Genomic DNA, 104,458 nt, shown 5'->3' with positions numbered 1-104,458 from the left:
AAAAACGTAGTACGTCTGTTTATACTGTCAGCTTGGAGAACATGCGCAGTAGATTGCTACGCAGAGGTAGTATTTTTATGCATTTATGTATCCTTCATTTAGCCCGAAGGGTCCTATAGAGATAACAGATCTCTTCCCTCAGGGAGTTCTAGTCGGCAGCTTAAACAGTTTCTTAAAAAAAATGATTTCAAATCTTAGAACACAGAGTACAAAGAGGCAACACAAGGGAAATAGTGTAAGAAGAGAGGCATAAAGGCCATACCAGCAACCTGAGTCGAGGATTATGTAGAACAGCATAATATTTCCTTTAGGGCCGTTTGTAAAAGCCCAATTCAAAGAAGTGAGTGCGTCTAAAGTAAGAATGTGTTGCAGAGTCCATGCACAACATCAGAAAGCAGTTTTACCCAGCTCTGAGCGCACCCTGGGGACCTTTAAAAGAATCTGAATTGTAGATTAACTGTAATTGTATAGTTGCTGATATGAAAGGATAACATGTTTGATGTATAAGTATGCCGTTAGTCTAACAATGATTCTGGCAATAAACATCAACATGCATTTTTCTCCTCTGAGAACCATCTAAATTGGTGGAACACTAACCAAACATTTTTTTTAAAAAGAAGACAAAAAAAACAATATTCTTGTCTCAGCGGTATGATCGTGTGTGTGACACGAAATGTAAAGAGTTTTTGTAAAAAAAAAAAAATATTTAAAATCCCGACTGTTGCAGTCTCTGAGCAGCAGATGGCAGCAGAGACTGCTCCTCTGTCGTTAAACCGCCTGCTCACTGTTCCAATGACTCGTCGCTGCCAAGTCATCATACCCTGTCATTACCATAAACATGGATCCCCGCCACTGTGGCTGCAGTAATGAGGGCAGAATATGCATAAGGGTGGGGGGGGGGGGGGTACAGCTGTTGTGATGTTGATGTGATGTTTCTAGAGGAGATCAGCACTGACGGTATAAGCATGCTCATTAATTACGCCCCGTCTCTGGTATGTTTACAGCAGATTAGGCCAATACAGCAGGCTCTCACTCGCGTGCTCCCTTGTGAGATCAGGACCTGGACCGTCTGTCGGCTGTTCCACACAATGACAGGCCTGTTTTTCTATCCTGTGAACACGAGAAGCGTTTTGACTGTCTCAAGTGTGTGTGTGTGTTGCGTTCACATTGTCTAGGTCACCGGAGAAGCCTGATCTTTCCATCCACACAGAGATCCCATCACACCCGCGTGCCCTGCTGAATGTTTCATTACAGTGTATGTAAACCTACGCGCTTGGCGCATGCATAATGTGCGCTCATTCATCTTGATGCGTATCGGATGGTGCGAGGCGTACGCTGCCGTTATCTGTGTGTGTGTGTGTGTCCCCACAAGCTCGATCATTCATTCTGTGTGCAGTATTTAGCAGAGACGTGAGTGTCTTCCTCTGGGTGTGTTCAGCACCAGCAGATGGGTCAACAGTAAGCCACTTGACTCGCTGTGTCAACAGTGGAAGGCTGGTAATGGGTATGTGAGCAGGTGAGCTCCGTAGTGCAGCCATTGAGCAGCAGGAGCTCAGGTAACGAAGCCTGACACGGGATGGGGTTCCACTGTATGTGCAGTATGATGCCAAGAAATATGTTTTAGGTAATATAATGACTGCACACAAAACAGGATTTCACTATAGTGTCACCACAATGATGATAATAGCACATTATGTGACATCTCTTTTCAAACACCTATGTCCAAGTTGAACTGCAAGCATACAAGCAGTTTATTTAACCTATAATCCCCCCTTAATGTTTAGTCTGCCCTTATTTAACTCTCCTATATGCAAAACATTCATATTGTGAATGAGGCAGTGGAAGTTTTATGAGCAGCAAAGCTGGTTGCTCCAAATTCTTTTGATTACATTTTGTTGTCTTTGTTTGTGTCTCCAGGGCAACTTTGCTTTTCTGATTTTCTTGTGGCAATTTGTGCCATGAAAGAAAAATAAAGCTTAAGTCAAGCGACATGGTCTGCAGCTTGATTTAAAGCTTGGGGAAGCGAACAAGACTCAAGAATGAAATGTTTCTTCATGCAAAAGAGGAGCTGTGTTTGTCATTTAACAGCTCCCAGCCAATGCCTTCATTTCACCAACAGACAGACAACAGAGTATAGCTCTGATTATCACATTTAAATGTACTGTAAGGACTATGCTGTGGTCAGCAGAAACAGATCGTACAGTAACACCACAATGCAGTTTGCTATACACATTTGACCCAAAATGACCACAAAAAAGACACAAAGCAACTACAAAGAGGCTCACAATGACTACAAAGAGACTCAATATGACTACAAAGAGACTTGTGATGACTACATAGAAACTCATGACTACAAAGAGACATGATGACTACAAAGAGACTCAAGATGACTACAAAGAGACACATGATGACTACAAAGACACACATGACTACAAAGAGACTCAATATGACTACAAAGACACACATGATGACTACAAAGAAACTCAAAATGACTACAAAGAGAGTCAAGATGACTACAAAGACACACATGATGACTACAAAGAGACTCAAGATGACTACAAAGAGACTTAAGATGACTACAAAGAGACACATGATGACTACAAAGACACACATGACTACAAAGAAACTCAAAATGACTACAAAGAGACTCAAAATGACTACAAAGACACACATGACTACAAAGAGACTCAAGATGACTACAAAGAGACACTAGATGACTACAAAGATACACAAAATCACTGCTAAGACACTCAAAATCACTACAAAGCAGCTACAAAGAGAAACAAAATGACTACGAAAGGGGCATAAAAAACACGAAATATAAATATAAATAATTACACAAAACAACAACAACAGACACAAAATAACAAAGAGTTATATAACAACAAAAAAGATCATACTCCTGTGTAGGAGAGGTGGAGGTGGGGGGGGGCTTTTGTATGTTCGTGCCCAGGGGCCCATTGTCTCATAATCCGCCCATGAGTCTGGCAATAACTCTCATATGTGGGCTAAATGGAAGTATAGAATATCAGATTAAATAGCAATTTTGTCCATTTAAAAAAACAGGGTCCTTCTCACATATGACAAAGACAATTAAACTGCTTAAATAACAACAACAACACAGTCAAACTGCATCCAGGTCTGAGCCACACTGTGCTGTAAATCAGTAAAGAAGTGACAAGTAAACCCATACACTTTACTGCCTCCATTTTCCTCCCATAGCTCAGATTGACACATTTTATTTCTCCCTTAAAAGAAAGAACGTGACGCAACCGAGCCCCGCACTCTTGCATTCCTCCGGCTCCATCCTGAACTCTACGCGACTGAGACATCTCCCACCAACGCAGCTGTGGCTGTGTTTTTCCCTCTCAGGTTCATAAAAGGCTTCTATTCATTTTCGCATCCTATCTTTACGATCTGAGGAGGCGTGTTTGACACTCTCCACGCAGGCCTCGATGGAAGCAGTCATTCATCCTCCATCCTCCCTTCCTCGTCTCTGCCTCGTCTGCTTCTCTCTTAATGCTCTCTCTCACCCTCTTCCTCTCTCTCTCTCTCTCTCTCACCCTCTTCCTCCCTCTCTCTTTCTCTCTCTCTCTCTCTCTCTCTCTCTCTCTCTCTCTCTCTCTCTCTCTCTCTCTCTCTCTTACATACCTGTTTGTTTTCCCTGAGAACAAGTGAGTCTCATAATACCCACTGCCAGCAATTATTGGAGATTAAAGTGTGTGTGTGTGTGTGTGTGTGTGTGTGTGTGTGTGTGTGTGTGTGTGTGTGTGTGTGTGTGTGTGTGTGTGCAGTCTCACAGTCACTTGTGTAGGTGTTTCAATGTGTTTGTGTGCTCTTCTGCTTAGGTGTGTCAGTTTGTGTGTGTGTGTCTGTGTGTGTGTGTGTGTGTGTGTAAAAAAGAAAGCGATAGTGAGGTCAGTGTTGGAGGAGTTGAGGCGGTGTTTAGTTGGAGATATTTTGACAACAAATCCCTCAAGGGAGAGAGGTTGACTGAGGTAACCCAGCCACAGGGGGGATGGGGATTTTTCAGACAAAGCACTGAAGTTGCATACTAAAGATGCACAACGTGGCCAAAAGTACGTGGACAGTTGAACAAAACACCGTATGTGATTTGTAGCCAGGCTAGCGGCGTGACCCTTGGGATGACAGTGGCTTGGCATCTGCCAGATGGATTGGCACAAAACTGTCTTATGTCTTATTTGTTTGATCCTCTGACTTTTCCTCTATGGCGCCACCATGACATTCACATTTGTGTTTCGTTTAGCGCCTTCATCGGGTCAGAATTTCAATTTGTCAAATACTTTTGTTTTAGAACAAATACTTTGAAACAAATAAGCCACACATTTAGTGATGATTAGCAAACGTTAGCCTACTAACATGCTAAGTTAAGATGGTGAACATTGTATATGTTTAATGCTAAATATCAGCATGCACTGTCATACAAAGCAGCTACAGCTGTTGACTCTTACATTGCTTTCCAAACTGCACACTTTTTCTTTTCACTTTTAGTTCATGCTGCAGCTGCCCTTACAAAATATGTACTGTTGCACGCAGTATGCATGTAATTGTGACTTTGTCATAAGATTGCACCTTCAACTTTGACCCTCTGGCTCATATATCCGCTCCGCAGAGGACTGTGGGTCAGAAAAGCTAGAAAAGCATTCTTGCTTGCATTCTGCAAAATGAGACGGGATGCAGTAGGACATCCTGGTATTTTTTAGCATACTGCATTTGTAATGCTATGTATTGGGACATACTAAATCATGTTCCTTGCAGTGATTTGCGCCTATGCAGCCACAGGAGCCTTGGTGAAGTTGGTTACTGATGCTGGACATTAAGGTCTCAGTCGATTATTCCAGTTCATTCCAAATGTGTTCAATGCTGTTGTCTGTTCTCTCTGCAGGCAAGTCAAGTTCTTCTTCACCAAACCCTGAATAAATAGTCTAAAATACCACTTTGTGCTGTCGCCTTAAGATTCCCGTTGATTGGAATTAAGACACCTTGCCCAAACTATGACAAAAACATACTCTTGACCACATAATGTGTATGATGAAAGACAAGTGCAGTCTGTGCTGTGTGTGTATGTTTGTGACCAAAGGACATCATGAGAAGGAGGAGGAGGAGGGGATACAGGGAGGAGCGCAGGTGTGTGCCCTCTCTTTCTCCTCTTTATACAGCACATCAGCTGATGGTGAGCGGAGGGCTTTTCCCCTGAGCAGGTCACTCTTCACAGTAAGTGAGGCACATATGTTTCACCGCTTTGTATTTCCCCGTGACTCTGCCCGCATTTCAGACCTCGGAATTTGTCTTTTGTGTTTCTACCTCCAGTCCACACCTGGGCCAGAGAGTCGCTGCACACAATTATTGGCTTCTGTTTGAACTGATCTGAGGTTTGACTTTTTTGTGTTGCTCTGTTATGATGAAAAGCCAATTTTCACAATATTTTTAATAGATTCTTTTCTTGAATGACTGTGTATCATCACGTCTTTGAGTTAAACTTGTGTACTTATTCTTTACAGAAATGTGTATAAGAATGCCAGCGGACCAATTTCTGTTTAAAATACTAGATATTTAATTATGCTGCTAGTAGAAATTGTCTGCTTTGATTTGAAAATCTTTATTAGTAAAACATTTGTTGTTGAAGGGGTAACATGAAATGTACTGTTATACAAATATCTTAACATGTTCATATAATGCTATTACTAAAATGCTAATGTTTAGTACTAATTAGTTTTGCTTTGTTCATAACCCAAAGAATAGAAAAATTTTGACCTGATGGTGGCACTAGATGAAAAGTCAGGCCATCACCAAAGAGGGGAACATGAATGTGTGGACCAAATTGCATGGCAATTCCTCCAATAGCTTTATGAGAAATGTAATTCTGGCATGGCTAAAAGCTAAACTCCATCGGTAAATTGAGTTAAGATCTAGTGACTGTAAATGATTCGTAATATTTCATTACCCATCAAACCATTTAAGTACCTTTGGCGCCCTGTATGGAAGCATCTGCTTTCCACACTATCTATTCAGACTTTTTTCTCATATGTCACCCATCTGTATTTCTGAATTAAATTTTGTGGTAAATCAATCTGTTTTTTTTCCCCTTCTGCTTCGACCTTTCCTCTGAAAACCACAGACTGGATTGATTGATTTTTCATGCTACAGATGTATGTGAATCCATATACTGCGGTCGAGGAGTGAAAGTGGTAGGACTGAAAATAGCCCGGAGCCTGTCCCAACTTCTAAATCAGTAAGTCAGCACATCTGGAGGTCAATGTGTCTAAAATGAAACACAATTAGCTCGGCCTCGTGTTGCTCACTTCATGTCTCTGTGCTTCCCATTACTTGTGTGTTCTTGGCTGTCTCTCTTCATTTGTCATGTTATGTTTTTTTCCCTTATGGCCTTTTCCACTATACTGCTGCTCTTCACTCCTCATAAAGTTGCAGCTGTACTAATAAAGAAGTAACAAGAAAAATGTAAACACTATGAAGTTTGTGTTATGATGTGGGAAGTCAAATTTAGTTAGGCTTTGAAGTAGGCTGCTAATTTGTTATTTGCCCCTTAAAATAAATGATTCATGTTCATATGAGGCTTGATTTTTTATTTTTTAAATAGACAGTTAGCGTTTAGTGATGACTCTTTGTTCAAAACACCAACTGAGCTGCCGCACTGACCTTCTTGCTTTGCGTGCAAAGCGCACATTATCACCCACCCCCAAAGATTAAAATTTGGACAGGGATGTTAAGCTTGAGTGAGATCCTGCAGGAAAGGGGCAGATGGGTGAAGGAATGAACAAACGTTTGTTCATTTGTTTCGTCCATCTGTCCCTCACACACAGTTGATCAGGGTTTGACATAAGTGGGAGTAATGATGCATCCCACCACCACACTTTGGCATTTTCAAATTACATTCATAATGTCCCAATTAATATTTAAAGAGCTTATTGATGGTGCTGAGAGAAAATGACAGATAGTTGTCATATGAATTACTATTGTCAGTACTAGAAAGTCACTAAGCGCATTTACTTGAGTACTGTACTTATTTACAATTTTGAGATACTTGTACTTTAATGTATACTTCTACTCCACTACATTCAGGAGGGACATATTGCCCTTTGTACTTCACATTTATTTGATAGCTGTTAGTTGTTGTTAGTTTTTGGCTTAAGATTTTTCATACATGGGATTAAATTCATCTACCCAGCTCAACCAACTACAACATTTAAATACACCTTACACCTTAATACATCAGTGTTATAATAATTCAATAATACAATAATTTCACACTGACTGAGGCCATTGTGAACATGCTATGTGCTGTACTTTTGATATTTAAAGTACATTTTATTTTCAGTACCTCTTTACATTCTTTTTAATGTACAACTTTTATTTTCAATGGAGTAGTTTTATAGAATGTTGTTGTGTTAACTCAGAGGATCAGTGTGTATTCTTTCTCTTCTATTCTATTCTTAAGATTAATTGAAGTGAAAAATATAAATCTGTGTTTTTGTTCGTTTAGGCCCACTCTTTAAACAGAGTGGGTCCTCTTCACGGAGCGGGCCACCATGTTTCTACAGTGGCCTGGAATGGACAAACCATTCACTGGCTCTATATGGGGCCATTTGAGTTTTCACATTTTCGCATCGGCAGCCGTAGTTCTCCTGCACTCTTGGAAAATGGAGAAGTTTCAATTGGTTGCAATCTGCAACGTCACCACTAGAAACGCCAACATTTTTGAATGAAGTGGCGAAGTATGCCATTATCTCCCTAAACTCGAGGGATTCATAGGGCTACAGCCTCGCTGTTTACTCGTCACTCTCTTAACACTGTGTCAGAATTGTATTAAGTTACATCCTACTGGCGAAACACAGTGTGGATGTTACTGTGAAGCAGCCACAGGAAATGGTCAAAGATTTAAGAAAACATTTATTTGCTTCTTTCAGAGAGTGAGATGTGAATATAAATATCAACCTCATATGCCTGCGCATTAAGTACAGAGCTTAAGTCTGTTAGCCTAGCTTAGCATAAAGACTGAAAGGTGGGGGAAACAGCTAGCCAGGTTCTGACCAAAGCTAAAAAGAAATACACTAACCAAGAACTTTAAAGGTCACTTATTAACGTGTGTGTATATATATATATATATATATATATATATACATAACCCGAAACATAAACAACATTTTCAGGTTTTACTTGCTGTAACTTGCTTGACAGGTACAAAATTGGAAACTTCACTATGACTAGAAGAAAAACACAAGTGTTGATGCTTTATTTTACGAGCTAGTTCCTGTAAATTTCCTCCTAACATTTTGCGCTAATTATCGGTAAAATATAAACAGAAACCATGCTAGTTTAATTGGTACAATAGTAATTAATTTATTCCAAACAATTGCTAAACAAAATTGTAGTCAGTGCACAGCACAGCAGGTCAGATGCAAACATTGGCAATTTATCTTCAGGTGAGCATACAGTTCAACATGAAGAATATAGTTTCCGATTATTAATCCAAAACTGGAGCAAACCTTTGAGGCAATTCTCAACAACTTAACACAACCACTAGAAACGTTGTCTCTATATTTCATAAAATCAGTAGCATTCCACATTAGATCCTCTCTTAGCTGCTTACTACTGGACACACAGCGATCACTTTTGTCATCTCACATTCTAAAAAACAGCAAATAATGGTATTCTACAAAGTTTCTAAAATGATTTGCTCTAACATCACAATGGCATACCATTATCTAGCTTCTGTCTTAGCTCATCATTTACCTTAAACTTGTGAAGTTTAAGGTAAATGTGTCAAAGTAAAAATTACATAATGTATGAGAGTTGAGACTTTTGAAATGCCTGCATGTCTCAGGGTAGACAACTCCCAGGGTGTTTTAAAGAGCCTTTGGTTTAATCTGTCTTCAAAGTGTTGTGGTTTGTTTTGTTCAGGATGTTCCGTAGGGGATGCAGCGTAGAGTGGCTGAATTGATCCGTGACACGGCTGATATTCAGTGCAAATGTTGAACGTCGATATAAAATCATTTATTCAGAAAAACCTTCCCAAATGTCAGCGCGCAGGCTGCCGAACCATTTCTCGCACAGCAAATAAATGGCTTGTTTACTCATGGTGATATAAGTGGCTTGTTTACTTGCGGGGCTTTACTCTGGTCAACCGTCTGCCCCTCCACCAAAGACTTCACCGTCTTCCTCCGCGCAACTAGTCTGTGTGTTGTTTATCCACCTGGGAGCAAACAAGCTCCCCCTTCGTCTGTCTGCTGGTGCCATGAACCTGCCGAGGCCAGTTTTCTTGTTTGTGTTGTGATGCAGTCGACTTGCTGATGCCACCGAGTGTCTGTTGATGTCACCCGAGAGAGAAGAAGAGGGAGAGGGACTCGAGCTGTCGGGTCTGAATCATCAGGCTCGTCAATCACAGGGAGGCCCATTATGAGCTCCGAATTACAGTTGATTTGGGCCCCATCGAGCTGCAACTATTATGAGCATGAATAATACATGCAAGTTAGTTGATTGAAATATGGTGACTCTGCATGTCTCTCTCCACTCCTGATTTTGTCTTCCTCTCACAGTTGCTGGTAGTTCTCTTCACCTCTAAATATCCATTTGCGCTATTACTATTTCGCTTTCTCATCTTCTCACTGCTGCTCCTGTCTCATCTCATTTGTAATTTCTTACATTCATTCTCTCTCCATGACCCCTATATCACCTTCCTCGCGTTCACTCCCCTCACCCATCCTTTCCCTTTTCATCCACAATCCTATTTCGTAGAATTACCCCCAATTTCCTTATTCCCATTTGCTCAACTATCCTCCATCTCTAAATCTATTTTAGAGCCTTGCCCTTACCATGCCTGCCATAGTCAACCTCCTTTTCAATGTCGTCTCCACCAACACCACCATCTCCTTCACCGTGGTGCTGCCCATGGTCAGCTTGGTCTCTCTTCTGGTGGGCGTTGGGGGTCACCTCCTGCTGTGGCTGGTGCTGATGAGGAACCCCCGCAGTCGCTCCAAGCCGAGCTCCGTCCTGCTCCTCAACCTCAGCCTGGCGGACCTGGGCGCCTTGCTCACCCTGCCATGCGTCCTTCTGAGTGCTTATTTCCAGGACTGGCGGCTGGGTGGTGGGACCTGCGTCCTCCTGGGGTTCATGACCTCGGTGACGGTGGGAGGGGAAATCTTCAGCCTGGCGGCGTTGTCGGTGCTGAGGTATCGTATTGTTGCGCCGCGGACGAGAGCACCTGCCAGCCGGACACAAGTGTGAGTATGTGTGTATTGTCAACACATTCTGTAAAACCCATAAAAGCAACAATGAATTGATCTTCACTGGTGCACCAAGAGGGCATTAATTCACAGCTGAAAATAGTCTCCAACAATTGTGTCATTACTCCAGTTAAAGTAACGTGTGCTTAAAACTACAGCTGTTTTAAGAAACATATTTAAAAAAAAAAGATGTTAGCTTTTCAAATTCAACACATAATGGCTTTAACAATTCTACAGACAGAAATGAGATGGTAACACAATGAACAAGATGTCTATCTCAAACAGTCACTTCAGTGATCCTCTCCTCTAGTCAGTTGTCAGCATGCATAAGAATAATGCCGGAGTCAATTTCGTAACTGCAACCCAGAGGCAGTAAAGAGGAGGCTTAAATCAAATATGCCAACAAACAGCAGAACCATGAGCATATATCACAGGTCAGTACATTAAAGGTCATCGCGATAACAAATTGTTGGCTCCCATTAAATCATGTCACTATCCTTCCCATCAGACCCAGGTCTATGTTTTCTTGCAGAGTTGACCTATTTGTACTAGCACAGACGTGATCCTCCTGCACAACATTAAGCCTGTGCTCTGCTCTCCTCTTCCACAGGTTATGCACTGTTGTGGCCATTTGGCTGGTCTCAGTAACCATGGCATTGCCCAAGGTCACCTACATCAACTTTGATGGGGGCTGCACGTGGGCAGTGGGCCGCGACGAGTGGCTGTCCTTCCTGGTTCCCGCTTTCCTGGTTTATTACGTGGCCCCTCTCCTCTGTATCGCCGTCAACTGTGGCCTCATCATCTCTCACCTCCACGGCTGCAGGAGCACTCTGGCCGCCGACCGGCGCAACAAGAAGGCTACCGCTCTGCTTATCGGTTCAACGCTGGTGTTTGCAATCAGCTGGCTGCCGTACTATGCACTTGAGTTTGTCAATGTCATGTCCCCTTTTGTTAGCTCGGTGGCCTCTCCCGTCAGTACGCTGGGGCGTGAGCTATCTTCAACGTCGTCATATCTCTCTTCCACTTCTCCCGCGCCACGTGAGGCAACTGAGACAAGGGTGTCCCTGCTGTGGGAGGTGGCGTCCCTGACGGCCATTTTGCTGGTGTGCCTGGCTCCGTGCTGGAACCCGCCGCTCTACTTCCTGTTGTCGCGTCCGGCCGTGCGTCAGCTCCGGGCTCTGCTGCCGTCCTTCGTTGATAAGCACTTGGGAAAAAAACCCTGTGAAGCGCTGGCGTATTGCTCCTGCTCCTCCCATAAGCCTGTCACACCCTCAGCCTCCCCCACACTCACTTACTCACCAGACTCCGACACACAGGCTGACTCAGTAAAGTTAGTACACACATGGCTCACTCACATATTCCTGTGACATAATATTCATATTTCCCATCACAAAAAACCTTAGACTGTATATAAGAAGTGGACATAGTCATCGTGACGTCACCCATTGCTTTGTGGACTGCCGTTTTGAAGCCATGAGTTCAGCATTTTGGCCGTCGCCATCTTTGATTTTGGCCATCGCCTTCCTGTTTATTGTAACTAGTGAACGGAAGTGACCATATTTGGACTGCGGAGTAGCGACGTAAAGACGCCTTATACGTCTGTGGTAGCGAAAGCGATCTGTTAATCACAAGGTAGCCCCGCCCTAAAGAAAACCCTGCTTATTTTACTCTAAATGGGACCATAATTTGCAAAACGAACATAATGCTGTATTGAAGAAGACTTGAAACTAGAGATTGAGATCATAAACTCATGTTCACAATGTTTACTGAGGGAATAAATCAAGTGAGAAGTAGGGTCATTTTCTCATAGACTTTTATACAAACTTCTTTTTGCAACCGGAGGAGTCACCCCCTGATGGCCAGTACAGCGAATGCAAGTTTAAGGCACTTCCGCATTGGCTTCACTTTACAGAACCGGAGGTTGCCGTCTGCAAGAAACACTGTACGTCCAAACGCATGAGTCACAACATGCTTTGTATACACATGCTATTGTGTTTGTTTGGATGCTTGTGCAGTCATAGCCACATACTCTTCCTTGCGCAAGATTACCGTAAATTTGAAAAAGGCCCTGGGCAACAGTGTGTGAGCCTCTCAGATAGACGGCAGAGTATCATAAACAGAATGCATTATGTGCCATAAAAACACAAGGTTTATATTCGCTATCGCAATGCCAGAGTCACTCAGCAACTCACCGTCCAAGCAGTATGAGGCTCGCAGAGGAGGAATTCTCTCTTCAATTCAAAACAATTGAAGAGAGAATTATTAATGGACAAACAAGTTCCTGTTAATATGAAAAGCACACATCACCATTTACAAATCTAGGTCACTGAACTTAAACGGATGTCCCAATGTGGGACCTGAACCTGCAATCTTAACAGCCTTTTTCAGGGACTGAAGAATGTCTGCTGAGCCCACATTGGCTGACAGAAACCATCCAAGCAAACATAAATCAAATTCCCCATGGAGCTTTTAAACAACTATCCCCAAAGTGCAATAAAAAGAGCATCTAATAAATATGACATATAGCATGGCCACAATATGAAAAGAGCTGTGGCTGTTCCGGGGAGCCTCCGCAGGACGTCGTTACGTTGCATCTAGTAGATTGCGACAAGCGATGCAACCATGTAAACCTATTACTAAGCTGTCTGGCAGAACAAAACACTGAGGACACGCAGAGGGCCATGCCCTCCTCCCTGTAAAGCTCTTGGTTGCAACATTATCTAAATTCAATGTAATCTGAATAACCTTGTGAAAAGGGGCCTGTTTGACTCATTGGAAGCACGAATAGAAGCTGTCTTGTTTTGCTCTGAGCTTGAATGCGGAGAAGTGCCTTTTAAAACTGGGATTTGACACAAAGGATCACATCAGAACATCAGCATGGGGAAATGACTTCTTACCAAGCGGAGTCCATCTGCTTTGTTTGACAAATCAGCTGAGGACAAGTAATTGGATTCTATTCATATTGAGAAATGTGAAGCAATGATTTTACTTAATTGTCAATATGGACTCACTTGAGCTAAAGAACTAAGATGGAAATTGCTTTTTTAAATCTGAAACATGCGGAAATGCGCTTATTTGCTTTCTTGCTGAGAGAGAGAGAGATAAGAAGATCGACATCACTCTCAAGTTTGTCTGCTAAATATGAAGCTACGGCCAGTAGACTGTTAGCTTAGCTTAGCATAACAACTGGAACCAGGGGGAAACAGCTAGCCTGACTCTTTTGAGTTCACCAATTATTTCGTTATATATTGTTTGTTTAATCCTTAAAAAGAAAAATTAGAAATGTTAGAATAACAGATTGCAGTCTCACGGTGGCTTATGTGCCAGACTTTCTCTTGGCAGTGACTTCCTGGAGTCTCCTTTGTTAAGTTTATCAATATAGTGGAACACCTGTGTAATAGTTGTCCAAGACCACTATACATGCACCACAGCAAATAGTAGTCATCCTTCATTCTTTAATTTTATTGGATGACAAAAAGTAATTCACTTCAAGAGAATGGCGGGCACGTGACCATGATAAAAAGTAATCTCTGACCTTGCGGTGGTCATCTTATTGACTGCTATAAATTGCACCTCTGTTGCCTCTTGACCTCTTGACATCTCCCTGACCGCACCGCTGCACATCCTGATGACAGACCGCAGGGTTTCCTTTGGGAAGGAGCAGGCAGCTTTTGCGTCGATACCGTCTTAGAGGCTAATGAGAGCACTTATCTCCGTTATCTGTCTGCGCTGTGATCCTCTCGCACAGTGCAAGGCACTAGCACGCTCTGATGTCCTGATGAGACTTAATTAAGTCTGCAGATTAGTGAACGCTTAAAATATAAGTCACGCTCAGCAGGCCCATAGAGAGGATCCTTGCCATTTCCATTCTGTGTGTTCACTGAGCCTCTCACTTGTCTGCAGGCCTGTTGTAGTTTTTGAAAAACACAGCAAGATCAGCTAAGAACAGCGGTGAGCAGAATGGGCTGCAAAGTGAGACAGGAAACTAATATGCATGGCATTCTGTAGATACTTATTGCACTGAGTGGACTTCTCTTCACATAGATGGTCCTTTTGGAGAGGTATTGATTCTTTGACTGTGACACTGAGAGCGAATCCTCACCCCTTAATGGCCTTAAGAGGATGTCGGGTCATTCACTGTCATTGAACACTATTTAAATCCCACAGGGAGGATCTGTTTAATACAAAGAGCTTTAGTTGAGTAGTGATTCACAAATGAGCCTTCAACTATACTTGCGATGTTCATGTGCCAAATTGGAAACAAATATATATATATATATATATATATATATATATATATATATATGTACATATATGTACATATATGTATGTATATATGTATATATATGTATATATATATATATATATATGTTCAAAAACTGAATTATATATATAATTTCATTTTTTTTCGTCATATAATTTCACTAGTTTTTGATTATGTTTTGCATGTGGCTTTGGTTAAAATGTCTAAGTTGTGAATTTTTTAACTTCAATGCATGTGATCTTGAAAGATGCTCATCTCGAAGTGGGTTTCCTTGCATCATTATCTTAAGTTAACACCTAGTAATGGTAGACTGGATTTGAAGAATTTAAAATGTAGGTATTTTTCTTGAAAAGGCCACATCTTAAACCTTTAACATGCTAACTGTTGAATAACTGCTGGAGGATATTTGTTTGGTCTGCCTAATGTTTTTTTGGCCACTTGGGGGCAGCGCAACAAGAATATGTCATTTAATTGTGACCAAATAAAATAAAGGTTCGACTTTTACTTAGCTTTGTGAACAGTGGTACAACATTAGCAATTATTTGGAGCATTATGTCTGTCCACCTCATGACTGTAGGTCCAATATTCAGCTATTTTAACTCTGTTTTGGTCTCCACCAACATCAACGTCCTGCTAAATGCTCCACTATGTTTGCTGCCTAATCGCAAACTTTCTCTGTCTGCTTTTGGTGCTGGGAAGCTCGCCATTTGATATACTGTAAATATATAAATATTGCATAGTTTAGCATCAAACCCTCTAAATTTTAAGAGTTGAACATTTACGAGTTAATAATTATATGTAGCTGTTTTGAAATTGCTAACATAGAATTAGCCTTAAGCTGAAGAAAGTGTTGATAATGCCGGTGCTTGAACATCATAATACAACGTTATGATATTCAACAGTGGAAAAGTAGATCTTTTTTTAAACTTGTCTGAAATGTTTAACATGCTCACTGGCTAATTTTTGCTAAAGGCTGTTTGGTCTCCTTGTGTAAAACTGTGCCAGTGTCTGTTCGCATAATGAAACTAAATAACTTTGTCACTCATGTGACCGTAGTTGGCACTTTTTATCTCAGGATAATGAGTTCCTAAATGAAACTATGAAAGAAGACAGTCAGCAGTTATCTACGGTCACCAAAGTTATACTGCATAAATTCATTTATTGATTTATTGATACTGGATATAAAATGCAAACGCTCTCCTGGAGAGTTTGTTTGAAGGAAGGGCTTACCATAGAAAAGTATAAGAGTTTGCAACAGAAAGCATAATAAACTGCGATGTTTAATGGTAGTGCAGGCATAGCCTTGGCTTGGAGACTAACAGCATTAAAAACTCTCCACCATCGCCAACAAGGACATCACTAAAAGCAAGATGCGTCATTGATCAGGAAGCTGTTGTTTTTGTGCTTCTGAGAACCTTTTTCATATGTGCAAATCAGTCTACAATATAAAGTGGGCCATAACTATTAAACATAGAGGAGCGAGCAGTAAATTGGTGTGTGGACCAAAGGCGGTTTAAACTCTGGGACAAAATGTCACTTGATGTGTTATGGGAAGCTGATTTTCTTTCTCACATATTTGACAGATATGATTTGGGGTTACAGTGTTATCGGTTCTCAAGGGGTTTTGTGAATAAATTGAACCAATGGATTTCCCACTGAGTGCCGGTTAGCTTACACACACACACAGTCGCAGAGGAGTGTCATCTTGGCAGCACTTGGTGATGGACTTGATAGCTAATGATATTATTCATCAACTTCTATTGGTCTCTATGTCTGTAATTTGAGGTTCACTTTCATTCACAGTATTATTGTTTTGGTAATTTTTCCTTTATTGGACAGGCAGAATGAGAGAGAGAGAGAGAGAGAGAGAGAGAGAGAGAGAGAGAGAGAGAGAGAGAGAGAGAGAGATTCATGATCATTTTTCTAACTAGTTTCACAAATCTTTATCTTCTGACAGATGATCATTTGAGTATTTCTATAAACCTATGGCACTAAAGCAGTCGACAACCATGCTTTCATTTGAGGGACTCAGGAGAGACTGATACAAATAAAAAATAAACTGCTCAAAATGGGCAGAGATATCCTGGGTCAAGCTCCCCCACAAGAAAATGGATCCTACAGCTCCCATAATGCAACTCAATAGTTTTGTAACACATTTTTCTGTTAAACTTAAACCCAATCCGATATACACTGAACTGATGACATCATCAGGTTTATTTATTTTTTTCCAGACTCCAAGCTCCCACAGTAGACATTACACAACAGTTTTCACAAATGGATTAGTAGTCCTCGTGAGAAGAAAAAGCTGACCCTTTAAATCCTCAATGAAAGCTTATTCTGGTCATTTGAGGTAGAGGGATCACAATATAAAAAATCTAATTCCTCTGTTCAAACATGGCACATTCTCCAAGAGACGTCCCTCTGCCTCCCTCTGGTGGCAGCGTCACCCCACAGAGACAGATAAAAAACTGAACCTCTATCGTCCAACCTGAAAGAAACACACCGGGAAAAGCCCTGACCGGTGAGACTGAGGCACATATTGTGAAGGAGACCGCGCACCTGGGCTGGATGAACTGAAACGATGGGCACTGGTCTACCCTCATCATCCCTCCATCCACCTCCGACCCAACCCAAAGGAAGATCACTCTCACCGAAGGACGCGCCCCCCTATTACACCCTTTGCATGAGAGAGAGAGAGAGAGCGAGAGAGAGAGAGAGAGAGAGAGAGAGAGAGAGAGAGAGAGAGAGAGAGAGAGAGAGAGAGAGAGAGAGAGAGAGAGAGAGAGAGAGAGAGAGAGAGATATGCAGGTACTAACTGAAGGTGGGGAGGGGAGCGCAGTCGCTGCTGGTCGTTGGGACGCCAAAGGGACAGGAGGGGGTGTGCTGTTGTGCTGATGGCTTTCTTTCCTCTTCCCACAAGAACTCGCTTCTTTAATCCGAACGGTGTAGCCTCTTGATCCGCTCCTCCAGCCCCCCCGCCACTTACCCCAGACGTCCATGCGCCGATACACCTCTATCTTCCAGTCACCAGAGGAGGATTTTTACGCGCCGCGGGGTATGAAGAATATCATCATGTCAAATGAGATGTGGCGCGTCTCTTTTGTGCGCCGCCTGTAACCGCCGCTGTGAACGCGATGCCGGGTCCGCACCCAGCGCAGATGACCTGAACTGGACGGCCGAGGCAGTTGTAACTACATCACCTGTTCCATAAAGAGAAGACTTATTGACAACCATGGCGGACCAGGTAAGGCGAAGCCTGCTTCCCCACCTCGTGCGCTCTGCACAATAGCCTAGACACGCGCACACACGCACCAGGTAGGACACACAGCCCCCCCCCCCCCCCCCCCCCCCCCATTTAATGTGTATTTTAGAGAATAAGACGATATCTAATCCTTGTTATTTTTATACAACACACTTTCTCCCCGTCATAACTCTGTATGTGGAAAGTCAATTTGACATTTGGAGCATTTTTCCCCCCCATCTTTACTCTCAGGATATGATTAAATGGACATTATTATAGAGACTTTCAGCGTGTCTGTGGTACTCAATAGGGACTTTATAGTAACCTTCATAGTATTTCTACGCTCTATCTGTATGTATCTGTCTTTATCTGATGGTATAAGGCATTTATTCACAAACTGAATTATAATTAACCGTACACGAAACGTGGTTCGGAAGAATCGACCTACACCAGACATAAACTCTGAGCTGAAGAAGAAGCAGCAGACAGTGTAATCGGGCTGTGACGACGGGAGGATGAAAACATTGCCCCGTAGTATTAATTTTGTATTGTGCACTGTTGTTTGCCCTAGTTTCTCGACAGCCTGGCTAGAGAAGGAGATTAACCCTTGACACGCTGGCTCAGCCCGCGGTCAGGGTTTTCCTGTCCTGTGCGCGTGGCTCCCCTGAGCTCCGCTGACAATAAAGACCATGCTTAATTGATTAGTGCGTTCAATTAGTCTAATTGAGCTACCCGAGTGAACCTGTGTGAATGATGTACGGGCGTGTGTTTGTTTGAGGGTGTGTGTAAGCACGTTACTGTCACAGGTAGCCACACCTCAACTGCATGTACGACAAATTCATTATTATACTATACTGAAATTACACTGTACTATACTATACTATACTACAATACACTACACAATTGCAGTGCAATTGTATGCTATACTATACTATACTATATTACACTATACTACTCTATATTATACATATACTTTACTATACTATACTATTCTATATTTGACTATGCTATTATACTGCACTATACTACAGCCTTCTATTCTATACTGTACTATACTATCTAACAATACATTACATAACACCATACTATATTGCAGGACATCTCTTACACAACATTATTGTCTACTAAACTACACCACATGACACTACACTACACTATACTGTGCTACTTCATCAGACTACATTACACTATACTATATAGCAGTATACCGTACTAAACTATACTATACTTCACTACACTATACAGTACAATACTACACTGCATTACACTATATTGTACCATGTCCCTAGATTCTATACAACATATAAGCTACAATTGTATACAACTACAATACTTCATTAAATACTAATACTATACTTCATTAAACAATACTTTACGATACTGTATTATATTTCACTAAACTACACTACACTATACTTTACTCGACTATATTATACTGCAATGTACTATACTGTACTACACAGATGTAGTGTACAATTATTCTACTACTATTTAAAGTATATTGAAAGGTATACTATGCTAGAAAGACGTTATGAAAACAAAAGCATGAAACGTCTATGCTACAGGAGACAAAGTTACCAGTTTATTAGGTACATTTGGAGCTACAATCTAAAAATGTGAATGCAGTTCATACAGTCTACGTACAGTGATGTTTATAATCTCTAGTTAATGTTGACATTGTGTCAGAGAGACGTGTTCATTCAGGTTATTGTTATTTGCGAGACTTTCCTCTGTTGTCGTGCTGAATTGGTTTGCATTATACTCTAATGTGCTCCTGTTATTGTGTCAATACCCTTTAATTAAGCGCCAATACAGTACTTATAGCTTTGCTGAAGGCGGACGCTGGGCCGTGGAAGTCCAGGGGCGCTGGAGCTACATTAATTGCTGTATTAATATTGATGAGGGTTGTCTTATGGTTGACCTGCTGTGGCTACAAACACACACTAGTATGCACATGCACGCGCATACTTTTCTCAGCAAAACTATTGTTCTAGAGAAAAGGGCTGACAGCTTTCCCTTTTTTATTTTTTTAAATGACTAAAGATGAAGATCAAGACTTTGTTTCTGACCCATTTCTGTGCGAATTAATGCGGAGGTCACTATATGGAGTCACTTAGCAGCACTTACTCCCTCATTATACACAGCTACAGCCTCTTTTCCTCCATCATCCCTCCCTTGTGTTTCTTTCTTTAAGTACCTCTTCCCCTTTCTCTTCTTCCCCTCTCTCTCTCTTTGTGTCCTTTTCAACCTGCTGTCTTTTAGCATCTTCTTATCTTCTGTCAGTCTTTCAGCAGCTCGTCCTGCCCCCCCCACACCTCCCACCTGTCTCCCTCCTCCTCGCGTAGGTTCCCTTTGACACGCTCTGCATCTTCATCCGGATCTTCCTCTCACACTGCCACTTATCTGACTCACCTCCACTGTTATCACCTCCATCCTCTTTACACACATAGACAACAAACAGTGGAAACACCCTTCCCCCATTCTTCAGTGATAACATTTACCAGAATAGACAGTTACTTACTGCACATGTAAATCTGCAGCATGTGTGCACCTCTTGGACTATTTGTAAGAACTGTCCTAGACTTACACACCTGTCTTTTGTTTTTTCTGTCTCAATGTAATTCTAGTACAGTATGTTTCTCACCACGGCGCCCCCCCTCCGGCGTGGAAGCACACCCCTGCCTCTCAAACACCAGCTGCGGAGGGAAGAGGCCGTATCTGAGGACTGTGATTGGATCCCCGGCAGCGAGGAGCCTGCCATGTTGCCTATCAGTGACACAAGGTTGACTCGGGATGAGTCCGTCGGCCAATCGGCAGCCGCCCAGTTGGCTTACCACAGCCACGGCGGGGCATTGAAGATAGTGCTACTGGGACAGAACGGTGTGGGCAAGTCGTCGCTAGCCTTATCTCTGGCCGGGCAATCGGACAGATCCCTCTCTATAGACTCTGAGACATGTGGTAAGCATGTGGTAAAGACTTGGATAGGGATTGGTGGAGTGTGTTTTTGTGTGCGTGTGCACCTGGCAAACCTTTTTAACTCTGTTTTAGGATTTAAGGGTTAAGGGTCAAGGGTTAACTTTAGAAAAGTGTTATTTATTAAGTGTGAGTGAAAACAGCCACAATTCCTTGCCAAAAGTTAGATGAAAAGATTGATACCACTCTCATGTCTGTAGGCTAAATATGAACCTGGAGGCAGCAATTGGTTAGCTTAGCTTAGCTTAGCATAAAGACTGGAAACAGGGGAAAACAGAGATAATACAGTCTGCTTAATAACACTTCTAAATTTGACTAATTAACAACGAACAACTACTTGAACAGAAAACAGCTGTTCTATGGGGGTTATGCTTGCAACTGGTCGCAGAGCCTGGGCCAGCTGATTCCCCCTTTTTCTAGTATTTATGGTACGCTAAGCTAACCAGCTGCTAGCTGTTTTTATTTATTTAACAAACAGATACGAGAGAGGTATTGAAAAAGACAAGAAATCGAAAATAAAGTGAATAACGTATTTTATATAACATATAACGTATGTTTCCCTTTGAAGCTTCTAAAAACAGATGTTCTTTGGCCTCTGTTGGTCACTAGGTCTGTCTGTTATACAGCTCACTGCAACACAGAGGGTAATCAGACCTGGTCCTCAACCAGCCCGTCGATGAGTCAATGTCACTGAGAGACGACTGCTCCCCCTCATGCATAGAGCTAACTTGCCCCTGACTCACGCCATACAGTATTCATTACTGCCCATGTTGTACACTCGGAGTCATGCATCATAAATGGATAGAAAAAGCACTTCCATCCAAGAAGCTTGTACACTATGTTTCCGCGATGGCACTCCCTTTCTCATTGCAAATTTTAACAAAGTGCTAAATTATTCTATAAGCTCCACGTCAAAATTGCAAGGTGTAAAAACAACCCAACTAAAAATAAACTAATCAACACCTATTTAATTAACACTTTTTCTATAGTTTTGACCAGATGCTCTAGCAGCCCTGTGAGTGGGTTAACACCTCACCAGTCAATACGTGTCCTCACAAAGTAATTACCGGTAAGATACAGCAAGACCTTATTAACAGCAGGGGATTTGCTGTGCTGTATCTATTTCAGGCTATTTTGGGTTCATTTGTATTTTAAAAGGTCCCATGCAATTACATGTAGTTTATTTTCTCCGGTTGTATCAATACAGTCAAATGGTCAACAACCGTTTTACCTTTTTTACTTCGTAATAAGAGATTTTCTTTATCCATCCAGTTCTATGTCTATATTGTTGTTAATATTGTCAACAAATCCCATGAAAAGCCACAACCAACGAAAAATGTATCCTATTAACAAGGATCGGTTGTGTCGTCAAAGCCTGATATATCGTAAAACATGTCACAGAGCCACACCATTGCCAAAATGTTCCTGTTACGGATACTGTAGATGATTTTGAGTTAACCCCACATACCCTAACAACTAGACATTGCACGAAATGTATGTTTAAATAGTTGAATAGCTAAAAATAGCCCCCAACAAATATACTTTTCAGTCCTGTTTGAGTAACCTTTGCTTAAACCTAAAGTGTCAAGCTTTTTTTGAATGATAAAAAAAAGAATTCTGTGCTATTAACATGTTCAGAACTGAGTGACCACTAAAGGTTAGGGACATCTGAAAGGGTTGAAAAATAGGCTAAAACGTTGTTGGTTTTCTTTTCATGGGATTTGTTGACCATAAATATCAAAAGGCGTATCCTTTAAATTGGAGTACAAAAATGTCTATAAATAAATGTCCTCATAAAGACAAGGAGCAGATGTCTGAAACAGGTTGCAGTAACACTTTCCAAACATGGCCACATAACCCAATTTTAACATCTTTAAACTGCTTCAAGGTGTCTCGAGTAGGTCAAGGACATTTTTTAAGACCCAGATTAATTTGTCAACATGTTCAGGCAGTAACTTCTCTTTAGTTAATATTGCAATTCATTTAGACTCCACAATGCATACTGTCATATTTTTGGATTTCTATATATATATAGTATGTATATATATATATATATATATATATATATATATATATTGTACTCCTACTACCTCATGACAGTGGTGTTCGTCATTACGCTCTGTGTGCTGATGTGTGTGACATGGGTCATTGCAGGTGAGGGCTACGAGTGCTCAGTGACAGTCGACGACGAGGACAGCAAAGTCATCATTTTTGACAACTGGAAACAGGTGAGTTACTGCCTGTCAGCTTCCCACCTTTTCAGTCTTCTTAATCTTGGCAATTTCGTCTTTTTTGCACTCGGTGTACCTTCTCTCGAAGCCATCATTAACTTCTCCTGGTTTGACATTGGTTGGGTTGTTAGATTTTGATGGGCACATTATTTGTGTGTATTCGAGTGTAAAGAGAGTGTGCGTATGCTGTAGCTTTTATGTGCGTGTCTTTGTGCTACACATTGCAGGAAATCCTACAGGAGCAGCTGTGCCCATTGTACTCAAGCTTTTTTGAAGTTCTCTCATTCGGAAAAGTGGAAATCACTCTCATGTTAACCTTGCTTGTTTCAATTGAAATCTTCAGTTAACAAGAACATTTTGGCGAGGGCTTAAATTGCTCCATCCACTGAGCGGAACACCGTGAGTGAGTTAATATGACCCTGTGGCGATGGCTTTTGAGCAGGAAAAACTTCAGCTACAACAGGCAGAGACAAACAACATCTTGTCAAAAAGCTCCTCGTCACACTGATTACATTGTGCGAAATCCAAAGGCATGCAGTCATTAATACCTATTCATAATGAGATGGAACGGTCGAACACTCTAATTAGAGTGTAGGGTGGATCATGTCTAATGCATCTTTTTCCAGATGTCCACTCGGCCTTCAGGGGCTCTCCTCGTAAGGTTAAATTATTCACACGCAGCTACATCTAGCTCTGGGGAACAACACCGAAAGCTAGATAATTTCTTCGCTTCCTCACTTTTTCCGTAAGCTTTCTCCACCCCTTCTCACCCCCAATTGTGTTGCCCTTACTTGCCCTCATCTCCAAATCTCACTGCCCTGTTCACTCTCTTTTTTTGTGGCGCCTGCTCACCTCTCTCCACTGGCTCTTTTTTTCTGTTGTGTATAAATCTCAAGTTAATTACATGTGTTTTACTGTGCATGTTAATACGAGGCAGAGCAGTAAGGCTGAAGCAACAGACCCAGGCCAGCGGGAAGCTTGGAATAACTCCAAGGCCGTCAGCAGTGGGGGGGAGGGCGTCCCGAATCATCTGCCAATTCATGCTCATGTTTCTTTGCTTTTTTTGTGGCGATTGATAAAAGACACATATGCGGACAAAACATGCGGACATAGAAAGTTGGACAGAGTGAGGTGTGCAGACAGATGTTGTCCAGCTGACTAACACGCGTCGTGGCCTCGAACTGGCACAACATTAACCGCCAGTCCCATGAGGCCGGACTGCAAGTGTTCTCCATGGTGCACCACAACCTACACCCAAGTTACCATAGCAACATGCAGAGACACACACACACACGTACACTACGTACATAGAAAACTGACTTAATCACTCACTCGCGCATGCGACTATGCTAGAACAGTCAGCATCCGATGCTGTTGGCTGTGGGGCTTCTAATGTTCACTGGCCAGCCCGGACAGCGTCTCAACGTTGCCTTGCAATACAAACTGCAAAAAAAAGACAAAAAACTGTTACATTCACACTCAGTGATTGTTCCAACAAGTGCTCTCTTGGCTTGACTCACAGCTGATACATGACACATGAAGATCTAGCTGGTTACTGTAATCAGCCCAACTGCAGTACACAACAAGAGCGGTGCACAACAAACCACAGGTAGAACTTGCCACGAGTGCAGAAACATATACTACATGGACTGTGTGTGTACGTGCAGACGCCACATCGGCATGGTCAAATGTGTGAAACACACCAGCATACACACGCACAGAAGGCTGAGAGTCTGCTCAGCCAGACGCTGGGACGTTGTGAGTGTTGTTGCCGTCACGTGGGGTTGGATGGTTTAAATAAGTCATCCATGGGCCCAAAATAGAAACACTGGCATACATGGCCTTGACCTACCCGGCCCATGCTGCTTTAGACTGATGTTGGTTGTGTAATGTATCTCATAAACAGCCGACTGGGTTTTGTATGTAGGGGAACCAAGTGGGATATGGAGATCACTGAGGACCAGAGGGGCCCTTTCACCCTTTTTTCTGTAATGTGTGTTTATCTGCCTCAGTGTCTGCGCGTGTATCAGCAGTTATTCTAAGCTCGACCCAGTCTAGGAGTTCCCATTATTATTTGATAGCTTGAAATAAAAATGTATATCAAAGACAACCAAAAGGTGCAGCCTGAGGCCTGTAAATGCCAGTGATGTATGTGTGTGTTTATCAGCGTGCAGTGAGGAGAATTTGTTGCTGTCCCCTGAGGACAGAATTGTTTATTATGTTAAAGCAGGATGTAATTTGGAAGAAGATAATTGCTGCTTGACCACATTCTTTTGCTTGATTAGGAGGGAAGAAAAACATTGTTCCACCATCCAGTTCTTGGAACAAAGACAGATTTTGCCGTTGTCCCCAGGGGGTTTCTTCCCAGGACAGTTTTCTCTTTCCTGTTTTGCTGAGAGTCGTTCTGGACGATTTACAGTTTCTCCTGTCTTGCCCTAATCCACATAAGCTATTATACCTTAACAGTTTTGTTTGTTTTAGCCTCCGCTGGGAGTCACTGCTCAATTTGCTTGTGTGGAATACTGTGAACCAAAATACAGAAATGGAAAAGCTTCATGCTGCATTGTATTTAAGGGATAAATATCAAAATCCTATTACATTTTTTAATGAAGCTTTCTAAATCAGGTGGATGGCACAAGCTGAGAAACTCACAGAAAGCTTTGATTGCCTTTACAGAAAAGACAGATGAGACACATTTGAACTGACAATACAGCTCGTTCATAATTTTATCAATAATCCAATTAAAAAAATAAAAAATCACTGGTAGGACCTGAGCTGTCAATGCATCATTTTATGTCTACTATGGCAGGCATACATAAGTTATGAACAGATTCAAATCGAGTTAGGAGCACAGTAGAGTTAGCGTCCCATCACTGAAATATGCGATGCTACAGTGACCCTGTCTGCTAGCAAGCTAGTTTACTTGCTAGAAAGCTAAAGTTGTTTAAGATCGCTACACATACTTCATTTTTTTATTTCAATTGCCCTGACGGTATCTCTGAAGTAGCCACTTTAACTTTGAGTTACTAATAAGGACATGTGTTCTTGCTAACAAATATTAGCGTGAGATGAAATTGACATTAGTAAGCTAGCTGTCTAGCATGGTAGCTAATGCTAAAGCTTTTCTATCACAGTCTCGTCTTTCTGTCCCTCCTCTGCAGCCACATCCCCTACCCCAAGGACCCTTCATTGCCCTTTTCCATCCGTCCGCCAGGTGCCCTCTCTCTTTTCCCCGGTCGCATGACTGCCCCACCCGTCTACTCAGCTGTTCCCTCGGCTCTCATCAGCCCTGCAGTTACCTGCAGTTCCCCCCACCTGCTCACCTGTTCCTACTTCTCTCATCATTTTTCCACATATGTAACTAGCCCATTTTCTTTCACCCCTTGTCAGTTCATTCCTAAAGTTGCTGTTTCTTGTTTCGTGCTTTTGCGTTCGCTCGTCTGTTATCGTAATGTTTACGTGGACCTGTGTGCCTGTCTGCCTACTATTTTCATTAACGAGTCACTGAATTCATCCTGCTGCCTCCTCAGCCTGCATTTGGGCCCTGTTGCCCTGCATAACCAGCCGCAAGATTTTACTAGATAAATGTCCCTCAACTTAATTATCATCCGTGATAGTGTCACTCACAAAATCTATACCTCAGTTAAAGAGCAGGGAGCCAATAGATAAAGAGGCCTCTTGATGGTTGGTAGAAAGAACCTGAAAGAAAATAAGTGAATTACTTTTTAAATGATACTGACATTAATGCATAGAACAGTAAACATACACAAAACGTTGATAACATAATGCGATACTTGTGTCCGGGAAGCAAATCTTGGGGTCAGAGGTCAACTACAGAACAGCATCCCTGAAACCGGTAGGAATTCAGGGATTTGCTAATGACCATTTTAGCAAGCTGCAGGCTCCACATGCCGTCATAATAAAGCCTGAATCTGGGTCATGCAGGGACACTCCCTACACCACCCTCCTCTGTGTGTGTGTGTGTGTGTGTGTGTGTGTGTGTGTGTGTGTGTGTGTGTGTGTGTGTGTCATGGCATGCAACATTCTTCACATGGTTCACCATGTCTGTGCTGTGATGTAAGCTGCCTTCGGTGATGATGTGGTCATTCGTGGTCATTGGTGCTTGGCTTACGCAGTGCTTATGCATGTCTGTGTGCATGTGTGTGTGTGTGTGTTTGTGGCCTAGCCAGTGCAGGCCAGATGGCCTCTGTAAATAAATTCCCTTAGGGAAGCGTTGTCTCTATGCAGAAGAAAGTTAGCAAGAGAAAAAATAACAAACCCACTAACTCAGCATTCCATCTGCAGTAAGCTTCGTCATCCTATTATCAGATTTTGACTTAGCGATCTAAGCAAGGTGCTCTTCCATCTCCTCTTCTTGCTTCTGCCCCCTCTTCCTTCTTTTTCCCTGTCCCTCTTTCCCTCCCTTCATTCATCACCCCTGCATCTATATTGATCCTGCCAGCTCTTTCATTTTGCCCTGACAGGCAGTAAGACAGATGGAACACAAGCCAAAGAAGCAGATGTGCACAAAGCACGTGTTTGCTTTTGATAAAGCAAAGTGGTAGCATTAGCATCTCTGTATTTATCTGTGCATGTGAGCGCACTCTGTGGATGTTTGTGCAAACAGGTGGGGCAGTGTTTGACCTTTTTATTTCCAAGTTAAGCACCTTAAGCTGCTTTGCTCATGTATCTTGTTCTGAAAAGTAAATTGCTTGGGAGCCAATAGATGCAATAGCATGTCGTATGATGGGGGATGAACACACACATGTGCTCAAGCACTCTCTCAAAATGTGGCCAAATGCTGTGTTTTCTGCCTTGTTTCACAACTGGGAGAAATAATAGTTAGAGTGCTTGCAGAGCCACAGCATGTTATGCAAATGACGCCTGATAAGTGATTCATTTTCCTCACTGTTGGTTACTGATGTGGTGTCTGGCTGTAGCATGATGGTGTGAGTGTGTTTTTGAGTGCATGTTAATGTATGTGTGTATAATGTGTATTGTCTCTGTGAAAAGCTTGTGAAACATATGGAAATTCTAGTTTTGTGTTACGATAAAGGCTGTTTTTCCGCCACTGACAGCTCAGCTGCAGCTTCTCACTGCACACAAACCATGATAAATCTCCTTTTCAAAAAGAAAAGTCATGTCTGTATATTGCACTGATAAGAGCAAGGTTGGAAACCATGCATTCCATTTTATTGAATGTGCTTTTCTTATCTACATCTGTGGCAGAAACAGGAAGTTGTGGAAAAAGGACTTCTTAGAAAGGTTGGTTTGTGAGCCTTTTTTTTTTTTTAAATGGTGGAATATGAAGGTAGATTTGTGTCTTTATTACGCAAACAAAAAAATATGTTTTGAAAGCAAATTTCTCGCACTGCAATCAAAAATCAAGTTTGTAAGTGAAAATATATAAACTGAGAATAAATTATTTGTTAGTTTTGCTTATGAAACTATAATTTTTGGTTGCAAAACAAAAACCTTTGCTTTCAAAACGAAAAGCTACGGTTTCAAAACCAAAAGCTACGGTTTCAAAACCAAAACCAAAACGTAAAGCTACGAGTTGAGTTTGGACGTAGTGGGCGGGGCATACGCTGCTGAATGAGCCAGGAGTTTCTATTGGTGGGTTTGACTTACGTTACATGCACGCAGAAAGTGAAGCTTCATGTCAACAGCACCTCATGTCGTTCTTTAAAAAAAGAGACTCTACGACAGTAACAACATGAAAACAAAGTGAAGTGCTAACAGAGCAATATAATGTCAACTTACCTCCATGCCGCTCATCACAGTAACCTCTACAGTGGAAGTAGATGCCGGGATCCAAGTCGAACCCACCAATAGAAACTCCTGGCTCATTCAGCAGCGTATGCCCCGCCCACTACATCCAAACTCAACTCGTAGCTTTACGTTTTGGTTTTGGTTTTGAAACCGTAGCTTTTGGTTTTGAAACCATAGCTTTTCGTTTTGAAAGCAAAGGTTTTTGTTTTGCAACCAAAAATTTAGTTTCATAAGCAAAACTAACAAATAATGTATTCTCAGTTTATATATTTTCACTTACAAACTTGATTTTTGATTGCAGTGCGAGAACTTTGCTTTCAAAACATATTTTTTTGTTTGCGCAATAAAGACACAAATCTACCTTCATAGTGGAACAGATAGGTCTGTTCATCGTGGTGTTTGAAGGCTTGAATGATTGCCCTAGTGGACTGTGTTTAACAGAATGAGAAGCTACAGCAGAGTGAAAAGAAGAGCTCCAGCCAATGTATCAGAAAGCATGGTATATTATCTGCCGATAATGGAATATTTAAAATATATCTGTATGGGTCTTTCATAACAGTAACAGAAATTGCAGTACAGAAGTGGCAAATATGTTTTGGGTTATTTATAAAGAAAGAGTAATTCTGCTCGGTATTGTTACAGTTCTTTATTGACCAAACATTTGAGTTTATGTTGTGTTCATGGCCTCAACAATTCAGCACTAGTGGTAAGTTTCATTAAACTAAAGCTATCAGTAAGATAGATGGTAATTTACAGTCATAAATGATGTGAAACGACATGAGGTATTTGGCAGAGACACTCCAGGATGTAGCCCAAAGCAACAATCGCTGACTATTATTTATTCATAATTTCAATATAGAGCCAGCAATGTAGAGTTGAATATAAATGTTCGTAACTTTCAGTTGTGTCATTATCTAAGTATGAACTCAGCCACAACATTTGGAAAACCTCGATCTGGAAGCACACTGTTGTTTAGAAAGATCATTGTATGCTTATGCATTAAAGCCCACGAAAACATGGATTACATCTTCAGTATTTCCATTACATCAGAAATTCACTGATAGTTAGGTAACAATCAAATATAAAGTTTGGTCCAAAGAAATACACATAAAGTATAATCAAGGCTTCAACTGTCATCACACTTTGATTCAGATATTGCTAAATCCTGATTGGTTTATGGAAGTGCGTGACATCACCTTTTTCCAATCGGGTCCCGCCCACTTCAAAGCAGTGAGAAGAGCCCAGGCAAAGCACTTGGGCCGGAAATCTTGTGTTTATGTACGATCCCATTGCTCATAGTAAGAAGATGCTTGACAATAAAGGTTCCCAGGGCCTTTAACCTTTTGGACCCTAGACCGATTTTTAGGCCCTCAGCTCGAAAATAGCACACCCATACGATAATGAGTGTAGCGTTGCAACTGTAAGGGCTATTTTAATACTTTTGGTAGTAAAATAACCCTAACACTTGTGAGATGTGTTGATATGTGTAAATATCAGTATATATGTTACTGGTTAAGAGTAAATTAAGATGGCACACAGCACAAATTGAAAATTCAAATTTTCGACTGGAAAAGCATTGATATGATTAGTCATCAGCGCCATATCTGAAGACTTTCCAGTATGTGGAGCTATACAAATGTGATTTCAAGTTTAAATTAGAAATACTATACTGAGTGTCATTCAGATTTTATGCAGTTGTGGCTCAGAATATCTTTTTTGAATAGTTTCATAACATCAAAAACGTTGGCGAAATAGCGAAAGAAGCTTTTTGCATTAACAGCACATAAAAACATCTTTTATGGCAAAATCAACAGCAAGATAACACATTTCTTTGACAAATCTTATTTGATGGTCCACTTGTTAGCTTTTTTTAATCACATCTCACTGCTTTTATCAGTGGGGGAATCTGGGCTCAACCAGCAGATGTTGCTGAAAAATTAAGAATCTATTAAGATTATGTTCCCTTAATTAGAACTAAAGGGGCTTAGACCAAACCGCGAAAAACAGCCACAGACTAAAAGTACACCGACATATGTTGACCGAATATGTGTCCACGCACTTTTGGCCAGGCAGTGTAGCAAGGTAGTGAGTGTAAAAGATGATGCCAATCAAGTGAAACCCCACAAAGCAGACGCATTTCAGGGGAAATGACTTTGTCAGCCCGATGACTTCTTTATTAAGTTGATTTAAATTATGTTTTCCTGAGTCCTCACTGATCTGTGCATTTACATATGATTTGCATATTATTCTCTTGGCTTGGCTTTTGTTTTTGTGTATTAGTCACAATGCGAGTGTGTGTGTGTGTGTGTGTGTGTGTGTGTGTGTGTGTGTGTGTGTGTGTGTGTGTGCGCGTATAGGGGGAGTAGGTATTGACAGATGGCCTGCTCTCTGTGAACAGAGAGGAGCTGCTTAATAGAGAGAAAGAAAAAGAGGGAGATGGAGGGGGAGAGTTGGCACTGTTCTGAGTTGCTCTGCCTCTGTTTGATAGAGAGGTGTATTTATGTGGTCAGTTTTTCTCCTGAAGCGCTCCATCACGCTCCTAGTCGATGTCCACTCTCTGTTTGTACTCCTGTATTTACTAAGATTAGTGTCTCTCTCTGTTTTTCTTTCTCCCTCCCTCCCTCTCTCTCTCTCTTTCTCTCTCTCTCTCTCTCTCTCTCTCTCTCTCTCTCTCTCTCTCTCTCTCTCTCTCTCTGTCTCTCTCTCGCTCTGTCTTGTTGTTCCCATTCTTCATCCTCATCCCTAAATCAGACAATGACAGGTGGCGGAGCTGCCTTCCACGCCAATGGCTCCGTGCCCTCCTCCTGTCTCCGCTCCCTGTCTTTTCCTGTGCTACGTCAAACAGAGTGCCAAGGTTGCTCCCCATGAGTTTCCTGCTCCAGGGTCTGATCCGATACTACTTGGCCGCTTGAGACCACATGAATTTTTCAGGCGTCTGAAACTCTCTGGAGGGCAGGGATTTTCCTTCGGGGCTGTGGATGTAGGGCAAGGGCATCCGTGCACTCGCACATACACACAGCCAATATGTAGTCCAAAGCTAGCAGGCCGATTGGGTTATCTAGTGGGAATAACATGCTTTCACATTGATTAAGTCACCAGCTTCAGAGGCCTATTTCCAGTTGAAATACAACTTGATTGTGTTTGCAGTTCTATAGGTCAGAGATTTGCAGTGTTTGGAAATAACACAGTTGGAAAGTAATGGATTAAAATCTCAAATATAATTTTACCAACTCTCTGGGCATGTTTAGAGTTAAGAAAAAAATCTTCTGAGCTCAAGACTGTAATAAAAATTGTATTTACTGTTATTTCGCTATAAACAGTGAACTGAAATACTTTGTTGAAACAGTTGCAGTCTACAGTCACAGTCTGTGCTTCACTACAAGAAACCTATACAGAGAGATACCAATCGTTCCTGTATGTCTTCTAATTTTATAATGGGTCTATTTCATCAACAGAGATTTGACTGGCATAATACTGTGGAGTCTGGTCTCAGGTTTCTGTCTTTGGCATAAAAATAGTATGTATTGATTGTGCTCGTCCAACTTAAAATAAGATGTCTTTTGTTTTAACCTCTTCAACCCCCAGGCCTGGAGTAGCACTGCTAATTCCAGAAGAACAGAACCGTAAACTTAAGATATAGTGAGGATGCCAAGGCTTTCAAAAATCAAAACTGTCATGATTGAGATTAGGTAAAGAAAAATGTTTGTGCAAGACTTGTAATGTTTTCCATTTGACGCAGCGTTCCAGACAGAGTAGATAGAAATGTGATGTTGTCAACCAGAGCGGAAAAATATTTCTGTATCTAACTTTGGAGTGACTTTAAGGGAATTGTAAAGCAGTAGTAATATATTTCGGACGATTTGAAGCCGATAGTTGCCTATTTACACATTCTGCAGACAACTTCAGCATTTATTTGGGGTCATGGTTCTTGCGACCTGTCCGATGTGGATCAATATTCAATCAAATGAATACATTTTCACCTCATTTTTGGTCTCCTCCAACTCCAGAAAGACATACCTGGCTCGTCAGCAGGTAAATACTTGACTAAATTATCCAGTTAGTCACTAACATTGTCTGTCTGCTCTGCTGTTTATTGCTGGGCAGGTAGTTTTTTTGATACATGTTTTGGACCATAAATGCAAAACAATGAGCTGATAGGTGCTAAAACACTCCCTGGAGCTCAGGGGAACTGTAAAGTTGTGTGATTATTGTCGGTGGGTCTGTCACCCTGAGCGACGCCTTTCATATTAGACTACATATAGTTTACATTTCAGTACATATGACCTGTTTTTTAACTGGCTTTAAGGGGAATATGAGGAACCACAAAGTAAAAGGTTGATGTTCTTCGGCCATATTTTGAACAAAGACGGTGAATCATTTAAAAAGCTAAAGTGACGTGAGACATAAATGGTACATACCTAATCCTCATGACCACAGGCTTCAGACTTAAATCCAAAATGGGATTGCATTTTACTCTACATTTCACAACCACAGGGAATTAATTTCACTAAAATCTGAACCATACGCAAAGTATCTGCATCTCATATCACTTACCAAATTAGCAGACCTTTGCTTGATAAAGAATTAGGTCAACAAATGATTATGTGGGAGGAATTTAGCCGTTGATGCTCCCTTGATATGATGACTGCAGTTGAGGTTTTGTTCGAGGTACATCCATGACCTATTTAACACCCGTAAACCACCTTCAGTCCAAAGTGGCTGATAGAATGCGAGAGAGGTCAAAGAGGGACCTAGACTAGGCAGTTCAAAGCTAATTGAGCCTCTGTGACAAGAAGCCCCGATGGGATGTTTTTATGGTCACTGGTAAACTAGCAGGAGAGTCAAAGTGAAGCATGTCTTGTGTACAGTCAAGTTGAACAAAGCCTCCTCTGCATCCTCTTATGGGACAGTGATACAAAACTAAATTGAGTGCAGCCTTCCTGGCATTGGCACTGATGTCCTTTCAACTCCAGCAGAACAACTAAATAAGGACATCAGAAGAAACCAGATTTTAATTTTCAGATGTTGTTCAAGGACAAATTGTTATTTATCACTGGCATGAAAAGGATCTTGCATAACTTGATGTCCCACACCTGTTCAGCTGTCATCGGACCTCTCCTTTATGTATGCAGTAATAATCTACTCCACTGAGGTGTTTTATTAATGTGTGTGTTTGTATCCACAGGACTTCGCCACTCTACAGTGTGATGTGTGTATCCTGGTCTTCTCAGTGACTGACAGGCGAAGTTTCCACCGCACTGCCCAGCTCCGCCTCCTCCTCAGGGAGTCCCAGCCACACACACCAATCATCCTGGTGGGGAACAAGAGCGACCTTGTCCGCTCCCGTGAAATCAGCTCAGAAGGTTAGCAACCGTATCTAGGCATGGCAGGTATGTCAAGCTATGGACTCCTCCCAGTGGTGAGGGAGACCATAGGTTTGATGTGAATAGTAGAGTGGCATCAGAAAGTCAGAAAAAATACCAGATTATAAAATGCCATAAAAAATTATGAAATGGTCATACTATGTTGCAAGAATGATAAAAAAAAATGTCATAGTATAGTATGACGAAAAAATCTTCAAAAAGTCATAGTATATAATGTCCAAAGAATGTTAAAAAAAAGTCATGGCATAGCACATCAAAAAAAGCTTTAAAAAGTTGTAGTATGGTATGTCAATACATTCCTACTATACTACAACTTTTTGTAGAATATTTTTGTATGTTAACAAAAGTCATAGTATGTATGTCAAAAACAGTCATATAAGTCATATGCTTTCATATGTTGAAAAAAATCCTCAAAAGTTCATGTTGAAAAAAGTTATAGTATAGTATGTCAAATAAAAGTAATCTTAAAGTATGTCGAAAAAGTCATATGTCGAAAAAGACACAGTACTGTATGTAGAAAACAGTAAAAAAGTAATTGCATAGTATGTCGAAAAAGTAAAAAGAAAAGTCCTAGTATAGTATGTCGCAAGACTGACAAAAAAGTCACAGTATAGTATGTCGAAAAAGTCATAAAAAAGTTTAAAAAAGTCATCGTATGTCTAAATATTAATAAAAATAGCTATAGTAGTGTATGTCAAAAGTATATTGAAAAAAATCATGTAAAAAGTCATATTATGTATATTATGTTGGAAAAAGTTAAAAATATTAGTTTGTATGTTGAAAAAAGTCAATAAAAAGTCATATTAGAGTATGTCATAAACAGTGATGAAAAAAGTCATAGTATATTATGTTGAAAAAAGTCATAGTGTGTATGTCCAAAAAGTCATGGTATATTACGTCAAAAACAGTAATAAAAAGTCATATGTTGAAAAAAATCCTCAATAGATCATACATCGAAAAAGTAATGAATATATATCATAGAATAGTATGTCAAAAAAAGTAATCTTAAAGTATGTTGAAAAAGTCATAGTATGTCTAAATATTGATAAAAGAAGTCGCACTAGTGTATGTCAAAAGAAGTCGCACTACAGTATGTTGAAAAACAATCATGAAAAAGTCATAGTGTATTATGTTGAAAAAGTCAACAAAAAAAAGTAATATTGTAGTACGTCGAAAACAGTCATGAAAAGTCATATAATGTTATGTCAAAAGAATAATAAAAAAAGTTAGTCTATTATGTCCAAAAAAGTAAAAAAAAAAAAAAAAGTAATTGCATAGTATTGTATAGTATGTCGCAATAATATTAAATAATGTCATAGTATAGCATAGATGTTGAAAAATGTCATCTCATAGTGTGTCAAAAAAGTCTTGGTCTAGTATGACTAAAAAGTCATAGTATAGTATGTAATATTATACCATATATATATATATATATATATATATATATATATATATATATATATATATATATATATATATATATATATATATATATATATATATATATATATATATATATATATATATATCTAGTGCTAAAGCTGCCACTGTTCATCATTATAAACCGCATCCCGTATGTGCAAAGCAAAGGTAACCGTGGTGGGCTGGGAGTTTATCAAACGCTTAGTTTGCCCAAACACGAGCACTGATGAACAACCGCCAGGCTGCTGGGTGAATGATGCAAGAGAGGAAAAGCACAAGAAAGATTTGAAATTAATCTTTTCATTCGCTTCTTCTTACCGCCTTTTTTTAAGCAGCTCTCCAAATGAAAACTCTCAGATGGAAAATGTCTTGTAATTACAGTGACTATGTGTATAAATGTGTAGTTAGGCACTTGCACACATACAGACACATTATCCCCTGGTGATCAGTGGTAGTGTGTTTTGTGCAATTACTCATATATCCCTTCTTTTTACCCTCTTTTCTGTCTTTTCTCTGCCTTGGCTCATCTGTCTCTCTGCCCTGGTATTTTACCATAAATCTTCCTGCAAGCCGACTTCAGACTCCATTTAATAGACTCATTGATTTTGCTGATTAAAGATAGATACTCCATTTCTTCGCTGTTTAATATAGCCAAGGATAAATGCTCAGTTGGTAAACTCCTTGTGGGAAGACAATTCTACTATCTATTATTGTTGTAAAGAGGTGCAAAAAAAAATGCTTTGACAATGATGCTGGAAATATCTGCACGTGGGTTTATTATGACAGACCCAAGTCATCCAGTTGTCATGATAAATTAAATGACTTGTGTAATCCAAGTGTGTGAGATAATTCAGGTTAAATACACCTGTATTTTTAAGGATAATCTGTAGATTTCCTGTAGATTACCTCATGTAGACAAAGATGCATTCAATACAAATGTGATTATTAAATATCTCACAATCATGAGTGGGTATAAACAAAATAGTGAAAATATTGTCTGGGTATGCAAAGTGGATACAAGATGATCCACATTTAGTAGACTAAAGGCTGTAACTGCTGACAAAGTTGGCAGCCTCATGAAGGGGATGAATAATGAATGCAGTTGATTATTTTGTCTTTTGTGTTTGTATTCAATTTAGGTACATTATTATCATCATCATCATTAGTATTTTGCGGTTGATCATTGTCAAGAAATCCTAAAACCATCCACCGTGATTTGATGTAATTAAAGAAAATAAAACATGGAGAATTCCATGGGGATGAATATTGTTGCAGGCATGTGTAAGTGTTGTTTTGATGCAGCAATTAACAATGCAAATTGAATAAATCCAGAGCAGCAAGCTCTACAGACCTCTATATATTTTGGCATGCAACACTGAAGCGTGGTTTTGGCAAAACTAATTAAGTGAAGAACAAACATGCTGTGTTGTACTGATTTCAGTTAGTTAGGGAACTGAACACAGATCAGACTAGAGGCGGGTTATACTTTTGCTGGACTTTGAGTGACTTTGTGTGACTTTTTGTAGCCCTGGCAGCTTATCCTATTGCCTGAATTTCATTAATGTTTCAAATGCAAAGTGGGAGAAAATGCTGACAGCACAGTTTATGATATAAAAACTCAAAACTTTAGTCATCTCCACAAATGTGTGTACTTGCGCTACACATTTTGTTTGTAAAAAATATACACTGTCACATAATGAAAGACAAATATTCTGCTGCTGTTGCACACACTACCCTATCCGTCCCTATCTAATCCTCTGGAGGGGCTCCATCTGTGTCCCTTTGGTGCGTGGCACACGGCATCATCTCTGCTGGGATTATCTCCCTCTTACAGGACGCCGCTGCTCTTACTATCTTTATGTATGTTTGTACTCGCCATACGTGCACAACCGCCCGCATGTACACGGACGCGGCGAACGAGCAGACTCGCGGCTTCGTGTCTCTCCATCAGCCGGATGACAGCGAGGCTGTTTCATAGCGAGGACTGTGATAAGAGAGACAGGAAGAGGAGTGACAGAGGGAAGAATGAACGTGTGAGAATGGTGTGTGTGTGTGTGTGTGTGTGTGTGTGTGTGTGTGTGTGTGTGTGAACGGGAGTCTCGGTTCGAAGAGATGTATGGAAGGCATTGTGTCAGTGTGTGGTTGTGTGTTGAGAGTGGGGCTTGTTTTTCTGTCCTTGAAAGAACCACTTTGAGTTTTTAGACCTTCAGACTAAGGATGTTTTTACAAAAGGGAGGGAGGCTGTATATCAATTTGCATCTTTTTGGAATATCCTATCCTTCCTCCCTTAACCACTGCTGCTGGACCTGAGAGGCTTTAAAGTTATGTTGTCTCATCTGTATTCTGCAGAAATTACCAGTGACCAGAGGTGAACTCCACTTTCAGATGCATTAGAGGTTTAAATTACGACTCCTCACAAATAGAATCCATTCAGATAGCAACTTAATGTTAGCCTTCACTTTACTCTTTTAGCATTAAAGTGTTTTTGATGTTCCGACTGAGTCAAATGACTCCATGTAATGTGAAAAGATTGCTAGTCAACACACAGAGAACCCTACATCTCTTCAGCTCTACCACACTTTTCATTTTTGCTCTGTCATTTGGTTTCCCCACAGCAGATAGACACCAGGCTGTGTGAGTGAGACCCACTGCTCTCATTAAACCTCCATATTAAGCCACAAAAACGTACGTAGGCTAGCCAAGTGTACCGGCGTCACAAAACAGTAGAGAGTCAAAGTAAAATTAGTAGCTGGGAAGTCATCTGGAAAGCTAAAGTCCCTGATAATATATTGGTGAAGGCTGAAGCAGAGCTACATGCAAGGGTCAGAAACCTGATTCAAATGGGACGTATGGAGTACACTTTATCCAAAAGAATACCACATGACTGACGCTTCACAAGGCCAAGTGACGCATGGCCAAAAATCTATCAAAGCAGCCTGATGTTATTTGCCAAAACCACAGTAAGTTTAGGTTGTCAATGTTACTAGTAATGCTGTTTAGGGCTGTTAGTTGACAATCACGCTACATTTAATAAATCAACGTTAACCCTTAAAACTTAATCAGCGGCAACAGGGACTTTTAAAAAATGTCTACAGGAGGAATTGTCTTCTATTTAGTGTATTTCACAAAAAGCGATGTTTGGGGATGTTTTTTAAGTAATTTAAACATTTTGAATATATTTAGAAAAAATAATCAACAGTTGTAAAAATCTGAATTTGTATTGTCTTTATTGTTTTAAACTTTTGGTATTTTGTTGTAATGCTACATGGAGTCTTTTGGGATTCATTTCTTGCATATAATGGAGAGGGTTGAGACTAAGAGGAAGGGTTAGGGTTCCCTAACCCGAAAGAAAACAGTCACTGGAATGTTTTCACATAAGAATAGAAAAGTGTGTGTATGTGTCTGTGTGTATTGTCTAGAAGTGTAGAAACCACAGCCTGAGGGGTCAATTCTTGTTTGGTTTGCTTTGTTGTGCAAGTTAAACAGAGGCAGCAAGTGTAAGAAATTGTGCGCATCGATGCCTGCACATCGCTGTCGAATCACGTTTGGTCGCGGCTTTGGAGTATTCTTAATGACGCGAGTGGAAGGAGGAGGGAGGGAGGGAAGGAAGCGAAGAAGGAGTAATGAGAGATGCCTATACTCAGCATATTCTCTCTTTATAAAAAAAAAGAAACCCAGAGGCAGCGATGTGGTCAGCGATATGGAAATGCTCCATCCCTGCTCCCAGGGCGCCTGACAAGGATGTTCTTATGTTCTCTCCGGACAGGTCACATGTTCTCATTCTGATATGTGAGCCTGACGTCTTCCCGGCTAACTAACCTCCTCCTCCAAGAACCTGTGGCCTTGCTGAGAGTGCCAAAGTCATAAAGTCTATTTATGGCATATAGTGACATTTTTATTCTGCTATCTCTCAACTACCCCCCCCCCCCCCCCCCCCCCCCCCCCCACACACACACACACACACACACACACACACACACACACACACACACACATCTCTCTCCAGCCTTACTACACACAAACACACAGTGTCATACTGGCAACGTATTTAGCATTTGTTCAATATGGCTGTGGTGTGGCCCTGCTCCTCAGGGCTTTGATTAATATGCACTCTGGCTGTTTGCTTAGTCAACATTCTTTCTGTCTCTCTCTCTCTCTCTCTCTCTCTCTCTCTCTCTCTCTCTCTCTCTCTCTCTCCTCTGTTGGTCTGTCTCTCTCTGTCTCTTCCTCTCCTCCTGCTGCTTGTTCATCTGCCATCTTGCCTGTCCTCTCCTTTCAGTGTCTCCTTTGACTTTCTTTGTGACTCACGTTTCATCCCATTTGTCCTCGTCTCCTTTTCTCGCCTTGTTTCCTCCTCTCTCCTCCTCGTTTCCTTTCTTCAGCGCACTTCAACTTTATTGACCCATTAGGGGGAAATTTCCTCATTTACTCAACCCCTCTCCTCAACCCCTCTCTTCAACCCCTCTCCTCGACTCCCCTCTTCTCTACTCGTCTCTGGCTGTTTTCACTTCTTTCCTCTCCTCATTTCCTCTCTTCTCCTCTCGTTTCTTAAACTCTACTTTCCTTTTGCTCCCTCTCCCCATTTCTTCTCTGCTCCTCTCATAGTCTACTCTTGTCCTCTCATTTCATCTTGTCTCTTCTCCCCTCCTTCTTTCTTTTCTTTGTGTCCTCTCTTCTCTCCTTTTTTAATCTCCCTTCTGCTCTTTTCTGTTGTTCTCATGTTCCCTCTTCTTTCCAATTCAATTTCCAAAACATTCTTTTGACAATTTGTAACGATCTAGTTCAATTCAATCATCTGTCGTAGGTATTAGGATAAGCCCTGTTGACCTGGTTTGGGACTTGCCTCACCCACTATTAGGTGACATTGCAATGGGTCGACAGCTGCTGTGCGGCTGGATTATTACACTCAAAACAAATCTAGTTCAGTTTATTTGTAGTACCTGTGCAACACTGCCTCATTAAGTAAAAGTTCATACCGTTGAAATGCAGCCACAAAACAAACAAACAGATGAACATGTCACACTGCTTTTACTATAGGTCAGAATACTAACAAGGGTTTAACTATGGGGCCTGCGTCTTTAGTAAATCATCTTTGGGTACAGATTGAACTGCTTACTTTTTTTTCTGTTGCTAGAGTTTGCTCAGTCCCATTTGAACAGATCTATCTCTATGACAACTGAGCAAACTATCAACTGAAAGCTCTTGAAAAAAAGGCCCTTGTGTTAAGATTGTCTACAAGAATATTTTGTTATTTTACAACCTGGGTGTTTCCAGCAGGTTTTTCAGTGAAAATCTTTGGACAACATATAATAAAATGTGTGCATGGCGACATCTTCCTGCTTCAAACAGTCATTTTGAGTTCATGCAGTGTAAGTTTCATACAGTTATTTTTAATAGAAATACTAAACCTTAGAAGCATTATTCTGCACACAGCTGCTCAAGAGCACTCATATACTGGCTCTGAGAGAGCAGAGCAGAGGCAATAAAAGAAAATCTGAAATATAGTTGGAAAAAAATGTTATTGGAGCTGACAGTGAAGCCCATTTGCTGCAGAATGATCTGTATCTGTCAGCTTTCCTTATCATCCAGGCGTGTTTGACCAGGGACAAACAGGACTTTTTTGATGAGATACTGAGCCTTGTCAACAACACGTTTAGTCACCTTTCCCTATCCAGAGGAGTCACATTGAGATAAAAACTTTTTTTTTTTTTTCATTTTGACTGCCAGCAAAGAGATTTGAGCTTATCAGCTAGTGGCAACATTAACCCTATCCTGTCATCACTGTCTCTCTCTCTGGCGGTTAGTATTCATGACTGCTGATTGACAGATTTTTAAAAGGAATAGACAGAATGTTCATTTTAGAGCATTACAATGCAATAAAGGCTCATTGGAAAAAGGGATCTTTATGAATGTAATATTAAAAAGCAGATGCCATTTTTTTTTTATATATTTAACTTTACCATTTACAGCATTTTGTATCACTGTTGCAAGCTTTAACCATTCCTTGCTTTGTGACTTTTTAATAATTTTTTTATTACATTTTAATTTTGTATTAACTGAACATTGACTGAGCAGTGCTGTTTGCTGAATGACCTTTGAACTACACTGGTCAGTTTCAGGAAACATGACATCTGAATTCAATTTAAAAACAAATCTATTAACAAACCAGCTACATTGACATATTAGCTTATTAGCTTCATACAAAGCTTTTAACCATATCACTCTTTCTTCATCAGTGGATGGAGTTTGCTTGGTTTTCAGATATTGTGACATGCGAGCTCAGTAACTGTTATGATTTCATCCGTGGGACTTTTCTCAACCTTGAAATTGACAAAACAATCCCAACTCAAGGTTCATTTACTGGATCAGGCGGTCCTTTTCAGTGGATGGAGGTTGCTCTGCCACATGTAAACAGATCTATCTCCATGATAGAGTAAACTTCATCCGAGCGACATGGTTGAAATCTCTGGGGGAAAAAAAGCTACCAAGTGGACCTTGAGTTGTGATTATTTTGTCAAACGATGAAGGCTGGGGAAAGTATGATACCAGTACCCTGTGCAGGCAGGCAATACGGGTTGTAGCTGATGCGGCGGTGGATCAATCACGCGTAGCGTTAAATAGAAGGACGTATGAAGGAATTAGTTGCGAACAAAACCATACAAAGTCTTTCTTTTCCCTAGATCTGGGATCAATAACAAGGATCCATTGCATGCATTGTTTGCCTGGAGAAGCTTCGATACTAGCCTAATTGTTACTGGGTTATTTCAGGCAATACCAAAAAAAGGTATCTAATACTGTTCCCCAGACCTACAAACTTCTATTTACAGGGTCAAGAATGGACTTACATGTTTATCCTCAAATATGATATCCATCATACAGTGTGCAAATGATAATAAGCATCTAGTTTTAAAAAATGCCTATTTTGTATCCGCTGTAAAAAATTAAAATCCCCAAAAAACATTTTCCCCTTTATGACTATTTCTCTCTCAAAAGCACACTAAACAGAGAGGAGAGCCCCTTCCCCAGAGAGTGAGATGCTGTAGATTGGCTCAATTTGATGCATAAGAACCTTCAAATTAACACTTGAGACTCTATTAGAGTCTCCAATACATCGGTGAGTGCGCTGCTGATGCAGAGGTACTATCTTGTGGTGAGCCACATCACACAGCAGCTGCTGTGGTTTGCTGGTTTCATGATCCAATATCTTAAAATGTCTGCCTCTAATTGCCATTTGCAGCTGTCAGTGTGTGAAGCATCAATTACATAAAATGTGCACCATACCAACGTCTTCCTCTCGCTCTCTCTTTCTCTCAGAGGCCCAATCCAGCAGCATGATGTTCGACTGCGTCTACATGGAGCTCTCAGCCTCCCTGGACCATGGTACCAACGAGCTGTTGGAGGCCGCAGTTCGGACTGCAAGGGGCGACTGCGTGGGCCCCGGCTGGACCGACGGTGACCCCGGAGCAGGCCGCAGGGAGAGCCTGACCAGCCGGGCCAAGCGCTTCCTGTCGGGGCTGGTACCGCGCTCGTACGGTCGAGACCGGGACCGGGATCGGGGCCGCTACAGGGAGATGAGCCGCCACCGAGGCAGCAAGATCCTCCGCCAGAAGTCCCGCTCCTGCCACGACCTCAGTGCACTGTGATACACACACACACACACACACACACACACACACACACGCAAACAGACAGGCAGGCAGGCAAAGAGACACACTCGCACACATACACACCAGATTGACGGATATGGGGGGGAGGTGTAAAAGATGGAGAGGGAGAAGAGGGTAAAATGGAAGATAGTAGTGATTTGCAGATGACTAGTTGTAGCGACAAAGAAGGATATGGAAGAGACTCACATGAGTGGGAAAATTAGAGGAGTGGAAGGACGGAAATTTAGGAGTGGTGGGTAAAGGTCAAGGAAGGAGAAGAGGGAGAAAAAGTTGGATGGATAGAGCTGAAATCAGCCAGGATCGCAGCACCAAACTTTTGTGTTCCCCCTATCAGTGAAACCAATTTTGCGAGAGAAAGAGGCCAGGTTAGAGAGATAAACAGTGAAACAGATAAGGAGGGGAGCTTGATTTGCTGCTTCCAGCTTGGGTGAATCAGCAAGCGCTCATCACCTGATGAGAGCAGGAGAGACAAAATTAGTGACAGTGGAGAGAGTCACATCAAGATGCTGATTGAATGCTTACTGTGGCAAAACGGGACGGGGGAGGGAGGGGGCGCCTGAGGGGTCACAAAAGAACACACATCCAAGTAGCACGCACTGATTATGTAGAGACTGATAGCAATCTAACATGTACCTGTTGTGAACCCTGTTTTATAGCATGCCGAGTAGACGATCTAAGACGTGACCCTGTAGGTTTACAGTTACATGATACTGGGTTGACTGTACCTCAGTGGCCAATAGCTAATGCACAATCCAGCTAGTGTCTCTAGCAATGCCATCTCAAAGGCAAGACCCTTTATTTATTACAAAAACAAAACAACAAAAATGCACTTCTGCGCATTTTTTTTTTTTTGGGCCACAATCTTCACACTGCATCCACCGTTTGTGTCCCGTACTGATTTTGAAGTGTTTGATACCACCAATGGCATATGTTCATATGTGATTTTTTTTATACGAGGCTAAAACACATCAGCGCCCAAGCCATATTTCCGCTGAATGCACCGTGAGCGATCAGCATAAAGAACCCTTTACCGAAGTATGTGGAGCGAAAGAAAAAAGGTCAATGTGGCTCTGAGCAATTGACCGGACTGAACTTTTCTTCAATAGAAGCTGAGTCACAGAACACCGGGAGGTTCTTGAGGCACAGGAGGACAAACAACAGAAAACCTAATCTACCTGTGGCTGTTTGATGTTTTCTTTCATTTTTCTCTTTTTACCCACTGGCATTATTACGTGTTGAGATGGAATTCTGTGGGGGCTGGCCACACAAGTGACCCAAAAGAGAACGTTCTGGAAACGTTTGGATATCTCGTCAAGCTTGAGGCAGCGTCACTGATACATGCTCACTCGTTTGTCACAGTCTACTAAACACTCTTGTCTTTCCACTGAGAATAAATTCATTTTTGTTTGACATCCTGAATGAGTGTCTCGTCTTTTAAAAAGAAATATATATAACAATGTTATGAACTCAATGTCTCATTACAGCTGTTACCAGGTTGAGAGATGGCACGATGGGTCATCAGATGACTCACAGGTACTCTAGACAGACTGTGACATGGTCTCTCTGGAGAGTCGTTCCATTTAGGACTGAGCGGCAAAAAGATGCAATGTCAGCACTTTGTGGCTGTAAAATAATCTCAGGTTGAAAATAGATTGTGTCATGGGAGAATATGAACTGTCCTTACTTCAAGAGGAGAAGACATGCCTTTTGGGAGATCTGTCAAGTTACCTACTTACAGATGAAAATGTAAAAACCAGCAGATTCTTTTCCATGGTCCTCTATGGCAGTGATTCCTAACTCATTCTGTCTGGCAAACCCCCACAGCCCCTTAAAGATGAACTGACAAAAAGAGACAAACATCTGCTATATGAGGCTGTAATAAGCCCTTCCAATCATTTCATTCGGCACGAAGAAAATGATTGGACGGGCTACCTCCCTGTCCGCCCATCTGCCTGTGCATTCATTGCTCGTCACCGGAGTCTTCCACAAACTGCTAGTTTGAGCTGTTAATACATTACTTTTAACTAACCGTTTCAACTTCTCTGCTCACTTGCTAACAATAGCTTCCACGCTCAAACTCAACGTGGTGTTCAGGTGTCAGCTGACAGTATGTGCATATAAATATTTTAAAATCAAATTGTAATTTCAGTTTTTTTACAAATGAATTGAGCTACTCTGCAATAACTGTTCACAGTGAGCTCTGTGGATTGTCAGAAACAATGACATGGTCTCAGAAAAGTGATGTTACCCTGGAATCTTGTGCATGTATTTTTTAAAGCTGAGCCTTCCAATAATGGGGGGTACCTGCTGTTCACCTCCATTCTATTGATAAAGAAAAAAAAGTGATATCTTTGAACATGGGCAAGTCAAAGAAAAACTGTCTACATGGCTAAGTACCACTCGAGGTAAGTGAGGAAATATGTTTATTTGCAATTTGGATGAACTGACCTTAATATGTCTCATAACTATGCAAATACAAATAACAAACAGGATAGAGAACTTGGAACACTTCTAAAGCTGGAGGCGATCATAGTCTTACTTGATATTTTTGCCGCAGTTTAACCTCATACTTGTTTAAATTTCTGTATTTTCAGAGCAGTCTGGTCTAAAAACAAAACGTTGTTTCAGTTATTATTCTCCCTCACTCCACAGAAAGTTAAGCAGGGGTGGAGGCATAGGACACTGTCTAAAGCTACAAATGTGGCAGTTACCTGACATAGTTCCAAAAACAAAGTAAGTTACATCAGTTAGTTTACACAGATGATTTCTGGACAGTTTTCAAAAAACACTTTTAGTAGATAAAAAAATTGGATACAGTTGTCCACTTTAAGTCAAGGTGGTGTATAAAATGTAAGCAATGAATACCACAGATAATGATCTACTACGAATTGGGGTTTGATTCCTTGCTACTAAACGGGTAGTAGTTGATCGGCCTATTCCTTTTTACACAATGCACCAAATAAGCATTTTGGTTCAACGTACAGGAGTCCCTAAAAACAAATGAAAATGTCTCTGTCAGCCTGCCCTCTTTCTCATCCACCCTAGTTTTAGCAGGTGTGGAGAAAGGCCTCAGGCTAAGAAGCAAGAACACAGTTCCCCCACAGTCAATCGCATGTGATTACATCAGATAGCTGTGGCTTTTAGCTTCTGATGCTGGTACAGTAACTATCTGGAGTGGACAAATGGGAGGACTCTTGAGAGGGAGGCAAACTGGCAAAGAGGCAGAGGGGTTGAGGAGAGAGAGAGAGACAGAGAGACAGAGATGGGGTTGGAGAAATGCTTTGAGGAGTAATGGTTGCTTGGAGACTGTTGTCAAGGAGACGATGAGTCCTAGAGTCCTTTGGCATCTCAAATGTCCTACCTTTATGTTGATTTTCAGAAAGAGGAGCTTCTTATTTGTTTTTACTCTTCCCCCCCCCCCCTTAAACAGGTCAGATAACTGTCAGATAATAGCATACATAGCATACAACAGCTGCACAGAAGCCTGCAGAAAGCCGGAGATGGAAACGAGGATAATATGACTCAATTTATTTTTGTGACACCCTATCAGTCTCTCAAATCGTGACAAGAAATCCTCCCTCTCCCTCTGTCTATCTGTCGCTGACTCATCCTGCCGGTATTTACTGGGGGGGTTTCGGGCAAAAGAATACTTGTCGAGAGCAGGGAAGACAGAGGGAGCTCAAAAGCCGCAGAAAAACACCTGCTGTGTGCCAGTGAAAGCCAGTCCAACTTACTGCTCACTTTGCACTGAAGATAGACTATTTTCAGTGAGCACTGTGCATAACTAATGAGATGCAAATTTCCCTGAGGTGTGGGTGTAGGCACGTCATTTAGGAGGTTATATTGGAAATGGTCTGTATAGTGTATCTGGGGATCGAGCCGGGGCATGAGGATGCAGTGAAGGCCGCATTGCTGAATCCCCAGGGGAATCCGTGTGATTTGTTTTCAAGGGGCAATGGTCTCATTGTACCCCAGAGGTCATTGTTCCTCTGCTTTGTCTCCTGAGCGCGCAGATTATACATGCACAGAGCTATAATAACAAACAACAAAAGGGAGCAGGAGTGAGGGAAAGATAAGGTCAAGTGGTTGTGATAGCAGGTTGAAGACGAGGGCACAAATCAACCTTATTATGGGCTGCTGAATGCCTCATGCAATGCTCCCCACGTCTTCCGGTAATGTGGATTAATAGCAGGTCGAAAGGCGAGAGCAAACCCTGTCTTCTGCAAAATACGGCAAACTATAACTAGATGCCGTCACGAGATTAGTATTGATCTCGACATCGGCTTACATGGATGTGATGGGGAACGTGTTGGATACAGTGCAGTGCATCAAGTGGAACTGGGGTCTTAGCTTCCAAACAAATGCAAAAAACATGACTGCAACCAGTAAGGAATAGTTGGACCGTTTGGGGAAAAAAATACTTTCTTGCAGAGAAATCTGATACCAATATCACGTTTGTGTGTTAAATATGAAGATGGAGCCTGAAGATGTTTGCTTAGTTTAGCATAAACACTCAAAGTGGGGGAAAACAGCAAGCCTAGCTGGACTATTTCTTAGTGCAGCTGTCTATTATATAGTGCTTTACATTTAATGTCTGCTACCATGTTTGGGTGCCTGAATTCTGATATGAAAGTTGTGCACTAATAGTGTCTCAAAACATGTACGCTACTCTCTGCTACCAATCCAACAATGCCATGTGTCAAATTTTATAGATGTAAATGAACAATGCTACATAAGTGTCTGAAATCTCGGTTTACATGCTCACTATAAACTATTGAGTGTCTATTACCCTTCATTAGAAGTGACTGAGTGAACAATGGATGAACCGTCACCCAGGTTACAGCTCATTGTTCCCGGCTGAAAATGAATCTGGCATAAAAACCCACACACATACTGTACATACTTAAGCACTGCATAACTTAAGATGATTTAATGCATTATGTATGTTGCTCACTAATAACAAGTCACGATGAATTTATGTGATTAAAGCTCAAAGGATCCAGAAATCAGATTGTGACTTTAAAAAGCTTCACGTGTATGAGAAGAGTCACTGTTCACTGATAATTAATTAAAGCTCTAATTACATCAACTCATATTGACGTGATCATTTGCTAATGGTGAGCGACAGGAGGCATTATTAATGCATTAATAGGCATGTGATTTGAATCCTTCCACTTTTGTGCATCGTCAACACTTTGGCTTTATATTCTGCAAAAAAGGAACAACACACATTAAGATTCATCCAGTGGAGACCGTAGGTACAGCACCCATAACCAGGACAGCGTTTCAGGACAGACACTTTGATGTCGAGTTTTCAAAGGTAATCAGTGTTACTTGCTTTGATCACTACAAGCCATCTTTCATTCAGCTTAACTGTAGTCAGGTGTAGGCATATCTCAAAAGCTCACTACAAAAAGAAAAACTTTCATGAGAGTAAAATTTTACTTCAGAAAAGTTTTTGTAGTGAGCAGGCACATCACTGTACATTCTGACCAGAAAAGTAAAAGCAATTTTATGATGCAATTCGATGCAGAACCTGCATTAAATACAGTAACTACCTTCCTTTGCTGAGACCTCTTCAGCTGTTTATACGCCTACTTAAAGTCTATTTGTTAAAATGGGTTTAAATAATGTAAAGAAGCAGGTGGTTTCCTATAATGTGGTCTACACCTGACATATAGGGAGTCTGTACAGTATGTCCACTATGGAACGCTGCATGCCATCTGTGGGATCACATCAAACTGTGGATAAACTACACTGTATTTATTACAGGGTTATGTTGGGCTTTGTTGTTGTTCGCACACTGATAACACGCGCCGTCTTGCAGCGTGGCTTCTCCGGCCTCGTGCTTCTTCTCCACTCAGAAGCATCTGCCAAGATGAAGGCCTTCCCGCTTCAAATCAATATATAATCAATGTTACCCTCTGTGACTAAGCTAATGCGTCTCCCACTGACCTGCCACAAAAGGAGCACGCTGCTGTGGCACACAGCAATTTACTAACAGCCTGAATTTGTTTGTGTTGAGGAATTATGAGGAAGCACAAAGTCCAGGGGAACAGAAGAAACACGCTTCAAAGATTGTCGGATCATTTTCAGACCGATATATTTCCCCCAAATGTGTAGTATTTGCATGTACTAAAACCGCTATTACAAATTTAACATATGCATGCTTACAAGCATACTGTATCAGCTTTGCTATGGTCATTAATATTCAGCAACATCAACTTCTTCTTGCCCTTGGGTCAGTGTTTTCTTAAGTGACTTTAGGTTCACACAGAGCTAGTGTTGCTCTACTCATTTAATAACTGGATAAATATCACACTAGCATCCCCTAGCGGCCATGCTGCTCCTTACATCAAATAGTAGTGGATACAACTACATTTTTGTGCTAAAAAACAGTCAGTTTATCATATTTCCTATAATTAAATCAGAAACTTGCATTGAAATAATATCACGTCAAACATTTTGATCCATATAATTAATATGTAAACCCAGGGGTGGAAGTAACAAATTAAATTTACTCTTGGATGAAGTTGTTCTTTTGTGTAATTGCACTTTTGAGAATATTTAAATGTAAGTAACATAACTTTTACTTAAGTATTTTCTGTCTGCCCATATGCATGTACTTCAGGGGACTTTCTGGGGCCACAAAACCACCCATTTTGCACTTTCTCTCAAATTTCAAGAAACAGTAATGAAAAATACAACATCTGCTTGCACCTTTTAATCACTTGGATTAGTTGTACACCGTTTTGCCTGTGTCCCTACAATTATTTACATCAGAGATTATTTGAAAAGCGAAAATGATGTGATGGATTGATGGTATTCTAATACTAATGAGGATCCATGTTCTTTATGAGGAGGTAACAAAATAGCACACAAATAAGATATATTTTTCTTATTTCTTTCTTTATCCAATTACACAGCAAAAACACATTATATAAATATATTTTTTATGCAAGAATGTCACTAAAGAGCTTCCGCTTTTTGGACTCGCCGCTCTGTATTTCCTGCCAGTGGGTTCTTCTGTGGATGAAGTGGGAGAGGGCAAATTTGGCCCACACATGGCGAGCAAACTGATGTGACCTCAGCTGGCTTTCACTCAGCACTGGAAGAGGAGATGGGAATGGAAGTCATTGACAGGGATTTTAACAATGTGCAAAATTGAATTAATTTTTTTTTAGATTTATTATTATATATATAAAATTATATTATAATATATAAATATAAACACACACCCCCCCCCCGTTAAGTCAGGATCTGTGGGATGATTTGTATTACCTAGTTCCTGTGCGATGCTTTGCCTGTGACTGACTGAAGCACTGTTCCATATGGCTTCCAGCACCCGACTACCCAACCTGGAGGAGGCCATAGGAACATACTGGCCCTGGGAGGACAAATGGAGAAAGAGTGATGATCTGTGCTGACAATGTTCCAGTTCAAACTGAAAAGTAAAAGTAAACAGAAATGTTTATTTCTTCGTACTTTTGACACCAAGAGGTCAAATACAAGAATATGAAATAAAAACTTTTGAAACTATGATTTTATATAGTTTTGGTGTAGTTTCTTGTTAATAACAGATGTCCATAGTCTTGACCATAACAGAAAACTAATCTGGTGTAGATCTATGGCAGTAACAATACTAGGGTACGTTGTGGTGTTTAAACAATGCTCAATTGGTACCAAGGATCCCAAAGAAAAGATCACCCACACCATAACATCACCACCCCAAACTGTTGATACAAGGCAGGATGGAGCCATGTTTCATGTTGTTAATCTCAAACTTTGTCCCTACCATCTGAATGTTTTTCCAATCTTCTATTGTACAATTTTAGAGAGCCCGTGCCAATTGTAGCCTCTGTTTTCCGTTGTTATCTGACAGGAGTGGTGTGTGGTCTTCTGCTGTTGTAGCCAATCTGTTTCATGTTGTTGTACGCTCAGAGGTTCTCTTCCGCATACCTCTGTCATAACACATGGTTATTTGAGCCACTGTTGCTTTTCTATCAGAAACTTTTACAGAGGAGCAATAGAAAGCATCCTGACTGGAAACATTACAAACTGGCAATGAATGTGGACAGTCCAGGACGGGAGGGCTCTACAGCGGGTGATTAAAACCAAGAACATCATCGGTACCCGTCTACCATGATATTGATGACAAGAGGTGCCTGCGAAGAGCTCAAAGGATACTAAAAAACAAAGCCCACCCCAGCCACAGACTGTTCACACTGCTGCCTTCTGGCAAGAGATACAAAAGTATCAGCCTCGGTACCACCGGACTTCAGAGCAGCTTCTTTCCTCAGGCTGTGAGACTTCCAAATTCATCCATTTTGTTGCGCAAAACTGTTATGTTGTACAATGATAATAAATTAACCTTGTGAACTTCCAAACCAGTCTGGCCATTCTCTCCTGAACCTCTGTCAATAACAAGGGTTATCACCCAATCAACTGCCGCTCATTGCTATACAAGCTATACCAGACTAAATGTCAGTCGTGCTATTTAAAACTGCTAATAGCTAAATGTAAACATTATCATGTTGCTAAATCAATAACCAGCTTCCTATTCTATAATATTCTTGTAATACCCCTGTAGTCCTACCTCCAGTCTCTTGAGGATCTTGCCCCTCCCCTTGTCGCTGGATGTGGTGATGAGGGCCTGGAGGACGTGGCTGCCCGAGGGGTCAGAAGCCAGCGTCAGGAGGTCAGCAGGGGTCAGAGTGCGCAGGCTGCTGAGGAGGAGTGAGCGCTCTTTGAACTTGGCAAGCGCCTGGACCAGCCGGGATCCGTGGTAACAGATGGAGGACAGCGGTACCTAGAAATGATCAAGAACACCAGAACTGCAACTTTCCGTATCTGGTACATATATTCAACATCAAATATGCTGCCAGGGTGCGTTCCAGTTTTCAAAGGGCCGTCGAATGGTGCAGCTTTGCACTAAATATGAAACTGAAATATCAAGACATGAACTAAAATCCAGCCCCAAAAGATTTGATTCGACTCCTGTCTGTTTACCTCCGTCTGTGTGTTGCCCTCTGCTGTGTCAGAGTGGTAATACACCTCGTAGGTGAGCAGGGACATGAAGAGAGGGAGGCAGCTGACGTGTCGGGAGCCGGGCTCAGCACAGTGGAACGCCTGGGAGGCAACACATCAACAAGGTTTCCATTACCCACAAATCAAACGTTAAGTAGATTTACTGTGTTGTTACGCACTTTTGATTTCAGTCATGAAGAGGGAGAGATAAATAAAACCAGCTCATTGTCATATTGATTTAAGACCCATGTGGACCGTAACGCCTAAATTACAGACACTCTTTGACACTTACACGGAGGAGGCACTGTATCAACTCTTCCTGTTTCTCTCCGCCTACTGCACAGCTCTCGGCCAGTTGTACAATCACACCCATGTGACCTGCGGCCAAGATGGCCTCAATACCTTGGATCAGCTCATCAAACAACCCCAGGAACTGCGGAAAAAGAGGGAGAGAGAGAAAATCGTCCTTCCATTCACAAAATCCTGACTTTAATCCTGTAACAAGTGACATGCCGACATAATGACCAACCAGTTTGTATTTGGCTGAGGCTGCCGTTAGCCTCTGTATGGGGAAGTTGGCGATGGAATGGAGGGCTAAGTCCACCAGCTGACCCTTGAGGTGGTTCTTGTAGAGGTCCCGGAGAAGCGACTTGTGGGATAGCTGTATGATCGTCTCAATGAGGCGACTGGAGGCCGGGTCTTTGAGAAAGACCAGAAGGGGACTGAAAAGAGTGCAAAAACAAAACCAGCGGTTACATAACATGCCATGGCGAGTCATTCCAGGACAAACGGGAAAACAGTGCAAGAGTCGTCTCCGACCTCACTCCTGGAGCGGCGTTGCGACTTGTCAGGTACTCCGTGGTGCGTTTGAGGAGCTGTTTGCAGAGTTTAGGCCGATTTCTGTGGCACACAGTCAACATGGTCTGGAACACTGCACTGGGAACACCATCCGTCACACTTACTAGGGAGGAAAGAGTCGCAATGGGAGAGGGAAAAATGCTTTGGTTATTTTATGTATTATTGATATGTTGTTATATTTTTAAACTCAAATATCATGATCCAAATCCGTTATTGTTAAGGCTATATTTCCTTCAAAATAAAACAATTGCAAAATCGATTTTCGGAATATTATGAAATCGCATACTAACATAGTATTCATACTAAGGACATAACATTGAGTATGTACTGCGTTCCAACTGCATACAGATTGTGTGTACGTGATAAATACCCAGATGTATTCTAGATAAGCAAGAGTTTCTGAATATACGACGCAGGCTTACTGGACGTACTCAACCGCCCCAAAATGCAATTCTGCTCTTCAGACTATCCAGTGGCGGTCTGTGAGGCAGACGGTTTAAATAATGAATCAGTTGGATAAAATAAATAGGCCTAATGGCATGTGAAGTTAAGGTATAGTTAAGAGGAAGAATGTGTGAGCAGATTTAACACTACTTCAGTGTGGTAAAGGTAAAAGCAGTATGCAGTTCAGAGTGGTTGAGTATGTAGATTCGAACACAGCTAAAGTTTGTGAGCTTGCAGTCTTCTTCAACACTGCCAGTGCCTTGTGGGGCTAATTACTACTCTTATTTGTTTGTTAGCTACCGCCACCCACTGTAGTGGAATAGTGCGTTATCTGAACCGATGATACATTGTAAGCAGATATGCAGGGCTTCCCTTAGTTGTTATTACAAAGCAAAAGCAAAAAACTCTTGTTCATACTAGCACACCATCTTTCATTAGAACAGAACTGTGCCAGCCTCCATCACTTCAAAGGCATATGTGGGCTTTCTCTCCCGTCATCCAGACACTCCGTGTTCTGTTTCATGTGTTAAAATCATATTAAAAAAAAGCAGCAGAGCTCTGTTAAAAGCTTAGGTTTCTCTGCAGCCTGTGCTCTTGCCCCGAGGTTATTTATTGACTATTTTGTTTTGATATTAAAAAATGGCAAGGTTGGATTTATCATTTGAATTCTAAACAAAATCCGGTGAACAAAAACCTGCCCTTGAGCACTTCCCCTTTTAGACTAAGAGTCCTCTCTTGCATTTAACGGGCTTCAATGTTTTTCTGATTCCAAGAAAAATGCCACCGCTGGCAGCAGAGTAGAAGAAGAGGTAGGCAGCATTAATGACCGTGTTGAATTGGGGATGTCTGCTAGATTTCTTTTTTGAAATACTTCCTTTCAAAAAGGTCACGGGGCATGCATACTTCACCCACTATTCAAAATCCTTAATGCACACAAACAATAGAACTAAAATAACCTTAAAAGTCAGTCATTGAGTGTTTCGTAAGACCAACTGTTATTCCCCTTCAATTTTACCTTTCTACCACATCCATCAAAATACTTCTTTACCATGGATCTTTACGTATTTTCTTTTTTTAAATATTCAAAGTAATAAATTAACTATTTAAAAACCCATAAACAGTTTATAAACAGCAGCAGCCTGTTTACGCCTTGCCTAATTCCAGATAACAGAACATAATACGTTAACAGAAATAGATACAGATAGTATCCTTTGCTTCGCAATACTGCGATTTTCCCTCCGTGAAAAAGCTGACCATAATGCAAGTGTTCTTTACTCGGGCAACAAGTAGGATTAGGATTCATGTGCTTGGGTTTGATGAACGATGACTCACGATTAACGTTGTCCATCAAGGTCTCCGTCAGGCTTTTCAGCTCGTACCAAAACGACGTGGGAATCTCAAAGTCTGTCAGCTGAGGAGCAATGTTGCGTTCTTTTGTGCCTGGAAAAAAAAGAACAACAAAAGACGACTTGAATGCAAGCTCGAAGCCACAAGCCTCTGTGTGTAGAGGCCCTGACACACTGGGTCGGATTCTCAAAGAACCAGCACTGACAAAGTCAAAAGATCAAAAGATGGAGTTTCTTCCTATTTTTCTTGTTGAAAAAAAAGAAGAAAAAAGCAGTGACTGAGGTGAATACCACACCAAAAGTACAAAATCACTTATTTTCTAGGGTGAACAGTCACTCAGAAGGTCGACTAGAAGTGCAGGGTAAGGCTGCAACTAACGATTATTTTAATAATCGATTAATCTGTCGATTAATTGATGAATCGGCGGGGAAAAGGCGAGTGAATAAAAACGTGTCTTTAGTCTTGCAAACTTTTCCACCCCTGCTTTACTACTGTTATTATCGAGCTAACGCTAACTTGTCAAGCTGGATAACTTGTAAACAGCAGCACCAGGAGAGCTACTGGAGGGACGTTACGTTCCTCACTTCAAAACGGAACAACAGTAGGATTCTGTAGTGACTAACCTGCTGTTGAACTCCCTTCCTCCTCATCAAGGACTCCAACATGTTTACGTTTTAGGTGCTGAATCATCACCGTGGTGCTCCCGTGCCATGCCATGTCACTTTTGCATATCTTGCAATTAACACACTTTTTCGATTTACTTAGTGTGAAATGCTCCCACACCTTGGATGACTTAAGTCGTACTGATTTCTCTGCCTCCGCAGTGTGTTTCAGAACAACGTTACGGGTTTCTCCGATGGTCTTTCCTCTACCTCCGCTCTGCTCCGCGGTCAACTCAACTTTTTTTTTTATACTCAAACGTCTCCGTGATTTATTGAGTGGCGTAATAAATCACGCGACACAACGAATCGATAATGAAATTCGTTGCCAACGCTTTTAATAATCGATTTTATCGTTTCGTTGTTGCAGCCCTAGTGCAGGGTCACCGACATTCAACAACAACAACAGCTTTATGAGACCAGGGGGGTTTTCAAACTCTTCTCAGTGTTCAGGCATGGGAGAGACGTGAGGCGAGGACACTGCATGAGGTGAAGCAGACGGGTGCGTGCTAGTGATCGAAACTCAACTAGAAGATGATTACTGTATCTTGCTTCCACAATTACACACATTTCTCCTGTGACTATCCCTCAAATAGAGGTGAGACAAACAATAATTACAGTAGGAGTGACAAATGTCGGAGTCGGGGCCCATAGAGTCTAAAAACCCCTGTGTGTGCGTACCTGGACGAGACTCAGTGCGGGCTGGTCCGAGACAGCCTGCCAGCACATGTAGAAGTGTGCGGACCACATGTGAGCCATGGACATGTTTGATGAACTCTGCAATGTTGTCTCTCACCACCTGACTCAAAGACAACAGCTGGGCCTCCAACAAGTCACAGCTTTCCTTTTTGTCGTCTTCTTCTGTTGTCTCCTTTTGTGATGATTCTAAAAACGAATGGATACCGGAGAGACGCTCAAAGCCGAGTTGTTATTCCCTTATTCATTCCAAAGTGTTTCGTACAGTGATGAGCAGTCTACTGCTCAGAGATGACCGCATGTAAACTTACCCGTCCACCTGGATATCTGTCGGACTGCGCTCTCCACCACGTGGCCGCCGCACCGGTCGCAAGAAACGCCCTTAAACTCTGAGCCCGCTGGATCGCCCAGTTCAGCCAGCACCTCCGCCACCTGGTCAGGACTGCACAGTGGGAGCAGCTGCTGCAGGGTGATGCTTCCCGTCTGGTCCATCGCCACGACCACCGCTTTGCCTTTAACCTCTGTGAGGACATTCTCCACAAACATCTCTACAGAAGAAATATAAAGAGACGCAACAAGAGTCAACAGATTAAACGCAGGCAGCAACGGAGCATCTACAATATTGAGAAATATAAAAAAAAACGAAACTGGACAAATGGAGGCAGCCTAAGCTGCTTGATGTATTTCTGGTAAAATTATGCAATAAGCAGAATGATATTAAACCAATGTGTGGGCAATGTGACAACAAGATGTCATGAATATGCAACAGTGTGTTTATATGTATTAAAGTAACCAGGTTACGGGGGTAATTAACTGGAGAACGCGTTTACATGCACTGTAATAATCTGGTTATTACATTATTTTCATAACCCAACATTACTTAAACATTTTATTTTCACTGCATAATGCAGTTCAAAGTCACCAATTGTTGTTCTAATACGACGGTGTACTAGTGTCATGTGTCTTTCTGATGCACATTCCCAACTTTTGTCAACTTCCAGGTGTCTACTTGCTCAGATGTCCAGAAAAATATTCCCTCTCACCTCTCTCCTCCTTTTCTTCAAAACCTTCGCTGAGTCTTTCCCCAACTCGGCGGAAATAGCCCACACTCAGGGCGTCCAGGCGCTTCCTGCCACCACCTCCTTCTTCCCCTCCCTTCCTCTTCCTCTCTCCTCCTTCTCCATCTTCACCAGGGTGTCTCCTCTTCTTTCCTTCGCCTTTCTGTCGCTTCCTTTCCTCTGTTTTCGCCAACATAGCACAGACTTAACAGTATGCAGGTTACTAGAAGAATGACTTGATCTTGTTGGAGAGGATGCTCAGTTTGATCTTCTGGCTAAAACAGGGAAGAACACACAGTCATCGTTAGGATTTGATGGTCAAGTCCACATTCTCCAGACTTCACTGTTAGGCTCCAACAACACAGAAATGCATCACAACAGGCGCGGCACTTTGGTGTGAAGTAGGCAACCTGGGCCTGGGGCCCCCAACTAAAAGGGCCCCAAACAGCTATGGATTTAATATGATGTTGAAATATGAAAAATATTTATTATTTTGAATATTAGAACTGATTATACCCTGATATACCATACAAAATGCCCACAAAGCAATTAACAATGCTGCATAGTCTATTACTTACTGGGCTTTTACTACAGAGGAAAACATTGTAGTACTACATTTACCTGACAGACACATGTTACTAGTTATTTAGATTTGAAGTACAAAATATAAATACATTAAAATATGACGCATTAAACTATCAAGCATCATAGAACTGAAAGCTCTACCCTGAAATGTTAACTTTATTCTTCAGGTGAAAAACACCGTCCAGTCTACGGTTCAGACAGTCATAAGGCGTGTTTTACGAGGTCATTGTGGTTGCCGATAAGTTGTGACATATTCTTTATTACTGACATATTCTGTTCAGGCAGCCTCTACATATACAAGACGACGGCTGAGAAGGCGTCCACGCAAACTCCCTGCAAGAGGACTATGACACAAACTAGCTCGATATTTCGCTCGAAACAAGTGGACGTCTTTAGCAAATTGTTGAAGGCAATTTAAATGAGACATTAAGCGTAATAAGTGCAAAACATGAATCGATACGAACTGAATTTGTAGAAAGCAACACAATGTAGTTTAACTCACATGCGGGATGTGAAGACCTGCCAGAGACTGCGTGTTCAGGCGCGTATTGATGACGTATGATTCGTTTAACATTTTCTTCTTCGACTTGTTTAATGGTTGGTGGCGACTACCGTTAAAGGTGCAATACCGCCACTTACTATACTGGAGTGTGAGCCTATTCCCTAAGAACTAGGAGAAAACAAAAACAATGGTATTTAATTAATTCTTTAGCTTCTCTTTATGCGTTTCATCCTTCTGTGTGATGGATAACATGTTCAACTGTTTCTTCTTCTACGCCACATTCACAGACCTGATGGATGTGTTTCCATTAATTGCGTTGTTTTATTTAACCCTGTGTGTCCTAACCTGAATCTTAATATTGTTTGCTCTGTTTGTTTCTTCCTATTGTCATCATTCCTCCCACTTTTTGCTCTATTTCATCAATATTACGCCCTGTGTTTCATTCATCCCAATGCTTTTTGCCAGGCAGTCATGATATTGCTCTGCATTAATGCTTTAGCTTCGGCTTTACTGATACATCCATGATTGTATCCTGTTTCAACTGCTTCTTGTATCTTGAATCTTCGTTAAATACTTTTTTTTTCTTTCTCCAAACTGATTATTTGCTTCGTAAATCAACACCGATGTACAATATTGCCTCCAGTCAATCAATAAAAAGGATCAATCCCCACAGTGTCGATACCACCGATATGAATTCTTGTTTTCTAGTTCAGAGAAATCTGAAATTTGTTACTTACCATTACAAACCGTTCTGTGTACAAACCGTTTTGTGTTAAAACATGCACAATGTGATTAAATAATCAACAGAGAATCAAAATGATTTGTTGTCCGCATGTCAAAAATGAATCGTTGGTTGTGTGCAGTCAGTTAATTGTCAGTCATTAAGTGCAGTGAGCTTTAGTTGTAACCACCAGAGGGCAGCATGGTAACTTTTCTGGTCCAATGACATAACCCTAACCCAAAAACTACATGAGGTAAGATGTGTGGACTTAGAGCCCAAGGCTGCATGAGACTCAAAAAAACGTCCTGTAATCCAACTTTAACACCAGTGACTCGTGACTTTGTGAGGGCTTTTGAAAGACCTAACCAAAGCACAAAGCAGAGGAAACCTTGGTGGGTTACAGCTCTATTTGCAGTAGAAAATAGAAAGCCAATTTTCAATTTGTAGGCCTATTTGAAGGTCATCAACACTTGTTTTGAGCCTTCTTATAAATAACTGTATAATTAAGGAAGGATTTTATTAAAGTGCCAGAGATGTATCAAGGGAAAAAGGGATTATAGAATGAGATTGATTTTGTTGAAAACATCTCTCTTTTTTTGTCTCTGGTTGAGCATGTTGTCACATAACAGAGTACAGTATTCCACCTCACGTTTTCACAACCTGATGGTTTTATTTATGAGGTCAGGGGCACATAGTTGTGTGTAGTTTTAAATACAATCTAAATTTAATTCCTTGCACAATTTTGACCCCAAATCAAAGCATCTCAATATATATAGATAAATAAAAATAATCAACTCAAATTTGAACAAAAACAAAAATACAAATTTAAATGATGGTATGTGTCTGATCCGTTGTTATTTACATCTTAAAACCATCTGAAATTAGGTCAAGAGGGCAAGCACTTATGACTCAAAATCCTTCGGCCTATGACTTGCTTTTGACTTGTGAAATAATGTCACTACTGTAAACACTTCCTCGAAAAAGGGACATACCCTTGCCAACAGTCTATGTTTGGGCATGTAGTTAAATGAATCAGAGGTGTGGAAAGTTGAGATGATGTCATTAAAAAAAATAGAATTAGAGTAATAGAGTATTTTAAATGCTGAATGTACTTTTCATTTTTACAATGTCCACTAATGCCACTATCCAGGTAAAAGTGATATATTAGATCTACACTGATTAAAAAGACAGAGATAAAGGGAAGTTGATGATTTAGAGATTTCAAAGTTTTCTGGCAATGCCTGTCAGCTGGTCGGTTGCTCCATGGCTTTGGTTCAGACTGAAATATCTCAAAAACTATGAGACTGCCATTTGATAAGATTGCCATTGAATTTGGTACAGCTATTCGCGCTCCCATCTGGATGAATGTAATAACTTGTAATGATAACCTTAACAAAACCAGATCAAAATAAAAGATGTGTCCAGATACCTACTATGCTTTGTGACTAAATACTTCAAACTTATGAGATTCCATCAGCCTCCCCTTTGCTTTTGGGTTTAGTGGTAACTTACCAATGTTAGCATGCTAATATCATAAACTTAGATGGTGAACCTAGTAACCGTTGCTATACCTGCTTAGCATTCAGTCATCCCGTTAGCATTGTCAGTCTGAGTGTGTTAGCATAATGACGTTAACATTTAACTTAAAGGCAACGCTGGGCCAAAATGCAGAGCTGCTAACAAGGCTGTCGACTCTTAGTGTTGTTTGACAGTTGAAGTGAGGATTGCTTAAATGTAGCTACAACTCAATAGAAGTAAGAAAGTCATAAGGCTTTGCACAGACAATGTAAATGGAGAGAGCAAAAGGCTTGTGGGATTAGAAAAACTAGGGAAAGTGATCATAAATGATTCAATTTTAGTCCACTCTTTGTAAATTATTCAACAGTTTTCATAAAGGGACACATTTCCTGTCTGAAATTTGAACTAAATACCCCCCAGCTTTTCCTTTAATAGCCTACACAAAAGAGAAAGTGAACATTACATGCTCTGGATTTTTTTTTTGTAATGGTGAGAGCAGTGCACCTTAGAGCAGAGAGGCAACAGCAACAGATAAATCATTTGTTCAACAGCAGAGCTCCTGTCGGCTTTGTCTGTTTGTGTTCATCTCCGGAGCAACTGCAGCGCGTGAATCAGCCCCTGCACAGCAAACTGTGAATGAAAACAGCAATTAATTAAGAGTCACACAGACACATTTCATCACACCATTGTAATGACAGGAATGAGAGCAACAGTAACAATTTCTAATGGAAAATACTTCACTCATTCTTAGGAGTGAACAATTCTTTAGAAATTATAATAGGTTGGTTTTTCAGTGCACATTGTCTTCTCTCTTTATCGGTCTCTGGTTTGGCTGCATGATATCATCAGGGTGAGAGGTTACATTAGTCATAACCAAAATGGAAACATGCTTTGCCTTCTGTTGTTTCAATAGTTAGAGTTGGGAACCATATTTATTGTTGTTTTGTTTTTTGCTGAAAGATTTGATCTTCTCATGTAAATCTTGTCAAGAAGGCATTTGCATTTAGCAAAATGCCAAACTATTCCTTAAATACCATATGGAAATTCAATTTGCGTTGTCTTCAACGGCAGAAGATTTTTTCATCTGGCTATTTTCTTATGTTTGGCAGTGTTTCATTGAGTGTGTGTTTTGGCTCTGTGAGCCTTTTTGATCCTCATAAGTTCAGAAAAGGTCAGAGGAACTTGGTTATTATTTAACAGAGACGTGTCAATACAGCGCATACCAAAAATATTCTCACTGACGCTCCTTGACACAGTTGCAATCTTGTATGTTTGCAGAACAGTGGCGCTCATACGTTGTCCACACAATGAACAAAAGCAATTGATTTTCAGTAAAAAATGTATATAACATAAAAAACACATTTCTCCACAATCCTGCTACGTATTTCTCCCACAAGTTTCCTGTGGTCTGCTGCTTTCCCGTACAGTGTGAGAGCCAGGACCCAATCCCATCTGTTATGCTCAAATACTCAGCGAACCCAGGTCACCTTTATGTTTCCTCTCACGCCCACTGCTCTGCAGATCCCACAGATATTGTCCGTGTCATTTATCACACCGCTGTCAAGCCAACAAGATGAACAATAAGACTGGTAAATGGTTTGCATTTTTCAAAATACAAAATGACAAAATGTAATGTATTCTCTATGCTTTTTTTTTGTTTACAAGTAATACTTGAGAAAATGTATTAATACATTCCTCAATGTTATCTTATTACTCTTTTTTCCTTCCGAAAGGTTTTGTTCAAAATTTGATTGCAGACGTTTTAGCAGGAAAAGCACAGGTGTGACTAATAACATTAATGATGATACACATACATTGCTTGGAAAGGAGCCAGTTGAGGTGGTTCGGGCATCTGGTAAGGATGCCACCTGGGCGCCTCCCTAGGGAGGTGTTCCAGGCACGACCAGCTGGGAGGAGACCCCGAGGGAGGCCCAGGACCAGGTGAAGGGACTATATCTCCAAACTGGCCTGGGAGAGCCTCGGGATCCCCCAGTCAGAGCTGGCTGATGTGGCTCGGGAAAGGGAAGTTTGGGGTCCCCTGCTGGAGCTGTTGCCCCCGCGACCCGATAAGCGGTTGAAGATGAGATGAGAGATGAGATGATACACACCACACAATGCCTGGAAGTGGCACACCTGAAAGGTATTGGGCTATGATTAATGTGATTAATCACACCTGTGCTTTTCCTGTTATGACATGTAAAAAGAGCCATTGTAAAAAAAAAAGCCAATTACAATATAATTTAAAATCTGACGACTACTCTTAGGCAATGACTAATTACATCAATATCAAATGGAAATGACTATTAGAAAACATAAATCTGTGTCTGAAATTTTTTTACATTCTTACAGTCTAAAAATCCTTGTATATTGGCTATTCAATACAAGTACACCTGGGCCGTGGCACACAAATTATTTAAGTGGTGTCCTTGTCATTGCTTTAATATCTACAATGTGTTTTCCGCTGTATTTTGTTTTATGCCGCCCTACTTATCCTGCCCAAAGGATTCTCCCCCAACCCTGACCCAGGCCAGATTGTGTGTGTTTAACAGGTATTCAAAGTCCCTTGAGGTTACATTCTGCCTACTTTGGTGACCATCCAGCGCCCCTGTCACAACATTTCCGTTTTTCCAATACTTGTAATTACTTGAGTTCAGAGTCCTGATGGCAAAGAGAAAAATACTGCTATCTTCAGCTTTCACTGGTAATCATCACCACTTACTGTATGACTTCATTGAGGTCTTCTGCCAAACCACAAAGGTCTGCCGTCATTGGTTGCTGGCACTAGAATGAAACAAATTACCTTGGAATTGAAAATTTCATCAGTGCTTTTGCTGAGATGCTTTGTACAGAACTAAACAATGCATTACCAAATACATGCCCTGGCCATATTATTAGCATTTGATTCTTTTTCTATCTTAAATTTGCCTTTTTTGAGCTTGTGATCAGATGGTTTAAACTTAGGATGGGGCGTGTCTCTGTAAACAGAGCGATAAAGGAGAACAGAAAGTGTGCAGGAGAAGTTGAATGTCCTGTAATATTTTTGTGACCCTGACAACACTGGCTCATGGGGATTTCCTAAAGAGGAGGTTCAACCTTGCCTATCATTGAAACTGTGGTTTTGGTTTATTTTGGTGCTTCATGTGTGTAGTGTACTGTAGATATACAACATTTGTGGTAATGATAGTACAATTTACCCATCTTCATGGGCTGACATTTAGAGATTCCCCATTTTTTTCTCAGTGAAGATTGGTATTATGATTTGTCTTTATTCTGCTTGGCATACCAAATTACTGTATAAATGGCTGGAGTAACTACCGTTTTATTGGGTGACACACCATACACATCCAGACATCAAATACTTATCTTCCTGCCCTCCTCCTCTGCTTCCACTCCCTGTGTGTCAAATAATGCTTATTATTGCGTAACAAACTCCCCTTCCCTCGTGTGGGTGTGTGTGACATGTGCGCCACTCATCATGTAGCCTAAAACAATACGTGCGCTCTTTTACGTAGCGCGCGCGCTCAACTCAACGGGGGCCTCCTGTGTGGGGAAACTTCAGTCCGCGCAGGGTGGGGCTGGGTGGGCTGAGCTGCGAGGAATAGGGGCGTGTGTGTGTGTGTGTGTCTGTGTGTGTGTGTCTGTATCTGTGTGTGTGTGTCCGCTTAAAAAGTACCATGCGCTACATTTCGGGACAGGCGTTAAGTATTCTGATTCAAGAACGGAGCGAGTGAAGTAAAATAAACTTTCCCAAAAGTTTGACGCTGAGAGATAATACGCCTACTCGGGACGAAGTGGAGGATTCATCGCGGATCCACAGCAGAATTCACAGAGATAAAGTAAGATTTGCTCCGAGTATTTGTTTTTTTTCTTTAAAAAGAGATGTTAAGTGAAGTGCAAACTTGAAGCGGGTAGGCGCATGACCTAACGGGTTCTTCTTTTACACCAGATCTCCCTTACAATTGAGCCTTTGAGGATGATCCTCCCCAGAGAGGGAGGCTCACATCCTATAAAGACAGACAGAGACATTTAAGCACGTTTACAAAAATGAGAGACCATAAAAAAAACGTACGTTTATAAGGCCTGTTTTTGTACCTTTGTTGAACTTCAACATATTGTAATTCCTCATGATCTTGCAGCTCTAAATGTGAAGTTCAGCCATGATCTTGCTGAACTTTTGTTGCAACAAAACTCCAACCATCAGCTCCCCTGAATGGTTTCCAGCAGTTGATATGAAGAAACCTTTCCATCCTTCCAATCTCCAAGAAGTTGGTTTGCTATCATACTCACTTAAAAAAAGAAAGAAAGAAAAGTTTTCCATATTCAGTAAAGAACAGTCAATTAGTTAAGGTATTTTAATGCCCTCAGCCTTGTTGGTTGGTGGCCAACCAGCTGCAGCTATGCCTTTTCTTCTCAGAGACTGTGACAGATGTGCAGTGCATGGGATTTAAACCATTTCTTTTTTTTCTGCATGTAATGGCTTTTACTATATGCTGTAACATTTTTTTTTATCAGTTCAGTAATTTTATACATCACCAGACAAGGCTGGCCATGTAAAGCCTCAGCGTTGTTGTTTGGAAACAGTGACTTGAATTCGAAGCGCTTATCTCGGGGGGCCAGTGGGCATACCAGAGGGGCCGGCATGCCAACACAAACCGAGCAGAAGTGCAGAGCTGCAGAGGGAGAGGGCACAGCATAATGGAGGAAGCAGTGATACATGATAGGGAGGGGACAAAAGATGAAGAAGAAACACTTGTTTTCAAGCTTGGCTGGCGGCTGTATTATAAATCCATTTAAATTTGTGCATTAAAGTGTGAGGGAAGAGCAGACAAAAATTAGGCTTGTGGAATGGCTTTTCATGGTTTTAGGGGGGTTGAGTGGATGACTCTAATTGGGCAATTTTAAACCACCTAAGGTGCAGTGGTGAGATAACTTGGCTTTATTAAAGTCTGTGAAGACACAAATTACGAACAAAACAGCCTGAATAAGCTTTTGTTCAGTTGTTACATTTGAAAATAACCCATACTTGCAGTACTATTTGGCCAATTACAGTTGTCGCTTGCCTTTTATCAACTCAAATATTTGGTCATCGAGTGTCTGAGTGGGTAGTAAAAGGCATTGCTATCCAAAATGTTTTGAATCCTGTCATGCATTTCACTTTATTTCAATGCACGTGAGGGTTTATTTTCACTAAAATTAGAGATGCAGCAATGGCAACCCAGAATGGTTGGTTCAGTGAGCATGACTTCGGTTTTGGGTGGGGGTCGTGTAGCAATACGCACAGCTGACTCGATCCATTGTGTCTGTCACAATGATTACGAATGTTTTTTGCCAAATATTTAGAGCATCTGGAAACAGTTTAAGGAAGGGGAATGTGATCTGACCGGCAGATGAACTCAGGAAGTAAAAGAGTTGAAAAATCAGAAGTGGCCCCAATATCACACACAGATAGTGAGTGCACACACACACACACACACACACACACACACACACACACACACACACACACACAGATTTTTAGGGTGTGATACTGTGAGGCGCCCCTCCCTACCACCTGTTCCTCAGCTGTCTTTGAACTGTCACATAACATACCAGCATTGCTTCTTTTTTTCTCAAAACCAGTGTGCTCAGCTCGTTTGATACACCTGTCCCATGCAAATATTTAACCATGAAATCAATAGAAAACAGAGCTTCATCAAAGACTCTCTCTCTGCTGCTTATCTTTATAAAATAGCCTAGGTGCTGTAACTTTGTCACCTATTCGGTCTCAACTTTTCGCTTTAGTTTGCAAGCAGAATGATAAAGTTTAGCTGAAACAAAAATAATGAGACATGTGGAGTACACATAGAGCTAAGTAGATGTGCAATTGACCATTTGGTAAACGTCCTCGCCAACAGTTATTATCCAGTTATATCTGCACTGCCAACTAGGAATAACAGTGTGCTTATCTGCAGCAGACGTTCACTTACTCAGCACTTACTACATACAAAAGTAGCCTAGCCTTACTTTGAAAGCCAAGTGGCATACTACTACATTACTATTTAGGGTTAGTTGCTTTAAGAATCATTGTACAGGACTGTAAGTGAACAGAACGTCCCGTGTGGGAGCCAAGGTGCTCCTATTTCACGAGTTAAGCTAACGATAGCGGCTTGTAGCCTACTGGTTTTGGAGAAGTTTACACTCCAGTAAACTCCAGGGAAAACTTATTAGCTTTAGTCTCAGTCTTTTAGTGTAATGTAATGCAAGTAGCCATCAAGCACATATTCAAGAGCCTTTTTGACAAGTCTTGTTGTGAAATTAGCTGCAAAAATTTAAAAAAAGTCAGCCGGAGTGTGGTGAAGCCTGACTGGAGTGGCTTGGAAAGCGGTAGGAGGCAGACACGAGATACTTTGTCTAGATAACAAAATGTGTTTTATTTACAAAAGTAGCCCTGCTACACATGTAACCAAACATGTAAACAAAACAAACTTAGCTTAATTTAGCTTAGCGAAACTCAACTCATCATAAAGTAACTGAGATTAACCTATCACGTGTGCACAACTACACCCTGATATTCCTTCCTCTCCCCTGTAACAGTCAAAGTCATCTGCTTATATAGAGCCTCCCATCAGCAGGATCTAGCTCATACCATGAGTGCAGGTGACACCAATTACTTCCTCAAATAGTTAAGGGACACAAGCTATAGTTTACTGCACACCTTTAGGTAGCGAACACTTTTAGATAGTTCACAATTTGCTATACACTCTCAACAATGCATAACAGATCACAACTAACCTACATACATACCTATACATAATCTAATCCCCCACATACCTGGTCTGACCCCATGACATCGCTGCTGACATCATCCAGCGTATAAATACAGGAAATGATTGGTGCCTCCTACTCTAGACTCTGGAACACATGGTGGGTATGCTAAATCACAAATAAAGCTAATGCTAATATGTGGACAAATGGTGTGTTCTCAATCACTTTGTCACATGGAGACACAGTTTTTAACTAATTCAAAGAGTTAGCGTTCATTAGCTAGCTAGCTACGGGTGATGAAGTCTGTCATTTCAGTTAAAAAAATGGACAGTGCATGGTTAAAGAAAAGAGTCCCGTTTCTCTGCGCCTCTGTGTGAAATTGCAGACCCTTCCTCTCCGTCTGCCTAACCAACCCAGCCAACGAAGGTAACGAGCACTAGCTAATCAGAGGCAGAGTAGGGTGGGTCATGACTTTGCCATATAGAGGAAGGGGGCTATAAACCCAACATCTTCTATACATGTTTGCATAAAAACAAGCATTTTTCCTGAATATGTGGATTACTGCATCTCATTACAGTTTATGGGTGTTTTACAAGAGCTAACAAAACGCCTATGGTGCTTTAATGTTATTACAGCGCCTCAGCCCTGTGTGGCTTTTATGTTAAGATGGAGAAGATACAGATGGTGAGAAAAAGGAAGGAAATTAGGGTATGAGAAGGAAAGTCCCCCATCCCATCCTCCTTTCGTTCTAGTAAACACTTTTGTTTTCACTTTCCTAATGTTGACATTTGCTGAATGTGAACCCGATTTCAAAGTCTGTGGCTGGGCAGGGAGGGCCGGCTTATCTTCAATGTGACAAATGATCTAATTCCGTTGCGATTATTGGCGCGCTGTATGAGGGTGGGGATGTGACAGTGTGATAAATGTTCATATAATCTACAGTGCTGGACAGCCGCAGTATATGCGCACGGACAGAGATATACACACAAACTACATTATTTTGTAACAGCTGGGGTGAGGCAGATGTAATCCAGATGGTTACAGGAGGTATTTAGATTGCTCAGAGAGTGTAGCCGACAAGGACGAAAGACTGAACAGCCCCAAGATGCTTTGAGAAAGCTTGACGGCCGAGGAGAGTGCAAGTCCGGAATGTGGTAATTGTGGGAAAAAGTAAGAGTGCATTTGCTGTTTGTATGATGAGGAGATAAAAGCAAAACAAACTCTTAGTGGAATGAAATGTAATGCAGCACACTGCCAATGACCTCTACGGTGTGGACACTGCATCTCTCAGTCTAATGGACAATGTTGTTGAGCTTCACACTTTTGTCTAGTTGTTGCAGATGGGTTTGGTTTGCTCTCACCACAATACAATAAAATGAATGGAATTTTGTTTGTGGCGCTCACATTATTTATTTTAATTCAAGAGCAAACAAACCACAGCACAGCCAGCAGTTCTCTCATGAGGAGTGGTTGTTTTGTAGAGAGTACTTCCAATTTAAAAAAAAGTCCGGGTTTTTTTTCAGTGGCAAACATTCCAAAACTTGGTCAGATAAAACCCAAAGTGTCTGCATTGACAGAAACCACTAGTGCTGTGGTTCACAACCTGGGGGTTGAGACCCCCAAATGGGTCCCAAAGAAGATCTGAGTGGTCACAAGGTGATTAAAGTGAAAATAAGGAAAAACAAATCTGATAGCTATACCCATAATTGCAGGCTTGTATTTTTTTCTTTGAAACCTAATATTGTCAGATACAATGAACTTAGATGGAGAAATTATTTGGTCCACACTAAGGCCCTACCATGTGATAAGTGGTCCCAATTGGACATTGATTCATTTTAATGGGTCACAACCCAACAAATTTTGGGCTTAATGCAATGTATGTATGAAAGGTGCTATACAAATATTATCATCACATTTCCATTTAGACCTCCTAATTGTTAATTTACACTATAGCTTAATTTTAGGAGGTCTTCTTATCTGTGTGCCATAACAATGTGATGACTTAATATTATTATAAGTATCTGCAATTTTATTCCTGAAATACAAACACAATTTTTCTAAAATGTCACCCAGAATGCCAGGTGAGCGGTTGTCTGTAAGAGGCATGTCAGAGGTGGGGCGTTTCCCCGGTGCAGCCCCACCCACCAGGGTGGAGCTGACCATTCACAAAGAGGGGGAGAAGAAACAGGAGGAGGGAGGCTGTCGCCGCTGGTTCAGGAAGATGTGTCCGTGCTGCTGTAAGCGCCAGAACAGCACCTATGATGTTACAGATAAGGTGGAATTTGTCAAACCCCTGGCCCCAGAACCCGCAAAGCCAAAGCCTGAGAATGGAGAAGCGAAGGAAATGGAAGGTAATGTTACTAATTAACTAATTCAATTAGTTAAACTTGACTATCGTTGCATGTTGCACATATGTTGATCCTTACATAGTCATAGCAGGATGGTTAAATTTCACCTTTAACCTTCCTCTCTCAGAAATAAAGTTTTCGGTGAGTTCTGTGGACCTGCTGAGCTCCAAGACGGGCCAGAACAGGAAGGAGCACCACACCGACTTGTATCAGGGGGACGAGCTGATCATCCGCAGAGGACAGACCTTCCAGATGGAGCTGGAGCTCAACAGGCCCTTCAATGCTGACAAGGACAAGCTGCATCTGGAGCTTAAAACAGGTATGGAAGGGATGGACAGCGTCTGTCCGTGTGACAGCACACTTTTTAACAGGATCCATGATTGATAAAGAATTAGAATCAATATGATTATTAGCAGCGGCAAAAAAGTTTGAGAGTTGGGTACACTATTTAGGTGAGCAGCAGCAGGGGGGCAGTGCACGGTTTAGGGGTTAAAAAGCATAGAATGCCGTAATGGGTTGCATTAAACTGCCTATTGCAGAGAAATGCACTCAGATTGCCCAAACATGGGTTGAAGGAAAAAAGGGATTTAGAAACTGAAACAAGACGAGAAGCGAAACAATTAATCAAAATATATAGTGAAAACTTAAACGGCCACCCCAGCAATTTAGCATTGTACTTTTACAACTTTGGCGGAAGCAGAAGAATTCAAAATGATGAACTAAATTGAAGCATCAAGATACTATGACTTTTAGTTTCTAGTATGGGTCAAGTTCCAAAAACTGGATAGTTGAAATAGAACACTGAAAACGATGGGAGATGTCGATGAAGGGGTACTTGAGTTCATCTGACAGGGTTGCGTTAGTACGTCATACCACAGAAGACGTTATACAACTGTTTTCACAGGTTGAGTAGTACTTTCCATGATGTGAGAATTATTATTGAGTTGAATTGGTGGAGTGCCCCTTTAACCAGTAGTTGCTACAAGCCCGTGTGAAACGCAGAGGAATGAGCGACCGGCTCAAAACAAAGCATGGGAAATGTGGTCAAAATGCCAAGCATAGCAGGCACATTTAAATCGAGCAGCAGTTCAACTGTAGCTCAGAGTGTTTACAGCTTCCAGACCGCAGGACACCAGACACCTCGCTCTGGTATTTACAGGCCTCATACTACAACGATCCACTACACGCTTGGGAAATAAATGGCCCTTACATCACCACAGAGCGGTGATTTGCTATCACCTGCTGCTTAGATAGTTCCATGGACACATAACTATCTGAGCCTCCACATTCGACAGGCCCCCATTACCTTTGCTTTCTCTGTCAAAAAGATTGTAAATGTTGCACTAAAAGCTGGTTATTGTGTTCAATTAGGAAGCTGAATAAAGATTTTTTTAGTCAATTTTCAAAAAAAGGTTAGGTCGATAGGCTGAAAAGAGTGTTTTTCATTGATTTCCTTTTGAGCATGTCCTCAGAGATGAGAGAGGAAGTCCTGGCTGCGGTCGGCTGGAGAACAATGGCTTGACTCTATATTTTCTTCAGCAAATGGCAGCTAAAGCCCAGCAGGGTGCCACAAAGCAAATAGTTCAGAGGAAAGCATCCACAAATATTTTTAGAATAGGTCAATAAGTCTTAGTCATGCTAATGTCTTAAAGACATGTAAAAGGGAACAGCCAACCCAAACAAATGTGCTTGGCTTTCTGCAGAGATGTGTGCGTATGTGCAGTGTGGGACGTTTTCCAGAGGATTTTGTTTATTCAGACAAACTGTGGACAGCCAAGTGAAGGCCTGGGATACATAGTGGGTTACAGTTTTCTAAGGTTGCGTCATCCACAGAGAACAGAATTACTTTGACATCAGTGAAGTTCTTCCACTGCCACTCCTGCAACTTAACTTTATTTAATCCAAATCTTCAAGGATGGCAGAAAATTTGAAAAATTGAAAAGCACTTTGTCGAGCTGCACAACTTGAATTTTCCCTCCCACATATAAAGCAAAATGTTCAAAAGAAATTTTGACTGCAAAAACACAAAATGATGTGTTCGTTGTAGCAGACATCTGGTTCACACTTGCAGCATCAGTTGTGGTGTTCTGCCCTGAAAGGCCATTTATTTCAAATTTAAAGGAATGTGTTTCTGAATTGCATTTTTTCATTTTATTTATTAATAATACTTTTTCATATGAAATGTTAGCTATATATCTTTCAATTGCTCTCGTGGTTCACAGCAAATCAGTTGCATCCAGTTAACTTTAATCTCGACATTTTGGGAAATAAGCTCATTCGGATTCTTGCCAAGAGTTAAATGAGAAGATTGACACCACTTGCACATTTGTAGGTTACATGTGAAGCTCCAGCAAGACCGTTAGCTTAGCTTAGCATAATAGAAGCAGCAGGAAGGCCAGCTAGCCTGGCCTTCCCAGATAAGTCATTCTTACACTTCCGTTTCTATACCGCCTAAAGAAGAGAGATCAAACTTATTTATTTGAATGTTCTAGATGTGCTGGAAAGCTAACTGTTAACTTTTTTAAGTCTTCATGCTAAACTAAGCAACAGTCTTAAGGCTGTGATTTTATATTTAGCAGACATACGTGAATGTGGTATCAATCATCAACATCCAACAGCCCTATTGAACAGCACCACAGGTGTTTTTTCGTGGAAGTTATATTAGTGTTTCCTTTTTACTCAAACATAACCTGTATGTTGCAGGTCCCCTGCCCTTGGTGTCCAAAGGCACCCATGTCATCATCCCACTGGTGGATCACCTGGAGGACGAACGCTGGGAGGCCAAGATTGTAGAGCAGAACAGCAACAAGATCAAGCTGTCAGTCAACTCGCCAGCCAGTGCTGTGATTGGCCTGTATGGGCTCACGGTGACAACCGGCTTGTCAAAGGGCGAGGCGGCAGCTACTCACGACTCCACCAAGAACATCGTCATGCTCTTCAACCCTTGGTGTGAGGGTAAGATTGGCAGCGGGTGTGAGCGGGGTGCAGAGTCTTTACACTGATCGAGGGCAGGAATGTGGCAGAGGGGAAGGAAAGATGAGGAGGCATAGTTGATGAGAGGAGAAAAATGTAGGAGGAAAACACAGACGATGTTGCATAACAAAATGTCAGGAATGAATTATTATCTGTTTGAGGCGGAGTTGCTTCAAAAAAATCAATGTTTTACTTGCAGGAGAAGTGTCTGATACAGCCCAATTACCAGGGAAAGCGCTCCCAGAACATAGCTGCTATATTACGAAAAGCCTTAGCATTCCGATGGCAAGTACTGGCACAAAGTCTGTCTCTTTTAATCTGTGAAAGGGGTCCTGATATAATGTAACACATGGGTGAGAAGGGCCAACTCAATCCATGAGCGTGTTGCTGTCCATCAAAAAGATACAGCGTGACCTTGTATGAGAGTTGCGTAACCCCACTGGCTATGATTCAAGACTGCCGGCTCACTTGGTTCTGCCACTTAAGCACCACCTTGAGTTTGTGTGTAAGTTGAAACAGGCCTTTCAATGGCCTCATTGATGAAACGTTTGCACAAAATAGAATTTCTAACTTTTGCTTATGACTAAATCACACTTTTAAAACACTTTTGTTTGAATTAATATTTTCTTTATGTATTAATATATGTACATGCATAAAATATGTACATTTTGTTGTTTTCCCTTATTTAGTTAAGCCCGCAATAACAAGATTTTTTTTGGTCACTTGGGGGCAGACGAAACAAGCTGTAAACACAACCGACATATTTATTACCTTTCACGTTAACTTGTGCTGTGCCCGTTCGAAATGGGCCTATTGAGAACACACAGACAGAGATTCCTGAGTTAGACATGTTAGCAGACTGTTGCCTATTTACACACCCAGCAGAGCAACATTAGCATTTTGGGAGGAGGGTTTCCAATGTCATATTCACTCTCCTCTTAGTTTCACAGAGATAGACTTTGACTTATATAGAACTGATAGTCAGACAAATGTACAGTATGTCTCTATTCATCTGTTGGACAATCTGTATAGTTCTACTATATACTATAGTAGGTCTCATTTACCTTGTGGATTTTGTCATAATGTCAGAGGTCAGTCTCATTGTTTTAAATTACACATATTTATTATCCTCTGATTCAGTTAATAAAGCCTTAGGAAATGAGGTCCATTGTTTATTCTGCTGACCTGTGCACTGTAAATTCCCTGCACAGGATATTTGATAAAAAAAGAAATATATTTGCAACACAGCAAAATAAAAATAAAAACGGTAGACCTGGATTTGATAAAAACTGACGCTCTGTCTTTCATTATGGCATGGCTGCTTTTGGCAGCAAGCCCAATCTTCTCTTCTCTCTTTCAATCTCTTCTTCCCGAGACCAATCTCTCCCTCATGCTCATAAAATTCAAAATCCTACAATTACTGTATAAAAAACGCCATGGGGCGAGCTCACAGTAATCCTGCAGCTGGTGACAACCTGTCCTCTCCCTCGCTTTAACTGCCTCCATGTGTATTTCCTGCCTTTATGTGCTTCTCCCACCCAGTCCCACACACTGTGCGCTGTATGTCCACCAAATCCTCACTCCATTGCATCATTTCTCTGTTTTCTGGTCTGCTCCTCCTCCTTCACGTCCTCCTGTGTGTGTGTGTGTGTGTGTGTGTGTGTGTGTGTGTGTGTGTGTGTGTGTGCACGCGCGCATCTGTTTCTCCCTATATTGCAGAAATAATCAGTAAGAAGAAATTAAAAGCTAAATTATCACAGATGCCAGATGCTGTCAGCCTCCACCTCTCCTTTCTCCTGTAAACTCTCAAGACAGTCTGTTACGCTCCACTCCCCCTCACCCCCCTCACCCCTCTCCCTCCCAAGCATAACTCTCTCCCCCCCCCTCCCTCATTCCATTCGTCCCTCATGACTTTGTTAAACCTCTTCCTTCCACTTGATTTTTCTCATGTCCATCTCGAATGCTCTTACACTTTTACTGTGCTTTCCCTTTCTGTCTTCTCGTCACGTACCTTTCCCCCACCCACTGTTTATCATGGTGGCAACAGCACGAGATAAAAGCTTTGGAAAAACAAAGACACTGTTTTGTGGAGCTCATGTCGGGGGTGCACGCCCAAGTCTGGAGAGCTGATGTCACTCAAAACAGACCGTTTCCCATAAATGAACATGGGCCCCACTGCAAGGTCCATGGAGTCATTGTGTTTCCTAACCATTTCCTGGCCTAGGGGATTCTCTCACAGAATTTGTAAAAAATAAATCCCATTCTTAAGTGGTTTGGTCACTGAAGAGGTGATAAAAGCCTGCATTCTGGGTAACTGTCACACAGAGAGAGGAAGCCAAAATCTTGACTAGAGCATATCCTTAAGTAAGAATCCAACAGTTCAATAAAAAAAGTTTCCTTTTATTCCTGTCAAGGCTGGGTTAAGGATAAACTTGTATATAAAAGGAAGAATACTCAAGTGTATACTCAATGTAGGATGAAAAACTGTCAGTATTATAATGCCAGATTATTATCATGTCTTTCCAGAGGACGCAGTGTTCTTGGATAATGAGGAGGAGACAAACGAGTATGTGCTGAATGACACCGGGAGGATTTACTATGGCACAGAGAAACAAATAGGCGCCCGCACGTGGAACTTTGGCCAGGTACGCGTTATCAAGACCAGTTGTGACTCGAAAGTGAATTAATGGATTTGAATGAACATGACATCATTGTCTGTGGCACTCAGCCCATTTGTCCCCAACTGAAGATGTAAATCTTTAAAAGATGGTCACAAATATATTGTTTTATTATTAAAAAATGCTAAGTAATTTTGTATAACAACTGGGTATAGTAGTTTTTGTTAAAGGGTACTTAAACAAGAGTAAACTTTTTGGGGACTATTTTCAACTGCGGATTAATACACATGCATGAGTGAGCATCTCAATGGGATTATCCTGGCTAAAATAAAGGTTAAATTAGATCATTAAAAATACAAATTTCCAGCAGCAGCTTTTCTTTATTCATTTATCAGTTTTACATGCTTTTAGTTATGTTTAGTAGCCTTATCAGTCTTCCACCATTTGTTGTTGTCAACTTTACCTCCATTTGTGTTGAAAGAAGAGCACCATCTTCCTGTTTTGTGCCATAAAGCAGTCCATAATTGTGAAATACTGTGAAGCATGGAGGCTGGTAGAAATTGCAAATCTCATCCGTAATTTGAACAATTTCTCAATTATTGTAGTTATTTTTTAATTAATGTTTTAATAAGACATGTATTTATATTGTACCCAATACTATGATCAAAATCCCCAATTGAATGAACTAATTTACTTTGCTGAGTATTTATGGGTCTTTCTTTGGTTTTAGTTTCACGAGGGAATCCTGGAAGCATGTCTGTTTATCCTGGAGAAGAGTGACATGCCACCATCTGGCCGAGGGGATCCTGTCAATGTGGTTAGAGTCATATCTGCCATGGTGAGTTTAGATTTATATTGACATCACACCATCTCAGGATATTAGAAATACTGAAGTCATGAGTCCAAGTCCCCCAAGGCTCACATTTCATATATTCAGTTAACTTGTCGATTGTATTTCTGTGAATTTTGTTTCCCAACTTGAAATGCTGTTTCAAAGCAGTCTCCACACTGCCAGGAATAAACTCCTGGTGGGGGAAAAAACAGAATACTATTCCTTGGCCCAAAAGTAGTCAAATTTAGATACATTGATCACACAAATTCTGCCAAAAACATATGAAATACCCTCCATTTGTTTTAATCTTAATTTGCAGCTAGCCTCAGCTAACAATTATTCCAGGAACATTCCAGAGGACATGACCTCAGTGTCTTCATTAGTAGCTATGATCCTAATCATGTTCTGCTTGGGAAATTAATCTTCTTTTTTTATGTAAATGAGAGCAGCCATTTGTAAATGACTGTCACCATCATCTTTTCAGATAAATGCTCAGGACGACTCTGGGGTTCTGGTGGGGAACTGGTCTGGGAATTACTCTGATGGAGTCTCTCCTTCGGCGTGGAGCAGCAGCGTGGAGATCCTGAGGAAGTACCACTCCTCCAATGGAACGCCTGTGTCATATGGACAGTGCTGGGTCTTCTCTGGGATCACTACAACGGGTGAGTGTGAGGGGGAAAAAAAACACAGAGCATGTGATGGTGTGTGTTCAAACACCGCAAAGTTTCCCAGTGGACACGTGAATTTAATTAACAAAAGATCGTGATCAGGCCCTTTTCATTAGCTCTCACTACTCTTTAACAGAATACTTCATTCATTGTGCGTGCACACAGGGTCCCTCACATGGTAGTTATAGCTGACCTTAGCACCTGATAGCAAGCCGTAGCTCATATACACCCTAAATACCTCGCATTGGCATTCCTGTCATACCTCCTACTTTTGTCAAAGATGGAGCCACATGTGGTGCTTTCAGTCAGCCAGGATAATAAAGTTCCTCGCAACCACGCAAATGTCATCACAGTGGAAATCTCTGAAGTCATTATGTTCAAGCCTTAGCATCTGCGAACATAATTCAATTGTCAAATGACCTCGTAAATTGAGTTTTAATGACTTTCTTTCTGTCCTTGTTACCAGTGCTGCGGTGTCTGGGCATACCCGCCCGCAGTGTGACCAACTTCCAGTCTGCTCATGATACTGACGTATCCCTCACCACTGATGTGTATTTGGATGAGAATATGGAGCCGATTGACTACCTCAATAGTGACTCTGTGTGGTAAGACTTTACATGGCCAGGACACCATGGCATTGGAAAAATTGCCTGCTGCTAAATCCATACCGTAGGAATGCGGCATATATTTAGATCTGCTCCGAAAGCAGTCCTCTCTAACTTGAAACCTCAGAGAGTCATGCTCGTCCAATTATTTGCAACTCCCTTCAGACTGCGGAGGCTAATTTGGTATCAATCTGCAATCTGGTACTACTGTGTCCTTAGCGGTGCAATATACGGGATTCAGAGAATATAGCAGCAAAACACTATTTGCTATGTAAAGATATAGTAGAGTAATGTCTTCCTGAGAAGAGAATGAAATCGCTCTCCCTGTCTGTTGTAATCCGAGTTTCTCCTTACATTGTTGACATAGCCGGGCCGACCCACATGCTTTTAGCGCATGTTAGTGAATGTGAGGGTTCCCCACTGGTCAGCTCACGGCCACATTCCTAGACTCATATGGCAGTTATAGCTGATAATGCCATCCCGACCGACGCTGTTGTCGCGGAAGCGTAGCACTCACTCTTTTGCAGTAGTTTGCGCTGTTAGCGCTGTTAGCTGCGAGCCTCTGGCACAGCAATCGCCATGTTGAGAGCTGCTTAGAGGCAGTCGAAAAGCTCACAATCTTCTATATAGAACCTTTAAAGTGCCCCAAGAATTATGGGTGCCATTTCCTGTTGAATATACGATGTGATATTTAAGGAATAGCATTTTTGTGAAATATTCTTATTTGTTGTCTTGCTGGGAGTTGGATGAGAACCACCCTCATATATATTTGTCAGATAATAATTGTTAGATATGACGCTAAGCCAGGAGACGGTTAGCTTAGCTGAGCTAATCAGTCCACCAGCTCACTAACTTTCTATCTAGTACAAAAACTGAGTAAAGAAAGTGGACAGAACCAAGCTAGCTGTTCGCCCCTATTTCCATCTATCTTTATGCTACGCTAAACTATCTACCTCTTGTCAAAAAGAAGTATATTTTCCAAAATGTCAAGCTATTTCTTTAAATGAGACCTCAAACAAACATAATTTAATCCCATCTAGGAACTTCCATGTGTGGAATGACTGCTGGATGGCGAGAGCAGACCTGCCCCCTGGCTATGGAGGATGGCAGGCTGTTGATTCTACTCCCCAGGAAACCAGCCAGGGCACCTTCTGCTGCGGCCCCGCCTCTGTCAACGGCATCCGCTCTGGCCAGGTCTACCTCAAACACGACACACCGTTTGTCTTCGCTGAGGTAAGTGCTTAAAATTGGCAAGTGGGCGTTCTCTCTAGGTTAATTATGTGTACCAAAGTGAAGGGACAGGTTGTCTACAAAGGTAGACTTTAGAACTATCATATACATCAATTGTGAAACTTTAATAGATATAATTTAATGCGTCAAAGCAAACACGTTCTCTATCAGCGTGCATCCTTTTCAAATAAAAACGACTTCACAGTGGAATAACAATTAGGAATTTCTTCCCTATCCACTTGTTCAAAGCAAAGATTAAGAACAAATAAGAGTGATGTGCACTTTGGATCAACTTCATCATCGGTATGAAAGGCAAACTTCTCTTGTACTTGTTGATACTTTTCTATCAGGTCAACAGTGATAAGATCTTCTGGCAGAGGAACCTGGACGCCACTTTCAGCCAGATCCACAGTGAGAAGAAAGCTGTCGGCCACTGCATCAGCACTAAAGCAGTGGGCTCTGACGAGAGGGCAGACATCACGCACCTGTACAAACACCAAGAAGGTACTGGCAAGGATATCGTACTTTGCTAATTGCATTTCAACCCAAGATTGATTATCCAGAACCAGACAGAATTATTTCTACACTACCTGGAACACTCTAAAAATGTAATGATTTAATACTTTCTTGCTGCATAGATCATTTTGCTGTACATTCCCCTCGTCTGACCCCACAACTATTCACCTGCTCCTCACGATATTAAAATACGTCTCTTGTTTTTCTTAGTTTGAAGGACTGTGTGCCATATCTCTTGTGTCCATCAATAAATCCCAAAACATCAGACAGAATGAGGCGCACTCACATTCTCCTCCCTCTGTACCAGGTTCGGAAGAGGAACGCATCGCCGTGGAGACTGCCAGTCGCTATGGCAGCAAGCCAAACGTCTACTCCACAGCCACGGCAGAAGATGTGTGCATTGAGGTGAAGATGGAGGGCGAGGGGCCCAGGATGGGTGCCGACGCCCAGCTGAGCATCCTGGTGAAGAACCTGAGCTCACATCCTCGTCAGACCATTCTGCACAGCCAGGTGGCCGTCATGTACTACACTGGTGTGCTGAAGGGCACCATCAAGAAGGAGCAGATGCCTGTGGAGCTATTGCCCAATGAAGGTAGGCTTTCCACGGGGTGTGAAAGCTGCTGGAATTAATTTTTTCATACTAACGATGGATCCAATGGCCACATTTATGGGAAAGAGGTCATCCACTGTGACAAATCTAACTTCCCCCTTAAGTCAAGTTCACACTGCACGACTTTCAAAGTGTTCTATATCTTTCACGGGGGATTCCCTGATGAGGGGTCCAGACTACGTTTTGTCACAAAAACACACGCAAGACTTTACACAGGCGTAGTCCTGCTTTTTGATGTTGTCGTTGGCACACTGTTTCCACGCTTTTCCACTATTTCCCGTATGTAAACATCCAACACCCGAGACGCAACAACAACTTTGGTCCGTGTTGCAAATGCAACATGATTCACAGCTACAGGCAACCCGTTAGCTTCTGTTCCGACTTATGTCGGAGAGCTCCACAAACTGTCGGCGAGTGGAAATTCAGGGTTGTAGTGTGAACTACGCACCCGGATCTACAGAGAGATTTAGCGTCTTTTAACTCATTGTTTTGGTCTGAAGGCCTGCAACTCTACTGTTTTGTTTCACTCTCGCTGCTTGCAGCAAAAAAAGCTCTAAAAAGCTACTGTACAATACCTGTCCACAATCAAGCAGCAACAATTAGCTAATTATTATTCTCTCAGAAGCTGGTGGAGACCAAAACATAGCTACAAGGAGAGCGATGAAAGCTGATGTTGAGCCGCATCTATTAAGCGGCTGTTTGCTAACTTTGCCATATCAACTTAAAAGGCGATAATAACTCAGTGTGGTGTCTAGAGCTTGTCTCTGTTGCCGCAAAGTGCCTTAAAAATAAGATAATTCAAGTTTAAAACATCAACATTACAAAATGATATACCAGTGTCTATCTAAAGTTTATTAACGTTAGCCGCCAAAAGCTACAGGTCATAGAAAACCAAAAAAAGGCTGTAGCAGCAAAACCCCTGAGAATATTTAATTGAACAAGAGTATGTTTTATTACTCATGACTTTTCATTTGTAAGGGAACAAGGTTCTTGTCTCAACTGAATGCAGTAGCTATAGTAAAACGTGCATAGAATACAAATCTGAATACTGAGCCCAGGCCCCTTTTCTGTTCCTCTCCACACAGAGAAAACCATTGAGTGGATGCTGCCCTACCAACAGTACCAAAACCAGCTGGTGGATCAGGCAGCTCTGATGCTGACCCTGTCTGGAAGAGTCAGTGAGACCCAGCAAGTATTAGCCAACCAGACCACCTTCAGGCTCCGTACACCTGACCTCAACGTCACGGTAGGCGTTTGTTTTGCCGTAGAACTTCAGGATCACCACGAGAGTGAAATGACAGGAAAAGGTTTTGTTCACATCTCCTGACTCATTTTGAATTGCCCTCCGACAGCCTTTGGGAGAAGCTGTTGTTGGCAAGGAGATGGCAGCCAAGATTACCTTCACCAACCCTCTGCCACGTATGCTGAAGGGAGTGGTGTTCAGAGTGGAGGGCCTAGGTCTGCAGAAGGGCCACGAAGTGGTTGTTGGGTGAGAACATGCGACATCTCCTTCTTTTATTTAATCTCCTTATCTCTTTCACTCACACAATTCCCTCAACATTTCCCTCGCCAGTCTAATATCCCCACTTCTCTTTTTTCCCTCTCAGCGATGTAGGCGGCCACTCGACAGTGACACTGACAGAGCACTTCATCCCCACCCAGCCCGGACCCAGGAAGCTGGTGGCGTCCCTTGACTGCAAAGAGCTCACACAAGTGCACGGGGTGGCTGATATTGTTGTTCTTGAGCAATGAGAAGCAACATCACTTCCTGTCTCATTTGTTCCTCATAAAATATGAACAGAGAGCCTCTAATTATATGAAAAAAGTGCTAAGTTCCTGTATCTTAAACAATCTTGTTGGTTTTGTACTACAGAAAAAAAAATGTGGCTGTTTTTAAAACTATGAGTAGACAATTAGCAACTGTAGCATTATCAGTATTTACTTTTTTACTTAAATATAAATCCACACTTATGCCTTACTCTGAAATGTCTAAACTGTGGTGAAGTCTGCAGCAGGGTTTAAAAACCATGCACAGCTAATTAAGTGCTTTGATTAACAAGCATTCGTATATTGAAGTTATAAAACCTGATTACACAGACTGTCCAAAGACCAAAGAATGTGAAGGTGCAGACAGCCAGGTCATGATAATGTAAATACTGTATGTCATAACAAGTATAGTATGTGAAAAGTGTTATGAACCTCTCATGGCTTACATGAAGGAAGGGTCTTGGGGAATGTTCTTAAAGGGACTGGTGTTGAAATTGGCGTTGACATTCTGCAAAGGGCACATTCTTAAAATTCCCCACGCTTTTTCCCCGTCACATTTGAATGATTAACTATTTAATTATTGTTGTCATTTTTCCGTACCAATTAACGATGCAGATTTCCCCGAAAATGAAATCTACAAGGACATGGCTAAAAGGTTGTTTTAATCACCAAATGAAATGAGAAATTCATAACGCCTCCTTTATTTGGACAAGTTAGCGCTCATAAAACACTCCGCTTGCAGAATGCAAAAAACTAAATGTTCCCGTGGGAAGAATTCTACCAGATGTTGTTCTGTCTGTTTCTCCATCATAAGGTGTGTACAATAACACTGGAGTCAGCTTTGAAGTACATCGCAACCTCCCTGAAAAATTGGACTCTGCTGTGAATTCCAGCCAACCATATCAGACTACAGTGGTCTTAATTCACCTGAGCTTCACCGGGTTTCCCGGATATTTAACTTGAGCACTAAAAGTACAATGTGAAGGAAAGTATTTTAATAACATTACACTATTTATCTACCATATCTACCTGGAATGTTAATTTTTTCTGTATTGTGTGTGTTGTGACGGTAATAAACCTAACGCTGAAACGATGGCTTGACTCACGAGTGATTTTCTACTTCCATTCATCATTGAACAAGTCTTTACTGGAAAGAAGGAAGATTATACTGTAATGTTGAGATCATACGGAGGAAGCAAGTGGCTACCTGTACTTTTCCATTCAAGCAATAACCTTTTTCCTCTGGAGAACAAAAAAGTGTGTGTGGCATGCGTACAGTGATTCATTTCAACTTTGTGTAACTTGAGGCAGGTGAGCTGACGCACTTTTGCTGCCTTTCATCATTCAAGATATTGATGTCTGACGTATTCAGACGTATGTGATTTTTATATTTCATCTTTGACCTACATGGAGATAGATGGCACATTTAATACCGAGTTTCAATACCAGTACCAATCTCTAACTTTAGCTTATTTAAAAAATGCAAAAGGATCTCGCTAGAGCCAGTGTTTGGTTTGTCCGTTCTGGGCTACTGTAGAAACATGGCGGTGCAACATGGTGGACTGCGTGGAAGAAGACATTTAAAACTTAGATTTGAATGGCGTTTTCTAAGTTAAATAAAACCTTAACGATTCTTAGTTTAAGGTCATTAAACACATTATAATGAAAACATAGTTATGCAGATTAAATTCCATTTCTGCCAATTAGTTTCCCTAAATGTTACACACTGTTCCTTTAAGATATGCATGGTAAGCAGGGCAGTGGTGGAGTGTAACGCATGCACTTAGTGCTGTGAAGGAAATACTGACTTTTTACTGCACTGGATTTTTATTTAACAGCTCTTTTTACCTACTTTTCACATAAAAAAACATGAATATGTATAGCACTGACAAGGGCCATTCTGCTGTCAAAGGAGTACTTCTACTTTTAATTTCAATGTTAATTTTGCAGAAAACACAAGTGTGCTGTCACTTTTTGACATTTAAATTGATGTGCTTGTTATGGAGTGGTGAGTATTTGAATATTCTAGCATTGCTACTTCTACTAAAACACAAGATCTGAATATTTCATCAACCACTGAGGAAGATAGGGTAAAGCAAAAGAAAAGGGAACCTATTGTATGACAACCTGTAGTTTGAGCTCAGGCAGTAGAGGAATGAGTATTTATTATGAGTCTACTTTTCAGAGGGGAATTTTGTACCTTTTACTTAACTTTTTTACTCTACATTTATCTGATGGCTGTAGTTTACTGGGCATTGTGAGTCTCTTATAAAACAGAATTCATGATGACTTGCAGTGGGCCAGCTCCCTCCTAAAGGTCTGGGGTGCGGCCCAAGGCAATGAAACAAAAATAACTAAGGAACTAAATACAAGGAGACAAAAGAAAGAAAAATAAATACTCTGTTAGCCCTCTCCGGCCATCTCCTTTCCAGACTACACCGATAAATGAATGAATTGATTAATTAACTGATTAATTTACCATTATTAGCAATGTAATTATTTTTTCTTTATTTTTCCTTATTATACCTGCACATTCCTTCGGTTACAGCTACCCATATGTGACAATTACACAACACTCTTTCATGTGTGCACACAACATGTCGGAGGGTTACAGCAGGCGGCGCTAGAAATAAAGAACCACTGGTATCTACTGTTCTTTAGGTGAGCTGACATCGACAGAACTTTTTGGTGTGCTCGAATGGACAGCGACAATGGACAGTTTTTGTTTGCATTTGTTTGTCTTTTATTGAAAATCTAATTTTAATTGTAGAATTGTCAATGAAAAAGCAGGGTACTATATGACACCCTCCCTGCGGAAACAAATTTAGGTTTAAATTTCAAATGATTAAATACAAATTTGATCGAGTTTGTAGTATCACACTGACAAAAATACAAAATAAAACAAATAAATGTGATAAATTGCTTCAGAACAATAGAAGACTTTTACCTCGCCCAGCTGCAACATTAAAATACTGGTTGAATAATTTATTACTGATAACATTTAATTATGTGACAAATATAACAGTGATTGGGGCAATTCTGCCTTCGTGACTGGCACTTTCGGCGACAACATTTGTCTGCTCTTACGAACGCAACATTTTGAATGAAGGACTTCCACTAGCCATTTCCTTTTTCCACTGCTGACCGGCAGAAATGTAAAAAAGCACCAACAAAACTAACAGGACTTGTTACTGACCTCTACTGGTTGGGTCACATAGTGCTTCGCATGTGGATTTCCACAGCAGCAGTTTGTCAAATAAGCTTTTATTGTTTCAAAGGTATAAAACACAAACAGTGGTTTGATACCCACACCCCCACCCACACACACGGATTAAAGACAAAATATCTGATACAGTACTTAAAGCCAGGCACATTTATATAAAAAAAAAAAAAAAAAAAAAAAAAATATCATGCAAAAAGTGCATCAGTAGCCATGTAGCTGCTCAGTCACACATACAGTAAACCCAGTGCATTCAGAGTAGTGTGTGTTAAAAATACAACAATGGGCAATATAATTTAGCTTAAGAAGTACAAATATTACTCTGTATGATCACATTAACAAACTAATTCAATCATGTTATAAATAAACAATTTCCTTACAATATGTCAGCTTATAAATGACAAGATAACTTGGCAACAATAATATCGTCAACCTGTTGGTAAGAGAACAGGACTGAGAAAAAATAAAAATAACATTCAAACTCATGTTGAGCTACTGGATGTCTTGATATGCCCCAACGCCAAACCATCCGGCATGCTCCACATGTTGTAGTGCTAAAACCGCCATGAAGTGTCTTTATACTTTCAGCCCTTTTACGCACAAAAATACAATTACAAAACACACGCATACTGGCCATCAGTTAACAGAGTTGCATATATTTTCCACCACTCTGTTGAACTCCTCTGGTTGATCAGCATACACGTGGTGAGAGGCGTCGTCTATCAGCTGCACAGTGGGATTGATAAGAAAATGAAAAAAAGACAAGTCAGCAATGACGCACAACCACGTGAAGAAGACTAGTCACCGCCTCGCGGTTGTATGCCTCTGCCAACCGACGTTATGTTGCGGTTTACATCCATGACTGTCAAAAAAAAAAATTCTTCACTTCATTATGTCCCATTAGATAATTGTGTGAACGTGTCATAATTAGCATGTGAATTCTTGAGTTACGGAACAAAGGCGTGTTTTGTGAGATCACAGTGACCTCTGACCACCAAAATCGGTTCATCCTCGAGCCCTTGCCTCGAGGAGTTTCTGAGATATCAACCCAAAAGCAACAAACATGACTTGAATTATGATGATGGCCAACCCAAAGCTGAACTGCACATTTTGGACTCCTAGCCCTTATGACTCTCCTCTGTGATTCTACTCACGATGACTCGGGTGAGGGCCTGGTTCCTAATCTGGACCACGCTGTCCCCGGACGAGCTGTCCACCCAGGATCGAGCTCCGTACAGCATGGTGAGGGGCATGGAGAGGGGCAGCTGGTGAACCCGCTGCAGCATGGGCCTCTTGGCCCAGCCCAGAGACTCTGTCATGGCCCGGAAACCCACCTCGCCACTGGGGAGGAGGAGTGGAAACGGACAAGGCGGCAGGACAGTGGTCAGCTTTTTGTAGGCATCAAAAATGCGATGAAGCATTGGTTGTTCTCGCTTACCTCGGGGTTTGTGCATTACAGTGGTAGATGTACTGCGTCATAGTGTCATCCTCAAACAGATCTTCGAATTTCCGTTTGAAATCGGGACGGAATTTGTTCACCAAGCCCGGACCTGAATCAATGACACACCGTAAGATGAGCAGAAAGTGTGTTGCCGTGGCACAGCGCTATAATAGATGAACAACGTGGTCTCACCCCATGGCCCCGCTGCTCTGATGACGGCCAGTGGGTTGAAGAGGGAAACCACGGCAGCGATAGCCTTCACCCAGCGTGGCAGGGGCGGCCGCTTCACCACCTCCGTCCCCTGATCTTGACCCTCCTGGGTCTGTGTCTGGAGTCGCTCAGGGAAACCCCATGGATCCACCAGGATGAGATGTGACACTCTACAAGAGGAAAGCAGCATACATTGTAATTTCCTTCATTTTTTGATTAACTGGCATGCATTTGTCATCAGTTTATGTGCAACACACGGTGGTGTCTTTTTGAATACTACCACTAGGAGGCTCTAAAATCAAGATTTTTTTCTAATCTACATAAATTAGCTTTCTTGCTGAGAATAAAGGCCTTTGCACATCAAGTCCTGACAATTTTTCTAAAATTGTCTCACATTGCGTTTACACACAAATTCCAAAAAACTTGCCCATCATTAGAAGTTTTAGGAATTTTCGAAACAGGTTAAATTTTCTGCGTCCGTCAAAAGCTTTAAGAGAGTTGTTTGACCACTCAGAACCACCGTACATTCAAACGTCTGACTCACTTCATCTCCCAGCACAAAGCACTTGCTAATGTCATACATTCATTTGCCCAGTTTGGGACTAGCCCTATCCATCTTTTTTCACAGCAAATCGAATAATAAAACAAAATCAGACTCAGTGTGCAAGGTTTCTGTGCTTAAAGTACTTTTATCGGATGACACATTTTTAAAAAAATCCTGCGAAAAATAAGGATTTATTGTGCAGCCAGGTTATCTTGGTTTAGCAAAAAGAACGGAAACGGAGGGAAAAGCTAGCCTGGCTCAGTCCAAATGTTTAATCCGTACAAAAGCCAAAGTATAAAAGTTCCAAGTTGTGGTTTTATGGTGTGAACTATTTTGTGGCGAGGCGCAGTCACTTCGTGGAGGCGGTTGTCACCGTGAGGTTGCCAGGCAACCAGAGGAGACTCCTAGACGTGACAGCACCTGGCCTAGAAATAAAAAATAAAAACGTTGAACTTTAAAATCAAGAAAACTGAATTTTAGACACGAGATAGAAATATTCAACATGACATTTAATGTTCACTGTTGCAATACGATCTCTGGCTTCACTAATGTCCTTCCATTGATCATGACTTCCTGAAGTCTTTAATTCTCAAACAACAACAAAACACCAAATCACTGCCAGCTGCGAGTAACCCGTTCTGCAGCTGCTCCTCATTATCTGATGTTTGAGACGGCATCACATTAGTATCATTACCTAGAAGGGTACTGGATGGCGTAGGAGGTAGCCAGGTACCCCCCGAGACTGTGTCCCAGCAGAATCATTTTCTCCAAGCCTAAGGACTGTCTCCACAGCTCAATGGAGGCGACAAACTGCTCCTCTGCCTTGGCAGCGTCTGAGGGGAAGGGAGGCCTGGAGCTCCTGCCGAAGCCTAGGAGGTCAAAGGCGTAAAGAGGGCGCGACCGACTCAGCGCGTCCATGTTCCTGATCCACAGGCCGACCCCTCCGCCAAAGCCGTGGACCATCACCAGGGGAGTCTTCGGGGCTAAGGACATAGTTACAGTATGTCATGGGTCATATAATGCATACATTAGCACTGTGGAAGTACAGCGGTCTCCTCCCGCTAAACAAACAGACTGAGAGGAGGGAGGTACCCTGTTCTGCAGGCTTGCGCGCCGCCTTCTTGCTGAGAGTCAGAGTCCATATTCGATCCTGGTTTGGCAGAGTCACAAACCGAGCCCATAGGTCATTCTGAATACCTGTTGTGACCAAACAGAGGAGTAAAGATCAGCATACCCTCTGATAGGTTTGTTGTATAGCTGGTGACATAATGGTGTCGTATTACACTTACAAAAGGCTCATGGGTATTTTATAAAGAGTTAGCAGGCTTTTAAATATCATTACAAGTGATTAGCAACATTTATATCGCTTTTAATAATCTGCAGGCATACGTCATCAACAGTCTTACAAGCAAGGATCTTGGACTCCGTGGTCTTTAAGAGGGACATTGAGGTTGGACGCCAGGAAGGCCACCAGTTCCAAATTGAACTTGACCTAACAAGAGAGGCAAAAAAAAACAAAGAATGAGGAGGTGATTGATAAAATAGTAACCATTCAAAGCATGAGTATACAAAACAAACGCTTCCAAAGTCAGTGCTGTGGTGAATTAATCTTATTAATTAATTAATTAATTAATTAATTAATCTTATTAATTCACCTGTGAGAAATAAACGTGATGAGAAAACTCTCAAATGTCTTTAAGTATATTATTGATCGGACACTTAGAATATATTCAGCTGAATGGTCAGAGCTCTTTCTCCACGGATGGTTCGGAGGTCTAACAACAAGTCAAACAGGCTACTCTGTTTGCCTGCATGCACACACAATGTTCTGAGTTAATCGATACAAGTTACATCTAAAAAGAACACACAGATAAATTGGCAACAAGTGCCATCAATGTTTGCATAGGCCAGTCTCTCATTTCTACCTCCACTACCCACAGGTACACCACCACCAGGCCGTCTACCTGTTATGCAATCGACGTGCGATTGAAAAAAAATGCTGAGTCATCCAACTGGCTCACCATAGCGTGTCACTCACAGCTGCGCTTAACACTTTAAAAAGACCAGTTAAACAGGAGGGGCAGATCAAGACAATCCCATTTAATCACCGCTGTGGAGTCTCGGTTACTAATAACAACCCTTAATTCATCAAATGTTCTATGAATATATATAACACACCAAATTAGCATAACAACGTGTGTATTTATCGCCAAATTAATGTTCTGCTAACGTTACAATGACACAGCACTTCAGTAACGTATTGTACAGCACAGTCCTTAAACAAGCGACAGAATACACACATTCAGCTTTTTAAAGTTTAGCTAGCTTGTGATGTAATCAGACTAGCGGTGAGTTGGAGGAGGTCGTCTGTTTACCTAAACAGTGACCTGATAAACGTGACTTACTCTGTTTCACACTCGTTCTGCATCCGATCGGTGGTTGCTGTAGCGGGGTCCATTGGTTGACATATTCTGGTGACTACATTCACAGAAATTAAATTAGGAGGTTGACAACACACGCACCTTTATATCTCCTTTGAAATTACACAAACTCGTTCATTCCTGGGTCAGCTGAGCAAGCACAGAGATGGTCCGTTGCGAAGATGAGTCAATGGTGCGAAAAAGTGGTACGGAAAGTCTGACGGGTGTCTGTTTATGTGGATTCATAATTGGTGGAATTCAAAACTGCTAAAGCTAAACCTGGAATTCACAAATCAGGCACTGGGGGCTTCTGCGTCCCAAGAAAACCGAGAATGCAGTCGACACAGCCGTACCTCGAAATACTGGCAGAGTGAGCCGTCTTACTACTATTTACCACTCTGTGCTCTACGGTGGGCGGCGCCAAGTCTCCTTTCTTCAGCAACGGGCCTTTGCTCTTTTCTCCGAGTGACTCGGAACCTATGCTCGCTATCGCGCTCGGAATATATTCTTTGGAACACCAAGGCCGCTTCCGGTTGACGAGGACACGTCACTTTTTCGATTAAGGAAGGGGACCTGTGCAAAACTCGCTCATTGAACCCATTTGTAGAACTTAGACGACAACAACCATGTCGAACTCGGTGATATCGGTGATTTCTCGATTTCTAGAGGAGTACACCACCACGACGCCCAACAAGCTGAAAGTGGTGGACGCATATTTGTTGTACATCTTGTTGACAGGAGCGCTGCAGTTCCTCTACTGTCTGCTCGTCGGCACCTTCCCCTTCAATAGCTTTCTGTCGGGTTTCATCTCGTGTGTTGGCGCTTTCATTCTCGGAGGTAAATACTTATTCGGTTAAATATCGTTATGTGTTGCCGATGAATTGCACAATGCGTCAGTTTGGACGGATTCGGTCACTGGACTTCTGGCCCATTAGTAGTGAACGTATGTGCAGACGCAAGTTAGCTAACCATGCTAAAACCACACGGCTTCAAGTGAAATTGTATAGTAAAATAAATACGGACACTGAGTGTGGCAATATTCTTCTACACTATTAGAATAAAGAAGCACATTGAATTGTTACTTAAACTCCTATCTTAAAGTAACCTTCTTACGTTTGTACATAGGCGGTCAACTTGCTAGTTTTAGTTTGTGGTTGTATTTATTTTTTTTTACGTTAGAATTAGTTTTTCTTCCCTCCACAGTTAAATAGAAATACCTTAGTATCATACCTTTTATGAAGCAATACAATTCAACAGCGTCACAGACGACAGACTCCAGAACTAGCATAGTGCTGATTCAATACAGCAGTGTCAATGAATCCACGTAATAACTAATGAAGGCAGGACTGTTGCATTAGAGTGCATTAGTTCGAACTGAATAACAGAATCAATTGAGGGAAGTGAAAACCCTGTTAGTGGCTCTCATTGACATAACTAGACGACTTGGGAACTTTTCTATGAATCATAAACTAGATGAGATTTATTAATTGGGTTCATATGATGATCATAATGTTAACTGCATTGATCTGCATGATTACTCTATTTAATTGTTTGGCTATAAAATATCAAAAGATGAAGAGAAAGCAATTGAATCCCAATGATATCCAGTTTATTCTGTTAGAAAAAGGAGAAATAAAGCAGCTCCTCACATTGTTTTCAGTGCAGTAAGTGTTAGTAATAGCTCTAAGGTGTAGTAATACTAAATCCACTGTCTTTATTTTTTCGTAGTGTGTCTTCGTATCCAGATCAACCCACAGAACAAAGGAGACTTCCTGTCCATCTCCCCAGAGAGAGCCTTTGCTGACTTCCTATTCGCTCACACCGTCCTGCATCTGGTTGTGATGAACTTCATTGGTTGAAACAGACATGCGTCTGACTCAGTGTCCTCCCTCTCAGGTGTATATTTCACACGTGCATTTCTCATTTTAGGAGTTTTTAAAGTTTTTATTTATGTATTGATGTTTGAACACATCCAGTCATCGGATCAGATTCTGCAGTTTCTTTCCAGCTGTGTGCAAAGTATGATTTGTGCAGCTGTTGGTTTAGACTATTTTCTTGTTTGAGTGATTTCTCTCATATCAAGTTGCAACGAGCACTTTTTGGAGCCTTGATGGAGCCCACTAACCAATTAGGCCTGAACGTTCTTTAGTTCTGACGCGGTGGATTCAGATTTTTGAAATTGTCGAAACCAAACTGGTCAAGGTCATGAACACCAAATAGTTAGAAGAACAAAACTGCCGGTATTCTTTTGAATAAGAGGAAGTCTCTCTGGATCGTGATGTGTGTGAGATATGCGTAAGTGTTCATAGTGTGGTCTCTCATGATGGGCAATAAATGGTAGAATTTATCCAGTCAAAGGAATTTTGTGTGGGCTTATACACCTTATATTGGTTAATGCTTGTAAAACAAGTCTAACTTCTCTGCAGGGATCCACATGATGCTTTTGCTTTGCTACAAAACAGAGTTATTTAATTTTTAGACTTGCAAAGGGCATACTGCATTCTCTTGTTTCTCATTTGCTTTTAAATAACTGCTCCCATAACCTAACCACCTCTTGTTTCTTCTATTTTTTTCCATAGATCACGACAGAGAACTTATCAAAACTCCCCTTCAGGACATGACGCTACATCTGCTATTGTGCCAGAGTGACATCCCACCATCAACACTGAATTAACTGCTTGTCACACAAGATGCAGTACAATTTTCTTGCAGATATGGATTGATTTCTTGTATTCTTTTTTTTTTTTTTTTTTTTTTTTTTTTTAACATTCAAATTTGTAAAGCATTCCCTTTTGCACTGAGAAGAAATAAAAACAACTCAAATGGTTACCTTGAGAATAATGAAGCAGTTTTTGAAAGAAACGTTTTCTGTTTTCAACAATAGATTTGTTTTAAACAACCCAAACCTTTTGAGTGATGACAGGTGTTTTTCAGTAAAAACATTTGTAAAATATGTGATTCTATTAATTCATTACATGAAATATCAGGCAGTATACCCCCTTAACCCCTCTTTATGAGGGTGATGGCTATATAGTCATATTACAGCCTTAAAAATATGACTTCTTACATCAGGATTTGGGGGAGCTACATTTGGAGTTAGCTACAGAAAATTGCTGCGAAAGGATTCCATCCCTTTTTAGAAAGGCACCACACAGATTGCAACCTTTTCTCCCCCAGTATATTCCTAAAGCCAATGAGAGTGAGTGTGTGTGCAGCAGAGGCCTTCTGCCCATCATGCTAAGAGAGGGGGAGAGGAAGAACATTGCACCCCAGAGCAATGAGAGGCTTTACTTCTATTACCTGCTCTGGAACATCTGATGGAAACGCATTCCAGCTCAGTTGATTGTGACTGTGCAGAGCCACTTAACATTTGTCACAGACCGCACTGACCTGAGGGGTTCATTTTAACTAGTTTGGTCTTTGGGTGTGGGCTGTGCGGGCCAGTTTGAATTGCATATGAAACTGCCTCACATACACAGATGAAAAACAGACTGAATCGAGTTGGCGTCCCATGCTTCTTCTGTAAAGGTCATCGACATCTCTTCCCATGCTGATTTAATAGCAGACGAGAAAGGTACCCACCTCTACATATTAAAGGGATAACGTTAGCACCGGCCCTTTTAAAAATGGGTTAGCATTAAGTAGTGAGAGAGGTGATTCTTGGATATATCTGACGTGGAAGAATTTAAATGAGTTGAGGATACCACATTTCAAAGTTTTTAAAGGAGAGGAATGAGCCTTCTGCGAAAAAGGTCCTGGTTTCCCATCTTTTAACCTTTAAGCCACTCATTAAATGTCTTGTATTAAATGTCTTGTTCTGCATTTAGACTAGGTAAAAGTAACTGGAGGCTACTTTCTGTCAGTGGTGGAAGATATATTCTGGTCATTTACTCAAGTAAAAGTAGCAAAACCACTCCAATAAACTCCATTACAAGTAAAAGTCAAAATAATACTTCAGTAATATCAGCAACATTTACTTAAAGATTAGAAGTACAATTACTCGGGCAACATGACCCATGTCACAGTTATATTGTTATATATTAAATGTACAATGATACTGGTTCATTTACATGTAAGCCACATGTTAGTGTCCTGATTGCTCGAGGTAGAGCAGACTCTAGCTATCTTACACTCTGTTTGGTATAAAATGCATCTCATGTGATATGGTCATTATAGATTTTTTGAATACCCGCAAAGTAACTGAAGCTGTCAAGTACATGTAAAAAGTACAACATATTCCTCTGAAATGTAGAGTGGGCGTATAAAGTGCAACAAAATGAAAGTAGTACTTGAGTAAATGTACTACTCACCACTGCTTACTGTACTTTGTGTACAACAGAATTAGATCACAATTCAAATGTCTTGCTGAAAGTAGACAATATTTTAAGGGTGTAATTGATACCGTGGACTTGGACTGTGATATTGTCTTTTTGACTAAACTGCTTCCTCTTCCACTGGAAGGAATACATCTCATTAGCTAATCTCAATTTCGAGCAATGGCCCGTTTGGGACCAAGTACTAGTATTACATTGAAACCGCTAAGCAATGTATATTAACCTCATTAATAAAGACAAACACTAGGAAGCATCATGGCACCATTTTGCTTCAGCCATACATACGTAAGGTTTGTTTACATTACCTAACATGAAGGGATGATGGAAGAAAGACTGATAGAAGACCTTTTCCCCCTCACATCATAACCAGGTTGACATGCTCTGTGAAGGAGTTGTGACCATCTAGCAAATCGTGTTTAGTTTGATGCAACATTTTACCAAAATCAATCTCTTGTAACAGATCTGTAAACCAGCCTTTCACAAAGCCGATACTGAGATATGGCAGTGAGCTTGAAAGGCTGTGAATAATTTGTTTTGGGAAAGTTTCGATTCTCAAATCTGCCAGGGCTGTGGCAGGAACGTGTTCAGTTTCAATTCTGGGTTCTGCCTACATTTTTTCCAGGAAATGGATGACCATAAAAGGCCTTGTTGCAGCCAAAGCAAAAAGGGACTTTGGGGACATCCTTGACACCCTTCACAGAGGAGCAAATTGAGAGCCTTGGAATAATTGTTTGCTAATTCAGTGGCTGACGGGGGGGGGGGGGGGGGGGGGGGGGGGGGGGGGGGGGTAGGAGCTTAATCCGACAAATGAGGACTGGACCAAATCCAAAGATTTCAGGCATCAAAATCAAATTATTTCTTTGTAGCCTGCCAAATGAATCCTCTGCATGCATGGTGGGAAGGCGCTCGGTGTTTGGTTGCTTGGGAGGATAGGATATTAAAAAAAGATGGCTAACACTGTGACTGAAATGATAAAAGCAGGAGATATAAGAGGAAAAACGAACATGTTTAAACTGTAGTTAAAAAGAATAGTTCCACATTCGAAAATAAGCTTTTGTTGCTCAGAGTTAGGTGAGAAGATTGATACCACACTTCTCCTCTAACTCTCAGCACAAAAGCTAATGAGTATATTGCCCAAATTGAAAATATTCCCTTGTGGTCTTGATTTCTTGTATATTGTGGGAATCTGGAGTCCAGACTGGAGTGTCGAAGAAAACAAAAGATGTCAGCAAATGGGTCACTACATAGAAATTGTTTTATGGATTTTCACACGTTGCCTTTTAAAATGTTGTGTGAGCGGAAAAAAAATAAATACTTTTTAGATCACAAAAAGAGATCAGACTCATTTACAAGCCATAGACAAATTGTAGTATTTTACAAAAGTGCCAAAGCATTCCTAAGTATTAAAATCGAATTGGCACCTACATGGTTAATATCTGGAACATCTGGATCCAACTTGTGGTCACATGACCAAGGGTTAGTGGGATTGCGGAACCTGGAGTCTGTGTTTAGACAAGGGAGAGAGTTCCTCAAACTGACGGCGAAACATGCTGCAACCCTTTATACTCGCCCTCAGCCTGTTACCATGGATCCCAGGTAATAACTGAGAGCATATGCTTATTAGAGTTGTACAATACGCCTTTGTAGCCTTTTGTATGCAGATAATTGATGAAAAAACAGAGTTCTTAGAATGATTAATGTCTATGATGCAGCCCCCTCACTTTAACAGTGCGCTTTTGGCAAATTCTTACGCTTCAGATCTCTTTACTATTTTATCACTTCTCTGTATTAATCATTTGTTAAAGGCCAGAATAGTAAAGTTGTTACTGTTATTTTTCTGCAGGAGTCGGAGAAGGCTTTTATGTTGCTGTTGTTGTTTTTTTAATCTTCCAAGCTTCTGTGCTGCTTGCCCATGGCAACATTATGTTTGATGTTTATTTTGCCAAGTCTCCAAAAGCCTGTTATATTTGTCCCCCCAAAATCTCTATTTTGGAGGAATAATCCAATTTTGAAATAGAGGGTAGTTAAAGTGGGAATAGAGTTTTGTAACAAAGGAAACCGAAACCATAAATGTGGTACGAGCATTGCTCAAGGCCACTTTCTCCGCTACTCAATCCTGGATAAGCAATGTCCACTGTGAGTCTGTTTTGACTGCAGCATGGCTGAGAGTCTGAGCTCAAGTCGGTTCTCAACACTCAATCATCTCCACTTTCCATCAGCCTTCCTCTGCAGGGTAACCACCGAGGGAGAGCTCACAGTCATGGAGGGTCAGTCCCTCATAGTCCCGTGTCATTATGACCCTCAGTATGCTGGTTATGTGAAGTACTGGTGCCGGGGGAAGATGAGGGAGTTCTGCTCCAGTTTAGCTCGAACAGATCCAGCCAATTCAGCCGCGGAGAAAGTGAGCATCTTCGACGACCCCGTCCAGCAGGTGTTCACTGTGTCCATGAGCGACCTGAAGGAGGGGGACTCCGGCTGGTACATGTGTGGCGTGGAGATAGGCAATGTGTGGACCCGGGACGTTGTTGCTTCCACGTACATCAAGGTCATTCATGGTGAGTAATGGAGTGATTTTGAACTGATGAGCGTTTAATGATCGCCGTTGAAAAGGATATTCGACTGCATTTCGAATGCTTTTATAGCAAATGAATGAAATAAAAAAGGGACAGTGTGTTTGATTTGGTGGCGTCTAGTGGTGTTGTTGTAAATTGCCACCAACTGAACACCCCTCCGCTCACTCCTCCCTTTCCAAGACTCTGGTTAAGTGAGGTGCTGAGTGCAAAAAACAACGTAGCAATACCGTTCGCCTCGCTCATCCATACTAACAACACTACTTCATGAGCAATGCAAGTCAGACAAAGGTACAACAGTTTTGCCCTCTGTGACTCACTTTACCGCACTTTTACAATCATGTTGAGGAACTACGGTGGCCTTCAGGTAACATAAAAATGTTAAAGGTTCTCGCCAGAGCCAGTGTTTGGTTTGTCCATTCTGGGCTACTGTAGAAACGTGGCGGACACTGTGAAAAGGACCTGCTCCCTATGTAAATATGAAGGACTTACAAGGATCCTTAGCTTCAGGCGATTATACACTAATGAAAACGTAAAAATGCTACACATTGACCCTTTAAGTTTGCATCCCTTTCCTTCAGGTATGTCAGTGGTGAACAGCCGACTGAGTGGGGAAGAAGGTAGTAGTGTCACAGTTGAATGCCACTACAGTGAGAGATACAGGTATTTTATTGCAGAATTCAACATATTACGATTGTCAGTTGTTGTTGTTGTTTTGCCATCAGACAATGTAGAACCCAAACTTTTAAAAACTAAATTTTTAAAGCATCAGCAAACCTGAAAAAATTTGTTGAAAATCTTCAATTCAAGCCAAACTGTGATGGACAGTGAGCCTTCACTGACTCCCCTGTGATTGCTTGCCAACAGAGACAGCGAGAAGAAGTGGTGTCGGAGTGGAGACTGGAGCTCCTGTCTGCTGACTGGTTCTGAGGAGAGCTATGAAGACACTTCAGTGGCCATCAGCGATGACAGAACTGGGGCTTTCACTATAACCTTAAAGAAGCTGCAGATGAGAGATAGTGGCTGGTACTGGTGCTCTGCGGGAGAGCACCAGATGCTTGTTCATGTGCTGGTCACACCAAGACCCACGACTAGTAGGTTGACAAAGAACCCTTACAATGAAAAAAATATGTTTTAACAAATCTTGAATTCAACGTGAATCTAGACATCTAGACAATCCGAGCCATTCCTAATTGATCCATTGTTGAAGTTTCAAGATTTTTATTTAACACAGTATTAATTGATTTGTTTTTGGGGCTGCAGAACAAGCAGACATATTTACTGTACATATTATCACCTTACAAAGTTATAATGCCCCCCAGAAAATTGATAAGGGCCAACTTATCATTAGCATTGTGTTAAAATTGTGTTTCTGGCCCCTCTGTGAATACAAGTCCAATAGTCACTCTCCTGTTAGCTTTGTTTTGGTTAGCCACGGCACTATGTTCACCAGCTAGCCATCTTTGTTGTCTGCTGTTTAGTGCTGTTAGATAATTTACAATGGGGTTTATCAGACCTTTTTAGGTGAAAACAGCTGTGGCTGGAAACAAGGTCTATGAGAGCCATGAGAGTGAATCATATGAAGTTAAGTTGCGAGCTGGGAAACCAAAACAAGGACCTTAAAGAAACTGAAATACTCAATAGAGTGCTGCCAGAATGAGTCGTAAAACCCAGAGATGAGTTAGCATTTTTGCATTTCCGCCTCATTTGGAAGTCATCGGGTTTTTTGAATGGGTTTATTTTTGGTTAGATGTCTGTAATAAGGTCTGTAGTTAACAGAAGCTTAAGGGAGTTTAACGTTTCGTTCTACGACATAAAATACGTCAGCAAATACACCACTCTTGAATTTGGAAGCTTTTATGTGAAGGCAGTTGCTAACAAGTGGCTAAATGAGACTACGAAACATCAATGCCGCACACTAGGGCAACTTTAGTTTAGTGAAGTCATGTGATCACGGTGTAGTTTCTTTGTAGCCTAATGTTAGCTTTTTTTCATCTGACAATTGTTTTTACCCTTCAAAAATCATAAAGGTGGTGTCCCTTTGTCAAGATTATCTATCTTAAACCATTATTTTCTGCAATAACCCAGCATCCTATGAAAAAATCTCATTGGCTTTCTGTTGAGGGAACCAGTGCGATTCTAACTTCTCGGTTGGCCTTCAAAAATATGTCATCCCTGCAGCACTCTATTAATTAAGGTGTGGGACACTGCAGAGTTGGGTGATAATTCTCTGTGAGTTTGTCACTAGTAGCTACCACTTTCACATTAAGCATATTTATTTGACTCATTATTGCAGCTTTATATCATCCTAAACCATAAACCTTGCAAAATCAGCCCATTTCTCACAAGCTGTGCTTTCAGTCTGGGAAACCTCTTTTAAAAATCCGTTGAGCTTATCGGGTGAAAACCAGACAAATCGGTGTACTATGGGGAGTTGATTAGATGGTGATCTGACTCACAAATTCAAACTCTTGATTTTTTTATTAAAAGCCATTTAAACCAGGCCTTGTATGTATGAAAAGAGGCCCAATTCTGTTGCTACGTGGCTTCTTCCCCACGTTCGTCACTCTGCAGCAGCTGAATGAGAAGTAGCCAAGAGCGGCTCTACAGATCAATATGTGTTTGTGACAGATGGCGGGGGCTCTTAGGTCTCCAGCTGTACAAAGGTATTGATTATCACGAGTCACTTATTAAGGCATATTGATGTTATGAACTGTGAGGGTGCTGCTACAAACACTCTTTTGCTTAAAATAGTGGATCGTTTTTCAGCTACACTGTGTTTATCTTCAGCTGCAGTGACTGCGACATCCCCACCTACACCGAGTCAGTCTGCTGCATACCTGCCTCCACCCAAACCCATCACGAAGGAGTCCTGGAACAGTCACAGGCAAGAGGAGTGAAGCTCTGCTTTATGCTTGTGCTAACTGCCATTCATGAGAAATCGGTCATCATTTTGGCCGTCATGTAACTATGTAAAAACAGATGCAGCATAGGCCTGAGCTGCTCTTGAAGCTGGACTATGTGTTCAGACCACTGAGTGCTTGTGTCTGTGTTTTAGTCACATCTTGGAGACTTTGTTGGTGTGTGCCTCCATCATGCTCCTCGTGGGCTTGGCCATATGGGGGAGAAAGTTGTGGAAACAACACAGTAAGGCAACTTCTCTTTCTCTGAATATAAAATCTGGGCAGAATCACTAAGCTCAACTATAGGTCTACGAAATATTGCACATGCTGAGTAATATATTTGCATTATCATTTGTGGCTTAAATATCCTCAATATCTATTTCTAGGGCAGGATCCTGTGCTGAGACAAGTAAATATGATAAAAGCAAGGCACAATGTAAGCCCCCGTTAAAAACAAATCTGTCCATTTCCACTATTCCATTTCACACTATTTAAAGATAAACATTATTGTCAAGGATATGCTTTAGAGAGTATTATCGTACTCATTTTTCTTTTCTCTCATTTGTAGGAGTACTCAGGGGATGTAGGTGACCCGCAAAGCGCTGCTGTCGTTTTCCTTAACAGGGATTCCCAGGAGGTACATCTGTACTGAGCTTTGCCAGTGCAGTGTTTATTGTTACTCTTTGTAACTGAATGTAATTTTTGTGTCAGTTCACTGCACCCAGCTCATGCTTTATTTCCACTGATCTTTTGTACATTACATATAGATGGTAAAATGGACTGAAAATGGTAAATGGACTGTAATTGTATAGACTTTTCTAGTCTTCCCACCTCTCAAAGTGCTTTATAAAGGCACATTCAATGAGGTTTTCTGCTTGCTGCATTTCATTATGCAACTGGAGATACTTGTCTTGTAAGAATTTATCAACATATAATCTTGTGGTCTTTTATTTCCTTTTTTTTTTTGTCAGAAGCAGCAATGTAATTACTACTAATGGCACTGAGGTTGTGTATTTTCATATTTTCTGTTGGAATTTGGGCATTGTATCATATTTACAGTTTTCATTCTAACTGATAACTGACTATTTTTATTTTCATAAATACAATACATCAATAAAAACATTTTTGATTGGTTACAATCTAGTGTAGAATTAACCAATGTGGGAAAACACTTATTTTACAGGTCCATTATTGACTGATCATTTTCGATAAAGTTTTGTGTAAAGAAATTAGCAAGTTGGTGCTATTTATAGGGAAAATATAGATAATAGCCCCTTACACACAGGCACTTCAACCATTAACCTATCTAGACTTTAGCCTGAGGAGCTGTATGTGAGAACGCAAATGTCCAAATCAGTTAGACCGGACATTAAACAGACTTAACCCTGCTAGCAAAAAGTCTGCGTAATGTTCCATTGAGCGCATGCGTGAATAGAGTGCATTGTCGACAGAATTCATGGTGAGTGAGAGGGTGTGTTGATGACCTTTCTATGATGCGATTGGCGCAAAGCTGGAAGAGTACAAACATCCAAGGCTGAAGTTGCAGGGTCATTAATGCGAACGAAAACGGCAACGGAAAAATCTAACAGGAGAGACGACGAGATTTGGGGCGCCAAAACTGTCAGAAGAATTCAAGGATCAGTAAGAGACTTGGTTGTGTATGACCAAATTATAAACTGGTTATGTGATTGTGGTGTAATCCAAGCCATGGGGCAGGTGATACAATATCATGAGCGCGGTGACAAGGAGAATAGAAGCAAACCTCTCAGGTGCTTTCTTGACAATTGCCCCTAGACAGCGCCGCGGTAGTAATAAAAATGTATTAGATATGAAGTAATGTATGGTCAGTGGATACAAGGCATTAGCAGGTAATTTAGCCACTATTTGACCGGCAGCCATGGTGCCTGTGCTCAACCAGGTGAGCTACCAGGGCGCCCCCTGCTGGCGTGATTATAAACCAGAGGTTACTTTAACCGAATATTTTCCAACATTGAAAGAATTTTTTTGATCAATGATGGAAAAATCTGAAGGCCGTCCGTCATTTTGACGGACTGGAGCCCTTGGAACGTATCTGTTAGTATGGGTCACCGAGCGGTGCCAGTGAAGCTGCGGCACTTCTGCAGAAGGAGAGCATGATGGGCAATTTTCCCTGTGAGTAAGCAAGTGCTTGCAGGATCGAGAAATCCCACGTTCAGAGAGTCTGGTAAGTCCAGTCTCCAAAACAGAATTAAAATGACCACGAGAGGTAGTCTGTCTGTTGAAAAAATCATTCATCTACTTCATCCGAGTGACGATCGGTGTTGTGTGTCTTATTTTTTCCATATAAACAAACCATCTATAAAGTTGTACGGTATATTAATTAAAGAAAAACAAAAACAGACACACATGCATGCTGCCTCTGTGTGTGCCGCTGATTCAGTCCAAAAGACATTAAAGAAAGATAGATGAAATAATTTCCAAAATCCAAAACATGTCTTAATCCAACAACATATCCTGCGTCAATCCATATTTGTGTCACACCTGTATGTCAAGCTGGGTTTTTGTCCTGTCTCCACGTTTGTTTTGTGACTTCCTGTTTTATTTTGGAAATTAACTCTCCTCTCGTTTCAGGTTCCTTGCCCTTCCTCACGTGTCACCAGTCTGATTGTCTTCCCTGATTCCTGATTGTGTCCACCTGTTCCCCCACTTCCCTCGTGTACTTATAGTCTGCGTCTCCCCTTGTCCTGTGCCAGTGTGTCATGTCCTTTCGTCTTGCACACCCGCCTTATGCGAGTATCAAGTCCAAGTCATAGTTTCGTCGGTTCCGAACCTTGTTATAGAGTCCTTGGTTGGCCTTGTGCCGTTTTTTGCTTCACAGCCTTTTTGTTAGTGACTGATTATTTTCTTGTTTCCTCGGTAAGAGAGATTTTGGTTTTGCTTTTGCCTTTTCGACTATTCAGCTCTTCGAGTTAAATCAGAGCTTTTTTACTTGTAGTTTAATACCTTCCTCGAGAAGAGATTTTTGGTTTGGCTTTTGCCGTTTGACTTTGCAGCTCTTTGAGTTAAATCAGAGCATTTTTAGTTCTACTTTATTATTTTCTTCTTTCCTCGCTAAGAGAGGTTTTTGTTGGCTTCCCGTTATTTAATACTACCCAGCTCTATTAGTTTAGCCAGAGCATTTCCCCGTTCATCCCTCTTCGGAGGAGTTTTTTGTTTCCAGGGATTCCCCTGTGTATTTTTGTTGGAAATAAAAGATTGTCAGCTGAACCTCTACTCTGCGTCCGAGTCCTCCTCAAGAGCTCCCTTCGTGACAATTTGTTGACTTTACGTCCAAAGACAAGATTTTTACTGCAGTCAAAAACTCACAATTGTTGCCGCACACACAAAATTAACTGTGTTCATAGGAATTCTAAACTTAAAAACTTCAATAGAAGCTTTGATAGTAAAAAAAAAAAAAAAGACATTAAGTACGGCCCTAGTGTGTGTACTTGACATTAAGTACAACTACTAGGGCTGTACTTAATGTCATTTGTTTGTTTCACATTTACAGATCCAGGGCTTTTGTATGAACACTTTTTTTTCCATTGCACACACAGATCGAACAGCTGTGAAGAGATATTTGCTGAATTTGACAAAAAGTGTATTGGATTAGAATCACAGATTCCACCTTTAAATACATCTTTAGCCTATATCTTATTGTAACGAAAAAAATAAAATAACGAGTAATAATAGATTGTGACGGAATTTTGACAACACTGTCCGTCAAAATAACGGGCAATGAGAAAGTCTAACGCAACACTGGATTACATTTCTGTATGATGTGGGACATACTGTATAAAGCTTTTTGGTATGTCTGTGCCAATGCATATACATGCTGTACCAGATTTATAATGTAATAAACCTCATTTCAAGTTTTCCACATCATGTACAGTATGTAATGAACCATGCTGCTCAAGAAACAATACCCTTCAGGACTAATGACTTCAGGAATAATAATGATTACACTGGTCATGTACACTGACTATGGTTTTTAGATAACATTGGGCTTTGTTATGGGAATTGTTGTCAGCTCCAAACTGCTTTGCGTTTCTTGTTTCTATCTGTTGCACCAAAACAAGTCCAATGTGAATAAATAAAAAGTGCAAGTTGGTATTTCTTGTCTGCACAGAAGCCCAATGGGAGAGGACATTTTCAGCTTTGGTTGCTATTTTAGCAGAACTAGAAAGCAAAGTTTACTGTATAACAAGATAATGAAATGGCTAATTAACACATTTAGGCATAGATACATGGTCGGTTTGACAGAAAACTTGTGGAAGCAGAGTCAGACAACCTGAACATTATTATGAGACTTACTTATTTAAAGAAAGAAGTGAGCAAATGAACAAGAAAACCATACAAAAGAGCTCCCAAATTATCTCTGAAAGAGGACAGCTCTGCATTTCACGCTTGAACTGTCTGTTCTCATACTGAACCTCAAACAACGTGTTAGAATTGTAAATTGAACAAGCTAATGAGCCGACCAAAACTGTTGTGGAACTAACTAGAGCTTGGAACTCTTAGTAATAACCGTCTTCCCTTCAAATGAGGAAAGGCTATTTTGTTGTTTGTGATACAGATAAATTGACAAATTTATTTACATTTAGTGTTCCTTTATGGGGTCATGTCGGCTTAGAATGCTTGCACCCATGTCCTTCACTCAAAATAATTTCTTGTTTTTCAAGACCTTTCATCACTCATGACCAGTGCTGCTGCAGGAAATTCACCAGCTTTTATTTGATGTTCGGTTTGCATCACTAGAAACAAAATCGTTTTAAGTCTGCATTGCAACTAAAGTTAATTCTGCATTCAGTTAGGCCTACTTCTTGTTGATAAGTTGACTGAGTCATCTGTATACCAGGAGGCATCCTGATCAGGTGCCCGAACCACCTCAGCTGGCCCCTTTCAACGCTATGGAGCAGCGACTCTACTCCGAGCTCCCAACTGATGTCTGAGATCTTCACCCTATCTCTAAGGCTGAGCCCAACCACCCAATGAAGGAAGCTCATTTTGGCCACTTGTGTCTGGGATTTCAATCATTCTGTCACTATCCCAAGCTCATGACCATAGGTGAGGGTCGGAATGTAGATGGACTGGTAAATTGAGAGCTTTGCCTTCTGGCTCAGCTCCTTCACCACGACAGCCCTGTACAAATCCAGAGGTAGTTGAACTCCCTCGTTTGGGGCAGCGACTCACTCCAAACTCACTCCAAACTCGAAGGGTTCAATCCAAACAATCCAACATTTTCTAGCAGAGAAC

At 41.2% G+C, this 104,458-nt stretch overlaps 7 protein-coding genes across 8 annotated transcripts; 5 read left to right on the top strand and 2 right to left on the bottom strand.

Annotated features, from left to right (window-relative positions):
* The first annotated feature begins 9,852 nt into the window (after nucleotides 1-9,852).
* si:ch211-119o8.4 (somatostatin receptor type 5) lies at nucleotides 9,853-11,629 on the top strand. Its single transcript, XM_068737819.1, has 2 exons — nucleotides 9,853-10,259; nucleotides 10,873-11,629. Exons 1-2 carry the CDS (start codon nucleotides 9,853-9,855, stop codon nucleotides 11,627-11,629), a joined length of 1,164 nt encoding a protein of 387 aa, XP_068593920.1.
* Nucleotides 11,630-17,011: 5,382 nt separating this feature from the next.
* Nucleotides 17,012-44,626, top strand: rem2 (RAS (RAD and GEM)-like GTP binding 2). Its single transcript, XM_068738077.1, has 5 exons — nucleotides 17,012-17,770; nucleotides 20,395-20,725; nucleotides 22,895-22,968; nucleotides 33,929-34,106; nucleotides 42,864-44,626. The coding sequence occupies exons 1-5, from the start codon at nucleotides 17,759-17,761 to the stop codon at nucleotides 43,190-43,192; spliced, it is 924 nt and encodes a 307-aa protein (XP_068594178.1). The 5' UTR covers nucleotides 17,012-17,758; the 3' UTR covers nucleotides 43,193-44,626.
* A 5,299-nt stretch (nucleotides 44,627-49,925) lies between these two features.
* On the bottom strand, nucleotides 49,926-58,452 carry LOC137866200 (nucleolar protein 9). Of its 2 annotated transcripts, XM_068701944.1 has the most exons (12): nucleotides 58,393-58,452; nucleotides 57,291-57,580; nucleotides 56,559-56,795; nucleotides 56,233-56,436; nucleotides 54,878-54,985; nucleotides 53,063-53,204; nucleotides 52,773-52,965; nucleotides 52,536-52,676; nucleotides 52,226-52,345; nucleotides 51,813-52,025; nucleotides 50,498-50,603; nucleotides 49,926-50,324 (listed from the first exon to the last, which is right to left on the bottom strand). In XM_068701944.1, exons 2-12 carry the CDS (start codon nucleotides 57,499-57,501, stop codon nucleotides 50,170-50,172), a joined length of 1,830 nt encoding a protein of 609 aa, XP_068558045.1. In that variant the 5' UTR covers nucleotides 57,502-57,580; nucleotides 58,393-58,452; the 3' UTR covers nucleotides 49,926-50,169. The 2 variants fall into 2 exon arrangements, with proteins under 2 accessions (XP_068558045.1, XP_068558044.1); XM_068701943.1 differs by having other exon boundaries at nucleotides 52,536-52,965.
* Nucleotides 58,453-64,237: 5,785 nt separating this feature from the next.
* tgm1l1 (transglutaminase 1 like 1) lies at nucleotides 64,238-82,637 on the top strand. The gene is made up of 14 exons (XM_068701528.1): nucleotides 64,238-64,467; nucleotides 69,449-69,726; nucleotides 69,851-70,042; nucleotides 72,427-72,678; nucleotides 75,223-75,341; nucleotides 76,045-76,152; nucleotides 76,631-76,808; nucleotides 77,281-77,419; nucleotides 78,460-78,652; nucleotides 79,000-79,153; nucleotides 79,473-79,757; nucleotides 80,861-81,021; nucleotides 81,128-81,264; nucleotides 81,383-82,637. Exons 2-14 carry the CDS (start codon nucleotides 69,450-69,452, stop codon nucleotides 81,525-81,527), a joined length of 2,340 nt encoding a protein of 779 aa, XP_068557629.1. The 5' UTR covers nucleotides 64,238-64,467; nucleotide 69,449; the 3' UTR covers nucleotides 81,528-82,637.
* A 2,152-nt stretch (nucleotides 82,638-84,789) lies between these two features.
* Nucleotides 84,790-89,547, bottom strand: abhd4 (abhydrolase domain containing 4, N-acyl phospholipase B). Its single transcript, XM_068738011.1, has 8 exons — nucleotides 89,363-89,547; nucleotides 88,364-88,449; nucleotides 88,050-88,154; nucleotides 87,652-87,940; nucleotides 86,396-86,583; nucleotides 86,201-86,312; nucleotides 85,917-86,103; nucleotides 84,790-85,488 (listed from the first exon to the last, which is right to left on the bottom strand). Exons 1-8 carry the CDS (start codon nucleotides 89,413-89,415, stop codon nucleotides 85,399-85,401), a joined length of 1,110 nt encoding a protein of 369 aa, XP_068594112.1. The 5' UTR covers nucleotides 89,416-89,547; the 3' UTR covers nucleotides 84,790-85,398.
* A 330-nt stretch (nucleotides 89,548-89,877) lies between these two features.
* Nucleotides 89,878-92,206, top strand: dad1 (defender against cell death 1). The gene is made up of 3 exons (XM_068738012.1): nucleotides 89,878-90,214; nucleotides 91,106-91,273; nucleotides 91,957-92,206. The coding sequence occupies exons 1-2, from the start codon at nucleotides 90,004-90,006 to the stop codon at nucleotides 91,234-91,236; spliced, it is 342 nt and encodes a 113-aa protein (XP_068594113.1). The 5' UTR covers nucleotides 89,878-90,003; the 3' UTR covers nucleotides 91,237-91,273; nucleotides 91,957-92,206.
* Nucleotides 92,207-95,207: 3,001 nt separating this feature from the next.
* pigr (polymeric immunoglobulin receptor) lies at nucleotides 95,208-102,436 on the top strand. The gene is made up of 8 exons (XM_068738296.1): nucleotides 95,208-95,307; nucleotides 95,931-96,266; nucleotides 96,863-96,944; nucleotides 97,149-97,375; nucleotides 99,072-99,168; nucleotides 99,340-99,428; nucleotides 99,571-99,620; nucleotides 99,753-102,436. Exons 1-8 carry the CDS (start codon nucleotides 95,259-95,261, stop codon nucleotides 99,834-99,836), a joined length of 1,014 nt encoding a protein of 337 aa, XP_068594397.1. The 5' UTR covers nucleotides 95,208-95,258; the 3' UTR covers nucleotides 99,837-102,436.
* Nucleotides 102,437-104,458: the final 2,022 nt, after the last annotated feature.

Source organism: Cebidichthys violaceus, unplaced genomic scaffold (genome assembly GCF_023349555.1).
Source record: "Cebidichthys violaceus isolate CVI_PGR_0920_01 unplaced genomic scaffold, fCebVio1.0.p SCAF_8, whole genome shotgun sequence".
In the NCBI taxonomy this organism is placed as follows: domain Eukaryota; kingdom Metazoa; phylum Chordata; class Actinopteri; order Perciformes; family Stichaeidae; genus Cebidichthys; species Cebidichthys violaceus.
This window is presented reverse-complemented; position numbering and strand designations above follow the sequence as displayed.

Excerpts from the sequence above, each read along its gene's own strand:
- si:ch211-119o8.4 (XM_068737819.1), top strand. The coding sequence starts at position 9,853 with ATGCCTGCCATAGTCAACCTCCTTTTCAATGTCGTCTCCACCAACACC. Across the intron at positions 10,260-10,872 it reads CCTGCCAGCCGGACACAAGT|GTTATGCACTGTTGTGGCCA; the intron begins GTGAGTATGTGT and ends CCTCTTCCACAG.
- rem2 (XM_068738077.1), top strand. Across the intron at positions 20,726-22,894 it reads TATAGACTCTGAGACATGTG|GTGAGGGCTACGAGTGCTCA; the intron begins GTAAGCATGTGG and ends GGGTCATTGCAG. Across the intron at positions 22,969-33,928 it reads TTTTTGACAACTGGAAACAG|GACTTCGCCACTCTACAGTG; the intron begins GTGAGTTACTGC and ends TTGTATCCACAG.
- abhd4 (XM_068738011.1), bottom strand. The coding sequence starts at position 89,415 with ATGGACCCCGCTACAGCAACCACCGATCGGATGCAGAACGAGTGTGAA. Across the intron at positions 86,584-87,651 it reads GCCATCCAGTACCCTTCTAG|AGTGTCACATCTCATCCTGG; the intron begins GTAATGATACTA and ends TTCCTCTTGTAG. Across the intron at positions 86,104-86,200 it reads TGTAATGCACAAACCCCGAG|TGGCGAGGTGGGTTTCCGGG; the intron begins GTAAGCGAGAAC and ends CCTCCTCCCCAG.
- pigr (XM_068738296.1), top strand. The coding sequence starts at position 95,259 with ATGCTGCAACCCTTTATACTCGCCCTCAGCCTGTTACCATGGATCCCA. Across the intron at positions 97,376-99,071 it reads CACACCAAGACCCACGACTA|CTGCAGTGACTGCGACATCC; the intron begins GTAGGTTGACAA and ends GTTTATCTTCAG. Across the intron at positions 99,429-99,570 it reads AAAGTTGTGGAAACAACACA|GGCAGGATCCTGTGCTGAGA; the intron begins GTAAGGCAACTT and ends ATCTATTTCTAG.
- tgm1l1 (XM_068701528.1), top strand. The coding sequence starts at position 69,450 with ATGCCAGGTGAGCGGTTGTCTGTAAGAGGCATGTCAGAGGTGGGGCGT. Across the intron at positions 69,727-69,850 it reads AGAAGCGAAGGAAATGGAAG|AAATAAAGTTTTCGGTGAGT; the intron begins GTAATGTTACTA and ends TTCCTCTCTCAG. Across the intron at positions 81,265-81,382 it reads GGCCACGAAGTGGTTGTTGG|CGATGTAGGCGGCCACTCGA; the intron begins GTGAGAACATGC and ends TTTCCCTCTCAG.
- LOC137866200 (XM_068701943.1), bottom strand. The coding sequence starts at position 57,501 with ATGTTGGCGAAAACAGAGGAAAGGAAGCGACAGAAAGGCGAAGGAAAG. Across the intron at positions 56,796-57,290 it reads TGAAGAAAAGGAGGAGAGAG|AGATGTTTGTGGAGAATGTC; the intron begins GTGAGAGGGAAT and ends TTTCTTCTGTAG. Across the intron at positions 52,966-53,062 it reads AACGCCGCTCCAGGAGTGAG|TCCCCTTCTGGTCTTTCTCA; the intron begins GTCGGAGACGAC and ends CACTCTTTTCAG.
- dad1 (XM_068738012.1), top strand. The coding sequence starts at position 90,004 with ATGTCGAACTCGGTGATATCGGTGATTTCTCGATTTCTAGAGGAGTAC. Across the intron at positions 90,215-91,105 it reads TGGCGCTTTCATTCTCGGAG|TGTGTCTTCGTATCCAGATC; the intron begins GTAAATACTTAT and ends ATTTTTTCGTAG.